The sequence below is a fragment of the Pipistrellus hanaki genome, assembly GCF_964339955.1.
Source record: "Pipistrellus hanaki genome assembly, chromosome: Y".
Lineage (NCBI taxonomy): Eukaryota > Metazoa > Chordata > Mammalia > Chiroptera > Vespertilionidae > Pipistrellus > Pipistrellus hanaki.
In genome coordinates this window covers 979,166-1,123,344 of record NC_140525.1, presented here as the reverse complement: position 1 = coordinate 1,123,344, position 144,179 = coordinate 979,166, and the positions used below count along the sequence as shown (strand labels likewise).

General features: G+C 39.9%; 1 protein-coding gene across 2 annotated transcripts; it reads right to left on the bottom strand.

Moving 5' to 3' along the window:
• Positions 1–37,713: 37,713 nt before the first annotated feature.
• LOC311615866 (gamma-taxilin-like) lies at positions 37,714–123,421 on the bottom strand. Of its 2 annotated transcripts, XM_084871300.1 has the most exons (11): positions 123,313–123,412; positions 122,653–123,198; positions 97,478–97,781; positions 95,729–95,820; positions 62,265–62,435; positions 58,935–59,129; positions 56,707–56,826; positions 52,748–52,822; positions 50,748–50,840; positions 41,816–41,911; positions 37,714–40,876 (listed from the first exon to the last, which is right to left on the bottom strand). In XM_084871300.1, the coding sequence occupies exons 2-11, from the start codon at positions 122,704–122,706 to the stop codon at positions 40,556–40,558; spliced, it is 1,521 nt and encodes a 506-aa protein (XP_084727426.1). In that variant the 5' UTR covers positions 122,707–123,198; positions 123,313–123,412; the 3' UTR covers positions 37,714–40,555. The 2 variants fall into 2 exon arrangements, with proteins under 2 accessions (XP_084727426.1, XP_084727427.1); XM_084871301.1 differs by lacking the exon at positions 122,653–123,198 and having other exon boundaries at positions 123,313–123,421.
• Positions 123,422–144,179: the final 20,758 nt, after the last annotated feature.

Below are 144,179 nucleotides of genomic sequence, written 5' to 3'. Positions count from 1 at the left end.
CAAGAAGAAAGGTCACTCTTGAAGACCCTATCCTCAGGGGTCTGAAGTGAGAGGAGACAGGGAAGACAGTCCATGCTCAGAGAAAGCCTGTGAATGAATAGGCATAACCACCTGCCCTAGCCCATACTCAATGCAGGGCACCCTGCTATGAACAGTAACCCGCGGATAGGCTGCCCTGCCCAGCTCTGGGGTTAGGAGGCACTCAGAGTGCCATTAGCATGGCTGGGCTCCTGTGCTCCTCACCACCCAGGTGAGATACCATCCTTTGGGTTCTTGGGTGACCAATTATTTTATTGTGACACACCAGGAGCCATGGTCCTGGACTTACCAGTCTGTTTGTGCCTTGTTCTCATTCCCAAGTTCATGAACTCTGTCTGTTCTGAATCAGCCTCTCACAATTCAGGGCTTTGGGACAGAAGCTCTGGAAGAGGCAGTGACAGTGGGGGTGGGGGCAGTGTGTGTGGGATTATAATGAGGTGGATTCACACCAATAAGAATGGGCATTCTGCTGAAGGATGCTGTCAGTTCTTAGCCTTTGGGGATCTCACACTTATTCTCTGGCTGCAGGTTTGGCACCCAGCCTCCCTCACCATTTATAGTCTCCAGTCTGAGAAGGGGGCAGATGTCACAGTTTTATATCCCATCTGCGGACTTTAGCACAGTGCAGCAAGCCCCGTGGGAAAATGAAAGCAAACCTGCCCTGAGTTCACAGTATCCTGCTTGCTCACTCCCTGCTTCCCTGTGTGCAGGCACATTTATGTCTCTGTGACTGGAGTGCTCTCTGAACTCCTCTCATCTTTCATCATGGACATGAGGAACCTACTCCAGTTTGGTGTTCATGGGGAAAACAAGTGTTCCACAGGAGACACCAGATATTAAACTTTGCTTCCCTTGGAATCTAGTCAGCATTGTCCTTTACTGGGCCCTTGCTTATGCAGCCTATTGCTGAAACCCTGGTAACTGAGGGAAGCCTTGAAGAATTGGTGGGATGAAGGAAGAGAGAGAAGCACAGATGAGACCTTGCATTCGGCTCACTGTCTTCTTTGACACAACACTCAATCAGTATTTCATGGGGACTGAACTGGAGGAGTTCTGGAGGGACAAAACCTGTGCTCTGTAGAAAGTTGACTGAGACCCATCCCACTGCCCTTGTACCAAGCTTGGCACAGTTCCCATTCCATCTTGATGAAATGTTTCCCAATTGGGTCTGCTGTCCTACTCCTCAAAAGATATGATGGGGATTTGTCTGGTGAGCCAACTTCCTCCTAACTGCATCCACCTAACAGGACTAGACAACAGCATGAAGAGATTAATCCACACACGGGCATCATGAATGTTCATTCTAGTGTAGAACTTCTGAACAAACTTGGGTTTGAGCTTCTGGAGTCCAGTGTACCCCTCTTCTCCCTTCAGTATTTTCCCAAACCCAGAGGGCAGGCATCAGTCCACACTTCATGCTTCTCCTTCCTCCCTCCTGAGGACCAGGGGGAGTCTGATCCTCTCTCAGGTGGAGTCACATCCTGATCACCTGTTCTTCATTTCTTTAATGCTAACTAGGGGCTGGGCCCCGTGCTTCCTCAGTCATCAACAGGTACCACTGCATGTCACCAAGGCTCCACTCTGAAAGCCGCTTCCTGTCCAGGATGGGTGGGAATTCCTTAAAAAATAATAATAATAATACACATGGATACCAGTGTGGGAATTCATAAGGGACTTCCTAAAATGGCTTTATTTGTAGAAGGACATTGTCCTCTTTGGTTTACAGTAAGGCATATTTTAATGGGAAGTACTCGTGAAGGCTGCAGAAGCGAGACTTGAGCAAGGCAGGGTTACACTGATGGATATTTCCAGATCTTTCCTTTGCTTTGTGTGCAGACTCAAGCAGTGGGAACAGCCTCTCAGGTCTCCATTTATATGAGTACTTCAAGAAAAGGACAGCTGGGTCATCTTAAGGACGTTTAACAGTCTGTTTGGAGTAATTCCTGTGTCAGGGACACCTCAATGAGCTACTGTGCCAAACAGCCTGAGAACAGCCCCTCAGAGAACCTTTCCTGTGTGTGTGTGTGTGTGTGTGTGTGTATGTATGTGTGTGTGTGTGTGTGTGTGTGTGTGTGTGTGAGAGAGAGAGAGATAGAGAGAGAGAGAGAGAGAGAGAGAGAGAGAGAGAGAGAGAGACAGAGAGAGAGAGAGAGAGAGAGTTTGCGCCCACGTGTGTGTGTTCGTGCGCACACTCCTGTGCAGGACTCGAAGGCTGGTCCTGAGCATGAGCAATGAGTGCCCAGAGATATCCAGGTGGTAACCCCTGGGATCTGGAAATGTTACCTATTAAAGAAAAAGGGAGTTTGCAGATGGGATGAAGGCTTTGAGATAGCTCTGTCATTGTTAATTATATGCCTTGGCTACATGGCCCACAGGACAGGACAACAGCCCACCTTACAAATGATTTCTGGGTGTGTCTCTGATCAGCTTCCAGAGAAGGTTAGCATTTGAATTGGTGGACTCCTAAAAAGAGATCACCCTCCCTATGTGAACAGCATCAGTGCACTGAGAGCCTGCCTAAAACAAATGAAGGAGCTCACCCCTTTATTGCTGAATCACTGGGGAATGGGGCATCACAACTCATCTCATAGGCCTCTGTCCTCAGACTGCATCTTCCACCACCAGCTCCTCTGGTTCTCAGGTCCTCAGACTCAGGCCAAATTTGACCAACAGCTTTCCCGGGCCCCCCAGCTTGCAGATTGTGGTTCTTAGTCTTTGAAATCACACCAGCCAAGTATTCATAATTCTAGCTGCTCCGGAGAACCCTGATTAATGCAAAGGCAACGGATTACTAGTGTGTGAGGAGGCAGATCTGAGGACAGAAGAGGAGCAGGAGAAGGGATCACAGAGCAGAGATTGGAGTCATGTACCTACAGCTATGGAATGCTGGTGGCCCATCAACTATAGGATCCAGGAATCAGACTCTCCCTGGAATTTCTAGAAAGAACCAGCCCATCTCTCACCTTGACTGCTGCTATTCCAAGACCTGGAGCTTCTCAGTCACACAGAACCCTTTCTTTGTGCAATCTCCTTTCTCCCCACAATTCCACAAATCAGTCTGTCTTCACATGGCCCCATGTTTCTCATCCAACCTTCCTATTTGGGTTGGTTTCAGTTCCTGTGTCCTCAGTCTTGAGCCTAGAGCTACCTCACGAGCAACACCCTTGTGCCTAATCAATGGAGGGACAAGCTAATCAGCACTGAGATGAGCATTTTGGCCACCTGGTGTGGCAGGGGACACATTCCAGGCTAGAGGAAGTTGACAGACAAAGGGCAATGAGCTCATGGGGAAATAGAAGGGGTCAAAGGGCCAGGTGCTGAGCTGGGAAAAAAAAAAAAAAAGAGATGCTAAGGAAATAATCAGGGATAGCCCCATCCAAACCTTGCTCCCTTCCCTGAAGGATGCAGGGTCTTGGGCCACCAGGGACTGTACTATCTTAGGATTCCAGGGGCAGCCAGGGCCTGGATGAAGGGAAGGTACTTGCTTGGCTTTATGCTGTCAGAGGACATAGTTTGAAGCGCTGCTCCCCTGGGAGCTCCTGAAGTCCCCAAACAGTGGTGCCCAATACATTATTTCTTAAAAGAGTTAATGTGGCCTAGGGCTCAGCTTTAGGCTCAAACCACTGCAAAGACAGAGGATGGAGCCATGTGGAGGAGCCATCCTCAATAAAGGGAATAAGATAAGGGGAGGACTATATGCAGTCCCCAGCTCTGCCACTGACACCCAGGGAAGGGAGCACCTGAACCTTCTCATCCAAGCTGTCCTCACCTTTGTCCACACCTCAGAGAGGGGAAGTCCTGTGATTTCTTATCCAGGAGCAGCCAGGATTCCCAACAGAAAAGGCAGGTTTATCCTCGCCGGCTCCATTTCTGAATCTGTTCAGGGCTCAGTATGACCTTACTTAGAGTATATTAAAGAGCTCAGGTGTTTTAAAAGCATTTACTGATTGATTTTAGAGAGAGAAATGTGGATTTGTCGTTCTGCTTACTTAAGACTCCTGTATGTTCACTGGCAGTGGATCAAAGAGGAGCAGGATGATGATGTAAACTTGTAACCTACCGTGTTTCCCTGAAAATAAGACATCCTCAGAAAATAAGACCTAACTCATGGAAAGATAAGACATCCCCTGAAAATAAGACCTAGTGCAACTTTGGGAGAAAAAATTAATATAAGACACTGTCTTTTTTTCGGGGAAACAGGTTATCAGACCAGGGCAAGAGTTTAATTTTTGACAAAGCTCTTCTTTCCAAGGTTGCAGGGGCATCTAAGTAGATTGGAGTGGGATGTCATGAGGTAAGGAAGGAAGCAGATTTGCATGGAGGCTTCTCCTCTTCTGAGGCAGGGGAGAGGACAAGTGTAGGGATCCAGGCCCAGGCTTGGGGTGTCAGTAGGCAGCACCCTTAGGGTATCTCCACCATGACCAGACCTCTTCTCCTGTTCACCCTCCTCACTCAGAGCCCAGGTGAGGCCTCCAGAGAAGGGACCATGGGTTCACCTTGGCCTGATTCTTTGCCTCCTCCTCAGGCTCACAGGGCCCCAACAGTGAACTCATCAGTGTATGTTTTGGCTATTTTCAGTGTACTGGCCCAGTCTGCCTGGATTCAGCTTCCCTCAGTGTCCAGTGCTCTGGGAACAGTCAGTCACCTCCTCCTGTGCCAAATGCAGAGATGATTTCAATGGTTATGATTATGTCTCCTGGTACCAACAATGACCAGACATGGACCCTAAACTTCTGGTTTATAATGTAAAAAAGTGGCCATTGAGAATCCCTCATCACTTCTCTGGCTCCAAATTTGGCAACATGGCTACGTGTCCATGCCTGGGCTGCTGTTGGAGGATGGGGCTAATTATTACTGCTCTTCATAACACCAGCTGTGGCACTATCCACAGTGGTGCAAGTTCATGGGGAATGAGGCCAACACCTGTCCTGGGCTCACAGGCTGCCTCCTTGCTCTGAAGACGCTTCCCCACCCTAAGCAAGGGCTATGCAACATGGTCTTGAGGAGAATTCATTGTCTATCTGTTCCTCCTCTTCTCCCAAAGCATTGAGAAGGCAGCTTGTTTTCTTCAGATAGTCTCCTCTCTCATACCCAATCCTGGAGGAAACTATTACTCATTTGTTGTCTTTGCTTGTGTATTATGCAGCCAGATGGCCAATCTTTCCAATCCATTTACTATAACAGCCACAAGAAGGCCCCTGATGTGCTTGTTGGGTAAATTCCCACAATGCTCTGGGAAATCCTCACTTTATATCTCTTGGCCTCTCATACCTGTGCATATCAACCTGGATTCAGTTCTCAACAAATGAAGTGGGAAGGACATTAAAGGAAAACATTTTACATTCTCCCCTTCCTTTCTTCTTCTTCCTCCTTGCCTTCTTTTCTTTTTGTGCTCCCAGTACTTCTCAGAACAAAGGAAGGTTTGAGGTGGGGAATTGAGTGAAAGGTTCTGTGTTCTCACAGAATCACCACTCTGCTCAGATACCTGAAGGATGCTCCTGGAAGCAGCCATGCATGGGAACTTTCATCTTATTACCGAGGGACCTTTCCAAGTGGCCCTTTGGTTCTTTCAGAAACTGTGGGAAGTGCCCATTTCTCAAGGGTCCCCCAAAATGTCTGTGATGCTGTAACACATTTTCAGCAATAATCCCAGTTAAAGTGAATCAAAGAGTGCAATTCCACCTATCTATCAGTCCAAGACGCCTTGGACTGTTGAAAAAGCTGGGCCAAGGTGATTAAGTCCTGGTGCAATACCTCATTATCCAAAGGCTGTACTCCCAGTTCCAGCCCTGCAGATGGCAGGTCTTAAAAATGACATGGATAGTCGTCTTTCTGGAAATTGAGAATTTGCTATAATTTTCTCTAAGTCACCTGGTGACATTTTTCCAAGTACTGCTTTCTTTCCCTGTGAAGAGTCGGTAACTTCATGCTTTAATAGTCCACAGTGTAGCAGTGACACAGGTGAGCCCCTCTCTATTTGAGCCACAGCATGGTGGGGAAGGATCTACTATTGAAGACTAAGGTCCTAAGCACCAGCCCCCTGTCTGTGTAATGCTGGTCAGAGCATGACCCTGCCTGTAGAGTGTGTGTGTGTGTGTGGCAATGTCCTTGTGCTGGAAACCAGTAGGAAGCAGAGATAAAATGGCTCTGCTGACCCTTCACCATGGCATCTCAGATACGTCCTGCCCTCTGACTGTAAAAGCAAGGCCCATAGGTTGCACATTATTTCAATGTGCAAAGGATTGTGGTAGCCACAATTGCCCTTCTAGTGCTTCTCCTCAAAGGCGGGACCTCCACTTCCTTTTGAGAAGGAAGTCACTATTTCAAATGAGGGACTATTACAAGGAGAACCAGGAAAAACATGTGTGATCAGGATCTCTCTGAGGAGACCTTTCTGGACCAACAAACACACCCTGGATATTTGGAGTTTCAAAAGGTAGTTATGGCCCCTGCATTTCTCAAGTAACACTATAGGACACCCATTACATTTCCATTGGAATAGGAAGGAGGGTCATTTTTGATGGAAGAGATTAGAGGTGTTTTAGGTGTCAGTGTGGCCTATGCACCAATAACGTTCTCCAGTCAACTGCAGTCAGGAACCCAGAGCCAAAGGGCAATAACCTTTCATGTGTCATAAAAACTTTGTGTTGGGTGACTCTGCCTCTATAATGTACCATTCTGGGTGTTTAATCATTCTTCCTAATTGGGATTCTGAAAAGAAAATATTGTGTTCATTTTTCTGAAAGTATGACTTTGGAATAAATATTAATGCATTTTAATGTGTTTGCTTGGCTCTGTTCATTATTGATAATTTTTGCAAGAGGTTCTTTTGACTACTGTGGCAGCCATCATGCTTAGCATTTCTATGCCATGCATTATCATTTGGGCACACGAGTAGAGGATGGTGTTAAATGATATTGGGAATTCCTGCAGCATGGGCTCTGAGCCCCAGTGGTCCTGACAGAACAAGGACAAGGTGGCACCTAGTGAAGGTCAGAGGTCTGCTTCCTGCAGGAAGGATGAGGATAACTAGAATATGCCTGGGCCTCACCAAGATTTTCCCAGGAAATTAGGGTCCAGTCTGTTTGAACTGCTGTTTCAGCAGGTGCATTTCGGAAGAGGTCAGGGATTAATATCATTTCACTGTAATCTCACAGTAAAGAGAGTATTGTGGAAACTGATTTAATGGAACACACACATGTTTAGGCACCCACACTGAAACCATAGTATCATAAAAAATTGTCACTGCCTACCATGTCCCATTTACTTTACTCTACTCCATCATAGATGTCTGTCCTCCCTTGGCCAGGGTGTCACCAGCCTTTGCTCTTCAGAACACCTGTGCTGTGATAAGCACAAGGGCACTAACTTTGTGCCATAGCTCTGTCAGAGTGTTTTGATCCATAGAACTTTCATTCATTCCTGAGTACAGTGCCATATTCCTCTGGCCAGGACCAGCAGACCTGACTTGTCTGTTCTCCAAATCCAACTTTCTTTAGAATATACCGGGCCAATATCTCTCTGTGTATGAGGCAGATTTCTCCTCCAAAAGTCACACAGCTCTGAGATGAGGATTCTCAGTGACGAACAATGTAAGAGACGTGGTGCAGAACACTGTATGTCCCACGTGACAACCTGCCTCACTCTTAGGACTAGATTGGGGGTAGGGCTCCTTGCCAAGTCAGACCTGTCACCTCCCAGAATCTGAAGCACAGGAAACCCACTACCTGCTTTCCTCTCAGTCCTTCAATCCCACTGACTTCTCTTCTTCATGGGCATTGTGACCTTCAACATTGTGGGAAGTCTCTCTGTCTTCCCTTGGTCCTTTTGTTTCATCCATTTTGCAATTGATTTTACTTAATATCCAATGTCTCCTCAAGCAAGGCCACCCACTACCTCAGGAGCACTAGCACTCAGCCAAGAATACATAGACACATGCACAATGGTCCTAACAAGAGGGTCTGGTCCACCTCCTGTGGCAGATGTCAGCCCATGGGGGAGGAAGAGGAATACAAAGGTAACTGAGCTCAAATGCATGTAGGAGATTGTGAGGGGCCTGGTACTGAGCTGGATGGGACTTAATAGAGTAGGAGAAGGGGGCAGAGCAGAGTCTGCCACTTCCCTCTCAGTTACCTCATCTGGTGCTGGGGTTGATCATCTGAGGCCTCCAGGGGGTGGTTCTGCCCTAATTTTGGGAGGGTACTTGCTGTGGTTTACCCCTGATCTGTATGAAGTCCTCATAGGTGTTTACTAGGAGATCCTATCGAGTGGTATCTGCTACAGAGGGTGATATGCTGTACCTGTTGCATCCAAATATTTCTATTTCAGGAAGTGGAAAAAAAAAAAAGTCCCTGAGCCTCAGACACTGTGCAGTTTGGGACAAGGGGTACATAAGGACTCACTGAATAGGCTCCAGTAGCTAGGTCTCAGTGTGTACTGAGTGAGAAGAAACATGTCACACTATTCCCATTGTCTCAGGTTAGCTCGCCATACGGTGCTTCTGCTCTTTTCAGGGTCCTGGGCCTCTCTGCCCTCAGAGTCTTGCAGCTAGAAAGTCAGTCATCGAAGCAGCAATGGCACTGGGTGTTACATTCATGTCTCCAGCATGGCCCCTAAACTCCTGATTTACAAGGTCAGTGTTGCTGAGGGATGGAGGACAGAGTTAGGTGCTCTTCCTTGTTCCTGTGGGATATCTCATGTTGACACCTAATCCAAGGAAGCTGAGCAGTAAAGATTTGGAGCTGGAACTCTGTTTCATGAAGCAAATCCTTTCCCTTAGAGCAGTGCACTCCTAATCTGGAGGCAATTCTGCACAATGCCTGTCTCCCATCACCTAGGCTCTTTCCAAAATGGCTCCTATTTTCCACAAGGGAAGAGATTCGGGGCGGGTGTGTCCTGCTTTTTTCAAGGACCCTCAAGGTGTCTGTGATACCTGGATGAGCCAATCCCATTTCTACCTGACGCATATGTATTTCGCCTGTGCACATACAATGCCAGGAAATGTTTGGATATCTCAATCAGTCTAGGCCTAAACATAGGAAAAACTGCACTGTGACCAACTCCTCCCATTTTTCCAGAATTTTCCTGGCTTTACTGCTGAAAATGCCATATTAGCAAGGTCCTCATTCTCAGGGCAAGTAGAATATATGCTTACAGTGAAGAATAATTTTATGGTTATCTTGAGTGGGCTATGTGGTTCCCAGTTTGCACATTATTTCTAGGTGTGTCTGTGAGGGTGATTCTGGATGGAACCAGCATTTCACTGGCTAGCTCAGTATAGCAAACACATTGTCCTCTATGTGAGATTAGGTTCACATGACCCATCAAGGATCTGAGTAGAAAAAAAGCCCAGGGAAACAAAAATCCACGTTAGATTCAGAGATTGAACGGAAACATCTCATCTCACATTCTCCAGCCCTCAGAATGAAATTTACATGATCATCTCCCCTAGTTCTCAGGCCTTTTCAGTAAAACTGAATGCCAACAACAGCTTTACTGGCTCTCTAGTCATGGGACTTCCCTGTCTCAATAATCAATAATCAATAATCATGTGAGAGCCAATTCCTCAGAAAGGCTGGGCATATATCTGAGGGGGAGGGAAGTGGTTTGTTTACAATTGTTCATATGGAAAAGAATACAATAATCTATAGTAATAATCTATACTAATGACAGGGTAATACATTAATTAGACTGGGAAACCTTCCTGACAAAGCCAAGGTGGCATGGCCAAGGCAGAGGCAGTTAGGGGCAAACAAGCCAGCAGAGGTGGGTACTAGGAGTGAGCAGGTCATTGGTGGAGCAGTTGAAAGTGAGCACGTCAGTTGTGGGCGGGGAGGAGCAGTTGGGAGCAGCCAGGCTGGCAGGGGAAGCAGCTTTAGGCTAGCAGGAGGGAAGTCCTCAACCCCTCAGCTGAGAACCACTTTGATGCCCACAGGAGGAATGTCAGGGCCAGCAAGAGAGGACATTGAGGGTGATCAAGAGAGTATGTGGGGACAGTTCGAGGTGAGCAGGCCTGTGGGGGATAGTTCGGGGTGAGCAGGCAGGCAGGTAGGAGTTTAGGATAAGGTGACCAGATTTAAACATTGGTAAAGCAGGACACCATTCATGGGGGGAGGGGGTTCTTGATTATATATGGGGCAACAAAAAATTTCATACAATGCAAAAATAGTATTGTAATATATTTTTTAAATTTCAATGTAAGTTCAATTTACAAATATAATAAATAAAAATTATGTAAAGCCATGTCACTTTCAAGGCTGCCACTAGGCTTTTTGCCACTATAAAATATAAATAATATGACTACTGTCTGCTAAATTCAAGAAAATTTATGAATTTATGAAACAAATAAATAAATTACTTACCTAAATTATCTGAATAGCTGATTTGTAATGACATCACTTGTTTCACTAGCTTACTAGCACTCAGTATGATGTGTATCATCTGACAAAATGTTTTCATCATTGCCAATACCAAAAAATGCCATTGTTCATTAAGTCCAATGAACAATGGTGGTCAAATTATAACAACTGGTGGTCGAATTATAACAACTGATCAACAATGCGAACTTTGATAAGCAGTCCTTGGTGGTCGAATTATAACAACTGATGGTGGTCGAATTATAACAACTGATCAACAATGCAAACTTTGATAAGCAGTTCTTGATAATTAGTTCTCAACAATTATTTGTTATTATTAAAGTTTAACATTATAAAATTAACAAAAATAATATAAAACTCATATCCTTGTTAAATGGCCTCTGAAAACTGTATATTCCCTTCCTGTTCTCCCACTGTTCCCTAGCTTGTTGTGCATTCTTTCCAAAAATCGGGACTTTTTAAAAAAGCCGCTAGATTTGGGACAAATTGTTAAAAATTGGGACTGTCCTGCCAAAAGTAGGATGTCTGGTCACCTTAGTTTAGGAGCCAGTGGTCCCAGATTGCAAGAGGGATGATCAACTGGGAGATCTTGCCTAAACAGGCAGTTTTATATCCCCAAAGGGGTCCCATATCTGAGAGGGTGCACAGGCCACTAGCTAATAAATGATAATTGAGTTTTAAACTCTGCGTTTCACATATTCACAGCTGTAAATCTACATTCTCCCCATACCATGCATTTTCTCAGTTAGGACAGAATGAGCTCAATGACAGAGATGATGGGATCAAGCCCTCTTTGGGATGTCCTTACCTTCCTATTGCAGGAGTCTCAGTGCTCAATGAGGAATCCTAGGACCTTCACCCATTGCTGTGTGGGACAAGGTGGAAACATCCCACATCCCAGGCTGGCTAAGGTATGGGAAATCTACTTACTGCCTTTCTCAGGGACCAAGAGCAGAGCTGGATTTTCGTAATGCCCTCTCAACCACTTCTTTATTTTTTTCTCATTTTTAATTAATTAAGGTATTACGTATGTGTCTATATTCCCCCATTCCCTCCCCTGGCATAGATGCCCTCACTCCTTGCTATCTTTCCATTGCTTATGTTTAAATGAATGCATATACGTCTTTTGGATGATCTCTCCCCCTGATTCTTTCCTTCTCTTCCCTTCCTTGCCCTTCCTTTCCCTTCCTTCTGAAATTTGAGCACCTGATTGATTCTTCTCTGTCTGTATATCTGTTTATATTAATCAGTTTATCTAGTTCATTATAAATGAGTGAGATCATGTAATATTTATCTTTCTCTGACTGGCTCTCCAGCGCTATCTATGCAGTTGCAAATCCTTACTTTTTATGGTACGGTATTATTCCAGTGTACAGATTATGTACCATAATTATGTACCATAATTTCCTAATTTACTCATCTCCTGATGGGCACATAGGCTGTTTCCAAATCTTAGCTACTGTAAATTGTGCAATTATGAGCATAGGGGTGCATATATACTTTGTGATTGGTGTTTCTAGTTTCTTGGGATATATTCATAGAAGTGGGATATATGGGTCAATGGGGAGTTACAATTTTAGTTGATGAGGAAACTCCATTTTAGCAAACCAGATTCACATTATATTAGGAAAATAATGTATGATTACCAAGAGGGATTTATTACAGGATTACAAGGCTGGTACAATATCTTTGCAAATCAATAAATGTGATACATCTCTAAAACAAAGTGGGAGACAAAAATCAAATAATCAATATAAATTGATACAGAAAAAGCATTTGAAAAAATCCAACACCCTTTTCTGATAAAAACACTCAGCAAAGTGGAATAAAGGGATCCTACCTCAACATATTAAAAGCCTTACATGACAAACCTACAACCAACATCATATTCAATGTGCAAAAACTAAAAACTTCCACAAAAATAGGAACAAGAGAGGGATTCCCACTCTCACCACTCCTCTTCAATATAGTCCTGGAAGTGGTAGCCACAGCAATCAGTCAAGAAGAAGAAATAAAGGGCTTCCAAATTGAAAAAGAGGTAAAACTTTTATTATTCACAGATGATATAATACTGTACATAGAAAACCCTAAAGACTCCATCAAAAAGATATTAGACTTAATAAATGAATTTGGCAATGTTACAGGATACAAAATTAACATCAATAAATCTATGGTGTTAGATTCAACAGTGGGCAGAAAAAGAGACTAAGAAAACAACCCCATTTATCATCACACCAAAGAAATCAAAATACCTAGGAATAAACTTAACTAAGGAAATTAAAGACTTCTACTCAGGCAGCTGGTCAATGTTTCTCTCTCATCGTTGTTTCTTGCTCTCTCTCTCCCTTCCCCTCTTAAAAAAAAATCAATAAAATATATTTTTTTTAAAAGAGACTTCTACTCAGAAAACTACAGGACATTGAGAACCTACAGGTGGGAAGTAACATCAGGCCCCTGTCCTGCTGAAGTGTACACAGTCCCTGTGCCCTGACCAAAGTATAACATGTCTTTTTTCTTTCCATTTTTTCTTGGCAGTGTTATTTTTTTTTAATCTTTATTGTGGGAAGTATTACATATGTCCATTTCCTTCCCCCTATCAACCCTTCCAGGCCATCCCAGCTCCCTGCCCCAGATCCTCACCACTGCCATTGTCTGTTTCTGTCAGTTATGCATACATATAACAGATGTTTAAGGAAAAGTAAGCACTATTATGCACAAGAATGTTGAAAAGGAAAATTATGGCAATTTATATAAAATTAGTAGGGGTAGCAGACAACGCTTTTATTCATTAAAAAATCAAGGGAACCAAAGGTTATTAACTAAATCTAGAATGTTGGGAATGAGGCAGTGGTGCATAGATCTCTAGGAAATATATTAGACCCAGAGTACTCAGAGGGCTCTTATGGCTTTTGCTTTGTGTCAGGTGCCCTGAGTGGCAGAAATCTTATTGGGATTTGTTTACAAAAGTAATACCAGATTTGTTTACCAAAATTGTTTATGTGGGTCAATTACTATGCCCCCAGTAACGTTTACACAACCAATTTAACTTTGCGACATCAAAGAATTTAAGCACTTACTATAATCAAAGTACAATATTTACAAAAGTTATATTCATGGACACATTTAAATAAAAACAGCAGAGTGATGTAAACATTAAATATTAAGTAAATATTATATTTAAAAATAAAGAGATGAAATACTTTTACTTCAATCATTTTAACTGAATAAATAATAAAAATCGTATAGATTATAAGTAAAAAAAAACACACAATTGCTTTGAATGATTAAAGGTATAATTAATTTCCAAAGTGGCAACATTTCTATATCACCTGGGTACACTTTAAAATAAATAAAGGCTTGCAATGCAAAAATAAAGTATGGAAAAGTAATGCACGTATTTCTCATGCTATGTGAGATATGTTAAATTTTGCTTATTTCTAGAGGGCATTTAAATAACTTAATAATCAACATATATGGTTTTGTGTTAGTGGAGTTAATGGAAGGCAGTGGTTTTATAAACTTAACATGAAGAAGGTATAAATAGTTTGTGAAGACAATTTTTGGTTTGGGAAATTTTTTTTAAATTATCAGTTTTGTTTTGGTTCCATGATAAAGAGATTTATAAAAGTTGTGCACTTGTTCCATTTAAATGTGCTGCAATTATGTGGATTTAATGCATAATCATTTTAATGTGTGGGTGGAAAAGTAATGAAAATAGATCAAGCCAATCTAGCATATTGTGATGGTGGGGGTGCATGGAGGTCATCACTACCTTCAAGAAACAGAGGTGATATGAGATGTGGAAGAGGAGAAAGGGAAGGAGCAAGATGGGCGTCCCTCAGGTGGAGAACACTTCTTAGGAAATGTTCTAAAATGCAAGGATGAAAGGAGATTTTGTTCAGAGTGGTGTAAAAAATACAATCTACAGATGGCATATTTTAGAATTGTACATTGAAAAGCTAGATAAAGGTATTTACAGTGTCATATCCATGAATTTAATAAAAGTAAAAAGATTGCCAGTGAGTCAAAAATGTTTTAAAATTTAAAGAACTAATGAAACATATCAGTAAGAAACCATATGTGTGTAACTGTTATTTCCAAAGTGTAGAAAAACCACACATGAAACTGATTTGATAATATTAAAGAATTATTGCAATTATAAAAATTAATGGGATAAGTGATGTGTCAAACAATCATAATCACCTTAGGGTAATGGCATGTACCCCAGCTTAAATTTATTTTAGATTACCATTTTCAATATCGGTGTCCTCTTCAAGAGTTTTCTGCAGGAGTCATTTTTATTGACATATGTTAGAATGTTCCACTTTGGGGCCAAGAAATGTAGGCTTAAAGTGACGATTTATACAAACTGAACTATTAAGAGTACATTAGATGATTGATTCATAAAAATAAAGTGGTTTGTTTTTGTGTTGTTGTTTTGTTTTTGTTTTTTCATCTGAAAAGAAAATTAGGGCATGTTGAAAACTCCACAATAAAATACAAGTTATAGGGGGAAGAACCAAGATAACACCAGTACTCCTCACCTCCCACATCACAATGAGATATACAACACAGATCTGCTGAAATGAGGCAAGTCCTACAACTAGTGAAGTAAAGAAGAAAGGACATCAGGATTGGTTGGAGGCCAGAAGTGCAGAATGACTGTCCGCACACCTACATGTGCTGTGATTTTTCAATCAGGAGGGATTTCTCACCTACAGAGGCCTCCCATGAGAAGAAAGGGGTCCTGCTCACACTAGAGACACCCAGCACATGGTTCCACAGCTGAGAAGGAAAGGCTCTGTAATTTTACATTATGAAAACTAGGGGGGTTTGTGGATGAGTGACATTGGAGGCTGCTGGACACCCATATTATCCTTATTGGGTAGTTTTGAGGGTTCCATGGCCAGTCAAGGAGGAACTGGATTGGCTGGCATTGGGGCAGGAACTGGGGGTCGGGTTGTTCCCCAATGAGGGTGCTCACAGGGGTCATTGATTCTGTGCTAGGATCTCCATCTTCACAGAGATGCTAGCATTCATTCCTGAGTTTGTACAAGATCTGTGTGGCCCCAACTTTTTCCTCTAAATTGGTGGTTTTCTGACACCCTACCAAATCTAATTGTCAGCTCCAGCCAAACTGTTTGCAGCACTTTTCCAGATGAATGGCCTGACCTAGCTCAGGCTTCATACTTTTCAAAAAACTCTCCAACAAACAGCAGCTGGGGTCAGCATTCCTCACAAATACTAATAACAGCCCAAGTCCAGTGCTAGCAGCAATATTCCCTGCTTCATGTCTGGGTCTCTCCTGGGCATTTCCAAGCCCAATAAAAATAGCAGCCAGCTGCAGACAGCTCCCTAGCTCCTGCTCAGTAGCCCCAGGATGAGGATGACTTTGCACCTCCTGGGAGCCAGGACACCAGCTAGACAGCTTTAGAACATACCAGGTTACAACTCTACATACCCACAAGGGACACTCTCCAGGGGCAGACTCATGAGCACAAAAGCCCACAGAAACAAGTCCTGCTCCATAGGAATGTCTCATGCACAGCACCTCTCCCACTGTGGGTGCAGCTGGTCCTCACCATCAGTTTGTTTGGACATTAGTTCCATCCACTGATGCCAACAGCAATCAAGGCTCAACTATAACAAACCCAACACACAGCACACACAGGTACACCTGGAGGGCCCAGCTCAGGTAACTCGGGAGGCTGAGCTGCAGGAAAGGCTAATAATAAGAAGGTATAGAAAATCTACCTAGTGTCTAGAAACAAACCAGGGAAGCAGCCAAGATGCAGAGAAAAAGAAATGGGATGGAAGCAAGCTAACTAATCCATTCAGAGTTCAAAATAATGATTATAAGGTTGTTCAAGGATTTTGATGAGAGGGTCAAGGAGATAGTAAAAGAAGAATACTAGTGAGAAGGCCAAAGACATGAAAGAACCTTAAAGAAGCTTGCCAGATGTTTCTGTCTCTGCCTTGTTGGGAGCAGGAACATGTAATGGTATTGAGCAGAAGCACTCACTGGGGGCTTGTTTCCCTTTGGATGTGGTTCCCTTCTTTCAGGGTGTTGCCTGGGAAGAGGAGGGAAAGGTGGGTGACTTCTGATAACCAGTGTTTTAGGATGGCCAAGGGACAGGAAAGGTGTTCACTACAGGAGTGCCGGGGTCAGATGTTAGCTTCTGACCCTTGGCAGGCTCTCAACTCTCTGGGCCAGGGTAGTCAGTACCATAGACATGCCATTGTCCCACAGAAGGCAGATGACATTTTCAAGATGGCTTCACTGCTCAATAGAAGCCCAGGGCCCTCTCCTGTGAATGTGAAAGCTCATAGGCAGGGCCACCCTCCCTGAGTGTGGGGCAGGGGCTTGCAAAGAAGTGAGCAGGAGTGTGGCCTAACATGCTAGGGAGGGTGCCAAGGCCTGGCTGTATGGAGGCTGGTGCACCCTGCAGCACCCTGGATGAGTTGCCCTTGGGAAAGGGAAAAGGTCAAAACTGTGTCAACAGGCCAAAGGCTTCCTGTTACACAGCCAGCCACATGGGCCAATCAGAACTTTCTAGGCCAGAGGGAAACCTCGACCCAGCAAAGTTCCTTCTCATGTCGAGCTAGGAGTAAAACATGAGATGACAAGCACTTGGACACAACTTGCCTTTCGTTTAAGTTGGGGACTGGCCTGCCTTTCTCCATTCCAGTTTCTCACTCAGCTTTTGAAAAAGATTTTGGAGTGTGAGGAATGAGCAGAGGATCCAATGGGGGTGTTGGGTACTGGGTGCTGGCAAAGACTAAACCTGGTGTCTGCACTCTGTCTTGATCTCGATTCTGTAGTACTCATGAGATGGGCACCATTCTACTCCTCCTCCTTTGAAAGCAGGGCTGCAAAGTGTGGAAATCTTTAAATAGAGCAGGAAGCACACTATTGTACAGTGATAAAAACCAGCAGTATTTCATTGGATAGCAGCAATAACTGATCCCAAAACTATTAGAAAACAAAACACATTTCTATAGGGGAGGAAAGAATGTACAAAAATGTTGGTAAGATGCATGGATATCTATGAAATAAAGTAGCATCCATACTCTATTTGGGACGAAACCACTCTGTTAGTGGAAGAAACCACTAAGATGCAGCAGTAACTTACACAAAATAGTTAAAAATAGAGGGGGGGGGAGATACATCATTTCTCACTGTGAGGAAAGAGGGAAGAAAGGTTTTTGTACAACAAGGGAAAATCCCATGTAAAAAGCACAAAGCACACTTTACCCCAGACTAAGAAATCACTGAGAATCATGCAAAGCAACAAATTGTAACTCATTTATGGATGTGAGGAAATGGTGAATAAAGGTTTGTGAACAATTCAGAAACATGTCTCCCAAGAGCTTCCTTTTTCAAATAACCAGAGGTTTGACCCACTTAAATAACACACTTCCTGTTGCAAACTTATATGTCCAGTCATTCTATAATATTAACAAGGCCTACTTTGGGGACAGATTTCATGGGGGGAAATGTGGTGTATACTTAGGAACCATTTCCCAGCATTCCATAGCCCTGAACCTCCCATGGGACCCAGAGGCTCCTTTAAAACCCCTGGGATGGGAACTTGGGTCTCTCACTTAATGCAGAGGTTGTGACTTCTTCCCAGTTCTAAGGACATTGTGCAAATCATAGCAGGCAGAAAGGGGGCATTTCCTAAAGAAGGCTTCTACCACTTTATACTTGCTCTATCAGAGGGAAGAGGGAAGAGTGCCTTGCCCTCAGCCAAAGGATCCATTGAATATTCCAGGGTCCGCAGGCAATGCCTTTGGACACATGTTTAAATAGCTGGTAGACTTTAACCCAGGGGTGAATTTTGTCAGACACTCTGTTCTCAGAGACTTAAGTACTCTTTGAGAAGGAATGATTTCATGTCAGCTCAATATATTTTATTGATTTTGTAGAGAGCAAGGGAGAGAAATAGAAACATCGATGAGAGTCATCGATCCATCGATCAGCTGCCTCTTGCACACCCCCTACTGGGGATATGCCTGCAAGCAAGGTACATGCCCTTGACTGGAATGGAACTCGGGACCCTTCAGTCCCCAAGCCGAGCTCTATCCATTGAGCCAAACCAGTTTCGGCAATGATTGAGTTTTAATTGAGTTCCTTGAAACTTCTGAGGAGCTGTGAGCAATGGAACAGAGGGTGTGGGTCAGGTGTATGTTATGTCTCCAAATTCTTGACTAGATGTTTTAGAGTCACTTTTCACATGAAAGACATCCAGTTAATATTAGCTGAAAGAAGTGAGAGAGCTGAAGTTGTTGTCTCTCCTGACATGCCTATAAACATGATTTGGGAATGTAATGAGAGGAGAATGTTAGTAGGGGAGAAGGGGGCTTACAATTTAACCAGGGAGTGAGTTGGACCACCCATGAAGCATGGGAGAGAAATATTTTTTCACACAGGGTATACCTATAGGGTGTGGTTCTGAGAGCAGTTGCCTAGATTTGTAGAAATAAGACCTATGCTGACTGGGAATGTAATTAAGCTTTAAGAGGTAGGTAGCAATTTCAAAAACAGGACAATTGGCTCCTTTTCTTTAGCAAACCAATTTTTTTCTGAAAATAACAAAGAAGGTGTGGAAGAGGGACTGGTTTAAAGTGAGTGGTAAGGGGCAGAGTAAACATATTATGCAATAAAATAAAATTGTATACAATTTTTAATACATCTTTAATTATTTCAGAGAGGAGTGGAGAGGGAGAGAGAAATAGAAACATCAATGATAAGAGGGAATCATTGGTAGGCTGTCACCTGCATGCCCCCACTGGGCATTGTGCCAACAACCTTGGTTTGTGCTCTTGACCTGCATCGAACCTGGGACATTTCAGGCTGCAGGATGACACTCTATCCCCTGAGATGAACTAGCTATAGCTGTAAAATTATTTGTAAAGCTTTACAAATTATAAGAAGCCTTTGATAATAACAACAAAAAGTTGTTAGCTTTATAGGCATACTATGGTTATGCAAGGTAATTTCCTATTTTTAGAGACTAGTTTTGAAGTATATAATGATGAAGAAATGTGATGTCTGGGGTTTGCTTCAGAGATCTTCTGAGACAGAAATAAATGAAAAGAAGGGAAGAAAAGAGAGAGAAGATAAATATGGTAGAATCTTAATAGTTGGGCATGGTAATGAAAGGGGGATTCCTTCCACTATTCAGCTTTTGCACATTAGTGGAAACTTCATGTACAGGTGGAGAGGTTAGGGCCATACATAGAAGGTCAGGTTTGCTGCTTCTAGTGGGAGGTTGAGGGAGAGCTGTGAGAATCCCAGCAATTCTCATTTTCACACAGTATGTGCATAATATCAATTACAATAATAATAGGAATATATGTAAACTGAACAAACCTCCTCGATGTCAATAGCTAATCAGGAGTGAGTATGCAAATTAACCACACAAAGATGGTAGGCCTGTGGGCAGAGGGCATATGCACAGCCACCAAGCAGCTGGGAGCAGCGTGGGATGCCCACAGCATCTTTGTTGTGATGTGGTATGCATTCTAATTCCCTGGAAGCTCTGGGCCTACACACACACTCTAGAGCAGCCAGGGGCGGGTTAAGATGCTGAGCTTCTCAAGTCCCAGGGACTACATTAGATTGCCTGGTCCTGTCTGCCCTGCTTGGAGGTGGCTGGCTTTCACAGTCCTTTGGTTTGTGCAGCCCATGGATTAGAAGTGAAAACCAAGAGTGTGGGAAGCACCAGGGATTCTGGGAATTATAGTTTAATGGCAGATACATTGTGGGATCTCCAAAACACTAGAGCAAAGTAATCCTAGAACAAGTTACTGTTGTGGGTAAGGGAATCCAGGGAAAGCAAAGGTGAGAGACTTAAGTAAAATCACAGTATTGAGGAAATATTAAAGGGAAGATACCCTTCCACTTTTAGGAAATCTCCACCAGTGGAGCAAAGAAAAAAAAAAGACCTCTATTTAGCTGTGAGCATCAAACCAAACTGGGTTGGGGTCTCAGACAATCCCCTCATATGATTGCAAAGGACAGACAAGAAACTCCAGGGTTGGAGAGGGCTCCCAGATAGGAGAAGGTGCAGGTTGAGCTGAGGCACCCACCCCCTCTGCACAAATGTTTGTGCACCGTGCCCCTAGTTTACCCAATAATAATTAAGATAGCTGCACAATGGTTTGTTTGAATGTTCTTTTAATGGAAGTTCATCAACCAATCAATGAGCCTAATTTGGACATGAACAAATGCCCACTTTCTGCTCAAGATGGCCTTTGCTATGATCATGAGTCCTTGGAACTATTTCCTAGAGCATCCTGATAATACTGCACCCAGATAAATCACCAATTGTGGATTTGCAAAGCTATGCAACTGGGAATTTCTCATTTATGAGACCTGGGGGTACACTTGGCTGCTGAGGGGGGGGGAGGAGGTAAAGCTGGTAAGACAGGGTAAACAGCCCACTCAGCAGTATCAGGATGGCAGCCAGAACTGCCACGGGGACTGTGCTGCCAATCTCCTGCCAGTTGGGCCTGAAGGGCATGTGGAAGGATGGTGGGAAGCGTATGCCCTCTTCATTCATCACAGCGTGGTAGTTCCAGATCACAACAATGAAGATAAATACCCCAGCTATGATGCTCAGGGCTCCGGAAGCTAAGAAGAGATTGCAGATGTTTTACAGGTTCTTTGAAAGGTCCCAGGTTCAATTCCCATCAAGGGCATGTACCTTTGTTGTGGACACATCCCTAGTAGGGGGTGTGCAAGAGGCAGCTGATCAATGATTCTCTCTGATTGATGTTTCTAGCTCTCAATCCCTCTCTCTTCCTCTCTGTAAAAAAATTAATAAAATATATTTTTTTAAAAATACTGGTTTAGTGGTGATGAACACCTTTAGTTTTTTTCTTGTCTGTGAAGCTCTTTATCTGACCTTTAATTCTGAATGATAGCTTTGCTAGGTAGACTAATCTTCATTGTAGGTTCTTACTATTCATAACTTTGAATATTTCTTGCTACTCCCTTCTGGCTTGCAAAGTTTTTGTTGAGAAATCATCTGACAAGTATAAAGGTACTCCCTTGTATGTAACTAACTGTTTTTCTTTTGCTTCTTTTAAGATTCTCTGTCTTTTGCCCTTGAAATTTTGATTATGATGTGTCTTGGTGTGGTCCTCTTTGAATTCCTTTTGTTTGGGGTTCTCTGTGCTTCTTGTACTTATAATTCTATTTCTTTCACTAGGAAGGGGAAGTTTTCTGTCATTATTTCTTCAAATAGGTTTTTAGTATCTTGCTTTCTCTCTTTTTTTGGCACCCCCATAATTTCAATGTTGGTATGCTTGAAATTGTTCCAGAGGCTTCTTACACTATGTTCATATTTTTGGATTTTTTTCCTTTTACTTTTCTGGTTGGGTAATTTTGCTTCTTCATATTTCAAATTTTTGACTTGATTCTTGGAATCCTCTAGTCTGCTGTTGGATCTCTGCATATTATTCTTTATTTCAATTAGTGTATCCTTAAATTCTGACTGGTCCTTTTTTCACTTTTTGGCATTTTTACCAAGATTTTTAAAGGACTCACTGAGCTCCTTGGAGGTTTTTAGAATATCCTTGAATAACCCAATAACTGTGGTTTTGAACTCTATATCCAGTATTTTGCTTTCTTTCATTTGTGGTTTGTTTCTTTGTCTTTGCATTTTAGCTGCTTCCCTGTGTTTGTTTCTATGTACTGGGTAGCTGCTACATTATTATGAGTTGATATAATGGCCTTGTGTAGTTGATGTTCTATAGGGTTCAGCCCCCCAATCAACTGAGGTGGCCATTCTTGGTGGAACCCTTGTGCAAAGACTTATTGCAGTTAAGCCTTAATTGCTGTTGGTATCACTGAAAGTAATTGACCTCCAGGCCAATTAGCTATCAGGAATAATTGTGTATGCAATGGAAGAGCTGCTCTGCAGGAGACACCCTTATATGGCAGGACTTGCTTCAATGAGGTTTTGATGCTCACTTGATTGTGTTACTAATGGATGTAAAAAGTTGTAATCTGGTATGGTCTTACTGGGTACACTGGCTCTTGGATCTCCAAAAAGGTGCAAAATAACCCACTGCTTGGGGCCTCCCAGTAGGAGCTACAGAGAGATCTGCAGATTCCTCCTCTTTGTAGTGAGTTTAGAAGTTTCCAGATGAGGCCCGGCTGTGAAGTAAGGCAGGCTGCTGCTGCCGCTGGCTTTTGACCTTCTTTTGATAGTTTTTAGGTTCCCTGACTTCCTGTTTGACAAGCTTTAGGCTGAGAAGGTACACAGAAGCTGCTGCACACAGCTTGGTGGGGTTATAAATTGGATGGGGTGGGGTCTCAGAGAATCACCACTGCAGCACAAACAGCAATGACTGCCCGTCAGCCCTGTAATGGAGAGTTTCCAGTGCAGGAACAAGGACCACTGTGGGTACCTTTATCTTGTAAAGCCACCCTCATGTTCCTGCCCCAATGCAAAACAGTCCAGTTTAACCCTGTATGTGTCTGGGTCCCCCAGAGTCTCTTCCAGAACTGGTGTTCAGAGAAAGTGGGAGCTTGTTTTTCTCTCCTAATTAAAAAAAGCAGCACATCTGAGTCCAGTTTATTTCATACCTCCATACCTCCTACCAGTTTCAGTGCACTTTTTTCTTTACTTCTAGTTGTAATACTTTCACTTAGCCAGCTTTCTGTGGTTCTGGATGATAGTTGTTCTGTCTTTTAGTTATAATTTTAATATGGTTGTGAGAGGCAGCAAGCACAGGTGTTTACTTATGCTACCATCTTAGTTCTCCCCTAAACCTTCTTTTTAATGAAAATTTAAGTTTTGTTTTTTGAGTTTTGTTTTTGTTTTTTGTTTTGTTTTGCAGTCACGTAAACTTGTTTACTATTTGGCCCAGGTTAGCCTTTGAGTTTGACATGCTTGTTCTAGGACAATGGGAACTGAGAAGAAAATAAACAATTGGAACTACATCAAAATAAAAAGCTACTTCCCATCAAAAGAAAACATCAACAAAATGAAAAGGAAGCCCACTGTATGGGAGAACATATTTGCCAATGTTATACCCAATAAAGGGTTAATATCCAAAATATATAAAATATTTATACAACTCAATATAAGGAAGACAAATAACCCAATTGTAAAATGGGCAGATGAGCTGAATAGCATTTCTTCTAAAGATAATATAAATGGCCAAAAGACATATGAAAAAAAGTGCTCAGTTACTAATGATCAGAGAGATGCAAATTAAAACCAAAATGGGATAGCACCTTACACCTGTCCAAAAGGCTATCATCCTATATATTAAAAGGATAATATGCAAATTGAACCTATTGGTGGAATAACTGGGAATGATTGGTTGCTATGACATGCACTGACCACCAGGGGACAGATGCTTAATGTAGAAGCTGTCTCCTGATGGCTAGTGAGCTTCTTAGAGGGAGCACTGCTCAGCCAGAATCCGGCTCATGGCTGACCAGCACAGTGGAGGTGGCAGGAGCCTCTCCCACTTCTGTGGCAATGCTAAGAATATCTGACTAATGGCTTAGGCAAGAGGGTGCAGGCCAGGCTGTGAGACCCCCTCAACTGCAGGAATCTTGGTGCACCAGGCCTCTGATTCAAAATAAATAAATAACAAATACTGGCAAGAATGAGGAGAAAAGGGAATCTAGTTTGCTCGTGGGAATGCAGACTGGTGCAGCCTCTAAGGAACACAGTAAGGAGTTTCCTAAAAAAAAAAAATTAAGAATTCAGCTTCTGTTTAACTCAGTGATTACACATAATGATCTGGGAATATATTCTAAAAACCTCAAAACTCCAATCAGAAAGAACATATGTACCCCCGTGGTCATGCTAAGTTATTTATAATAGCTAAGATTTGGAAATAGCAAAAGAGTCCATCAGTGGATGAGTAGATAAAAAAGACACGGGACATTTACACAATGGAATACTATGCCACTGTAAAAATAAATAAATAAATAAATAAATAAATAAATAAATAAATAATAAAAAGAGGGATCTCTTACCCTTTGGGACAGCATGGATGCACTTAGCAAAATTTTAGGCTACGTAAAATAAATCAATCTGAGAAAGTCACTTACTAGTGGACTCTAATTATCAGAATGAATTACCCAACAAAATAAGATCTGAAGCTTGAAGGCATGGACCAGACTGACATACCTCAATGTGGGTTTGGGTGGATGAGAATAAATAAACCAAAGGGCTTTATATACTTACTAGAGGCCTGGTGCACAAAATTCATGCACTCAGGTGGGGCAGGGTCCTTCAGCTCAGTCTGCACCCTCTCACAATCTGGGAGCTCTCAGGAGATGTCTGTCTGATGGCTAAGCCCACTCCCTGCAGGACATCCTTTGCACTGTCACAAAGGTGGGAGAGGATCCTGCCACTGCTGCTGCACTCACCAGCCATGAGCCTGGCTTCTGGCTTAGTGGAACTTCCCACTAGAGAATTAGGCCTAAATGGACAGTTGGACATCCCTCAGGGGGTTTCAGATTGGAGAGGGTTCAGATTGGGCTGAGAGACAACCTCCCACCCTGTGCACAAATTTCATGCACTGGGCCTCTAGTTCTTAGATGAAAACAAACAAACAAACAAACAAACAAACAAACAAAAAACACCAAAAAAACTGGACTTTTGTATAAATCCAGTGGGTATGATTATTCTTTTGTAGCATCTTGAACTTTAATGCATGCTAAAGTAGAACCTGATAATAGAGATGTTATTTCCCTGGTGAATAAGTTAGTTGGGCATTCAGTTTGCATAAAAAAATCTTATTCCAGCAAAGATATTGGGCGTGCTGGGATGTAGAGAAAAGTGTGTGACAATTAAAAATCTTTTAATTGAAGCTCTAGGGATGATAAAAAGGGTTTTGTTGAATTTATCCAGTAACTTCTACTATCTACACAGTTTTATGATTTATTCTAAGCATTTTTGTATATAAAACCAAGTAAGTGGCTTCAGTAGCAACTAATTAATCAATCAATCAATCAATCAGGAGAAACCAAGATGGCAGCATAGGGTAGACACCCGAATGCAGCCTACCACAACAATTTTGAATTTAGAACTGGAAAACAGGGGAGGCATCGCCCTGAAGCACTGGAAGGCTGGCTGAGAGGAGGCTTTGCCATCTGGGAAGGAGAGAGAAGGAATGCTGAACCTCAGAAACTGTGAAGGTGCAGAGAACTGTGCGTGCAAAAAGGTAGCTGCAGAGTTCCCTGCTGGCATAATTCAGGCCCACCGAGAGGGGCAGACAGCAAATGCACAGCAGGCTTTCTGGTTCTGGGGAAAAACAGAATCACCCTTTTGCTCTGATAGACAGCCCCAGACAGGGAGGCCGGACTGTCAGGCAGTGGGCAGTGATCTCTTGGAGGTGTTTGAAGCCAGTGGCAATTACTGCGGGACTGGGGGAGTGGCTGCCAACAGGAAACCAAAGCTTGTCTGCACCACCCTGAGACTCCTCCCCATCCAGGCTGAGCACAGAAGCTCTCCCAGAGGCAGGCTTTCTCTAAGGAGGGACTGAAAGAACCCAAAGCTTGTCTGTGCTTTTAACAAAGAGGTTCTTGCACCTGCAACCAATCTTGCGAGACTCTCCATGAACAGGATATCCTAAGGTGAGACTGACAGGGAACCAAAACTTGCCTGTGCCACCCCAAGATTCCAGCCCATCCAAGTGGAGTACAGAAGGCCTCCTAGGTGAGACACTGCTGATCCTCACAGCCAGTTGGCTTGGAGATCAATGTCTCCCAGTGATACCAACAATAAGCAAGGCTTAACAACAAGACTGCACACACAGCCCACAAAGGGCTACACCAAGACTGACCACCACAGGTAACTGGGAAGGCAGTGCTACTGGGCTCTACCAGAACACCTAGCACACAAAACTATTCCATCATATCAGGAAAATAACTAAAATGCAGACAAGAGGCAGGACACAAAGGAAAGAGATGGAGGAAAAGAAAAGAATGAACATTGGGTTCAAAACTACAGTTATAAGGTTTTTCAAGAATTTTAGAAAAGGCCGATAAAATAAATGAGACCTCTGAGGATATGAAAAGGCATCAACTAGAAATAAAAAGCAATCAACTAGAAATAAAGAATGCATTGTCTGAAGTAAAAAATATTATACAGAGTCCTAAAAACAGAATAGAAGATCGCAAGAATCAAGACAAAGATTTGGAACACAAAGTTTCTCCAGAGGAAACTCCTCTGCAGAAGCAAGAAGATAAGAGAATCCAGAAAGTATTGTAAGAAACCTCTGGGACAATTTCAAGCAAACCAACATCAGAATTATGGAGGTCCTAGAAGAAGAGAGAGAGGAAGATACCGAAGCATATTTGAAGAAATAGTGACGGAAAACTTCCCCATCTGGTGAAAGAAATAGACTTCAAGTCCAGGAAGCACACAGAATCCCAAACAAAAGGAATCCAAAGAGGACCACACCAAGACACATCATAATTAAAATTCCGAGAGTAAAACTCAAGGAGCGAATATTAAAAGTAGCAAGAGAAAAGCAGGTAATTACCTACAAAGGAGCACCCATACAATTGTCAATTGATTTCTCAACGGAAACTATGCAGGCCAGATAGGAATGGCAAGAAATATTAAAGGTGATGAATAGCAAGAACCTACAGCCAAAAAAATACTCTACTCAGCAAAGCTATCACTCAAAATCAACAGCCAGATAAAGAGCTTCACTAATAAAAAAAAAAAAAGCCAAACCAATGGGAGTGCTGAAGGGGGTAATTTAAGAACACGAAGAAGATAAAGATAAAAATTATGAACAACAAATCCCTAACAACAAATATCAACAAGTGAAACTAAAAACCAAGGGAATTAAAAAATCTGATGAACAATATTAACTGGTGAATATGATAGAATCAGAGGTATGGAAGGGGAGTGGACTGATGATTCTGGGGAAAAAGGAGAGTGGGGGATGTGGGAAGAGACTGAACAAAAACTGTGCACCTATGGATGAGGACAAGAAGGGGTGGGGAAAGAGCAGAGGGTGGGGTGGGAATCTGGTGGAGGGGAGCATTGGAGGGGGGGAAGAGGAACACATTTATAATAATCTGAACAATAAAGATTTATTTAAATAAATAAAAAATCAATCAATCCCTAATTGGTTTTCCACTGTTAATTTTAGTTGAGCTCCTGTGGGTAAATAAAAATTGGTCTTAAAATATCAAGAGGAGCACCGGGGAGAAAAATTATACTGGTTCCTATGTCCTAAGGCAATTGAAGGGTGTAAATTTAGGATAAAATCTCAATAGAAAATTCGTTAAATTTACTTGTGTGTCCTTTCAGAGCCATTATCTCAATAGATTAATGGTGACATTACAGGATTCATCAGGTAATGCAGCTGATCCTGGAATCACCTGCTTTGTTTTGCTGCTTTTTTGACTCTGAAGCTGAAGTACTACTGAGGGTTAAACATTATCTTTAAAGAGTAAAGGTTGAAGATGGGGTTTCTGAATAACATCACCAAGCAACATAAATCAGAAAAGCATGACATTGGGAATGAGGTACTCTATTTTTCTCCCAGTTTTATCCATTGCTACATATTAAATGATTTTGTCCTGGTGATCTATTGTACCTGGCCTATTTCATTACTCCTATTTTATCTGCCTAACTTCCTACCACATTGCCCTCTTAAGGATCTTGGCTCTTAGTTATTTCAGGGAAAAGAAGCCCAGAGTCTATTTAACTGCTTCCTGCTGAAGAGAGGAAGACTGTTTTTCAGAGCAAGGAGATCCTGTAGTATGTGCACAAAAGAATGTGGCAATTGTGTTTAGATTTAGTACCTCTCAGTACTAGTAGAGTTTGTAAACACCTGTTCATTTGGGAGTCTATCAACCCCCCATATAACTTTCCTTTCATTAGTTACCTGTTTCTTTGAGAGGGAGAGCAGAGTAGGTACCAAAATAAAAAATAAAAATAAAAAAAAATAAAAATAAAAATAAAAAACTCTTGCCTACCTGGTTTGACATGGTGGAGGGAGCATTGGGCTGTGGAATGAAGTGTCCCAGGTTCAATTCTGATCAAAGTCACATGACCAGGTGGTGAGCTCAATCCCAAATCAGGGGAATACAGAAGGCAGCCAATCAATGATTCTCATCAATTATGTTTCTATATTCCGTCTTCTCCCTTCCTCTCTGATTAGTAACTTGATTTTACTCAAATGCCACTCTCCCCATGGAAATACTTGCTAGTGTTTATTAATACCTTTAGGGTATAGGCAGAAGCCTATACAACTTGAACTGTAGAAGCCCAATAAGTTGCTAAATTTTTAAGAAAACAAATCACTCCCAGATTTTGATTTCCTAGGAATTGACAAAGCAATAATGACCTTTCTTTTTCCCCCTATAACTACTCAACAAATATCCTCTGTCTTAGGTCTACAATATCATCTCCACACTAGCTTGAGACCCCATGTCCCAGAAAAGATGAAAGAGCAAATCAGACTATCTAAAGAATCTGTGTCAGGAGATTTCAGGTACCTTGGTAAAACTCTTACCTATTGCCCTTCTCAGTTAAGGGCAGCTCCCAAACCAGTATTTGTCTCAGCCCCTATGAAATGTTGTACAGATGGCCCTTTCTAACTTTTGACTTCCTATTAGACACTGAGACTCATGAAGTTGTTAAGAACTTAACTAATTTATGACATGTACAAAAGCCCTGACTGAATATGGCAATCAAATTCTGCCTATGCCCCCGCAAAGGTCCATTCCTGCTCAAATTAGCCCATGTGACATAGTCCTTCCCACAACTTAGAAGGAATATTCTCCCACTAAACAATTACAACTAGGTGAAAAGGCCCCTACTACATTTCTCTAACTGCCCCCAAGGTTGTAAAACTCCAAGTCATTAATAACTGGAGCTTGATTTGTCCAAAATGAAACCATTTTCTTCTAAGCATCCATTTAGAAGTTCTGAAAAGGGTTTCCATGACCATGTATATGACTGCCAAACCCTTAAGGACTTGAAGTTTATTCTTATATATAAAATAGGTCCCGTGCAGGAATATGAGGGGTCCCTTAGCCCAGCTTGTGTCCTCTCACAGTGTGGGATCCCTCTGGGAATGTCCATCTACTGAGAGTCAGACATCCCTTTCACAGTCCTGGGCTCTTGCTGTCCAGGACTCCTTGCTCCTTACTGCCTGCTTACAGTTCGCCAATCATGAGCCTGGCTTTTAGCTGAGAAATGCTCCTGAGGAGGCTGCTCTTGCATTGAGCATCTGCCCCCTGGTGGTTAGTGTACATCATAGCAACCAGTTGTTCTGCCATTTGGTCAATTTGCATATTAGGGTTTTATTATATAAAGATAAATATCTTAAGAAATGTAGACCATATCTCTATAAAAGATTTTAACATAACATTTTTTAAACTGCTAGAAATAAATTAAAAAGATAACCTACTTCAGTCTTGGAAGAAAGCCCAACATGGCAGCCAGCAGGATGAGAATGAGGGAGAAAGTGTAAGGAAGTTAGAAAGGTGTGTGTGTGTGTGTGTGTGTGTGTGTGTGTGTGTGTGACAGCACTCATAAGAATCTTGGGAACTGATGAATCAGGCTCTCTGGATAAAGAACCCATGCTACCACAACAGACACTCCCCAAAGGACCTGGCTCCAGCTCAGAAACCATGCCATTTTGAAGAGGAAACAGCCACATCACCACTCAGACTGGCCTTGGGCACTATTCCAGACCCACACAATCAGCTTTTCAGCATTGGGAACTGAGTTGAACACCACACCTGTTGTAGAATTTGGGACTGTGCAGGGAGTCACAAAAGAGGGACTTTATAGGTGATCTTTGCCATGTAAGCTAGGCCCTTGAGCACTTTCACAACAGCTTTCACCATGAGGTTGGGGGAGAGTCACATGGTCAGATAATCTATGAAGAGACTCTATCCATGTCTAGAACAATAACATCAAGACTGAAATATATACATTAGAGTAAAACAAATAACTCAAGTAGATGGCTTCCTAAAACACCCAAACTTAGATCTAGAGACTGCATCATGGGTCCCAGAAAACAAACTACATATGATCTTCCCCAAAACCTGGATGGCATTGAAATTTTATCTCATTCATAGAAACAAATACAGAGAGAGCAAAAATGAAAAGACAGAGAAACAGTCCCTAAATGAAAAAAAAAAAGGTGGGGGAGGGAAGGAAATCATCAGAAAAAGAAACAAATGAAATGAAGGCAAGTGATGTGACAGATAAAGAATTCAAAGTAATGGTTATAAGAATGCTCAAAATCTACAGAATTACAAGCAACTCCATAAGAATTATAAGAAGCTGGATGAGAAATTCACCAACATGAATAAGAATCAAGAGGAAATAAAGAAGGATGTAGCTACAATAAAGAACAAAATGGAAGATTTCAACAGTAGAATAGAGGAGACTAAGGACCTATTCAACAAATTAGAAGTCAAGGTAGAGAAAAACACCCAATCTGAGCAGCAAATGTGGAAAAATTCAAAAGCAGAAGGAGAGTCTAAGGGAACTGTAGGACAAAATGAAAGAAAGCAACATACGTGTAATAGGGGAGCCAGAAGGAGAAGAGGATGTACAAAGAAGAGAAAGCCTGTCTGAGGATATAATGACAGAAGACTTCCCAAACTTGGGGAAGAAAAAAATCACACAAGTCCAAGAAGCATACAGAGAAACAAGCAAGATGAACTCAGAAAGACCCATACCAATACATATCATAATTAAAATGGCAAATGTAAAACACAAATGAATCTTAAAGGCTGCCTAAGAGAAACAGAAAGTTACCAACAAGGAATCTCTCATGAGACTATCAGTTTATTTCTCAACAGAAACACATCAGCCCAGAATGGAATGAAGTATATAAAGCAAGGGACTGAATACAAGAATATTCTATCCAATAGTTTAAAACTGAAGGTGAAATCAGGAGCTTCACAGACAAAAACAAACAAAAACTAAGAGAGTTTATTACCACAAAACTAACAATACAAGAAATGCTAAAGGAACTGTTGTAAAAAGAAGTAAGAAGAGAGAGAGAAAAAAAACAACAACAAAAACACAGGCATCAAGAGTAAAAATGGTAGCATAATAACTTAAATGTAAATAAACTTAAATATAAATATAAATAACCTTAAATGATAATAATCTTAAATGCAAATGAATTAAATACTCTAATCAAAAACAGATTATCTGAGTGGATGAGGAAATGTGATGTATACATATGTGATCTACAAGAGACCCACCTCAGAACAAAGGAAACACAAAGACTGAAAGTGAACAGATGGGAAAAAAATGTTCAGGCAAATAGAAATGAAGAAAAGCTGAGGTAGCAATACCTATATCTAACAAAATAGACCTCAAAGCAAAAGCCATAACAGAAGATAAGGAAGGCCACTTAGTAAAACTAACGGTATTGATATAACAAGAGGATATAACACTGCTAAACATGTGCACCCAATACAAGAATATCCATAGAATTTCTGGAAGATATCAAGGGTGAAATCAATAGAACCTAAGCATAGCAGGGGACTTTAACATTATGGGACCTTGTGAGGAATACATTGGATGTTCAAGCCACTCTAAGCATGAGCCAAATTGAGGTGCTCAGGATCAAGATACTTTTATGCAGGTGCAAGGTTGCCACAAGCTTCACATTGCATAGATGTGACTTTCTATAGTCCAATATCATGGTTACTGTTTGGCAAAAGCCTTCTTGTTTGAACTTGTTTGAGCATGTATATAAATTGTCACTGACCAGCCTGCCATGGCTACTTTTGTGAAAAATAAAGCATGTCTCATTTGCCTGTTTGCACATGTGTGCTCTTCCAATTCCCATTCCCAGGAGGGTAAGGTCCTTAGTTGAAGAGCTTTCATCCAACACACACCAATTGAAATCAAGGGATAAATTTTCTAGCCTAAATGAATAAATAAATAAATAATAAAAAAGAAACAGCAATCCTAAATGCTTCACTAGATCAGATGAAACTAATTGACATCTTCAGAAAACCAAGATGGCGGTGTAAACAACTAATCTGCTGCCTTGCACAACAATTTCAAAACGACAACTAAAAGACAAAATGTCTATCATCCAGAAACACTGAAAACCTGGCTGAAAGAGAAAGGAGCACAAGTGCTGAAAAGCTGAGGAGCCTAAGTACGAAGGCTCGCGAATTGGGCTGGTGGCAGGTGACTGTGCTCACAGCTTTTTTTTAACTTGAAGGGAAATAAGCTCCTGATCACTTTAAAATCCAGTTTCTGGGATCACACAGGGGACTCAAACACCTACGGGAGAAGCTGGTCTGTTGGCCATGGGGTTCGAAAGTGAGGGTGACTTTTTTACAGAAGTGCACGCAGCAATCATTGTTTACTGCGCTGGAGTGTGAGGATGCAGGGACTTGAAAACAAGGAAAGGCAGAGACAGCTGTTGGCAGCCATCACTGTTTGCCATGCCCCAGCCTAGTGACGTCCTGAAACTCTACCTCACCCTGAGGCCCCACCCCGAATATTCTACAAACCCACCCAGGCTCCACACAGTTGCTTCTGCATATAAATGGCCTGTATTGTGGTAGCTTAATGAAATAAACTGAAACTCCAGCTACAAAACTGCAAAATCCCAAGCAAAGAGGACAATACTGTAGTTCTTGCAGTAGCTCCAATGGGTGGCCTCAGACAGAAGCTGAACTGCACCTAATTGGAAATCCGGAAACTAGTGTATCTAGTGGTCGGTGTGAGATGACACCAGATTTCAACTACTCTCCTAAGGGACACATTCAACAGACAGACTCAGTGAGCATCAAAGCCCTATGGGAACCAGTCCTCCCCCATAATTATCAGGGGGAAAGGGATGTCTGTGTGGGGGGTATGGGAAGAGACTGGACAAAAATCATATACCTATGGATGAAGACAGAGATGGGGGGAGGTAAGGGCAGAGGGTGGAGTGGGGACCAGGTGAAGGGGAGCTATGGGGGAAAGAGAAAGGAGAAACAATAGTAATAATCTGAACAATAAAGATTAATTTTTTTAAAAAAAGACTTAAATCATATCAAGCATTTTCTCATCACAATTCCATAAAATTAGATTTCAACTATAATAAAAAACACTCAAGAAACAAATGGAGGATGAATGCCATGCTATTAAACATTGTGTTGCCAAAAGATTCAAAGAAGAAATAAAAATACTGGAAATAAATGGCAATGAAAACACAACAATCCAAAATCTAGGGGACACAGTGGAAGCAGTCTGAGAGGGAAGTTCATAGCATTTCAAGTTTACCTAAAATATATATATTGGGCACTAACTGGTTTGGCTCAATAGAATGAATAGAAGATCGCCTGTGGACTCATGGGTCTCAGGTTTGATTCCGGTCAAGGGCATGTACATTGGTTGCGAGCACATCCCCAGTGGGGGGCGTGCAGGAGGCAGCTGATCGATGATTCTCTCTCATTGATGTTTCTAAGTCTCTATCCCTCTCTGAAAAAAATCAATAAAACATATTGTAAAACTTGTAATAAGTTATCTACTCCCACAACTTAAATAATTAGAAAGATAGTAACAAGAAAAGCCCAGGGTAAATAGAGGGAAGGAAATAATAAAGATCAGGGTAGAAATAAATGACAGAAAGACCAAAGAAAAACAATTCAAAAGATAAACAGAACCAAGAGCTGGTTCCTTGAAAGGATAAACAAGATTGATGAATCTCTAGTCAGGTTCACCAAGAAACAAAGAAAGAGGACCCAAGTAAACAAAATCAGAAATGAAAGGGGTGAAGTAACAACCAACAACAAAAACTACAAAGGATTGTAAAAAAAACAAAACAAAAAAACAAAAACAAAACTATAAGCAACTCTACTTCAACAAATTGGACAACCCAGATAAAATGGACATATTCTTAGAAAAAGACAATCTTCTAAAATTCAATAAAAATCACATGTCTATATCAATTGATGCAGAAAAAGAATTCAACAAAATCCAACACCATTTATAAAAAAAAAAAAAACAACCATAAAGAACTATTAGCAAAGTGGGAAGAGAGGGCCTATATCTCCACATAATAAAAGCCTTATATGACAAACCTACAGCAAATATCATACTCAATGGGTAAAATCTAAAACCATTTCCTCTAATAACAGGAACAATGCAGGGATGCCCACTTTCACCACCCCAGTACTGTGCATATATGCATAACCCTTGGACACAGACAGTAAGGTGGTGAAGGCCTGGTATTGGGTAGGAATGCAGGGACAGGGTGGGAGCGGTCAATGGTGGTAAAGGGGACATATGTAACACTTTCAACAATAAAGACTAAAAAAATAGAATAATCTACTTTTTAAAAAGTGGATAAGATTTGAGCAGGCATTTTTTAAAAAAGCAAAGAAAACCCCCCATAAATAGCCAATTTACACAGTAAAGTGCCCTATCACCCCAAAGAGGTAGACCCTGCCTACCTATCTGGCGCTTTTTGATGATTTGCCCAAAGAGGTAGGCCAAAGCTGGGGAGGCCTGCGGACCCCTGAGCCAAGCCATGATGGAGACCTGTAGACCCCTGGCACCGGCACAAGGAGGCCTCTGCCGCTTTTCCACCCCTGGGCCAGGCTGCAATGGAGGGGCCTCTCCACCTAGCTGAGAACTCCTTTCTGGCATGGCCCTGCCACCCATCTCAGACACTGCAAGATCCCGCCCACCTGTGCCTGCTGCACACACAGCCTGCTGATTGGTTGTTATTGTGATGGTGTCCTCACTAATTTGCATATTATCCTATTATTAGACTAGTGGCCCAGTGCATGAAATTTGTGTGTGCTGGGAGGTGTCCCTCAGCCCAGGCTGTACCCTCCCCAATCTGGACTGGTGGCTCCTAACCATTAATCTGCCTGCCTGCCTGCTCACCCCTAACCACTCTGCCTGCTGGCCTGTTCACACCCAACTGCCCCCGCCAGCCTTCTTGCCCCTGTCCCCCCGCCAGACTAATTGCCTCCAAATGCCACTCCCACTAGCCTGATTGCCCCTGCCTCCCCTGCTAGCCTGTTCACGCCAAACGACCCCACCCTGCCAGCCTAATCTTCCTCACTGCCCCCCAACTGCTGGCTTGCTGACTCCCAACTATTCCCCCTGCCAGCCTTCTCACCCTCCAATTGTCCCCCACCAGCCTGCTTGCCCCTAACTACCCCCCCCCCCACCAGCCTCATTGCCCCTAATTGTCCAAACCCTGCTGACCTGCTGATCCCCACCCTGTCAGAGCTCTGTGATCAATGATGTGTAGAGGGTGGCCCTGGCCACCCGGCTGGGGCTCTAGGATCAATGGCAGAGCAGAGGCAAGCATTTCCCGCCTGGCCTGGGCTCAGCCATTAATCCCTGCCCTTAGGGAGGCCCTGCCCACCAGGCCAGGCCTCTGCAATCAATGTCAGAATAGAGAGAGGCCCTTCCCACCAGGCTTGGGATCACCATTGAACCCCACCCACATTGGGCTCTGGGATCAATGGCAGAGCAGAGGTAGGTGTTTCCCACCTCAATTAATCCGCAGATGGTAGTCCAGAAGATCTCTTGGTCTAATTAGCATATTACCCTTTTATTAGTATAATTATTTCATACTAGAGGCCCAGTGCACAAAATTCATGAACAGATGTGTGTCCCTTAGCCCAGCCTGCACCCTCTCCAATCTGGGACCTCTCAAGAGGCCCGTTTAGACCCAATCCTGGATTGTGAGAGGGATGTCCGACTGCCAGTTTAGACCCTATCCTGCTCACCTGCCTGCCTTCCTGATTGCCTCCAACCTCTCCCCTGCCAGCCTGATTGATGTCTAACTGCTCCTCTGCCAGCCTGTTTGCCCCAAACTTCCCTCCTCTGTCAGCCTGGTCACCCCTAACTGCCTTTCCCTGCAGGCTTGCTCCTCCCAACTGTGCTCCCTTTCAGGCCTGATCCCTCTTCTGCAGGCCTGCTCACCACCAACTGCCTTCTCCTGCTGGCCATCTGGTGGCAGCCAACTTTGACTACATGGGGCTGACATCTTGTGCAATGGCATGTAGGTCAATTTGCATATTATTCTTTATTATATAGACCTACTGCACCAATTCATTCATGGGTGGAATCTAGCCAACCCAGCCCCAATTAGTAGATTGGAGCAGGCCTGTTGGGAGGAGACGGTGGGAGGCTGACTGATCAGGGACAGGCCAGTTGGAGGAGGGCTTTAGGGGGTTAGCTGGCCAGCCCCAGCCCCCATTGGACTTGTTTGCTGGCCGCAGTGTGTGTCATAACGACCACTTATTCTGGTTGCTGGCTCTCGTTATAGACACATGGTGCACAATTTCATGCATAGGTGGGGTCCCTCAGCATGGTGGTGATTGAGGCCTATTGGGGGTCAGGACCGTGCAAGACTGGCCAGCCAGAGGGAGGAGCTGCAGAACTGTGGCCAGCAAGGGAAAGAGACCACAGGAAGTTAAGTTGGCCGGCCATGGGTGGTTGGCTGTGGGGAAGCTCCTGCATTGAGTCCATCCCAGGTGGTCAGTGCATGTCATAGCAACTGGTCAACCGGTCATTCCAGTCATTTGGTCACATTAGGTCACACACATATATATATATATATATATATGCCTAAGAATACACACACACACACACACACACACACACACACATACACACACCATTGGCCCTGGCCTGCTCACCCTGTCTGCTCCCCTCCTGGCCTGCTTACCCCAAACTCTCCCTATACCCTGATGTCCTGATCACCTCCAACTGACACTGACTGACCTATTTGAGGATAAGCACTCCCAACTGGTCTGCTTATCTTCAATGGCTCCTGCCATCCCATACTGGCCTGATCACTTGCTGGTAACCCAAGGTCCCAGACCCTTTTTATTTTTTCAGCACCTCGAGTGGAGGGCCAGCTGGAAGCAAGTATCTAGGATTCTTCTATAACTAACTTTGTAGCCTTGAGTGGAGGCCAGGGCCGGCAAGGAAGCTTGGCTACATCCACCACTGGGGGAAAACCAAGCCTGCTGTTTGCTCCAGCTCAATGGCTGGCTGCCATCTTGACTGTTAATACTCCCTCCTGATTGGCTGGTGGGCATGGCTTGGTGTAGTAGTGATAATTTGCATGTTTTTCTTTTATCACTGTAGATATATAGCCATTTTGTTACTCTTCATTTGTTACTTAACTGGGCATGCAAATACTGGCTTTTTCCTAGGTTTTTCAACTAGAACATAAAACTGTGCTTATCATTCACAACAGCATGAATGTACCTAGAGATGTTTCTGCTAAGTAAAATAAGACAGAGAAAGACAAGAATATGATCTCACTCATATGTGGAATCTAATGAACAAAAATAAATTTATGAACAAAATAGAAACAGAATTATAGATACAGAGAAACAATTGACAGCATTAGAGGGGAAGGGCTTGGGGGACTGGGTGAAAAAAAAATACCCAGAAAGAAATAGCCAACAGTATATGATTACCAGAATGAAGGAGGGTGGGCAGATGGAAGAGGATAAAGAGTGGGAAATAATTAAAACAGAGAGACTTGACTGTGAGTGGTGAGTGCAGGATGCATTATGCAAATGATGTGATGTATTGAGTTGTACACAGAAAACCTCTATTGTTTTATTAACCAATGTCACCTGGATAAATTAAATAAAAATTCATTTAAAAAATTTATTTCTATGTGGAAATGTTTCTAGCATCATGTTATATAGTATTTTAAAATGACTTCTTTCAAATATTACAAATAAAAAGCTTATTGTTATAATTCTTACAATTTTGAAAAAAACTTAGGATTAGGTCTTAACTTTTGCTTAATTATCACTTAAATATCACTGAAATTCTATATGTAAGTATTCTTGCTAAGATCAGTTAGCACTGGAGAAATTCAATCCATGCACCTTTATAAAGTCTTGCCCAAGTTATATTATAAAAATATTGTAAAACCACCCACTTCAAAAGAAAAAAAAATGCCAACAGAGCTTAGGCTGTATAAAATGACTTGCCAACCAATCAGAGAGTAGTCTCCTCTATTTTCAACTTACTTAAATTGGGTAATAATTAACTAAGAGAAATCAGCTTCTTATAAAAATTATCTTTGAATTTGACAATTCAACATTAAATTTAAAGAACACACAGAGCCTGTTAAATGAATCATTTCATATTTACTAAATCTTAACAGAGTAGATAAAATAGGACTCATATTAGTGAAAAAATCTCTACAAAATATCTTTGAAAAATGAAGACTGCCTCATTAATTCTGTATCTCCATGAAGGATGTGAGCTATAAAAATAAAGCAGTGTATTTATACTTCACTCTTTTTGGTTATTTTCATTTATAGTCTGAAAGAGGTAGATTTTTCTGCAACTGAGAAGAGAATTGTGATAACAGGTATAATAAGACAGTCATACAGAACTAAAAATTAAGTCTCATAACCACAAAATGTGTTTCTATAAATCTGAAGATGAAATGCTCTGCTATTTTACACCCATGTTCTTTTGTCTACATTGAAATCCACTACCTAATGGTTTTAGAAGTTTCCACAAAAAGGTTCATAACAATTTAGCTTATTTCAGCATTGAAATTTTTTGTGGGCGAGCTATAGTATTTTCCAAACACGGGCTGAAAAATAGAGTCAGATACCATATATTTTAGATTTGCTCAAGTAGAAAAACAGACTTGGCTAACTTGGGCTCAAGAACATAGTAAAAACTGTGAATACTACATACTCATTTATAAAAGAACTATTCTCTTTAGTTACCGCCACCTCTTTTTTTTCACTTGGTTAATAAATTCTAAAAGGAAACTGAAAGCTAATCAAACAATCCAGTTCCTTTTAATATCTTCTACTACTACATAATATTATCTAATATACTTAGTTCACCTAAAACAACAGACAAAGTGCTGTCACTCATAAAGCTCTCATTACCTTCTACAAAAAACAAGTAATCCACAGAAGTGTGAAGGGGTACACAACAACTTAATAAAATATTAAGAGCTTACAAGCAGCAGGGTCCTAGTAAAATATTAGGGTAACTTTTAGAATTTAACTCAATTTTAAGTTAAATTGTATTTCTGACATGTACCTTCATTTCCTTTCAAAGTGTTAGAGACAATATCTCATTTAGTAGCTATTAATAAAATTTGGATGGGGGATTGTTTGATTGTGTTAATTTTGGCATAGTAATTTGTCAAATTTCATGTACATTGTTTTTTCTTCACCATCTAGCCTGTTGATGGCCACTGATAAAAATTTTTAAATATTTCATACTATAGGCTCTTTTTCCTGTTTTATAAATTTGCATTTTAACTCATTTTAAATCACAAGTGTGACAGGAAATTTAAATAAAATATTAAATTTTCCAGACATTGAAATAAAAGAAATTAAGGAATGAAATTAAAATGTTCAGAAATTTCCCCATTTTATATGCAGAGACCTAGTACTGATTTCTTTCTCTATATGTCTGTTCTAACCTGAATTTAAAGCAATATAATTGTTTTTAGTCACATACATTACTTAACCTGTTTGTCCAATGACTTGCCTATATATCCATATTTCTTTACAAATGGGATGTTCATATATATGTAACTTACCAAAACTCTAAATCAAGATGTGTAGTCATCTCAATTTGTGGTGATAAAAAATATTATCAAAAAACTAGTGTGAATTAAATATGCTCTGCTTGTTTCATATCCCACACTCAGGTTTTATTTTTCACTTGGTATTTAAATGAGCTATCACAAAAACTAATCATTTTTATATTTTCTAGTGTTTTAGGCTAGAAAGTTTAAATTAATTTTAATTTTTACATAGGAACCCATTGTCAGAACAAATCTAAATTTAATGATAATTACATGCAAAGGAACAAATAAGACAATAAACATCGAAACATACATTAAAAGGACAAGGTAATGAACACATATTCCAATAAAGGGAAAATAAGGCAGCTATGCAATGCAACTCTGGAAAATGTATACATTAAACAATACAAAACTGCTAAGCAGTCTCCAATATCGAATCGTTCAGAAGTTCCAAGAAAATACAAAGTGGTAGAAAATGTAATGAAACTTTCATCTGAAAATCAATATTAGCTGCTTCAGAAAAGTTATATAGAAAATATATCTCTCAATATAGTCATCAGTCTTAACTGAGTTCAGTAATCTCATTAACTGAATCAATGCCCAGAAGAGATTATGTGAGACAGGTCTTTTGAACTGCGCTTTGTTTTATTTTCTGTCTTGGTTTCATCCTGCAAGTAGATTCCTGGAGCTCTCTTAGAGGAAATGTTCAACTCTTTCTGAAAAGCAACAGTAGTACAAGGCTTTATCACAGCTGTTGCTAAATCTACATCTGCTTCTTTTACAGAGACTTGCTCTTTCAGGACTTCTACCTTCTCATTGAGCTCATTTCTTTCCATTTGAAGAGCTCTAAACAGCTTCTCTAACCGTCCCAATTTCATTTGAGAGGACTTGTACTCTTTATCGCGAATAGTTTTCTGAAGGGGAAAAAAGACAGAATTTATGTAATCTTTGTATATATAAATAGAAATTAGATTATTGTATACAAAATTAACTAATCTAAGCCATACTTGAAACTACTTTTTATCATCTCTTGGATATCACAGTATATATACTGGTATTTAAAATATTTATAATTATATGAAGCAATGCAAAAATTAAATTCTTTGTCATATTTTCTTCAAATAACCAAGATCTACTTAATGACTTTAAGCAGTATTAAGGAAATTTAGCATTTTAATTTAAAATGCTAGAAATTGGAATGTTTTTATATCTACATAGAGTTTTTTTTTTCTCTTCCACCTTTTAGAGCCCTAATGTTTTCTCTTGTGAAATGTTATAAACTAGCCCTACCAAGTTTATGTGAGAGATTTAGAAACTGTACATGGAATTCATTTCACTGTTATTTACAACAAGTATGACAAAAAGTAGTTTGTTGCCTTTTGGAAAGAATAAGTTAGGACAGAAAAGCAGTAAGTTACAAGTCTGTGTTCTCTGAATAGGAAATCTTAATCAAATTGTCTTTATTGAAGATCACTGATTCTCAGGTTTTGGCTTTTGATTCAACATTGGTATTACTTGGATAATTTTTAGAATTGCAAATTTTGGGCTAAATCCCAAATTTAATGAATCAAAAACTTTAAGGGGAGCAGAATGCCAAGTTTAATAATTCTTAAGATGCATAAGCTTATTTACTATAGTAGGAAGCAAAATTGAAATACTTTAAAACTATCTATAGCATATACCTGAACTAATTAGTTGGGGAAATAAGTTTACATACCTCACTAAATCTAACTTAAGTAAACTAATCAAACTTTAGTAATCAAACCAGCAATTACTTTAGTAAACATTGGACATTCCAGCCTGCCATAATATTGAAATAAATAAGCATTCACTATTCAGTAAAACCTTCTCACCTCTTCAGCCATTTGTAGAAGTACTTTATTATTACTTTCCCATTTGGTACGCCATATTATCATTTCTTTTTCCAGTTTCTTAATTTTCTTTGTCATCTGCAAATCAACACAAATATGAATTTAAATTCTAAATTGAATTCCCTGACCTACCTAAAGAAAGTTTTTTTCTTTAAAAACTCTTTTATTTTTGTTTCCTAATAATCTTACTCTTTATTCTTTTGTCAATTTTTCCATTTGTAGTTTCCTATTGATATTTCAGTGGAAAAAAATGTTTTAATGTATTTGACCCCAGGATTATTTATTTTTAATAATAGAGGCCTGGGGCATGGATTTGTGCACACTGGAAGGAAATTAGAAAGTAGCCAGGGGGTTGGGACTGAGCAATATAGGCCAGACATGCCCTGGAGCCAACCTCCTGTGATCTTTCCCTGGTCTGTTGCACCTGGGCAGCATTGGGGCTCGAAGGCCATTTGTGGAGTGAGCAGGGTCCCTCTTGCAAATGGGGATCCTCGGCCTGGCTTGTAGGGATCAGGCTGAAACCAGCAGTATGACATCCTCTGAGGGGTCCCAGAGTGCAAGAGGTCATTCTGCATGATTGCTATCACTCTGCAGCTCCAGCATTGAGTGTGTGTCTCTTGGTGGTTGCTTAGCCATTTACATATATAAATTTTTTTTCTGTTGAGAGTATTACATATCTCACAATATTCCCCTTCAAAAACATTTTATAATATTCTTCCCCTCTCTCATTACTGCACTTGCCTTAACTTGCTGATAGTCTGCATGAATTTTATGTTCTTAGTTTCAGAGAAAGAAATAAGTGCTAACTTCAGATACCACACCTAATTCTCTCAGATAAGGTTGCAATGCATTTCATTCCAACTGAAGATACAAGACTTCCTGCTTCCTCAGTTATATATATATATAAATTCTTGTTCTTGAATTTGCTGAATATAGTACACTAGAGGCTCGGTGCATGACATTCATGGACTGAAGGAGGGGATGGAGGGGGAAGAGTAGTAAGGGAAGGTTTCCCTCAGCCTGACTTGCACCCTCAGGGGATATTACTACAATACAACATACGTTTGATATTTTGCTACTTGTGGATTCCTATCCATTTTGAGTTTATTTTTGTGTATGGTGTAAGTTGGTGGTCTAGGTTCATTTTTTTTACATGTATCTGTCCAATTTTCCCAACACCATTTTTTGGAGAGACTGTATTGAGTCCATTGTATGCTCTTGCCTCCATTGTCAAATATTGAGCATAATGGCTTGGGTAGATTTCTGAGTTCTCTGTTCTGTTTTATTCTATGCCTATTTCTTGGTCTACGTATGTTCTTATGCCAGTAGCATACAGTTTTGAGAACGGTGGCTTTATAATATAGCTTGATATATGATGGTATTGTGATCCCTCCTACTTTATTCTTCTTTCTCAGGACTGCTGGGGCTATTTCTTGTCTTCTTTTTTTTTTTTTTTTTTAATTCCATAAGAATTTTTGAAATGTTTGTTCTAAGTCTATGAAATATTCAATTGGTATCTTAATAGGGATTACATTAAGTTTATAGATTGCTTAGGGCAGTATGGACATTTTAATGATGTTGATTCTACCAATCCATGAATACTGTATATTGTTCCAACTGTTTACGTCTTCCTCTCTTTTTTTTTTTTTTTTTAACATCCTGTAGTTTTCCAAGTATAGCTTTTACCTCCTTAGTTTATCCTAAGTATCTTAATTTTTTTTGTTTATGTGAGTTCTTTATTGGTATATAAAACTATAGATTTCTGGGTGTTAATTTTGAATCCTGTTACATTGCCAAATTTATTTATTGAGTCTAGTATTTTTTTTTTTTTATCAAATCTTAGGTATTTTCTACAATATTAAATCATCTGGGAATAATGAGAGTTTTACTTCTTTCCCAATTTGGAAGCCTTTTATTTCTTGTCTGATTGCTGTGGCTAGCATTTCCAGTACTCTGTCCAAAAAGTGGGCATCCTTGTCTTGTTCTTATTCTTAGGGGAAATGGTTTTAGCCTTTACCCATTAAGTATGATGTTGGCTGTAGGTTTGCCATATATGGCCTTTATTATGTCAAGATTTACTTCCTCTATTCCCACTGTGCTAAGAGTTTTATTCTAGAAATGGGTGTTGTATTTTGTCAGATGCTTTTTCTGCATCTATCGATATGATTGTGTGAATTTGTATTCTAATTGGGTCATGTGGTTTATCATGTTTATTGATTTGCGAATATTTTACCAACTTCGCATAGCTGGAATAAAACTCACTTGATCATGGTGTAAGGTCTTTTGAATATATTGCTAGATGCATTTTGCTAACTTTGAGGATTTTAGGATCTATGTTCATCAGGGTTATTAGCCTATAACTCTCTTTCTTTGCAGTATCTTTACCTGGCTACTAAAGGCCCAGTGCATGAAATTTGTGCACAGAGGTCCCTCAGCCCAACCTGCACCCTTTACAATCCAGGAGCCCTCATGGGATATCCTACTGATGGCTTAGGCCCTCTCCCTTGGTTCTCTGTTCTCTGCAGGCCTGGAGGTTTCAATGCAGCAATGGAGATGAAGCCCCCATGCCCTGCAGTGTGCTCTCTCTGCCAGGCCTGGGGGCTTTGCCAACACTGACACACTAAGGAAGCCCCCAAGCCCTGCTGTCTGGGCTCTGTCTGCTGGGCCTGGGACTTCCCCTCCATCACTCTGTGAATGAAGCTCCCATGCCCTCTGCTGGCATGGGGGTGCTCCTGCCACCACTGCACAAAGGAAGCTCCCAAGCCCTGCTTTTTGGGCTGTCGGCTGCACCTTGGGGTGTTCCCACTGCCTCTGTACTAAGAAAGTGCCCAAGCCCTGCTGTTCAGGCTCTTATCATGTCTGGGGACTTCCTTGCCACTACCGCACTAAGGAAGCCTCCATGCCCTGCTGTCCAAGCTCTGTCTGCTGGGCCTGGGGATGTTCCCAATGTGCAGGGCTAAGGAAGTCCCCAAGGCCTGTTGTCCAGGCTCTGTCTGTCAGGCTTGGAGGTTTTCCCGCCACTTCTGTGCTAAGGAGGCCCCCAAGCCCTGTTGTCTAGGCTCCAACTGCCAGGCTTGGGAGCAGATCCAGCCTGGCTGCTTAGTCCCCATGAACCCCAGTGGGGCTAACAGGCCCAGACACTGCAGCAGTTGTGGAGTGAAGAAGGCTGGAAACCCTCCAGAGGCAAAATCCAGCCCTGCTGCTCCAGAGGACAGGCTAGACACTCCAGCAGCAGGGCTGAGGGAACAGGGTGCCACCATTTTGTCACAGAGTGACAGTTAATTTGCATATTACTCTATTATTAGATAGAATCTAATGAGGATAATTTTATGCTGCCTTCATAAAAAGGAGTTTGGAAGTGTTCTTTTTTGAGTTTTCTGAAATAGTTTAAGGATTAGTAATTCTTTAAAGTTTAGTAAAACTCCCTGTGATGCTGACTGAACCCTGGTTTTTGTCTGAGAGTTTTTTGTTTTTTGGTGGGTTTTTTTTTTTTTTTTTTTTTTGATTACTGCTTCTATTTTATAAGTTGTTTTTGGCCTATTCAGGTTTTTTAATTCTACCTGATAGTTTTGGGAGATTGCATTTTTCTAGGAATTTATCTACTTCCTCTACATTGTCCAGCTTGTTAGCATAGTATTTTCTTACAATCCTTTGTATTTCTGTGGTGCCAGTGATTATTCCTCCACTTCTGTTTCTGATTTTAATTGTGTCATCTGTTACTTTATGAGTCTGTCTAATGGATTATCAATTTTGTTTATCTTTTCAAAGAACCAACTCTTGGTTTCATTAATCTTTTTGTATTTATTTTTTAGTCTCTGTTCTAGTCTTTATTATTTCCTTTTATTTGCTATGGGCTTTTGCTTTAAGTTGTATGGTTAAAGAGTTTATTGCTGATTTTCTTGTTTTCGGAGATATGCTGGTATTACTATGATCTTCCATTTCAGAACTGCTTTTGATATCCTTCAGAGATTTTGGGGTTATTGTGTGTTCATTTTCATTTTTTCCAGGAAGCTTTTAAGATTTCTTTCTTGATTCTGTTGGTAACCCATTTATTATTTAATAGCTATTTAGTCTCCACGTATTTCATGTTTTTGCTGTAGGGATGAAATAATTTCTTTTAATTTTTATTGATTTCAGAGAGGAAGGGAAAGGGAGAGATAGAAACATCAATGACAGAGAATCATTGATCGGCTGCCTTCTGCATGTCCCCCTTTGGGGAATGATCCCACAACTCAGACAAGTGCCCTTGACTGGAATCAAACCTGGGACCCTTAAGTCTGGAGCCAAACCAGCCAGGGCTGCAGTTGATTTCTAATTTCATTCCACTGTGGTGTGAGAAGATACTTGATATGATCTCAACTTTCTTACTCTGGTATGAGACTGGTTTTGTGTCCTATCGATACCATGTCATCTTATGAGTCTGGTTTTGTGTCCTACCATGTCATCTATCTTTGTGAATGATCCATGTGCACTTGAGAAGAACATACATTCTGTTGCATTGGAATGAAATGTTCTGTATAATTAAATCCACCTGACCTAGTGTGTTCCTAAACAGTCTCTGTTTCCTTGTTACATTCTATTTCTTTTTGTCTGGAAGATACAGTAAATCAGAGGGGTGCTAAAGTACCCTTCTATTAATATATTATGGTCAATCTCTCCCTTAAGGGTCTATAGGTTTTTTTCGTAAGTTAGGTGCATATAGTTTACCAAGGTAATATTCTCTTATTAAATTAATCCCTTTATTATTATTATTTTTTTCTTAATTTTTTATTAAATTATTATGTGTGTACATATTTATCATTGCCCCCCCCCCCCCTATAAAAACCCTCCCTCCCCGGAGTTTTGTGTCCATTGGTTGTACTTATATGCATGTACACAAGTCCTTCGGTTGATCTATTATCTCCCCCAGATCTCCCTCCCCTCCTCATTGTAATTTGATAGTCTTCTTGTTGCTTTACTGTCTCTATATCTATCTTTTGGTTCATCACTTTAGTATTATTAAGTGACCTTTTTTTGTCTCTTGTGATGGCCTTCATTTTAAAGTCTATTTTGTCAGATCCGAGTATGGCTATACTTTTTTATTTCATGGAAAACTTTTCCATCCCTCACTTTCATCCTGTTTTTTGTGTTTGGTGGTGTTTTTGTTTTTAGGTGGGTACCTGTAGACAGTATATAACTGGGTCATGTTTTTGTATCCATTCAGCTACTCTAGTTTTTTGATTGAAGTATTTAAGTCATTTACATTTAGGGTTATTATCAATAGGCACTTATTGCCATTTTAATTCTATATGGCTAGGTTTCTCTCTGTTCTCATTACAGCAATCCCTTTAGCATTTCTTATATCAACCTTAGAGATATATAACCTGGCTTGGTAGTGATGTACTCCTTTAGCCTTTTTTTTTTTTTTTTTTTTTTTGTCTGAAAAGCTTTTATTTAGTTTTCTATATTTGAATGATAGCCTCGCTGAATACAGTAATCTTGGTCTCAGATCCTTGCTTTCTATTACCTGAGTATTTCATGCTATTCCCTTCTGGTCTATGAAGTTTCTGATAAAATATCAGGTGTCATCCTTATGGGCACTACTTTGTAGGTAAATTTCTTTTCACTTGGTTCTCTATCTTTAATTTCTGGCTCTTTAATTATGATGTGTCTGGGTGTGGGACTGTTTGGGTTCTTCTTATTTGAGGTTCTCTGTGCCTCCTGAACTTCTGTGATTTTTTCTTTACCAGGTTAGGTCCCTGCCATTATTTTTTCAAACACCTTCCCTATGCCTTTCTTCCTTTCTGCCTCTCCTGGCCTACCTAATATTCTAATATTGTTATGTTTCACATTGTCCCACAGCTCCCTTATGCTGTCCTCCTGTTTTGTGATATATTTTTTCTTATATGGCTCTCTGATTGATACTTTCAGCTCTGTCTTCTAATTCACTGACTTGTCCTTAGTTCCCTTAGTTTCCTAATTTGCTATGTATTCCTTCCAATGTATCCTTTGTGTTATGTCATTCTTTATCTCAGACTTTTTTTTTTTTTCATGCTCCTCAGCATCTTTACCATCATTACTCTGAACTCTGTTTCAGATAAATTTCTTCCTTTTTAAAAATATATTTTATTGATTTTTTTTACAGAGAGGAAGGGAGAGAGATAGAGAGCTAGAAACGTCAATGAGAGAAACATCAACCAGCTGCCTCTTGCACACCCCCTACCAGGGATGTGACCACAACCTTGACCGAAATCGAACCTGGGACCTTTCAGTCTGCAGAACGATGCTCTACCACTGAGCCAAACCGGTTTCGGCCAGATAAATTTCTTTTAAAAAAATATATTTTATTGATTTTTTACAGAGAGGCAGGGAGAGGTATAAAGAGCTACAAACATCGATTAGAGAGAGAAACATCCATCAGCTGCCTCCTCCACACCATACTGGGGATGTGCCCACAACCAATGTATGTGCCCTTGACCTGAATCGAACCTGGGACCTTTCAGTCACAGGCTGACGCTCTATCCACTGAGCCAAACCAGTTTTGGCCAGATAAATTTCTTACCTCTGCTTCATTTCTCTTCTTCTGGAGAATTCTCTAGATCTTTCATTTGGGGCTTATTTATTTTGTCTCCTTATATGGCTTTCAGTTTGGGTTTGTGACTATGTATGAGATAGATCCTCTGCACCTCTCAATCTCTAGTGCTACACAATATTAAAGGCTGTTTCTGACTAATGGATCAGGCAAAGATTCAAAGCCCCCAGATACTGACTTGAATTGTTCCCAGGCAATCATCCTCAGGTGTACCTAGAGCTTTTATTTTAACAGGGTGGGGCCATTGCTTCTGCCTGGGGGCTAATGGTTATTTTTAATCTCCTTTGTAGCCATAGAACAAGTATTTTTCAATGGAGTGTGTCAACTGTCTTCCTCCCAGGCAAGACAGATGTCTATGTGGGAAAGATGTCCTCCCCTATATCAGGGAATGACTCAGCACAGGAAACTTGGGGTGTCTGCCTTCTGAGCTCTATCCTCCCAAGTCCCCAGTCCTGGCATCTGTATCACAGCTCCAGTCCACTCAGTTCTCTCTCTGCCAGAGTACAAAGTGGGTGGCTCCACAGGGAATTTTGTGTGTTGGGCCTTTAAGAGAATGCCAGAATTTTCAGCTGTTACTCTCTGGCAGGCAGCACCCTTCTGATTTTCAGAGTCAGATGTTATGTGGTTATACTCCTTAATTTTGGTGCTCTTTGTTGGGGAGCCCAGCATAGGGATTAGACCCCTGAGTACTCAGTGGGAATCCCCACACCAGCGATCTCTCTCCAGGATTTCAATTGCTGTCTGTGGGTGCCCAGCCAGCCTTTTTTTGCCTCCTCCCCTCCTATCAGTCTCTATGCTATCTCCATTTTGTGTCCTCTAGTGTAAGGGTTCCTTCCTGCCAGTTTTCCATTGATCATTATCATTTGGGAATTTTTTCTGTATTTTAGCTGTAGGAACAAACTGATTCAGCATCCACTTACTCTGCCTCCAGTTTTAATTTCCCTCCTTATTCCCATTCTTAATAATGAAGGAAAACAGAGCTTAAACAACATGTCAATGGTCTCTAATAAATAATTTAATTATTAATGTGAGAAATCTGATTACTGTATACAAGCATTCAGCCAGTATGCAATATCTGATAATAATGACTAATATATATTGATTGGTTATAAAATATCAGGCCTTATTGATAATTATATTCTAATGATCACCTTTTCTTAAAATCTCAATTTTAAAGGGGAAATGCCAAATAAAATAGCTTGCCCCAAAGAAGTCACATAATGCAAAAACAGATCTCAGTACCAGAATCTGTGCTCCAAACTAAAGTGTTCCCTGTTTTATTTCAGGACAGTGACAGATAACTGTACTCTCTAAAATTGATTTTAGCCCATATTCTGAAGTGGAATGAGCCAGAACAGTTTTCTATGACAAATTTGTTTTTAAAACTGATAAACTATATTAATAAGGCAAATTAAAAAAAAAAAAAAAGTAAAACTATTTTAGGCATTATTTAGACCCTTAGAAATAATCTACTAAAACCAAAATATATTACTAAGCTTGATCTGGTTCTTAAAAACACACACACACAATTTACACAACATTTTGGAAAAGAACCGAGAAAAAAGCATCTGAAAGTGATTTAAAAAAAATCTACTTCTAGTTCTGGTCAGTGGCTCAGTTAGAGCTTTGTCCTATATATTAAAAGGTAATAGGTTTGCCCTCACTGGTTTGGCTTAATGGCTGGAGCATGAGCTTGCAGACTGGAGATTCCGGGATTGGATTTTAGTCAAGGGTATATGCTAAGGTTGTGGGCTCATTCCCAGTAGAAGGCGTGGAGGAGGCAGCCTATCAATGATTCTTTCTCATCATTGATGTTTCTCTCTCTCTTTCTCCCCACCCACTTCCTCTTTGAAATCAATAATGTATTTATTTATTTATTTATTTATTTATTTATTTATTTATTTTATTTATTTTAAGTTCATGGGTTTGACCCTTGGTCAAGACACCTACCTGTTTTGGGTATGGTCTCCTGGTTGGGGTATATATTGGTGACAACCAATTAATGTATTTCTCTCTCCAACTCTCACTTCCTCTCTCTCTCTAAGGTTGATAAAACAAAAAGCATATTCTCAGGTAAGGATTTAAAAAAAACTACTTCTAAGAAAAACTGTCCTTATTAGGAGCATTCTCTTTAAAAAATGACAGAATTTTGAGGATATGGAGACTATTAGCAACTTGAGACAATTTCTGGACATAATGTATGAACATGCCAGTGAAGGATAAGAAAAGATAAACTTAACATTGTATCACAGTATACATTCTTCCAAACAATAATACTTAATCATATTTAAAATAATCACATGTAAATTTTCTAGCAATATTCTACTATAAATTTGTAAATACCTTTTCCATTTCCTGCCTGAAGGTTGTAAATAGCTCATTGCTTTTTGCCATGGTAGTCTGGAATTCTTCAAACTTATCCATATAAAGAGAAAGCTACCGAAAAAAGTATGAAATATTCTGAGTTCCAGGTAAGTAATTTAAAATCCAAAAGACTTAAAAGAAGATAATATAACTGAACACTTGTGACTTGTTAAATGTAATAAAAATAAGGTCAAACAAATAGCAAATCTTAGACCAACCACACAGGAGATAGCTATAATTCTGATAAACCATTGAAATTTATAAAATTTTGTTTAATCTGTATAAATGCTTAAAATGTACAAATATTCTATCAATCATAATAAAAACTAATGTACAGTGGTATGCTATAAATACCATATAATCAATGTTTTATGCACTACTACTCTTCTTACATTTCAAAAATTGTTCTTGGATAAAGGTAATTTTTTTACATATACCACCTGCATACTTTTAAGTTTTATTTCAAGACTATCTTTTTCTTGAACATGGAAAGAAAATGAAACAAAGAATGGTTTGGTTAAAAAAGAATTTAGTGTGAGTATAGTTGAGAAAAAAAGGAAAGCTAAAAAAGATAGAAACATCTTTCACACCCTGAAGGAATTTTTATTCTAGCTAGAAAAAGAATGCTAACTGAATGTAGAATTCAGTCATCTATTTTTGGGGGAGTGAATAAATACGTATAGGAGAATACTATACAAATTAAACTGGTAGTTTAATTTATAAATTAGGCATAACAATAGATTAACAAAAATAGATAATAATAAAATATATCTTTGATAATAATATACTGTAAACTCGTGGGAATGTAATATACCTCATTCCATTAAGGAACATCTTTCCAAACTATACATAGGTTTTATCTACCTTCCCCACATTGATTTTCTTCTCTATTTATGTGAACAACTGAATGTTTAGGGCTAAGGCCCTAACTGGGTAGCAAATTGGTTAGAGCATCATCCCAACATGCCAAAATCATCCCTGGTCACGACACATCCAGAAATTAATCGATAAATGCAAAAATAAGTGAAACAACAAATTTCTCTCTACCTTTCTTTTTTTCTAAAAACAAACAAAAACACAAAACCAAAAAATAACCCACAAACAATAAATAAATGAATAAGGGTAATGAGTAAGGAGTATAAATTTATTAGAACCATGCTAATAGGATCAAAACATAAACTTCTGATATTTGATTCCTCTTCAACTGTCCTAAGTTAGTTTTATAGACTATCACTACATTATAAAATGTTCCCAAAGATAAAGGTTGCTCATGAAAATAGATGCATGCCACTCTTAATATATTAGTGTACTTGAGAACTAATTAAAGGAATTATTACATTAAATATTACATATTTTAAACGGGTAGTACTTTCTTGAAAAGAATATAATCTAGGTAACTAAAAGAATAAAGTATGCATATAAACACCTAATTGCTCTATTCAAACTAAGTAGGCATTAGTAATACTTCTAATATGGAAAACTCATTCTTTCTTCCTCTACTTATAAATGTTTGTGCATCTGCTTACTTTATTCCACAAAAAAGACACTTCAATCGGATAACAGAAAAAGACTGAACTGACATACAGAGAAAAACTTAATTTTTTTTAAAGTACTGACACAATATTACCTGGGGAGTGGGCATGTGTATACATAAGCAGTTTTTTAAATTATATATTGGAAAATATATGTTTTTTTGTTTGTTTGTTTTTTGTTTTTGCCAGTTTTACTTTCCTCGAAGAACAAAATTAGAGCTACTAAAAACATTTGTAGGATAATAGAGCACAATAAAAATAGGCTGACTAGTCATCTTTATTTCCATGGGCTGAGGGATTTCTTAGAACATGGAACTTAGAATATAAAACCAGGAAAAGTTAAATGCAAGGGAAAAAATCCAAGAGGGTAAGAGATAATTTTTTCTGTTCTAACTGGCTGTGATCAAGGAAACTCATAAATTCTATTATCCCCTGTTGTCAAGTTACCTGTTGTTTTAATTGTACTTCTTGGTGTTTCATTTCTTCATATTTGTACCTCGATTCAGTTGCTTCTTTTAATAACTAGAAAACAGAAACATTCTGCCAAAATACTAATAGTAATTAACATATGTCTAAAATGCCAAATCACAAGATAGCATTAGCCTTTATTCATTATTATGAAAGAATCACACATCAGTGTGTGAAACATCCTATTACATCTTTTGTCAATTATTTTTATCTTCTTTCTCTACCAGTTTAACACTTAGATATGTAAGAGTAATATTTTAGCTGCTAGAAGTATTCATGTTGGCATAATAAGGTTTATCAAAATCAGTGTTAAATTCTGCTATTTTGGACAAAAATAATGAGACCAAATGGAAACAGAAAGCAAGACTAGGAATCTTGACAGTATCTGGGTGGCTTAGAAGCTCTTCTATTCCATAAGTGGCAATATGAGGTAGAAAAAATATGGAGCAAAAAATGAAAACAGAGATTAGGTTTCTGACTCTGTTTCTGGGAAGGAGGGTCTAGTCAACACAGAGTAGGGCAAAGGTGGTTTTATAGTGGGAAGTACACAAAACACCATTTATCCTTTTATTATTATTTGTTAGTTATTGTATTATTTTTATACAAATAACTGTAAACCTACTTTTGTCCCACCCTGTTTACATGTATTTAAAAGAAAATTATATAGTAAAGTTACATGGTGGATAATTTTGAAATTCAGTCTTTAAACTTCTTAAAACAAAAGTTTTTTGTTGTTTTTTTAAAATATATTTTATTGATTTTACACAGAGAGGAATTAAGAGAGATTGAGAGTCATTGACCAGCTGCGTCTTGCACATACCCCCACTGGGGATGTGCCTGCAACCAAGGTACGTGCCCTTGACCAGAATCGAACCAAGGACCTTTCAGTCCACAGGCTCTATCCACTGAGCCAAACCAGTTTCGGTTAAAACAAAAGTTTTACACAATCCATTTACACCCTTTAAAAACCCTAAATCAACCAGAAAAAATACATGTAAACTACATGTATGTATATGTGTATGTATGTTGAAAACAGCAATTGCTTCTTTAGTTATGTATCAGATACCATTGTTGGCTTTCACTAAAGGTCCACTTTGTGAAAAAGCATTTCTCTAAACTAGGGGTGTCGAACTCAATCAGAGAAGGGGCCAAAATCTAAAATCCAGCCTAAATCGCGGGCCGAATGGTTTACTGAACAGTCATAAACTGACAATGTCATAAACTGACAGCGGAGTGCAGTGATGACAGCGCGGTGCAGGCCACATTGCAAGGCCTGGCGGGCTGGATTTGGCCCGCGGGCCTTGTGTTTAGAGTCTAAACCTTTGACATGCACTTAAGAGTATGAGTTATTTATATCCTGAGGAATATTTGAATGATCTGTTTAATGAAATAGTCCATCCTATGTAAAAAAGAGGTAATATGCAGATTGACCATCACTCCAACACACAAGATGGCCACCCCATGTGCTCAAAGATTGTCACCTCCATGTGGACACGAGATGGCCAGCAGGAGAGGGCAGTTGGGAGGGACCAGGCTTGAAGGGGAGAGCAGTTGGGGGGACCAAGTCTACAGGGGATGGTAGTTAGGGACAACTAGGCTGGCAATGGAGGGCAGTAGGTGTGACCGAACCAGCAGAGGAGAGCAGTTGGAGAAGATCAGGCCTGCAGGGAATGAGTTAGGGGCGACTGGGTCAGCAGGGGAGGGCAGTTAGGGGCAACAAGGCTGGCAAGAAAGCAAAGTAGATTTAACTGAACTAGCAGGGAAGGGTGGTTGGGGGTGACCAGGCTTCCAGGGGAGGAGAGGTAGGGCAAGCAGTCTGGCAGGGGAGGGCAGTTAGGGGGAACCAGGCCTGCAGGGGAGGACAGTTAGAAACAACTAGGCCAGCAAGGTAGTAGGTGTGACCAGACCAGCAGGGAAGGGCAGTTGGGGGTGACCAGGCCTGCAGGGGAGGACAGATAGGGGCAACAAGGTCTGGAGGGGAGGGAGTTAGAGGTGATGAGGCTTGCAGGGGAGTGATTAGGGATGGATCAGGCTGGCAGGCATAAGTGGGTAGAGGCAATCAGGAAGGCAGGCAGGTGAATGGTTGGGAACCAGCAATCCTGCATTGTGAGAGAGAGAGATCCCAGATTGGAGAGGGTGCAGGATGGGCTCAGAGACACACACCCCTGTGCTCGTGCCTCTGAGCCTCTACTCCAGGGGTCTTCAAACTTTTTAAAGTGGGGGCCAGATCACGGTCCCTCAGAGAGCTGGAGGGCTGGACTATATGAACTACTAATTCCTACTGTAACACCTCGGCTGCGCTCACTGCCCAAAAAACCTGGTGGGCCGGATCAGACTCCTCTGCGGGCTGCATGTGGCCCGCGGGCCGTAGTTTGAAGACCCCTGAGTCTAGTCTTATGTAATAAAAGGATAATATGCAAATCAACCAAATAGCAGAACCACCTGTCACTATGATGTGCACTGACCACTATGGTGTAGACACTCAACATAGGAGCTGCCCTCTTGTGGTCCGTGTACTTCCACAGGGGGAGCATCCCTCAGCCAGAAGCTGGACTCACACCTCCATGACAGTGCTAAGGATGTCTGACTGATGGGGAACAGGCCTAACTGTCAATCAGGTATCCCTTAAGGGCTCCTGGACTGCAAGTGAGTGCCAGCCAGCATGAGGAATGCCCTCCGAAGTGCACAAATTTTGTGTACCAAGCCTCTAGTATTATTATAATAATTTACCACCTCATTTAAGTTACATATATAGTTTAATTTGCATATATTGAGTATGGGTTCTTACTATGATCACAATTGGAAAGCTTGATATAAAATACTCGAGGCCTGGTACAAAATTCATGCTCTCGTGGGCGGGGGCGTCCCTCAGTCCAGCTTGTGCACTCTCAGTCCAGAAGCCCTTGGGGAAAGTCTGACTGATGCCTTAGGCTTGTGGGTCATCCTCAGTGCTGATGTGGAGGCAGGAGAGGCTTCCGCCACCACGCTCGCCAGCCATGAGCCTAGCTTCTGGCTGAGCAGTGCTCCTCCTATAGGAGCACTCTCACCACCAGCTCCTGCATTGAGTGGTCAATATGTGTCACAGCAAGTGGTTGCTCCAATAGTTGATTTGCAGATTAGCCTTTTATTATCCTATTAGAAACCCAATGCATGAATTCATGCAGCAGTGCAATCCCTCTGCCTGGCCTATGGTATAGGGTCAAAACCAGCTCTATTACATCACCTCACGGTCCCAGATTGAAAGAGGGTACAGTCTAGGCCAAGGGACCTCACTACTGCATGAATTTGTGTACCAGCCTCTAGTCATATATATATATATATATATATATATATATATATATATATATATATATTTATTTATTTATTTATTTATTTAAAAAAAGCATAGCATGCAAATAGTCTCCTCAACAAGTTCTTATAGGAGTTCAACCAGAGGGCTGGCTAGCCAGGGGAAGGGAGGGAGGTCTCAGCTGATGATGATGGCAGATGGCCAGGGGAAGGGATGGAGTACTGTACTGGACGCCAGCAGCCACTAGAAACCCTACCAGTGAATAAATTTCGTGCACTGTGTCTCTAGTATAACTAGGTAACTGTTTAGGATAACTGTCTCTAGCTTTCGAAGCCAAACTTGCCAAATGACTGCCACAACTTTGAACCTTATGATTACTACCTAAAATTCAAGACAATACTCTATACAACAAAATAAAAAATAAATCATGTACAGGTCTTTTCACTAATTTGGTGTAAAAATTCCAGTATGTTTCTTACATGAAAATTTCATTAGAAATGAAAGGCTGAATGTATACTAACGTTTCTCAATCTAGAGTAAAAAAAAAAAAAATTGCATGATTTAGATATAGAATGTTGAATTAGATAAAATGGTGTTAAAAGCTTTGATTACAATTCTGCAATAAATTTCTTTAAGAAATAGAACTTACAAACTCTCTTTCTCTCTGATGTTTTTCATCAGCTTCCTTTATGAGTTGTGTTGTTTGCTGAAGCTTGGTATCCACAAGCTGTTGTTGCAGTTCCTTACGTTTGAATACTTTATCAATACGCTACAGAAAAAAAAAAATTATTCCAACACTTAGTAAAAAAAGGGAACACATGGATGAAAAGAAATAGCATAAGATACAATTACTAGCTTCTATGTTTTTCCTGTTAATATAATAATAGCTAATAACATTAAGTGTTTCTGTCCCTATACTTGCAGAAACATCTATGTACATCACCTTGAACCATCCTGAACCTGCAGGAATCATCCCTTCTGATTACTACATGGTACCCATGGTTGTTGAAGATAAGCTGTCATCCATCAATAATTTTGTACTTCCTATTGTGCCCTACATTAAAAATTAGGTCTAAGTTTTCAAAAAGGATGGAAATTAACTCATTCATAACACACATAAATTTCTGAACATTTTTTTTCTCATTAGATTTCCCCAAATTTCTTAATGCAGGTAAATGGCATGATATAATGGTAGAAATAACCTAGGATCAAACCCAGGTTCAGTGAATGGCCTTGGGTAAATTCTGTCTCTTAATAAACCTCAGTTGCTGTATCTATAAAGGTGAAAACTATATACTTTACGGAGTTATAAAAATCCATGCAATGATTAAATTATTTAAGATGCTTAGTGCCTAACATGTGTTATATACATAATTGATAAGAGAAAAACTTATTATTTTCTAATTCAATTGTTAAGTGATATTTATGGAAAATAAAATAATTAGATAACTGTTCTAGATGAAAAAATAGTATAACTTTTAGTTTTAAAATCTTATGTGACAGAATAAATGCTGGTTTATAATAGGTAACTTAATTAAGTTTGAGGAATACCTGAGATCTGTCTTTGATTGAAAATAGTTAATTATATTAGTAAATTATATCTTAACCAAAAAAGAAAATTTGGTTAACACCTAAAAAACAAAGCCTTACAAGTGATATAATATAAAAATATACTTTAAAACTCATATTAATAGGGAAGTAGATTGTCGTACTTAAAAATTTAAAGACTTCATTAAATAAAATGAAAACTTTATAAAAAAATATATCTAAAATTAAAATTCACTCTATAGGCCTAAAACAAGTTTCCTTATTGCAAGGAAGGGAAAAAAGGAGAGAATCCTACACATTAAAAAGAGCTGAAACACAGTAACTAATAAAACATATAAACCTAGTTTGGATCTGATTTTAGCAATCTTAACTGTATGGGTGAGACATAGAAATATAAATAGTGACAAAGCATTTGATTAAGTGATTATTGATAAATTCTTATGTGTAACCATGTTATTGTGGTTCTGCTTCAAAAAGAGTCCATGACTGTCATTTCAGAATATGCATTCAAATAGTGCAGAGAGTGATGTCTTGTACTTATTTAAAAACAGGTAAAATTAAAACAAATCTCAAATGCTATAAATACCCTTTTGGTAGCAAAACACATACAACTTTCCATTTGAAATGGTCATAATCTTTAAAAAATTTTTTCATGAAAGGAACTTAATATATACAAATAAAAGCAACAATTTTTACTATCTTGAAGCATAATAAAGACAGGAAGGTATTCTTGGAAAAACCCAAAGCCTCTCACACGATATATTAGATCTCTTAAAGTAAGCAGTTTATCACCAATTTGCTTCTAATCTAGACACTATCTAATTATAGACTAGTTTATAAAATAAATGCAGTGATCTGGTTCTGCAGATAATAATCAATCTTGAAACTTCTTACTTCTTTAGGTGTGTTATAACATGGATTAGAAGTTTCATTTGCTTTCAACTCAAATAGTATAGTAGGTGGAATGCAATGGTATTTATACATTGTTCAGATATTCATAGAAGTGTAAGATAGAGTATTTGGAAATACAATGTGTATGCTAAAATCACCATCTTCCAAGAATCACATGGCAAGCAAGTAGTACTTAATGCATTGCTAGAAATTACTTCAGATATCCAAAGCCACTGATTCCTGGGCCATTGACTGAGGATTCCAATTAGTCCTTCAATTCAACTGGTGCCAATCCTTTTCTAATAAATGCCTGATTTCTAACACGCATATACAAAAGACCTAAAATATTGTTCTATAACATTAGCTTTAAGTTAGCAATGAATAGTAAAGGATTTTGGTAATAATGAGATGCTGTCTAAATAAATAAAAAATCTTTACCTCCTCTCTCAGTGTGTATTGTTCAATGAGCCTCTTCAGCTTCTCTCCCAGTTCAATGTTTTCCTGATGAAGTTTGGCATTATGTATGTCATGCTGTTCCAGCTGTGTTTGAATTTCAGTTAAAGTAAACTGGAAATGTGAAGTTGCTTTTTTACGACTTTCTTCTTCTTCTCTTGCCTGCTGCATATTTTCTTCCTTATCATAGAAAATAATTGTTAAAAGTGTTAAACCTTTAGATAAAATGCTTATACAAAAGATGTTTTTGCTATGTGAGATAAAGTTACTTCTGAGCTACAATTTCTTCTGTCTATAAAGCTTTTACTTAAGAGCTCTGAGATTGTTCTAAGTAAATTATCAGACAGATAACACTGCCCTGATATAAAATAAGTGTTATCTGACCATCTAGACATTCACTGCACTAAAGAAATAGGAGCTTCTCCACATTCCTCTCTTCCACATGAAATGTCCTCCTCAGTGTTTAGATAGATCATCATCCTATTATATCAGCTTGAAGAGATATTTTTTCCAGATTATAGATCCTACTATTCTAGTTAAAATGCTGACTTGTTATGTGAAAATAAAATACCACCACTACCTACTTTAATATATCAAAATCCAAGGTTTCATAAGCAAAAAACCCCCCACAAATCTCTTATATTTGATGAAGATTCATTTCCTGAATTATCCTATAATCTATATCCTTGAGGACTTGCTGTGACAGAGTAAGCTGACATTTTGCTTAATTTAATCGTACTTCAACTGTACATTCTTATCGATTTGTAAAAGCAAACATGTCCCCATTATATGAATTCTTTCTAGCATTTTGCTCTTTTCCCTTGTTTTCTCATTGACACATATTTTGATACCTGCTTCCTCTTACATTATAATTATCAAAGGTATAACTCTAAAATATTTAACAAATACCTGAAGACCTGAGGACAGAGAGCAAACTAATACTATTTGTTTTATAGCTCTACCTCCTACTTTCTTGTTTCAAACTCATTTTCACTCATATCTATTGCTAGTAATCTCATTTCAAGCAGACATTTCATTCCTTATTCAAGGAGGACATGGTAATCAACTACATTGATGGTAAGCAGAGCTTCTGGTGATCTTGAGCTTTTTAAGCTGAAGAACTATGTATAAAATATCCTTAAACAGGAAAGTAGATTCCTTTAATGAAATGAGATATATTCAGGGCTCTTCCTTGAAACCCAAATCAAAAGTTAAATAGAAAGAATGAGTCTTCAAATTTTGCTCAGTAGTAGCCAAAGCAAAGCAGGAAAGTATATATATTTGAAGACCCCACAAAGTCCTATGTTTAAGAACTTTGTGTACTTAGTTTAATCACCAGTTATTACCTAGTGACCTGATGCATGAAATTAGTGCAAGAGAAGGCCCTCCATCCCCTAGTTGCTGGCACTGGATTCTCTCTGGCCATCAGCAGGCACATGGGACCTGGACTTCCCTCACAGCCCCAATCTAATTAGCGTATTACAATTTTATTATTATAGACTAGAGGCCTGGTGCAAAAATTTTTGCACTGGGGGGGAGGGGTTTCCTCAGCCTGGCCTGCATCCTCTCCAATATGAGACCCCTCAGGGGATGTCCGATCATTGGCTCCTAATAGCTCATTTGCCTGCCTGCCAGCCTGAACACCCCTCACTGCCTCCAGGTTGCCAACAAATGCCCCCGCCCTGCCAGCCTAGTTGCTCCTAACTGCCCCTACTTCACAGGCCTGGACACTCCTAACTGCCCCCTTTCTTCCCCCCACCCCTCCTCGTGGCCTAGTAACCACTCACTGCCCACCCTCCTGCCAGTCTAATTGCCCCCAATGCTACCTCAATGCCAGCCTGGTCACTCCCAACAACCTTCTCCCCTCCCTTCCCCCTGTAACCCTCACCTGTTCCCCTGCCAGCCTAGTCACCCCTCACTAACACCCCTGCTGGTCTGGTTGCCCATGCATTTAGTCATTTGGCCATCCCTCCCTAACTTCCCTGCTGACCTGGTTGCTCCACTCAGCCTGCTTGTTCAGTCATTTAATTGTCCAAAGAGCCAGCCCTGGGCAACTGGGGGGCTGAGGGAACTGAGGGACTCCAGAGGCAGGCACAAGAATCAGCCAGGCCTCCCTGGGTTTGGGCCTGGCTGTGCTGTGCTCCTGCCGCCCTGGCAGGGATGAGGCAACTGGGTGGCACCATTTTGTGGCTGTGGATGTCACCATCTTTGAGGGTATAGCAGTTAATTTTGCATATTACCTCCTTATTGGCCATGGCACCACTATCTTTATGAGGGCATGATGGGAAATTAGCATATTCCCTCTTCATTAGATAGGATTGGATTGCTTAAATGGGGGAACAGGGGAAGCCTTTTTCAGCAGGAGATGATCTTGGCAGACAAAAATATGTAATTCCTATATCTGGACTGATAGCCAGCCACATGCACTATACTGCCAAACTGGTCATTAAAAAATTGGACCACTTTCTTACACCAGACAGCTGTTGCCCTTAAAACCGCTCCTCAGCTCCTACCTTAGGTTCTGCCTTTACAGTTCACCCATATTTTGTTCTGATTGGTTGGTTTCTATGCCAGTCACCATCTCCAGGGCCTATCTACAGAGCTGATCATAGAGGTGGGGATGATCATCAGCTGCCCCATGCTGCTGGTGAGCAGGTTGAACTGCTGACCTCTAGAAAAGAGAGAGAGGCTTGGCTGCTGGCGAGGCCAGGTGAGAAAAGCAGGGTCTGATAATCCTGCTTCTCATCCAGGCCTGGCCAGAAGCTGCTGCTGCTGATCAGTCCTCTTCAAAAGGTCAGCAGTTCAGCCTGCTCACCTGCTACACAGCCAAGCCTCCAGTCATTGTAGATGTTACAATATGGGGAACCGGGGAACAAAATTCATGCACAGGGGTAGGGAAGTGTCCCTCAGCCCAGCCTGTACCTTCTCCAATCTGGAACCCCTCAGGGGATCTCTAACAAACCAAAATGTGGAATGTTTTACAAAGTAACTGGCAATTGGACATCCCTCTCACAATCCGGGAATGTTGCCTCCTAACCTCTCGCCTGTCTGCCTACCTGATTGCCCTAACCACTTCTGCTTGCCACCCTGATTGCTCCCTAAACTGCTCTACTGCCGGCCCTGTTGGCCATCTTTTGGTGGTCATCTTGTGACGATGATGTGCAAGGTCCTGAGACCAGCTATGCTTTTATTATATAGGATATATAGGATGTAAGTCTCACCACTGCAAAACAAGCAAGAGTTTATTTTAAATAGATATTCACTGATTATAAAATTAGCCTTAAATTACCTCCTAAAAACAAATAAACATCCAACCTTTAATGTCTTGTTGTAACGCTGAAGTTCCCTGCAGAGAGACTCTAGTTTGCTTCTTGCCAAAACAGCCTTGTTATGTTCACTCTGCAGGTGAACTTTTTCTTTCACAATCTGGGACTGCTTCTTCTGTAGAACTTTCATTTGTTTCTGAACATTCCAACTCTCCTCCAGCTATAAAACAAACACACTTAGAATTGAGAAATTACAGTAAGAACCTTTGAGTTCCAAGTGAAAGAATTACATTCATGGAACCTTTTCTACTACTCTCTTACTTTGAATGTTGTATACAAAAGTATATGAAGAAAACAAATCTCAATGCATATTTTAAAACATTAAAAACAAATATTTTTTTTAAAAAAGTTAAATTACTAGTCTTGGTGACACTTAAATAAAGCTTTCATGAAGAATAAATGACAAGTGCAAGAAATAGCTAGCAAACCTGTCAAACAACAACATATTCATGCCTATTAAAAACACTTCTATTAAAATTCATGGCATGGGTGAAAATATAATGAGAAAGAAACAAGACCTTGACAGTAAGCATGCAATACAATATATAGATATTGATTCATAATGTTGCACAACTGTAATTTATATTAACCAACACCGCCTCAATAAATGTAATTTAATAATACTAATAATTTTGCTTTTCTATTTTATCTTGGATCACAAACAACACATTTAAACTGGTATAGGTTCTGTACAAATTATCTGTAACTAAAACCATTTCTTTCCCACTCCAAAGATTCTTTTATACCATAACATGAGTCAAAATAGTATCATACCTATTTTAACTGTACTCTTTAATGCTAACAGTAATAACAAATTGCTGATGTTGTAGCTAAGAAGTGACTGTCCTATTTCACTAAATTATACTTATTTGAGTAGGTACTTGAAATTCAGCTAATAAACATCCTATTTAATAAAGAGGGAATATGCTAATTTCCCATCACACCTTCACAAAAATGGCAGTACCCATAGCTAATAAGGAGGGAATATGCTAACTGACTGCCTTGCCATCAAAGATGGCAGTGCCCACAGCCACAAAATGGCAGCATCCAGTCCCCTCTACCCCACTGGAGCGGCTGGTGTACAGCATGACTGGGCTCACCCCCAGGTGGTTCTGGTTACTCAATTTGCCTGCCTCCGGAGTCCCAGTCTCTTTAGTCCCCCACGGCCAGCCCAAGGCTCAGGCAAGCCTTGGATGGAGGTTACCCAGCCACCCACGTCTGGCTTGAGGTAAAGGCAAGCCTCGATGGCTGCCCAGGGCTGCCTAAGGCTCAGGTATCCAGGGCTGGCTAAGGCTTGTGCTGCCAGCAGTGACAGCAGCAGAGGTGTGATGGGGCATCACCTTCCCCTGATTGCTAGGTCACCTCCTGGCCCTGAGGGCTCCTGGACTGTGAAAAGGAGCAGCTGGGCTGAGGGACCCATCCCCATCAAGTGCATAAATTTTCATGCACTGGGTCTCTAGTTAATGATATAAAAGCCATCAAAAGAGCTCCAGTGATGGATACATATACAAAAAAGTTACAGGTATGTAAAAATAGCTTTTCTTTCCTCTAAGAAAAAAAATCATCTACTTCAAAAGAAAAGATAAAATGAAGTTAAGGGTTTATAATTAATGAAAAAGGCAAATAATACTGTGTGGCTTTTATAATAGTGCATCCATGAGGATAGATTGAATTAACAAGAGATGAAAGTGACATCATGGGAGGCGGCAGAGTAGAAAGGCCAGGGATCTGTCTCCAAAGCAAGATACTAACTGCACTTGCAGAAACTGTGTGATATATTTTGGAACTCTGAGGTCTTTTCAAAGGCTTGGACCTTTCAGGGAAATGATTGGCCAGTAAGTAATGGTAAATTTTGGTTCATCTTGAGTAAACAATGCTATAGCAGCTCCTCATTCTTCTCCACAGCCATCCCTGTGGCAGGTAGCCATACCAATACTTACAAAGTTTCTGTTCCCTTTATTGTTTATCCCATTATAATCATATACTGTTTTGTTTTGTTTTTTTACTTTATTCCTTTCTTTCTTTAGCTCTTTGGAAATTTTAAATATAGCTAATTTAAAAGTCTTTGATAATTCTAACATCTGGAAAAAAAATCTTCCTCTTGGACAGTTGCTGTTGATTTTATCTTTTTCCTTTGAAAAAGGAGGAACACATGAGGCCAGAGTGGTGAGGGATTACCAATTTATTCTATCATCTGCCCAACAGGTGGCTGATCCTGGATGGCTCCAGTACCCAGTAACTGGAGTCAGCAGCTTTTTAAGGAATTTTGTTGGTCTCTGTCTGTGCAGAGACTTCTTTATGCATACCAGAGGAGACATAATGGAATGTGGTTACCACAAGTGAAATGTGGTTTCTGCAAATAGTATGTCCATAGTGAAGTAGCCTGAAAAGCAGGTTCCTAGGGGAGGGGTATCAACTCAATTGATCGATCAAACCGAATACAGGTCCTAACATCTACACATGCCTCTGGCACTGTGAAGTCAAAGCAGAATGAAGCCCAACCCCAGTATTTCTCTGAATGAGACCTATTAGTGTAACTCATACTTCTGTCTTGAGGGACAAGTTTCTAATTAAACACCTATCTGGGGCCAAGTACAATCCTTACCAGAGACCAAGAGTAACCATTTCCCATACTCTCCCTCTACCACATCCCAGGAAAGGTGTCACTGGTTTTGTGTTTGCTGATTAGAGGACTCATTTTGATAGTCTGGGAAGTTAAATGAGATGGTAAAAAGAAAAAAAAGAAAAGAAAAGAAAAGGAAAGAAAAGAAAAGAAGAGAAAAGAAAAGAATAAAAAAGAAAAGAAACAGTTCCTTTTTAAAATATATTTTAATAATTTTTCACAGAGAGGAAGGGAGAGGGATAGAGAGCTAGAAACATTGATGAGAAAGAAACATCGACCAGCTGCATCCTGCACGTCCCCTGCCAGGGATGTACCCACCACCAATGTACATGCCCTTGACCAGAATCAAAACTGGGATTTCCAGTCTGCAGACCAACGCTCTACCACTGAGCCAAACCGGTTTTGGCAAGAAACAGTTTTTAACTGGATATCACCCCAGCGCTTAGAGCAAAGAGAAATATACATATGTCAAATTTCCCTAAAGGAATGTATATGCATACTTTAAAACAGCGTTTTTCAACCACTGTTCCGCGGCACACTAGTGTGCCGCAAGATGTTGCCTGGTGTGCCATAGGTGCAGACAAGACAAGAATTTTATAATTTTTCACTATTTTGTTTACTTAATATTTCATAATAAAGTAATTATAAAATACTTTCTTTGTGTTTATTTGATTCCTATTCAAGAGAATTACTTTATATATAGTCAATATAGGCACAGAGTTAAATTTTTTAACATTTTCTAATGGTGGTGTGCCTCGTGATTTTTTTCATGAAACAAGTGTGCTTTTGCCCAAAAAAGGTTGAAAAACACTGCTTTAAAAGGCGCTGAGGGTATGACTTCTAATCAATCAGAAATGAGGTGCTGAGATCCCCCATTGGGAACACTGACAAGTTTTGGCACAATCTCAAAACTGGGAACCACTAAGAATAAAATAGGTTGCTTAGGTAATAATAAAAGTTTAAGAGAAAAGCGAAGCTATGGGTGAGAATATACAAGTCATCTTTTCTGTTAAAGAACAGTTTAGACAGCTGCCATTTTGGACCACATGACTTGGCAGCTGCCATGTTGGCAATATGGCTTGCAACTCCCCTGGGGGCCACCCTTTAAATTAGCCAATCTCGAAAGACTGTGCACCTGAGCTCCAATCAAGAGCAAAGGACAGGTCACATGCTATAAAAAAAACAAAGGACAGGTCAAAGAGATTATAAAGCCAAGCAGACAGTATGCTCAGTGTGCATCCGCTCCCAGACCATGTGGGTACACCCTTCTACATAGAAGTAAGTATGTTTGCCTTGCTGTCTGGCTCCCGAGTGTTTTGTATTCTATCAGAACTCCCAACTTGGAGGGCTCGCCTTATTTCTAACTTATGTAAGTAGGGTGTGATAAAGTTTACTTTATCTACACAAGGCCACTCATAAGACTGGGAGAAGTATCTGTTGTATATTATACTTAGGAACCAACAAAGAGTGACTTGTGGATTCTAAAATGCTATGGAGTAAGTAAAAGCAACAACAGTGACAAACTGGAGTTACAGCTAAAATTTAGAGTAATTATACCTAAACAGGAGCATTATATTGAAGGATAAAAAGAGGAGGTTCACACAGACTGTTAATTTTAGGAGCATAAATAAAACACTGGGGAGTAGTTACAATTGTAAGAAATATTGCCCTGATTGGTTTGGCTCAGTGGATAGAGCCTGCAGACTGAAGGGTCCCAGGTTTAATTCCAGTCAAAAGCATGTCGCTTGATTGTGGGCACATCCCCAGGGGATGTGCAGGAGGCAGCTGATCAATGTTTCTCTCTCATCAATTATTTTAACTCTCTTTACCTATCCCTTCCTCTCGGTAAAAAAATCAATAAAATATATTTTAAAGAAAGAAATATTAATTATGCTCTGTTAACTCTGACTGCTTTGTTCTCATTAAAGAAGGCATTTTCTAACTTGGCTGGGAATTATATGTAGGTCATAGGAACTCATCTGAAAATGTGGACCATCTCCACTGTCAGGGCCAGCCTAACAGTTGAACCATAGGGATGTGGGAATTGAGAAAAGAAAGAAAGACAGGAGAACGGGATCGGGAGGACTACAGGTAGCCATTGACCAAATGCAGCGACTTCATTAACTGTGCAATGTCTTTTATACACAAAACACTGAATAGAAGGTCTGTCAAGAAAAAATGTATTCTTTGTTCCTCTTAATCTCTAAGAAGAGACAGAGCAGAAGGACAAATTCTTGGTATAGAAAATCTCAGTAAACAGTTACAGACTTCTTGGCAAGTCATAAAAGGTTGCTCTCATTCTACTGATAAATTGCCATCCAAACAAGTCTGGGAAAAGTGTGTGGGTAGGGGTCCTTCAGGTGCAAGGACCGTGTCTCCAACACTCAGTTTCCAACACTCCACATCTAGGAATTGCCTATTATTATGGAAATATTAACAAGCTTGTTGCAAAAACCAGAGCTGCCAGTCCTTTGAAGACCCTCAGCCCTTTGTATAATTCCAGGCTTTTGCAAATCCTCAGACTGCATTACCTGTAAACTGCCCATTTTGCATACTCATTTTTATCTCTTTTGCCTACTTCCCTATGTAATTTTTGTTCTTGTCCCCATATAAGCAGCTGGCTATGGTGGTAGAGGGGGAGGGGATAAAGCAGAATTTTGTGGATGATCTTCTGCTTTCCTACACTGCCAGGGTTACTAGAATAAACACTCACATATGAGTCAATCATGTCTCTGCTAAATTGGCTCAAGTAGTGACAGGCAGCACAGATACATTAATTGTCCAGTTACAGTAAAAAGGACAGAGACACGGAGATACTGAGATCCTCTCATTCTGGGATAAGTTCCTCCATTCTGGGACAAGAGCAGTGTAGTTGGAAAAATATTTCAGCTACAAAAGTCCCACAGAGGAAAGTAGTGAAAAGAATTTGAGAGGAAAGACAGGCAATTAAGGGATAAGGGGGACCCATGGGAGAGGAAGGCATATGTGAGAAGCAGACAGCTTCAAGATGCCAGAATTGCTTATCTGAACATTGACAGAGTCTAGAGGAATGTTACAAGATAAGGGGAAGAAGAAGAAGAGGGGGCACCAGGTGGGCTTTGAACTTTGAAACTGAGCCTGCAGAAGACTGACCAATTAGGAAAGTATGGGAAACATAAATTAAGGAAGGGTCAGTCATGTTCAAACAGAGCTTCCAGTCTTTATAAACCCATAAATAAAGAAATTTAGGATCTGAATTAGATTTTTTCCCATTAGAGTAGTTTTTTCCCATTTAAAGACTCTTCCCCAGGGGGAGAGTTTGTCAAAAATTTCTACACGATTGCTTAAAAATACTTTAGCCCATAAATTTACTCTTTAAACTTAGTAGGACAAGAATTACAGGGATAGCCCATGGAGTTCTCTCCCAGTGTACTGAAGAGACAGAGGAGGTAAGCAGCTCTCCCCTCAAAAGGGCCAGCACAACCCCAAGTAGAAGACTGTCCTTATCTGTTCCTCCAAGTCCTGCATGAGGGAAGAGAGCAGGAAAAGCATAGCTCAGTTTTGAGAGAAAGGAGGCACCATTGAGAGCTAGGAAATTCAGAGCACAATCTGCCCAGAGACTCCGGTGCTGGATTTCAGTAGTAGCAGCTATGGAACTAAAAGAAGTTCAGCTCATACCCTCCTGTGGCACAATTAGTACCACACCAAAAGAAGTCTTTTCTAATGTTTCCCAAGTCTCAGTGACCCTATCCCATCATGTCTTGCTTAGTTCGGGGCAGCTAAGCATATACCCAAACTGGAAGGGTGATGTGCTTCAGCTGAAGGAGCTACAGTTGCAGGCTCTAGCAGAGATTGAATTGTATAGCTTGGAAGTAGGGGTAAGACTCTCTGTTAAGTGCTGAACCACGCTGCCCATTCTGATATGAGCATGAGGAAGTTCAGGCAACATCAAGAAGCACAGATTAGCAGACCTAAGGTGGATGCTCATCTCAGGGAGCCTTGGTCTTTTATTAATCTTACCCCAGTTAAGGGCTCCAGGAACTCAGTGCATCTACTTAGGGCATCTCCCAACCCAGATAAGTGTAGACACAAATACTGAACAGTGTGGAAGCTCCAGACAGGTAGCCTAAACTGATTATTTTCAAACATGAAATCCCAAGTCGACTCAAAATCAATATAACCAATGGTGGGCTTTAGAAAACACTAGAATGCAGCCCAACCAGCAATAAAAGTGACACATTCAAAGACAGAATCTGGCAGGCATCAGACCCTACTAGGAAAAATTTTACCTCAGGGGCAGGCCTCATAGCCACACAGTCTGAAGGGTTAACTCCACCACAGAAAGGCCAAGTGAACTCAATAAGATGCAATTATAAGTGCAATACATAATTCACAAGAAATATTGCTGGTGGATAGAGTATGGGTGATCTGGAAGACTTTGCCACTGAGTCAAACAAGATACCTCAAGCATGTATTAGCATCACCTTGCTTTGCAGTGATCAGGTTGAGCCTTATAGCCAGCCTAAAAGTCGATCCCAATAACAATCAGATCCACCGCAAACAAATCCCAATTACAATTGGAGTACCTACATAACCCACAACAAGAACATTCCTGAATCATCCAACTCAGGAGATCATGAAGACTGGGTCACTGGGTTCCTGGAGAACTTACTATCTAAGGTCACCAACAAACTAGGAGTTAAAGCACTTCTATACAATACATATAAGCAAAAATCATAAACAGCTAAAATAAGGCAACAAAGCCTTTTTTTTTCAGAGGAACAAAGATGACGGCATAGGTAAACACTCCTCAACAGCTGCCTTGCAAAACAATTTCCAAAAAAAAATCTATAAAACAAACGTCTATCTCTTGAAAACCAAGGGAACGCTGGCTGAGAGGAAGCTGTACAACTAGACTGAAAGAGAAAGAAGAGAATCCAGGGCACAAACGCTAAAAAACTGAGGTAGGGGGGCGTGGACACGATATGAGCTGGCGGCTGATCCCGGCTGGCAGAAGGTGGTGCTTTCTTCAACCTGAAGAGAGACAAACTCCCCATCTTTCTGAAATCCAGTTTCTTGAGAGAGGCTAGACTGTCTGCCATTGGGTCGGAAAGTGAGGCTAGCTTGCTTGTAGATCTGAGATTGTTTGCTGTGCTGTGGTACGAGACGCAGGGAGACTCAGTGACGCGGGGATGCCAGGACGCCATCAGAGAGGCTGCAGACAGGCTGCCTCAGCCTAATAATGCTCTGAGACTCTGACCTGCAAAACCTACAAACACACCTAAGCTCCAAGCAGCGGCTTTTGCATACGAATGGCCCTCTCTGTTGCAGTTTAGCAAAATTGCAACCTGTGGCAAACAGATCCAAGGAGGACAGGACTGTGGTTCATGCTGTAGCTCCTGCAACAGTGCTGGCCTCAGACAGTAGCTGAACTGCACCTCATTGAGACCCAGAAACCAGAGTTCTAGTGCTGTTTCAATCCCTCACATCCGTAAGTGACACATTCAGGAGATGGTCTCAGTGAGCACCAAAGCCCCACTGAAACAAGGCATGTCTCCAGCGCAGCAGTTCTTCCTTTATAGACAGAGCAGGTCCTCATGGCTAATTGGCCTGGGGGTCAATTCCTCCCAGTGCACCAACAGCAATCAAGGCTTAATTTACACCAAGATTTTGCACTCAGCCCACAAAGGGATATAGCAAAAGTGACCACCTCAGGTGATTGGGGAAGCTGAGCTACTGACCCCTATAGGTCACCGACCACACAAATCCACTCCATCAACACAGGGAGGCAGCCAAAATGAGGAGACACAGAAGCATGACATGAATGGAAGAGATGAAGGAGAGTAAATTACTGGATGACACACAGTTCAGAATCACATTTATAAGATTATTCAAGAATCTTCTAAAAACCTTTGAGAAACTTGAGACCTCCAAAAAGCTTTGTGAGACATTCAAGGATCTTAATGAGGATACAAAAAAAAAAAAAAAAAAAGGAAAAGGACCAGCCAGAAATTAAGCAAACAAAGTCTGAAATAAAGAATGTACAGAAACTCAACTGTAGATCAACATGCCCCAAGAATCAAACCAAAAATCTGGAATATAAGAAAGCAGAAATCACCCAACCAGAGAGGCAAAAAGAAAAAAGAATCCAAAAGTGTGAGGATAGTGTAAGGAGCCTCTGGGATGGCTTAAAGTGTATTAACATCAAGATTTTTGGGGTGCCAAAGGAAGACAGAGAGCAGGATATTGAAGGCTTAATGGAAGAAATAATGACAGAAAACTTTCCCTACCTGGTTAAAGAAATAGACCTACAAGTTCAGGAAGCACACAAGACCCCAAACAAGAGGAATACAAAGAGGTACACACCAAGACGCATCGTAATTAAAATGCTAAGGGCAAAAGACAAAGAGAAAATCTTACAAGCAGCAAGAGAAAAACAGTTACCTACAAGGGAGCATCCATACGACTATCAGCTAATTTCTCAACAGAATCTATGCAGGGCAGAAGGGAGTGGCAAGAAATATTCAAAATGATGAACAAGAACCTACAACCAAGACTAGTCAACCCAGTAAGCTATCATTCAGTATTGAAGGTCAGATAAAGAGCTTCACAGACAAGAAAAGTTAAAGGAGTTCATCAACACCAAACCAGATTACATGAAATGCTGAAAGGTATTCTTTAAGAAGAAGAAGAAAAAGGTAAAGGTAAAACATTATGAACAACAAAAAGGCATCAAATACATCCCTACCAACAAGCGAATCTAAAAATCAAGAGAATAAAAAAAAAAATCTGAAGAACAAAATGGACATGTGAATATAATAGAATCAGGGACATAGAAAGGGATTGGACTAACAATTCACAGGGGTAAGGGGCCTGAGGGGTGCGGGAAGAGCCTGGACAAAAATCTTACACCTATGGATGAAGACAGTGGTGGGGGTAAGGGCATGGGTTGGGGTTGGGAATCAGGTGGAGAGGAGCTAATGGGAGGGGGGAGGAGGAACACCTGTAATAATCTGAACAATGAACAATAAAGATTTATTTAAAAAAATAAAATATGGCAACAAAAAAACAAAGCCCCAAATAAAGGAAATATAGGGATCATAACTCAACATAATAAAAGCCTATATGACAAACCTACAGCCAACACAATACTCAGTGGGATAAAACTAAACCCATTTCCCCTAAGAACAGGAAGGAGACAAAGTTGCCATTTTTACCATTCCTGTTGGACAGAAAGTGCTAGCCACAGCAATCAGAAAAGAAGAAGAAATAAAAGACATCCAAATTGGAAAAGAAGAAGTAAAATTGTCATCATTTGCACATGACATGATACTCTACATAGAAAAACCTAAAGATTGCATAAAAAAACTAAGAGACTTAAATGAATTTGGCAATGTGGCAGGATACAAAGTTAACATCCACAGATCTATGGTTGTTTTATAAACCAAAAATGAACTTAAAAGAGAAAATAAAAAAGAGAAAATAAAAAAAATTAAAAATTAAAAAATCCCACTTACCATTGCAACAACAACAAAAAATAAGATACCTAAGAATAAATGTAACTAAGGAAATAAAAGACCTGCAATAGGAAAACTACAGAACACTGGAAAAAGAGATAGAGGAAGACAAAAAAAAACCTGAAGAATATACCTTGTTCATGGATTGTTAGAATAAACAGCATTAAAATCTCCATACTACTCAAAGCAATCTATAGGTTCAATGCGACCACCATTAAAATACCAATGGCATGTTTCAAAGATCTAGAACAAACTCTCCAAAATTTCACCTGGAATAAAGATAGATGCAGCAATCCTGAGAAAGAAGAACAAAATTGGAGGAATAATAATAACAAATATTAAGCTATATTACAAAGCCACTGTTCTCAAAGCTTCCTGGTACTGGCACAAGAAAAGACATATAGTAATATACAATGGAACGGAACAGAGAACCCAGAAATCCACCCAAGCTATTATGTTCAATTAATATTTGACAAAGAAGAAAAGAGTATACAATGAGGTCAACAGTATCTTCAATAAATGGTGCTGGGGGAGAATCCAAGATGGCTGCACAGGTAAACACCTAGCCGCAGCCCCACACAACAATTTCAATAAAATACAACTAAAATATAAAATGGACATTACCCAGAACTATAGGAAAGTCAACTGACTGGAAATTCTACAATGAGAAGCAAGGAGAAAACCAGAAAGAGGAGTGGAGGAGCTATAAAAGCCTAAGGTACGGAGATACGCAGCGAGCGTGGAGAGAACGAAGCCAGAGAGGAGAGAGGCTGAGTGACTGGCTGACATTCCCTAATGGGAAGGAGATAAAAGCTCTGGACTGTGCTGAACCCCAGACTCAACAGCGCTGAACCCCCGTTCTAGGCCAGACCCCGGGACCCAGGCTCAAACAGAGGGAGCTGGGCTGTAAGGCGGAACCCCGGGGGAGCGGCAAAAGGAGGTCCCAGAGGCGCACACATTGCATGAAGAGAAGGCATGGTTGGCTGTGCCATGGGATTGCCCTAGCGGGAAGGAGAAAGGGGCTCCAGGCTGCTCTGAACGCCACCTCCAACTCCACTTCCAACTGAAATGAACCCCAATACCGGACTCATTGGGGGAGAGCCTAGACTGTTTGGTAGCAGGCGAAAATCGAGGGCACCTTTCTCTCAGAGGTGCTTGCAACAAGTACTAAAGAACCCTGAGTCTCAGGAGCCGCATAGGGTGGGGCTGATGGAAGCCAGAGCTGTAGGCTCCACCCTGAAACCCCACCCCATCAGGGAAGCTGCGAAAATGCCGAGACAAAATACAATAGACCACAAACGAAAGAAATGGAGGACAAAAAGCAACTGGATATATGTTTATAAGGTTTTTCAAGAATTTTCTAGAAAAGATTGATAAGACCTATGAGGATATGAAAAGGGATCAACTAGAATTAATAAGGAATCAACAAGAAACGATAAAGGGATCAACAAGAAATAAAGAATACATTGTCTGAAATAAAAAATGTTATACTTTTAATATTTTAGAGTCCTAAAAACAGAATGGAAGATCGCAAGAATCAAGTCAATGGTTTGGAGCATAAAGAGCCAGAAGACACTCCTCCGCAGAAGCTAGAAGGCAAGACAATCCAGAAAATTGAAGATAATATAAGAAACCTCTGGGACAACTTCAAACAATCCAACATCAGAATCATGGGGGTCCCAGAAGATGAGAGAGAGCAAGATATCGAAAACATACTGAAAGAAATAGTGACAGAAAACTTCCCCCACCTGGTGAAAGAATTAGACTTACAAGTCCAGGAAGCGCACAGAACTCCAAACAAAAGGAATCCAAAGAGGACCACACCAAGACAAATCATAATTAAAATTCCAAGAGCAAAAGACAAAGAGAGAATATTAAAAGCAGCAAGGGCAAAGCAGGTAGTTACCTATAAAGGAGCACCTATACGATTGTCAGCTGATTTCTCAACAGAAACCATGCAGGCCAGATGGGAATAGCAAGAGATATTCAAGGTGATGAATAGTAAGAACCTACAGCCAAAGATAATCTATCCAGCAAAGCTATCACTCAGAATCGAAGGTCAGATAAAGAGCTTCACTAATAAAAATAAGCTAAAGGAGTTCATCAACACCAAACCAGAATTATATGAATTGCTGAAGGGGGTTCTTTCAGAAGAGAAAGGAAATAAAGATAAAAATTATGAACAACAAATACATAACTATCAACAAGTGAATCTAAAAAACAAGGAAATTAAAAAAAAAAATCTGATGAACAATATTAACTGTTGAGTATAATAGAATCAGAGGTATGGAAGGGGAGTGAACTGATGATTCTTGGGGAAAAGGGGAGAGAGGGATGTGGGAAGAGAATGAACATAAACTGTGCACCTATGGATGAGGACAATGAGGGGTAGGGAAATGGCAGAGGGTGGGGTGAGAACCTGGTGGAGAAGAGCAATGGAGGTGGGGAGGGGAAAGGAACATTTGTAATAATATGAACAATAAAAATTTATTTAAAAAAGAATAAAAAAAATAAATAAATGGTGCTGGGAAAACTGGAGAGATATGGGGGGGTGGAAAAGTTAACTAGACCACCAACTTAGATTAAAAAAACATACAAACCCGCAAAATGGATAAGAAATTTAAAGGTAAGACGGGAAAGAAAGCATACAAATCTTAGAAGATGTTATAGGCCATTAAATAAGAGACATTTGTAACAGCAATATGTTAACAAAACAGCTTCTAGGACAATGGAAACTAAGGAGAAAATAAATGGAACTACATCAAAAGAAAAAGCTTCTGAACAGCAATAAACACCATCAACAAAACAAAAACAACAAAAAAGCTCACACCATAGGAGAACATGTTACCAATATTATTACCGATGATGGTTTAAATCTCTAAAATTTACAAGGAATTCATAGAACTCAATAAAAGGAAGATAAATAATTCCATTAAAAAAATGGATAAAGAATCTAAATTAGACACTTTTGAAAAAGGACATTCAGAAGGCCAAGAGACATGTCCAAAGTCACTAATCATCTGAGAAATACAAATTAAAACAATAAGGTACCATCTCACACCTGTCAGAATGGCTGGCAAGGATGTGGAGAAAAAGGAACTCTCATGCACTGCTGGTGGGAATGCAAACTGGTGCAGCCACTGTGGAGAAAAGTATGGAGTTTCCTCAAAAATATTAAAAATTCAACTTCCATTTGACCCAGTAATCCCACTCCTAGGAATATATCCCAAGAAAACAGAAACGCTGATAAGAAAGAATATATGCACCTCTATGTCCTTAGCAGCACAATTTATGATAGCTAAGATTTGAAAATAGTCTAAGTTCCCATCAGATGAGTGGATCAGAAAACTGTGTTACATCTACAATATAGATACTACACTATTATAAAAAAAAAAAAAAAAAAAAAAAAAAAAAAAAAAAAAAAAAAAAAAAAGGAGTTCTTACCATTTGCAATAGCATGGAAGGAACTGGAGAGCATTTTGCTAAGTGAAATAAGCCAGTAAGAAAAAGATAACTATCACATGATCTCACTCATATGTTGGATATAATGAACAACATAAACTGATGAACTGATGAACAAAAATAGAACCAGAGCCATAAAGTATTGAACAGACTTTCTAACCTATGAGGGAAAGCAGGGTGTCTGTCAGGGTGTAAGAGGTCAACTAAAGAACTTGTATGCATGCATATGAGAATAACCAAGGGATACTGACAGTAGGGGGGTTAGGTCTTGTGCTGAGAGTGGGTCAGCTAGGGAAAGGTTATTGGGGGAAAAGAAGGTTTATGTAATAGTTTAAATCTGCAGTAGCCAACTGGTGGTCTACAGACCATTGATGGTCCATAAGAAAATTCTGATGGTCCATAGAAAAATTTGGACATTATATGCATTTTTTATGTTTTATTAATCCTGATATTAATCCTAATCCTACCTAAAAATAGAGTAATATGCAAATTAACATCACTCCACCACACCCACAAGTCACACCCACCAGCCAATCAGAGCAAGTATGCAAATTAACCCAAGACAGTGGTTGATTTGCATACACAGAGGGAGGGAGGAATGAAGAATGAAGAGAGCATAGAAGAAAGAGGAAGGAAAGTGGAAAGCAAGGCGGCTACAGCTGCTGGTGGGAAAGCACTGGCAGTGCGTGTAGGGCCAGCCGAGGCACACACCTATGGTGGGAGGCAGTGGGGGTGGTGATGCGGGGAGACCCAGAAACCAAAGTTTCAATCTGGTTTGGCGAGCAGCAGTTGTGTGTGTGGCCCCAGAGATGGCTGCAGCAGGAGTGGCAGGTTGGGTGTGCTGAGTAAGGCACATAGTGGTGGAGGCCACAGCGGGAGAGGTGGCAGTAGCAAGCCAGAAGACTTGCCCAAATATTTAAATATTCCTGCAAGAGGTCATTAGTCCTATCTAAAAAAAGAGTGGTATGTAAATTAACCATCAGTGCACTCCACAAGCCATATCCACATCCAATCAGAGCGAGTATGAAAATTAACCCAACCAAGATGGCTACAGTCACAGAGAGCAGGAGGGAGGCATTTCCCTGGCAATGGAAGAAGACAAGCTTTCCGCCTGCCCTTGCAGGCCTAACCCTCCACTCAAGGATACAAAGTTTCAATTATAGAAGGTAAACAAATCCAAACAGAAACCAGAGGCTTGGCTCTGCTCCAGGCTACAAAGTTTCAATTGTAGAAGGTAAATAAATTCCACATACCAGGGCCTCCACTTGGGTAGCCATCCTGCAAACCACCAGAGGCCCCTCGCCCAGGCTGCCCCATGCCACAAGGAAACCCCCATCCTGATCTGGGATACCCTTCAGGGCAAGCCAGCTGGCCCCCACACATGCACCAGGCCTCTATGTTATCTAATAAAAGTATAATATGCAGATGGGCCATCACTCCAACACACAAGATGGCTGCCCCAATGTGGTCAAAGATCCTGCCCCCATGTGGACACAAGATGGCCAAAACAAGATTGCCAGCAGGGGAGGGCAGTTGGGAGGCACCAGGCCTGCAAGGAAGGACAGTTGAGAGGGACCAGGCTTGCAAGAGAAGGCAGTTGAAGGGGTGACCAGGCCAGCAAAGGACAGAAGTTGGGGGCATACAGGCTGGTAGGAGAGCAGTCAGACATCAATCAGGCTGGCATGGGAGTGATTCAGAGGTGATCAGGCTCCACGCAGAAGCAGTTAGAGGAAATCAGGAAGGCAGGCAGGTGAGCAGTTGGGAGCCAGCAGTCCTGGATTGTGAGAGTCCTGGATTGAGCAGTTGGGAGCCAGCAGCCCAACTGCCATTTAGGCCCGATCCCAGTGGGGACATCCCTCAAGGGGTCTCAGTTTGTAGAAGGTGCAGGCTGGGCTGAGTGACAGCCTCCCCTCCCCTCATGTGCACAAATTTCATGCATCGGGCCTCTAGTCCTATATAATAATAGGCTAATAAGCAAATCAACTGAACTACAAAATGACCAGTCGCTATGATGCACACTGACAACCAGAGTACAGACTCTCAATGCAGGAGCTCCCCCTGGTAATCAGTGAACTCCCACAGGAGGACACTACCCAACAAGAGGCTGGGCTCTGTGGAAGCACTAAGAATGTCCGAGTGCCAGCTGTCAGTTGGACATTCCAGAGAGACCCTAGACTGCAAGATGGCTCAGGCTGGGCTGAGCAACCCCTCCCTCCAAGTGCATAAATTTTGTGCACTGGGCCTCTAGTAAATAATAATAAAACAAAAAATATTCTAAGAAATTCTTATATTCTCACTGAAAGATAATTTTTGCCTTTACATTGCACTAAATTCACAAAATGTACTTTTGTCTAGTACATTTCCTGAATTCCTCTTTTTACAATAGTAATGAGAAAGGAGGAAACAAGAGGGGTGCAAGTATTGTTGTGACTATTACAGAAGTCACCTGCTTCATGATAACTGATTCTCATCTGATTGTTTTATTTTACTTGTGTATTGTATATAACTGTGTATTTTCTTCAACTATTATATTTAATGGCATCAAATACTTTGACTTTAGTAACTATCATTTATCATTTGATTTTAGATTTGAGTGAAATAAACCCATAATGAGTAAAAAAAAAAGCAAGGAATATTTTGCATTTCTTTAGTAATAGAAAAGATAACATAACTAATGATAATAGTAACAATAGTAATATGTGTACTTTACTTAACCATGAGCTGATAAATGAATCAGTCTACACAGTTCTCATCAGACACCATTAAAAAGAACATTTGAACTGAAGGTGGAGAGAAGAAAAAAACCAAAGTATCAAGAAAATATGATTTAAATTACTTGAAATTTGGATTTGTTGTAGAACTTTGTAGTGAGCTGGATCCTTGTCTGCTTTGTGTTGTTTATTCTGAGAATTTATCCAATAATGCCATGAAACCTTCAAAACTCAAAAGACATTTGCAATCAAAACACCCAGATTTAGCAAAAAAAACCAAACACTTGAATATTTTCAAAGAATGCATGAAAATATGAAAAAGCATGTAATTGCTATAACAGTGACTATTGGAATAAATTCTTATAAAAGGCTTTTTATCTGATAGCACTTAAAATCACAAAACACAAAAAGCTGTATTGGACTGGGGAAAAATTAATTAAGCCTTGTTAATTAATTGCATGTTACAAGCCTGTAAAGAGGTTTTGGGAAAGCAAGCCATCCAGACACTGAAAGCAATTCCTTTGCCCGCTAACAGCTTGCATACCTGGCAGATTTTTTTCTCTATTAAGTGAACCGTGAAAAGCAGAATTGAAAACACAGCTGAAGATATTGAAAATCAAGTTATAAAAATGGTGAAAAATTCAAGTTGACAAATAGTAATAAGTAACAAGGCACTTCTCCTTTGTTTTGTGAGGCTGAGTGTGCAGAAGTTACAGGAAGAACTATGTTGGCTCAATTTGCCAGGTTTAACAACTAGCTTTGAGATTTTTGAAGCACTTAATATGATAGTTACTTCCTGGAACATGTATTAAATGGGGAAAAAAATGTATTGAGATATTTACAAAAGGAAAGCAACCACTGTTTAAAAAAGAAATTGAAATGAAACATCTCCAGAACAAAACTAAATGACATGGAAGAAACAATTTACCACAGGATTTAAAATAATAGGTTAAAGATAAAGCAACTTAATGGGAACTACAAAGAACTCACTGGGAACACCATAAATATATATATTTAAACAATAATGAGGTTCCACTTCCTACTTGCCAAAATGACTACTAGAAATAAATGCACAAACAAAAAGTGCTGGTAAGGATGTGCTGATAAGGGAATGCCAGTTCATAGTTGATGGGAAAGCAGACCCACCAATTATGGAAAACAGTATGGAGATTCCTCAAAAATCTAAAAATGGAATTACCAATTGACTCAGTAACCCCATCTCTTGAAATGCCTTGTAAGAAGACTGAAACACCAATCAGAAAACATATATGCAGCCTTTGTTCACAGCAACATTATTTACCATAGCTAAGATCTGGAAAGAGTCAAAGTGTCTATCAGAGTATAAAAATACTGTGGTAAATTTACAAAACAGAATACTGTGACTTTATTCAGAAGGGAGTGGCAGGAAGTATACAGAGTAACTAAAAGCAGGAGATTGAATACAAGACTACACTACCCAGTAAGGCTATCATTCAAAATTGAAAGTGAAATTAGGAGCTTCACAAACAAAAAAAGGCTAAAGGAGTTTATTACCAAGCCAGCAATGCAAGAAATCCTAGAGTCTGCTGTAAGAAAAATAGAAAGAGAAGGTAAAACAAAAAAATCCTATCTAACAAATAGGAAATATGCTAATTGACTGTCATGCCCTCACAAGATAGCAGTGCTTAGTCCCCTCAGCCCCACATCATCCAGCTTCAGCTCTCCAGTCCCCTAAGCTCCACAGGGGAAGACAGTTGGGGGTGACTGCGCCAGCAGAGGAAGGCAGTTGGAGATGATTATGTCGGCAGGGGAGCAGTTAGGCGTCTATCAGGCTGCCATAGGAGCGGTTAGTGGGGCTATCAGGCTGGCAGGCAGGATGGTTAGGAGCAAGCAGTCCTGGATTGTAAGAGAGATGTTCAACTGCCACGTTAGGCCCAAACCCACAGGGAACCAAGACTGAAGAGGGTGCAGGCTGGGTTGAGGAACACCACCACTCACACCGCCATGCACAAATTTTGTGCACCAGGCCTCTAGTAAAGAATATAAATGGCAACAAATAATAACATTAACTGTAAATGGATTAAATGTAAATGCTCTAGGAAGACACAAAATGGCGGAAGAATAGATAGGTGGATTCTGTGCCTTGTCCTGAAGCAGAAAGAAAGAGCAGCTGAGGGTCGTGCTGGGAGTGTTAAAAGCAAGCCAAGAGACAGCTGAACACCAGGAGAAACTTAGGGGCCACTGATCAGAGTGCCCCTGACAAGGAAGTACCCACGGCGGAGCTAGATCCCTTCCCGGAGCTACCTACGAGCTTGGATGGGAAAATCTCACCATCTTGAGTGGAAGATTGGATCATGTCAGAGGCCTGAATGTCCACAGCCGCAGCAAACACCAAGCAGCTGTGATCCCCAGAACGCTGATCCCAGGCGGCTCGAACACTTGGACTCAAAGGAGCACCCCACCGCATGGCAAAAAGGAGAGAGAAAACTACATAACCAGACATCCTGAAAGAGAGATGATGGAGAGACAGAGAAACAGCCCACGTATGAAAGAAAAGCAGGCATCACCAGAAAAGGAAGTAAACGAGTTAGAGACAAGCAACCTACCAGAGCAAGAATTCAGAGTAATAATCATAAGATGATTAAAAGGAATGGAAGACAAATTTGACAATATGAGTAAGAACCAAGAGGAAATGAATAACAAAAAAGATATGAAAAATGACATTGCTACTGTAAAGAACTCAATAGAAAGCATCAAGAGTACACTAGAAGCAGCAAAGGACCACATCAGTGAGCTAGAAGACATAATGGAAAAAAAATACCCAATTAGAGCAGCTTCTAGAAAAAAAAATTAAAGAGCAGGAGGAGAGCCTACGGAAGCTTTGGAACAATACAAAAAAAAAAAAAAAACATTATTTGAATAATAGGGGTTCCAGAAGGAAAGGAAACTGAGGAAGATATGGAAAACGTATTTCAAGAAATAATGACAGAAAAATTTCCTTAGAGATGAAAAAACCTACACAAATCCAAGATGCTCGCAGAGTCCCAAGCAAAATGAACCCCAGAAGACCAAGCCCAAGGCACATTATAATTAAACTGACACCACCAACAAAAAGTAAGAACCTAAAAAGCAGCCAGAGAGAGACAAAAAGTTATATATAAAGGATCCCCATCAGACGAGCAACTGATTTCTCAACAGAAACTCATCAGGCCAGAAAGAAATGGAATGAAATATACAAAGTCATGCAAAGGAAGGGTCTGAATCCAAGAATACTATATCCAGCAAGGCTCTCAATCAAAATTTAAGGGGAAATCAGGAGCTACAGATACAAAAACAGACTAAGGGAATTTATCACCACCAAACCAGCAATGCAAGAAATGCTAAAGGGTCTATTGTAAAAATAAAGAAATAGAAAGCGAAGAAGGAACACAGTGGTATAGAATAAAAATGGTGTCAAATGAGTACTTACCAATAATAACTTTAAATGTAAATGGATTAAATGCTCCAATCAAAAGACAGGGTAACAGATTGAATACGAAAACAGGACCCATATATTTGTTGTCTGCAAGAAACCCACTTCAGAAAAAAAGATGCACACAAACTGAGGGTGAAGGGATGGAAAAAATTTTTCCAGGCGAATGGAAATGAAAAAAAAAGCTGGGGTAGCAATACTTATATCTGACAAATTAGATCTCAGAGTGAAGGACATAACAAGAGATAATGAAGGCCACTTCATAATACTAAAGGGAGCCATCCAACAAGAAGAAATAACCCTGATAAACATATATGCACCCAATACTGGAGCACCAAATACATAAAAACAAACAAACAAACAAAAAAAACCTGCTAGAGGACATTAAGGGAGAGATTAATAGCAATACAATCATAGTAGGAGATTTTAATACACCACTGTCAACTTTGGACAAATCACCTACATAAACAAAAAATCAGCAAAGAAATATCAATCCTAAATGACTCACTACACCAGATGGAATTAATCAACAACTTTAAAACATTCCAACCCAAAGCCACAGAATATACATTCTGCTCAAGTGCACATGGCTCTTTTTCAAAGATAGACCACATATTGGGACATAGGCAAAGTCTCTTCAAATTCAAGAAGATAGAAATTGTATCAAGCATCTTCTCAGATCATTTTGGTATAAAACTTGAAATTAACTATAATAAAAATAAAAGAAATCAAACACATGGAGACTAAACAGCATGCTATTAAACAAGGATTGGGTTACCAGAGAAATCAAGGAAGAAATTGAAAACATACTGGAAATGACAATAAAAACACAACAATCCAAAATCTATGGGACACAGCAAAAGCAGTTTTGAGAGGGAAGTTCATATCTCTACAAGCCTATTGCAAAAAACAAGAAAAAATGGTAACAAATGATCTAACTCTACAACTCAAAAGAGTTAGAAAAAGAGCAACAAGAAAAGCCCAGTGTAAGCAGAAGGAAGGAAATAATAAAAATCAGAGTGGAGATTATCGACATAGAGACCAACGAAACAATACATAAGATCAACAAAACCAAGAGCTGGTTCTTTGAAAGGATAAACAAGATAGATGAACCTCTAGCCAGGCTAACCAAAAAACAAAGAAAGAGGACTCAAATAAACAAAATCAGAAATGAAAGAGGTGAAATAACAGACTCCACTGAAATACAAAGGATTGTTACAAAATACTACGAACAACTCTATTCCAACAAACTGAACAACCTACAGAAAATGGATATATTGCTAGAAAAATACAGCCTTCCAAAATTCAATCAGGAAGAATCTAAAAATCTCAATAGACCAGTGACTTGGGAAGAAATTGAAACAGTCATCAAAAAGCTTCCAGCAGCCAAAACCGGTTTGGCTCAATGGATAGAGCGTCAGCATGGGGAATGAAGGGTCCCGGGTTCGATTCCGTCAGGGACATGTACCGTGGTTGCGGGCATATCCCCAGTAGGTGGTGTGCAAGAGGCAGCTGATCTATGACTCTCATCGATGTTTCTAACGCCCTTCCTCTCTGTACAAAATCAATAAAATATATTTTTTAAAAAACAAAACTCTTCTAACAAACAAAAGTCCAGGGCCAGAAAGGTTCAGATGAGAGTTTTACCAAACATGCAAGAAAGAAATAAAATGTATTCTCCTCACACTATTCCAAAAAAATTCAAGGAGAAGGAACACTTCCAAACTCCTTCTATGAAGCCAGCATCACCCTAATACCAAAACCAGATAATGACAACTCAATGAAAGAGAATTACAGGCCAATATCCCTCATGAACATAGATGCCAAAATCCTCAACAAAATTGTAGCAAATCGGCTCGAGCAGAACATCAGAAAGATCATACACCATGACCAAGTAGGATTTATTCCAGGAATGCAAGGATGGTACAATATCTGTAAATCAATAAACGTGATACATCACATAAACAAATTGAAAGATAAAAATCATATAATGATATCAATTGATGCAGAAAAAGCATTTGATAAAATCCAACTCCCTTTTCTGATAAAAACTCTCAACAAGGTGGGAGTACAAGGATCATACCTCAACATAATAAAAGCTATATATGATAAATCCACAGCCAACATCATACTCAATGGGAAAAAACTATAACCATTCCCTCTAAGAACAGGAGCAAGACAGGGTTAACCACTCTCACACTCCTGTTTGACATAGTACTGGAAGTACTAGCCATTGCAATTAGACAAGAGGAGGAAATTAAAGGCATCCAAATTGGAAAAGAAGAAGTAAAGTTATCCGTATTTGCAGATGACATGATATTGTACATAAAAAACCCAAAAGACTCCATAAAAAAAAAACTAATTGACTTAATAAATGAATTTGGCAATGTAGCAGGATACATAATTAACACCAAGAAATCTATGCCATTTCTATACACCAACCGTGAACTTACAGAAACATAGACTAAAAAGGCAATTCCATTTACCATCACACCAAAAAAATTAAGATATTTAGGAATAAACTAACTAAGAAAATAAAGGACCTATATGCAGAAAACTACACAACACTGAAAAAAGAGATAGAGAAAGATGTAAACAGATGGAAGAACATACCATGTTCAAGGACTGGTAGAATCAACATCATCAAAATGTCCATACTTCCCAAAGCAATCTATAGGTTCAATGCACTCCCCATTAAAATACCAATGCTATATTTCACTGACCTAGAAAAAACTTTTCAAAAGTTCATTTGGAAGAACAAAAGACCCCAAATAGCCACAGCAATCCTGAGAAAGAAGAGTAAAGCAGGAGGGATCTCAATACCAGACTTCAAGCTGTATCACAAAATCACTGTTCTCAAAATAGCCTGCTACTGGCACAAGGACAGACATATAGATCAATGGAATAGAACAGAGAATCCGGATATCAACCCAAATCACTATGCTCAGTTAACATTTGACAAAGGAGACAGGAATATACAATGGAGTCAAGACAGTCTCTTCAATAAATGGTGTTTGGAAAAATGGGCAGAGACATGCAAAAGAATGAAACTAGATCACCAACTTACACCATACACAAAAATAAACTCAAAATGGATACAGGACTTAAATATAAGATGGAAAACCATAAAAATTCTAGAGGCATCCACAGGCAGCCAAATCTCAGACATATGCCAAAAGAACTTCAATGGAAGCTAAAGAGAAAATAAACAAATGGGAGTATATCAAAATAAAAGCTTTTTTTACAGCAAAAGAAGCCATCAATAAAGCAACAAGAATGCCCACTGTATGGGAGAACATATTTGCAAATGTTATCACTGATAAAAGTTTAATCTCCAACATCTACAGACAGCTTATACAACCAAATAAAAGGAAAATGAATGATCCAATTAAAAAATGGGCAATGGACCTAAATAGAATATTTTCAAAAGAAGACAGAAGAAAGACCAAGAAGCACATGAAAACATGCTCAAAGTCACTAATTATCTAAGAGATACAAATCAAAACAACAATTTGGTACCATATCAAACCTGTTAGAATAGCCAAGATCAACAAATCAACAAACGACAAGTGTTGATGAGGTTGCGGAGAAAAAGGAACCCTTGTGCACTGCTGGCGGGAATGCAGACTGGTGCAACCACTGTGGAGAACAGTGTGGAGTTTCCTCAAAAAACTGAAAATGGAACTCCCATTTGACCCAGTAATCGCACTCCTAGGATTATATCCCAAGAAACTAGGAGTGTATATATCCAATCAGAAAGGATATATGCACCCCTATGTTCATAGCAGCACAATCTACAATAGCTAGAATTTGGAAACAACCTAGGTGTCTGTCAGCAGATGCTGGATCAAAAAACTATAGTACTTCTACACAATGAAATACTATGCTGCCATAAAAAAGAAGGAATTCTCATCATTTGCAGCAACCTGGATGGAATTGAAGAACATCATGCTGAGTGAAATAAGCCAGTCAATGAAAGAGAAACACCACATGACCTCATTCATTTATGGATAATAAAGAACATTATAAAGTGATGAAACAAAAGATATAGAGATAGTAAAGCAACAAGCCGACTGGCAAATTACAGCGAGGCGGGGAGAGAGATCTGGGGAAGATAAGAGATCAACCGAAGGACTTGTATACATACATGTAAGTACAACCAATGGACACAAAACTCTGAGGAGGGAGAGTATATATGGGAGGGAGGGACAATGGGAAGATATGTACACAGATAATAATTTAATTAAAAAAATGTAAATGCTCTAGTCAAAAGAGTCTAAATGAGTAAGAAAACATCATCCATATATATTCTGTGTAGAAAAGATGCAACTCAGAACAAAAATTCACACAGACTGAAAGTGAAGGTATGGAAAAATATCTTTCAGCCAAATGGTAATTAAAAAGCTAGAGAAGCAATACTTATATCTGACAAAATAGATCTCAAAGTGAAGGCCATAACAAGAGATAAGGAAGGCCACTTTATAATACTAAAAGGATTGCATAACTCTGTAAACATATATGCACCCAATATAGGAGCACCCAAATACATCACATACACACGCACACACACAGCGGCTGAAAGATATTAAGGGTGAAATTGACAACAATACAATAATAGAAGAGAAGTTTAATACCCTTTAGACCAGTGTTTGCCAACCTTCTCTCATGATGAGAATCACCTGGTGGAGTTGTTAAAGCACAGATTCCTGAATCCCAACTAAGAAGTGCTAAACTAGAATTTTTGAGAACATATAGGTAAAATTGCATACCTAACTTAGTGCTCTTTATATAAAATCTGTCTTAGAGCACTAGTTAAGTATACAATTTTACCTATATGTTCCCAAAAATTCTAGTTTAGCACTTCTTAGTTGGGATTCAGGAATCTGTGTTTTAACAACTCCACCAGGTGATTCTCATCATGAGAGAAGGTTGGGAAACACTGCTTTAGACATCACTGGATAAATCTTCTAGACAAAAATTCAACAAGGAAACAACAATCCTAAATAGCTCACTAGATCAGATTGAACATTTCACCCCAGAGCTATGGAATATGCTATATTCTCAAGTACATATGAGGTATTTTCAAAAACAACTGAAAGTGAAATCAGGAACTTCACAGACAAAAAAAAAAAAAAAAAAAGGCTAAATGTGTATATTACCAAACCAGCAATCAAGAAATCATAAAGGGTCTTCTGTAAAAAGAAAAATATAGAAGGTAAAACAAACGCATTCCATCTAATAAAGAGGGAATATGCTACTTATACAAATGAGGACATAAACTAAATCTCTACAAATTCAAGACTGAAGTCATATCAAACATCTTCTCGGATCATAATGCCATAAAACTAGAAATCAACCACAATAAAAATACTAAAAAATAATCAAACAAAATAGCATGATATTAAACAATGAACAGATCACCAAAGAAATCAAAGAATAAATAAAAAACACAATAGAAACAAATGACTATAAATACACAACAATTCAAAATCTATGGGACATAGTCAAAGCAGTCCTGATAGGGAAGCTCAGAGCATCTCACACATACCTCAAAAAACAAAGAAACAAACAAAAAAGAAAAACTTAAATGATCTAACCCTACATCTTAAAGAATTTGGAAGAAAGCTGTAAGAAAAGCCCAGAGTAAGTAAAAGGAAGGAAATAATAAAGATCAGAGAAGAAATAAAATATATACCAAAAAATAAAAAGTAAAAACCAATACAAAAGATCGATGAAACCAAGAGCTAATTCTTTGAAAGGATAAACAAGACTCATGAACCTCTAGCCAGGCTCACCAAGAAGCAGAAAGAGGACTCAAAATCACAAGTGAAGTTAACAACTGACTCCACAGACATACAAAGGTTCATGAAAATATGCTATAAACCTGGACAACCTAGATGAAATGGGTTTATTCCTAGAAAAATACAATCTTCTAAAACTCAAACAGGAAGAATTTTCTTGAATAGGCTGAAAATTACTGGTTATACTGAAGTAGTAATAATAATTTAAAAAAAACTTCCAGCAAACATAAATCCTGGTCTAGACAGTATCACAGAAAAATTTTACCAAATATTCAAAGAACTAATATCTATCCTCCTCAAAAAATTCATGAAGAGGAAACACTTCTGAGTTCTATGACATTACCAGTACCAGATAATGATACTACAAAATAAAAGAATTACAGGCCAATATCCTGATCCATATTTCATAGATACTAAAATGCTCAACAAAATATTAGCAAATCATCCAGCAATACATTAAAAAGTTCATATAACATGATCAAGTGGGACTTTTTCCAAGTATACAAAGCTGGTACAATATTGACAAATTAATAAATGTGATACATCACATAAACAAATTGAGAAATAAAAATCACAGCCATACCTATTGATGCAAAAAAAGCATTTGAGAAAATTCAACATCCTTTCTTGATAAAAACTCTCAGCAAGGTAGGACTAGAAAAGGATCATACCTCAACATAATAAAACCCTTATATGACAAACCTACAGCCAATATCATACTCAATGCGCAAAAACTAAAACCATTTCCCCTAAGAACAGGAACAAGAAAGGGATACCCATGCTTACTACTGCTGTTAGATGTTGTACTGAAAGAGCTAGCCGTATTGATCAGATAAGAAGAAAAGACATCCAAATTGGAAAAGAGTAAGTACAACTGTTCTTATTCTCAGATGATATATTGTATATAAAAAACCTCCACATTTAATAAATAAATTTGTAGAGTAGCAGGTTACAAAATTAACATCCAGAAGCAAAGGTATTTTTATACACCAATAATGAACTCACATTAAGAGAAGCTAAAAAACAAACAAACAAACAAAAAAAACTACCATTTACCACTACAACAAAAAAATTAACATTCCTAAGAAAAAATTAACCAAGGAGGTAAAAGATCTGAACTTGGAAAACTATGGGATGCTAAAAAAAGAGACAGAGAAAGACACAAACAAGTGGAAGAATATACTGTGTTCATGGATTGGAAGAATCAAAATCATTAAAATACCCATACTACACAAAGTAATCTATAGATTCAATGCACTACCCATTAAAATGCCTATGGCATATTTCACAGACCTAGAACAAAATCTCCAAAAATTTACATGGAGTAAATTTTTAAAAGACCCCAAATAGCCACAACAATCTTAAGAAAGAATAAATTTGAAGGGATCACAATACTAGATATCAAGTTTTACTACTAAGTCCACAGCGTATCTTGGTTTGCCAGATGTTGGGAATTCCAGAGGACCCTAGCTTTACAGGAGAGTTGTGTGGAGCTAATTTTGTAATCACCATAATAAAATACTTAAATATAAGACAGGAAAACATAAAAATCTTAGTAGAATCCATAGGCAACAAAATATTAAACATCTCTAGTAGCAATATTTACAAATACAGCTCCTTGGACAATGGAAACAAAAGAGAAAATAAACGGGACTAATCAAAATAAAAAACTTCTGCAGAGCAAAAGAAACTATAAACAACAAGAAAGCCTAATACTCAGTAAAAGGTATTTGTCAATGTAATACCCGATAAGGGCCTAATCTTTATAATTTACAGGGAACTTATACAACTTAACAAAAGGAAGATTAACAATCCAATCAAAAAATGGGTAAAGGATCTAAATAGACAATTCTCAAAAGTGGACAGATAGTAGGCTAATGTGCTGGTGGGAACCAGACTGGTGCAGCACCTGTGATAAAGTATGGACTTTCCTCAAAAAATTAAAAATGGAGGAAAACTAAAATATTGATCAACAGGATGGTAGTCAGCCACATAGAATGTGAGTGAGAGAGCAAAGGAGAATGTATGAATGTGCAGCGAGTGTTAGTATTTGTTAGTGAGGGACAGTTATATTCCACAGGACTGTCGGTCCAGACTCCTCTGGCTAGTCAGCCTCTACTACTGCTAAAATGGAGTGGCCAGCTCTGCTGCAGAGACTGCACTACCTTGAAGGGGAGAGTGGCTATGATCAGAACCCCAGCCTTCCCTTCAATCGAGGAGACCTCTTATACTTCCTGGAACTCCACAGCTACAACACCCAGAGACCAGCTGCCTCAGCTGTGAATCCAAGAAGACTCTAGAGTTTCTGGCTGCAGATGCCTAAAAAGTATGTGTAGTGGAAGGAGAAATGGTAGCAGCCAAATATGTGGATGGGTCCTGCTCCTTTTCACAGATGAGATAGAAGAAAACAACTGAATCGAGTAACACCCACCCAGAATTGGCAAATGAAACACAGCTGGTGAGGCAATCAGTGGACAGAAAGGTCAGAGATTGTCTGGAGATAGGATCTTGGTTCTGGGCTGGAGAGACAAATAGGCGCAGTGGGGACTAGAGTCTCAGAGCAAGACTTCACTCCACCAAAACATGGGCCTTGGAGTCAGGGTAGTCCTCTAATGTGGAAGGGGTCCACAGGGCATCTGGCAGAGGGAATCACTGGATTTAATCCAACAGCCATTGGAGACTGTGACCAGAAAGGCAGTCTGAAAGTCTAAACTGGCCATGCAGTGCAACACGGAAGAAAGACACAAGTCATAGGGGTTCCTCTGTCTTTTTTACATCCTTGCTTTTGCCTGCTAAACTAGTACATAGGATCTTTCAATAAAAAACACTCACCAAGGCTTCAGGAAAGTTGTGTGAGTGTGTGTGTGTGTGTGTGTGTGTGTGTGTGTGTGTGTGTGGAAACTGGGGAGAATAGGGAGACAAGCAGGAAACCTGGTCTGGGACCATCCATCCCTAAAACCCAGTTTTAAGTGTGGCTGAGGAAGAAGAGTCTACACACTGGATTGAGAGGCCATTTGGTCCCAGAAATTAATACAGCAACAATGTCACTCACGGGTTGTGTCAGAAATGGACTCTTGTGGGAATACAACAGAAGGCAGGCAAAGAAAGAAAGTGAGCAGAGATCCCACCTGCTTGAAACCAAGATTGTGGCCTATGACACAGAGGAGAGGTTGATCGCAGAGAACTTCAACACTGTGCTGACTACCTGACAGGAAACAGACATATCAGCCAGAACATTAGAAGAGGGGGTTTTAAACCAGTTCCCATGAGTCATTGAAGCTCCGCAAACTTCACTACTTCACTTGTTTACTTTTTTTATCTTTTACTTAATGAACTAAAATATTTCTTCCTCTTTTCTCACTTTGTCTTATCTTTTTATTGTATTTTTTGTTATTACTATTATTTTTCCTTTAAAAAGTTATTATTTTTATTTTATTATATTTTATTTTTGGATTAGTGTTCTACATTCTATTTTTTTCCTTTTAGCATTATTTTACTCAATTTTTCCTTTATGACAATATTCTCTTCCTCACTTTCCTTCTTTTTCATCCTGTTTCTCTTACCCTATTACTGCTTTAGTTTCCTCTATCCTTTTATTCCCTGTTAAAACTTGATATTATTCATATATCTAATTTCCTCTCCCCACCTCCAAGTCCATGGACACCTTTTCTCTTTCTTCACTAGCCAATTTTTCTTCTTCCATTTTTTCCTTTGTTTGTTAATTTTTTTGCTTCTGTTTTTACTCTCCTCACTTGTTCTCTTCTACTAATGGCAAAATTAGTTTTAATCACCAACTAAGGCCTATCTGCTCTCTATTCTTTTCCAAAATTACATGAATACATAAATAGGTAGAATAAAGGGGAAAATTTTTATATATATGTATATAGATTTTCTGATGTCTATATTTTAACATATGTGTTATAATTTCTATTTTTCTTCTTGATATTTTGTTTTTTACTTTTCTTCTTATATTGCCGAAACCAGTTTGGCTCAGTGGATAGAGCGTTGGCCTGCAGACTGAAAGGTCCCAGGTTCGATTCCGGTCAAGGGCATGTACTTTGGTTGCAAGCATATCCCCAGTGGGGAGTGTGCAATAGGCAGCTGATCGATGACTCTCTCTCATTGATGTTTCTAACTCTCTATCCCTCTCTCTTCCTCTCTGTAAAAAATCAATAAAATATATATATATATATCTCGTGCATGTGCAAGTCAATATTTATTTTTAAACTGACTGTGCATCATATGTACCAACTGTTTGGTCAGTCGGTCGTCACACAGCCTTTTATACTAGAGGCCCGGTGCATGAAATTCATGCATGGGGAGAAGTTCCTTCAGCCCAGCCTGAACCTTCTCTAATCCTAGGGATCAAGCCTAAACCAGCAGTCGGACATCCCTCTCACAATGCAGGACCACTGATCCCTAACTGCTCACATGTCTGCCTGCCTAATCACCCCTAACTGCCCACCCCCCACTGGTCTGGTCACTCCCAACTGTCCTCCCTGCCAGCCTAGTCACCCCAACTGTCCCCCCAACTGATCCTCTGCCTGCCTGGTTGCCCCTCACTGGCCCCCTGTCAGCTTGGTCACTCCTTACTGCTTCCCCTGCTGGCTTGGTTGCCCCTCACTGGCCTTTCCTCCCCACTGGCTTGGTCGCCCCATGCAGCCTGCTACTCAATCATTTGGTCACCCTTCACTTGGTCACTCTGTCAGCCTAGTCACCCCACACAGCCTGGCCGGTAATCTGAAAAACCTGTTTGGATGCAATGGTAGCTTAGGCTTTTATATATATAGACTAGTGGCCCAGTACATGAAATTTGTTCATGGGGCAGGGAGCGGGGAGCTGGAGAAGGGGGTGTCCATCAGCCCAGCCTGCACCCTTTCCAATCCAGAATCGCTTGGGGAATGTCTGCCTGCTGGCTCATAAGCACTCACCTGCCTGCCTGATCGACCCTAACCACTCTGTCTGCTTCCCTTCTCACCCCCAACTGCCCACCCCGCCAGCCCTCTCACCCCCAATTGCCTCCCTTTTCAGCCTGATCACCAACTCACCCCCTACAGACCTGCTTGTTCCTAACTGTCCCCCTGCCAAACTGCTCTCCCTCAATGGCACCCCTGCCAGCCTGTTCATTCCCAACTGTCCCCCCTGCTGGCCTGCTCGCCCCCAAATGCCCTCCCCTCCAGACCTGATTGTCCATAATAGCCTCTGCCTCAGCCCTGCTACTATGGCTTTGTCTGGAAGGATGTCTGGAAAGTCTCCCAGTCTAATTAGCATATAACCTTTTATCAGTATAGATTAGAGAGCTGGTGCACAAAATTTGTGCAGGGGGGTGGGAAGCCCTCAGTCCAGCCTGCATCCTCTCTAATCTGGGACCCCTCAGGGATCCCTGTAAGATTGGGCCTACACCAGCAGTCAAACATCGCTCTCACAATCCAGGACCACCGGCTCCTAACTGCTCAGCTGCCTGCTTAATCACCGCTAATATCCTCAGCCTGCTGGCCTAATTGCCCCTAACTATCCCCCCTCCCTGCAGGCCTGGTTGCCTCGTATAGCCCTCCCCACCCCCCACCCAGGGTCTGGTCACCCCTAACTGCCTCTCTTGCAAGCCTAGCTGCCCCTAACTGTGCCCCCCCCCTCCGCCCCCTCATGTGAGCCTGCTATGGGGATCAGGCCTGAACCAGCAGTCAGACATACCCCAAGGGGTCTTAGTTTAGAGAGGATGCAGGCTGGGCTAAGGGAACACTCACCCAACCTGCACAAAATTTGTGTACATGGGGATAGGGTCCCCTCAGCCCATCCTGCACCCTCTCCAATCCAGGATCCCTCTCACAATTTGGAATCACTGACTTCTAACCACTCACTTGATTGCTGGCTGAAAATTCCTAACTGCTCCATTGCTGTCTTAATGGCTCTAAGTGCTTTCCCTTTCTGACATGATCGCCATAACTGCTCTCCCCTCTTGGCCTGATTCCCACCTGCTGATCTGACCCCTCTAACTTACTGTGCCCTTCTACAGGCCTGATCCCCCTAACTGTTCTCCCCTCCTGGCCTGATCCATCTAACTGCTCCTCCCTGCCAGCCTGATCCTCCTAATTGCCCTCCCCTGCTGGTTTGATCCCCCTAAATGCCTATCTGCTCTCTCCCTGGCATGATCACCCTAACTAGCTAACTGTTCTCCCCTCCTTTTAAGAGCTGTTCCTCATTTACTACAGTCTTTTGGATGTCCTGGAGCAGAACCTCCACTGCTTTTCAAAGCCAGATATTTTGGATATATAAGATAGTTTCACTGAAATAGTCACATGATAAAAGTCAAATGGGCAGTGATTAAAAAAAGAAATGGACAAAGAGGTGAAATTTAGGTAGAAAAGTAGCAAAATACTCCACTAGTGGACTGGTAATATGGCAGATCCAGCAAGCCATGAAAGGTGCATCCTTTAAAACTGGTATACTTGATGTGAGATATAAACCTTTTTCTCCTCAAGGAGAAGCTCCAAGTTTGTGAATTCCCTCTCAAAGTGGGTCACTATATGGGGTGGGGTCTATCTGTCTTTCTGATATCCATGTGTTTCAAGGATATACTCCCAAAGTAGTATACTCAGTTACATATCCTAACTATTGTTTTATGAAAAGTGTTTTAAAACATTTTTAAACCAAAGTATATACACCTCTTATTATTCCCAAGAATTACTGCTCTGAATAGGAATAAAACTAAACCAAAAAATAAGCTATCATGTATCACTTTCTAAAACAAATTCAGCAATTCTTACCATATGTTCTCCCTCATGCACCACAAAATTGTAAATAAATAAATAAAATACCACTTGATTGCTGAACCTGCTGGTCTAAGCCCTTGACCAGCAGATTAGGTCATCACCTGGGAACTTCTTAGAATGCAGTATCTTAGCCTCTACTCCAACCCACTTCATATCACTTTAATCTTTTTACACATATTGAATCAGAATATGCAATTTGACAAAATATCAAAGTGACCTGCACAAGTTTGAAAAGCACAGTCCTGGACCACTGTGCTAACTCTGTTCTTTCTCCCCTAATCCTTTTATGGCTGGCTGCATCTGTCACATTACCAAGTCCATTACTTAACCTATTCTGCTACTTTTTTCTAACTAATTTTCAATCCTTTATTCATTTTTTTTTCTTACTCTTTTTTTAATTTATTTCCATCTTTTTAAAAAATTGCTCTTTTGATTTTCATCATCTGGCTATTCCAATATAGCAGAAATTTTCAATCTTTTTCATCTAATGACACATAAAAACTAGTTACATTCTGCAGCACACCAAATAACCTGACCAAAAAAAATAGGTATAAGTCTAATTCATACTTTTTATGAGCAAAAAGTTTGCAAGAGGCTTTTAAGTTGGTTGCCATTTTTTCCCAGTCTAGGAAGAAAAAGGTCAGTGTGCTGACTAAATTAGTCTGGCATTGCATGTCTTAAAAATTCTTAAGGCACACTAATGTGCCTACAGTTGCACACTCATTGAAAACTGGCATGCTAGACTATTTCATAAAACTCACAATCAATCAAAATGGCTTAAAACTTTAACCTCTATTATGCAGTTATGTACTGAATTTCTGAATTTAAATACAGAACATATTCATTCCCAAGAGAGGCATGTAAACAAACAAATGAAAATGCTGACCTAGAAATGTTTGAGGCTGATTGAATTTTAGGAAACCCATTATACATCTCAAAAGCATTACAATGTTTCAACATATCCTATCATAAATCAAGGCCATATAACCAACTCAAGTTCTAAGAAATTAAGAGTCTTCCTTAACACTGTAATGGAATATAACTTACATTTAAAGCTATATCAAAATTATACATTAAAAGTTTATCAAGCAGATGTACATTTTGACATTTTACATGGGCCTTGCTCCCTTAATACTCACAAGATCAGCATATTTCTTACAGAGAGCTGCCAGTTTCTCCTCTGGAGTTGAAAGAGTATTTAAGGCTTGCATCAATAATAATACTTCTTTTCCTAATAATTTAACAAGATAAAAGAAAAGTACCAAAAGATAAAATTAATACAATCTGTAAATTCCAAATAAAATTAATGTTCAGACACTGAGACTATAATTTAAGGTAATATAATTAGGTATAGAGATTCACCTGCTAAATTACAGAAACTAGTTTCAAATTGTGACTGAGAGCGCCACATCCAAATTTCTTCACTTATCCTGTATCGCTGGTAGATATTGGCTAATTGGCCCTTAAACAGAAGTAATACTTATTAAAAGTTTAAAAACACTAGCCAAATCACTGATTCCAAGTTAAGATATTTTCCTTAAAGATGAAATATATTTTTAAGAACTTCCTCCTATCAGGAACAAATATACAAGAAAAGTTCAAAAAGCAAGCACACTTTGCCTGTATGTAAAATGCACATAATCCATTATAAACATTTTTCCCAAGTTGTGTTTTCTGATGATTTACTAAGCATAATCTTAGTATTAGTCAAGAATAGGGCCAAAAAAAGAAAGACAAATTAGCTCATCCCTTGAGAAAAGTTTTAAATAGCACTTCAAAAACTTTGGTGGAGATAAAAATGGGGCTGAAATAAGTGTGAGAAACTAAATAATAAAAGTTTTATTTCTTGATCTGGGGATAGGAACTCTTTTTTTTGTTAAAGTGTTGACTCTTGTACATAAAATATTTTTCTTTTTAGTAATCTGAAGAGAACTCTGATATGTTGTATACCTTATAGATTTCTATGGATATGGAAAGGGAGAACAGAGTGACTTCAAAATGAGTAATTTTCTAGCACTGAATTTTAGCACTAAAACCTTTTCTTATTAAATTTAAATGCAAAAAAAAAACCAGGAATGTAATTATTAAATGCAAATAGTAAGACTAAAAATTAATTTGAAATTTTCTGTAAGTTTTATTCTCCATTTAAAACTAAAACAATTTAACGTGAAACTATTTTACAAACACTATTGAGTCTATTATTTTTGAAGATATCGGTCTTGTTGCAAGAGATTATAAATACTTTTTATTAAGAATAGATTAAAGAAAGAAAATTCTGGTTATAATCATGTACAGAAGTCAGTCAAATCAGACAAGATAACTATTATATATAAATGGGATACAATACTGAGGGGCAAATAGCATGGCAAAATAATTATTTTAGATTTTATTAATGACATTTAACATACCACATTCTAATTACTAATTGTCAAACTAATAGTGCAGTAAGGAAGAAAACATTCCTTAAAATCCACTCTTATTAACCCACTTTCTAAACAAGTAATGTGTCATTTTTAAATTTTAGTGAATATCCTTTAAATAAATAAATGAAGCATATATAGTTATAACAGCAATTACTGATCAAATAATAAGGCAAATCAAATACCATTTCTGCAAAACTGGCCACCAAATTTTCAGAAGAAATAATTTTTGATTATTCAGAGAAAAATAACCATGGTTCCTATACCTAAGATTCCAACTCTGCTTTGTTCATCTCCTGCATGGAACTGTAGCAGACAGGCACAATGATCCGATCAAAGAAAATAGATGTAGTAGCTAAGTAACATCAACCTCAAACCTGGCAATATTCCGTAATCATATGTGCTGTAGAAAATATAAGTAAATGAGCTGTGTATAAAAATGTTTAACCACTAAGCAGAGAGTATTACCTAAAGTTCTTTCTTTGTTCTTGTTGCACTCTGAACCTTGTTGACTTTCAGAAGACTCTATTCCAGCTTTAAGCCCAGGAGGTTTCTCTCTTGACTCTTGCATGCAGTATGCTTGGCTCACCAAATTCCTATTTTTTATTATAAAGTGACTGCCTTCATCCTCTTCCAGTGAATGTTTGTTACCTGTGCCATCACAACTTGAGTCATGATGTTGAAGAATATCATTTGACTGAGAGTTACACAACATGTCTGCTTTCACTCCTGGTCTGCAAATTCTAGATTCTTCCATTGTACAAATCACAAGCTAGATAGAATAACAGGAAGGGAGGGAGAGGGAGGGAAAAGCAGTTAAATATAATTAAGGGAAGAAACCTATACCATACAGAAAAGTACAGTTTTTATTTTGCTTGTTCCTGTTTACAATGTAGTTTATACTTTGTTCATGTTTAAATGCAGATGGTATGATCAATAGTACAGGTCATCATTTGATAGGGTTTTTCCCCCTTTCATAGTTTTTTTATAAAATAATAATGCTTCTCTGAATCAAAAAAGGGAAAGAAAGGGAAGGGACTACCATAATATGGATTAGAAACCCCAAGGCTCTGAGCCTTCAACAATAAAGTCCTGGCAGGATCTATTAGAAACAACTTCTGAAGAACTTCAGAATCTTCTGAAAACTTACAGCACAAAATAAAAACTTATAGCTCAATAAAAAATAGCCCAATAGGAGACGTAGTGAATAAAAACATATAGCCCAATAGAAGGCTTAGTGAATAAAAAAGCATCTGCTTTCAGTAGGAGAGTCCTGTGCAATTTCAAACTTCCTGCCCACCATTCTTCACACCCCAAAGTCAACAACAGTCTAACGACAGCAGTCCACATTTATTTAATAGTACCAAAGGAAACATTACTTTGAAAACTTTATGGTCCCATCCAACCTTTCTGACTACTCCCTAAGAAAACTGTCTATGAATTTGCCTTTATTTCACCCTTGGGAGAGCTGTCCTGAGAAGCTTTTAGATAAACATGTTTAAGTACTACCCTGTTTCCCCGAAAATAAGACAGTGTCTTGTATTAATTTTTGCTCCCAAAGATGCGCTAGGTCTTATTTTCAGGGGATGTCTTATTTTTCCATGAAGAAGAATAGGGTACACATTTATTGTTAAATGAAAATAAAGAAAATTTATTACCTGTATACGGTATGGTAGTACGGTAGTTGTCAATACAAACCAGACAAACTGTGATTCCTACAGTATCAAGAATTTACTCATTTATTCAATGACAATCATGTCATCATCTTCAGGAACATCATCATAACAATCCAATTCCTGAATTTCCTGGTGAATTTCTTGTGACTCCATTTCTTTCAGAATCAGTGGACCAAATCTCTCATGATTAGCCTTGGGGGGCCTTATTTTCAGGGGATGCCTTATATTTCACTCAGAAGGAAACCAAGAAATGTAAGTTGGTTTTATTTTCGGAGGATGTCTTATTTTCGGGGAACCATGGTAACTTCAATAATAATCAAAAAGGCTAATAATCCACAAGACTAATCCATGATCTCAATCTGAATTTCAGTCTTGCCTTCAAGCTGTAAAGTGAAGGCTAAGACATAGAAGTAAATAGCTGACTAAGCATTCTAAATTACTAAAAAGAAAACATGTATTGCTTATACTTCTGGACCAATTCTCCCTCTCTTCATGTTCACCAGTTTCCCTGTGTACCGTCTATATATTCTGATGTTAGTCCCCTCAAGTAGAAAAATGCTAGGGTTGAAGTCAAGGGTCTGCCCATGCCCAAGAATAGGCATGGCTGCTCTATTGCATAGATAAAACTCATTAATTCTCATTGCTCTGGTCTGTATTTTTTTCTGATAAACTTTTAACAACTGTGTGATCTGTAATTCAGAAAATTACACAGACTGGCAGATTAAAGACCTCTCTCTTTAGAACCACAACTGGGGAAATAAATTACAGCTCCTAAATGAATTATCTGAGTTATTCACAAAGATACCCACACCAAGTGAAACCAAGTCACATGTCAAGCCAGTACTACCTAAATTGCTATAATTGCTTATTGGTTTCATCACTGTGTTGATCATAGCAAAACCTCCACCATGAGACTGGGAACTAAGTAAGGAATTCTTCATTTTTGACACAGTTGTCTCCATATTGGGAAGGGAAAACCACGAAGGGTACTGACCTCCTTATCTAGGTAGTTTGAGCACATAAGACCTTTGAAACCTTCTCTGGGCTATTAATCATGGATACCCAATGATGACCACCTCAGGTCATAGGGGCTGCTGTTCTACTCCTAGATAATCTATAGTCTGATAATGGTATACTCTGGCATTTTTATACCCCGATCCCACCCCCCAAAAAAAAATCCCATTTACCACTGAAACAAAACAATTAAGATACTTAGGAATAAAGTTAGCCAAGGAAGTAAAAGATCTGTACTCTGAAAACTAAAGGAAATTTAAAGAAGAGATAGAGGAAGACATAAACAAGTGGAAGAATACACTGTGTTCATTGATTGGAAGAGTCAACATCATTAAAATGGCCAAACTATCCAAAGCTGTCTATAGATTCAATGCAATCCGTATTAAAATACAAACAGCATATTTCACATACCTAGAACAAGTCCTCCAAAAATTTATATGGAATAAAAAAATTTATGCGAAATAGCTGCAACAATCTTGAGAAAGAAGGACAAAGTAGGAGGAATCACAATACCAGATATCAAGTTATACTACAGTGCCATTGTTCTCTCAAAAGCCTGATACTGGCACAAGAACTGGCACACCAATCAATGGAACAGAACAGAGAATTCAGAAATTGACCCAAGCCATTATGCTCAACTAATATTTGATAAAGGAGGCAAGAGCATACACTAGAGTCAAGACAGTTTCTTCAATAAATGGTGCTGGGAATATTGGACAGATACATGCAAAACGATGAAACTAGACTACTGACACAAAATGGGTAGAAGATCTAAATGTAAGTAATGAAACCATAAAAATTCTAGAAGAAACTATAGGCAGTAACATCTCAGACATCTTTCATAGCAATGTTTACAGATACATCTCCTAGGGCCAAAGAAACCAAGAGAAAAATAAACAAATGGGACTACATCAAAATAAAAAGCTCTTGCACAGCAAAAGAAAGCATCAATAAAAAAGGGAACTACTGAATGGAAGAACATAGTTAGCAATGATATATCTGACAAATGGTTAAAATACAAACTATATAAGGAATTCATAAAACTTAACAACAGGAAGACAAACAATCCAATTTAAAAATAGACAAAAGACTTAGATACTTCTCCAATGTGGACATACAGATGGCCAAGAGACATGAAAAAATGCTCAAGGTCACTAATCATCAGAGAGTTGCAAATTAAACAACAATGAAGTACCATCTCACACATGTCAGAATGGCTATCATCAACAAATCGACAAAGGACAAGTGCTGTTGAGGATATGAAAAAAAGGAAACCCTCATGCACTGCTGGTGGAAATGCATTGGTATAGCCACTGTGCAAAACAGGATGGAGTTTCTTCAAAAAATTAAAAATGTAACTCCCATTTAACCCACTTCAGTGATTCCACTTCTAGGAATATTTCCTAAGAAATCAAAAACACTAATCAGAAATAATACATGTATCCATATGCTCATAGAAGCACAATTTGAAATAGCTAAGATTAGGGAATAGTCTAAGTGCCCATCAGCAGATGAGTGGATTAAAAAAACTGTGGGCTAACACCGGTTTGGCTCAGTGGATAGAGCGTATGAGTCTGCCTGTGGACTGAAAGGTTCCAGGTTTGATTCTGTTAAGGGCATGTACCTTGGTTGCTGGCACATCCCAAGTAGATGTGCAGAAGGCAGCTGGTTGATGTCTTTCATGGATGCTTCTAACCCTCTATCCCTCTCCCTTCCTCTCTTTAAAAAATCAATAAAATATATTTAAAAACAAAAACAAAAACAAAAAAAAACCTGTAGTACCCAAGAACACTCTTTAAGTATAAAATGGGGCCTAAAAGATTCAAACCTGGTTGTGTCATATGACAGTGACATAGTCCTTGATCAGAAGAATAATAAGCAGTTGTTAAAATTCCACCAGAATCTTAATGGGGGTGTACCACACAGGTTAAAAGGAAGACATATGGATCTCTGTAAGGGCAATATAACCTTTCTAGACAAAAGGACTGCTGTGATAGGGAATGACTGAACAAAAAGTGAAGTTATAGTTACTGAAAATAGACACTTATGGAAGGTAAAAAAAAAAAAAAAAAAAAATCTAAGCACTGGAGAAGTGATATGTTAAACTCAAAGAGTGCAAAAGGAGAATAAACATTAATCATCCTGTGTCTTTCAAAACTTCCCCTAAAGTATTCCTCATAAAAATATACCACTTAATATGGCTTTCCAAAACTGTTGCTAGGACCCCTGGATTTAACAAATTAATGACTCTTTCAGTCAGATTGCCCCTCAACTGGAAAAAGCCCTAGATGCCCCAGCTTCTACACCTTCCAAATAAAATGCTTATCAACATCACTGAATGGCTCTCCCACCCTCATTACTCTATTTATTGCCAAACCATTCCAAAAATAGATAAATGTAATTTAACTTGTGTCTGAGCAGACAGGACATACTGGATTGAGTGGCCCAAAATAGAGAAGGATGGGATTCAATTACTCAACTAGAAATCCTCATTCTTACAAGTTTAGCATATACCCCCATAAGGCATTTTAGACATGCACCTAATGAGAACACGGACATAACTTCAGTTGAGGAACTGCAACAATTATAAACAACACTTTCTTTCCAGATGTAGCAGATGTGGCCCTTCTTACATGAAAGTCAAGCATTAACTTGCATGCCTCCAGAAAACACTCTGTCTTCTACCCTAAAAGATGATCAAAAAGGATTATCAAGTGTTTAGCATATACCCCCAGTATTCCTGCAGCCCTCAAATAATGTGAATTGCTCTACAAAATAAGAATAAAATGGCTAGAGAGAGGAAAAATCCAAGATGGCTGCTCGGGTAGGCACCTAGCCGCAGCCGCACGCAACAATTTCAATAAAATACAACTAAAATATAAAATGGACATTACCCAGAACTACAGGAAAGTCGACTGACTGGAAATTCTACAACGAGAAGCAAGGAGAAAACCAGAAGGAAGTGCGGAGGAGCTGTAAAAGCCCAAGGTACGGAGACACGTGGCCCGCAAGGAGAGGACGGAGCCGGAGGGAGGCTGAGTGCCTGGCTGGCGTTCCCCAGCAGGAAGGAGATAAACACTCTGACTGTGCTGGGCCCCCGACTGCTCTGAACCCCCGTTCTAGGCCAGAGCCCGGGGACCCAGGCTCATCCAGAGGGAGCTGGGCTGTAAGGCGGAACCCAGGGAAGCGGCGAAAGGAGGTCCCAGAGGCGTGCACACTGCGCGCAGAGAAGGGACGGCCGGCTGTGCCGTAGCACTGCCCTGGCGGGAAGGAGACAGGGGCTCCAGACTGCTCTGAACACCACCTCCAACTCCACTTCCAACTGAACTAAACCCCAGTTTCGGGCCCATTGCGGGAGAGCCTACACTGTTTGGCAGCAGGCGAAAATCAAGGACACCTTTCTCTCAGAGGTGCTTGCAACAAGTACTGAAGAACCCTGAGTCTCAGGAGTCGCATAGGGCGGGGCTGACAGAAGCCAAGGCTGTAGGCTCCACCCTGAAACTCCGCCCCATCAGAAAAGCTGCCTGCGAAAATGCCTAAACCAAATAGATCACAAACGAAAGAAATGGAGGACAAAAAGCGCCTGGATATAGAGTTCAAAACCACACTTATAAGGTTTTTCAAGAGTTTCCTAGAAAAGGCCGATAAAATAAATGAGACCTATGAGGATATGAAAAGGGATCAACAAGAAATAAAGAATACATTGTCTGAAATAAAAAATGTTATACTTTTAATATTTTAGAGTCCTAAAAACAGAATGGAAGATCGCAAGAATCAAGTCAATGATTTGGAGCATAAAGAGCCAGAAGACACTCCTCCATAGAAGCTAGAAGGCAAGAGAATCCAGAAAATTGAAGATAATATAACCTCTGGGACAACTTCAAACAATCCAACATCAGAATCATGGGGGTCCCAGAAGATGAGAGAGAGCAAGATATCGAAAACATACTGAAAGAAATAGTGACAGAAAACTTCCCCCACCTGGGGAAAGAATTGGACTTACAAGTCCAGGAAGCACACAGAACTCCAAATAAGAGGAATCCAAAGAGGACCACACCAAGACAAATCATAATTAAGATTCCAAGAGCAAAGGACAAAGAGAGAATATTAAAAGCAGCAAGAGCTAAGCAGGTGGTTACCTATAAAGGAGCACCTATACGATTGTCAGCTGATTTCTCAACAGAAACCATGCAGGCCAGATGGGAATGGCAAGAAATATTCAAGGTGATGAATAGCAAGAACCTACAGCCAAAAATACTCTACCCAGCAAAGCTATCACTCAGAATCGAAGGTCAGATAAAGAGCTTCACTAATAAAAAAAAAAGCTAAAGGAGTTCATCTCCACCAAACCGGAATTATATGAATTGCTGAAGGGGGTTCTTTCAGAAGAGAAAGTAAATAAAGATAAAAATTATGAACAACAAATACGTAACTATCAACAAGTGAATCTAAAAACCAAGGAAATTAAAAAAAAAAAAAACCTGATGAACAATATTCACTGTTGAATATAATAGAATCAGAGGTATGGAAGGGGAGTGAACTAATGATTCTTGGGGAAAAGGGGAGAGGGGAATGTGGGGAGAGACTGAACATGGATGCACCTATGGATGAGGACAATGGGGAGTGGGGAAAGGGCAGAGGGTGGGGTGGGAAGGGGGGGAAAGGAACACTTGTAATAATATGAACAATAAAAATTTATTAAAAAAAAAAAAAAATGGCTAGAGAGACAAATGATTACCCCAAAATGGCAGTCATTCACCAACAAAAAGTAGAATAGGATCTATCTGTAACTTTAGCTAAAATGGATAGCATTCGGGTCAGTCTCAACTCCATGGCTATTGTTCCTAGTAATGATAAAATTGCCACTTTCTTCTTGAAAACATCTTGTTGTACTTGAATCAATTGAAAATAATATGGAGTCTTAAGAGAAAGACATCTTGCTTTCTGAGGTAGACTCTGTTTATGATATTTGTTAAGCTAGTTTGGTTTACAACTATGAAGATAAAGCTGGAAGCTTGTTGATGGGTATTCTATGAACAAATCTGGTTCCAACTTATGTTGGTCAGATTAAATACTCTGGCCTTAAATTGTATACTCTAGGGAAAATTCACCAAGATTCATACAGTGTTTCTGCTTCTCCTTTAAATACATTCACAGATTCTTTGTTTCTGAATATCTTTTCAAAGATGCCCACAGAGTAACATTTTTGAAGAAAACAGATTATGTTTTCTACTTTTAAAGCAATGGGCAGTTTTACTTACTGCCAATATGTTCCTGATTGCCTCTAATTACCACAAGCTTAATGGCTTGTCTTATTCAACTTACATTCCTTTTGGAAGCTCTAGAAGAGAATCTGTTCCCTTACATTTTCCAGCTTCTAGAGGTTACCTGCATTCCTTGACCCCTTTCTTCATCTTCATATCCAGAAATGGTGAATCAAGTTTTATGCCTAATTGCATCTTTTTTTGGATCTCACACTTTTCTTCCTCCTTCATTTTTATGACTCATTGTGATTTCCTTGGTCCACTCAAATAATTTATGGTAACACATCAAAATCCTAGTCTATGCAATCACATCTTTGCAAGTCCCTTTGTCCAATTTGATCATTCACATTTCCCTGCTTAAGACATGAATATATTTGAGCAATCACTATCCAGCCTATCACACCACACATTATAAAAATTCTCTAAGCTAAGGATTATTCTTCAATAATGCAAATACTATCTGGTTCTCTTTACATGACACTTTAGATACAGAGGTTCAGAAAACAAGTATAAATGAAGACACTTATACAAAACAAAACATACTACAATTTTATCTCTGAACTTTTCTCAGCATCCAAAAACAATTGAAAAATAGTTGTCTATAAGTAAATTAAACTCTCTAAAACCTTCCTAGTTTCTTGTTTCAATGAATATTCATATTTGGATATTTCTCAGACCTATTTCTAGAAAATGAGTAAGTCCATCAATATAAATCACTTAATAATGTGTTATAATAACATTCCAACTTTCAAATGAAAACTATAATTCTAGGACATTTCAGTCAGCTACAATGATTTTGGCAGCTTCTCAGTATTTAAAACTTTTCTGATGTGATTGGTACTGATATTAAGAAATCTAATTGTTAATATTTTATAACAGTATCTGGAAGATCTATACAAATCACCAAATCATTCTTTTCCATGTGACAATGCATTACAAAATGACTGAAAGATATAAGATCTGCTTACAGCAAAAACCCCAGACCACTGGATTTTAACATAACATATTAAAACAAGTTCACTAACAGGGCTTAATTTTAAATATCATCTATAATAATAAAAGTGTAATATGTTAATTAGACCAGACATCCTTCTGGAGATCCTTCTGGATGACCTTCCAAATGAAGCTGGGGCTGCAAGGGAAGCCTGGGTCTTACGTGCCAGAGGGAAGCTAGTGCTGGTAGCCAGGGGGAAGGCCTATTCTTGCACAATTTTGTGCATTGGACCTCTAGTTAGTAATACTCCTTTATAATAAAGAGGTAATATGCAAATTAACCCTTACACCCTCTCAAGATGGCTGCCTACAACCAAGGTTGTTATAGTGAGGAATGACCAAACAACTGAACAAGCAGGCTGTGTGGGGTTACCAAACAACTGAAGGCCAGTTGGGGGACTGTGAGGGGCAACTAGGCTGGCTGGGGAGAGGGACAGTTGAAGATCAGGCCAATAGGGGGAGAAGTTGGGGGTGACCAGGCCGATGGGGGGGGAGGCAATTAGGGGCGACCAGACCAGCAGAGGGGGCAGTTCGGGGTGACTAGGCTGGCGGGGGGGGGAGGCGGGGGGGGGCAGTAAGTGGCAACCAGGCTAGCAGGGGTGGGAGCAGTTAGGGACTATCAGGCAGACAGGGGAGGATGCAGTTGGGGGAAGAGGTAACAGGTCGGCGGGAGGGGGAAGTTGGGGCCATTGTGCTGGCAGGTGGGGCGATGAGGGGCAATTAGGCTGGCAAAGGGGGTAGTTGGGGGTGACCAGATCAGCAGAGGGGGAGTTGGGGGCAACTAAGCTGGTGGGGGGGAGGGGGGAAGTAAGATGACCAACCTGACAAGCGGGGCAGTTAGGAGTGACCAGGCCAGCAGGGATGGGACAGTTGGGGGCGACCCAGGCTGGCAGGGGGGACAGTTAAGGGTGATCACACCAGCACACAAAGGCAGTGAGAGGTGATCAGGCCGGCATGGGGGACAATTAAGAGGGTTCAGGCAGGCAGGCAGGTGAGCAATTAGGAGCCAATGATCCAAGATTGTGAGAGGGATGTCTGACTCCTGGTTTAGGTCTGATTCTCAGCCTAAATTAGCAATCAGACATCACCCAAGGGGTCTTGGATTGGAGAGAATGCAGGCTGGGCTGAGGATATCCCACTCGCAAGCATGAATTTTGTGCACCAGGCCTCTAGTATCTGTATAACTTGTTAGACCAAAAATTTCAGAACTGCTGCCCTGAGTGCAATAAGAATATAGATAGGAGACAGTATAAAGAAAGACATAATTTAGCCTGCCAGTTTTGCTCAGTGCTTGCTTATAGCATCAGCCTGCAGTCCAAATATTCAATTCCTAGTCAAGAGCACATGCCTTGGTTGCAGATTCTCCAGCCCTGGGAAAGGGCCCATGTGGAAGGCAGCCAATCAATGGGTCTTTCACATAATTTCATCTTCCCTTCCTCCCCACCTCCCTCCTCCCTCTTTAGAAATCAATGAAAAGAATGTCCACTTTAGAGAAAATACCCTAGGATTCAGTAAGACAACTGTAAGTGGCACCAGTACTTCATTCTTGGTCAACTGTAACTAATAAAGAAAACTCCTTCTGTTAAGTTATTGGCGTATTAAATTAGTATAATCCAAATGGGTGGTCAGAAAGAATTGATATAAAGCAATCTCTATGGGTTTTTAACCTGTTAACGGAGCGGGACATATAAATACGTCAAACATAAACAATATTGGGTACGAGTAGGACGTATGACTACGTCCTTAAAATATATGTTGCGCCCTGAAAGGGGCAGGACGTATATTTCCGAACAACGAAGGTATTAGTCATCCATACATGTCTCCATATGAATTTAAGACACGGAGGAAATCATTATAATTTCGCTAGTGAGAGTGGTGGACGTGTTCTGGGTGAGCAGTGACAGGTACGTACTTAAACTTACCTACCTATTTTCGTATTACATATTATTTGCTTATGTTTTTTATATCTCCAACCTTTATATAATAAAAAAACATATAAGATTGATCCAATCATCAATTAATTTGTCAGAAAAGTTTAAAAGTTTTTATGTATGTGAATGAGAAATATGTGTAGATGAATCTCTTTTATTATGGAAAGGGAATTTATCTTGGAAACAATATATATCTACAAAAAGAGTTAGATTTAAAATGAAGTTGTTTATTTTGAGTGAAAACCAATCTGGATATGCACAAAATATAATTTTATACACACGCAAGGACACAAATTATGGTTCGAACTACCCACAAGAAAAAACAATCAACAAGAATTGTTTTGGAGTTAACACATGACTTACTGAATAAAGGGTATAGGATTTACTTAGATAATTTCTATACATCAATTCATTTGGCTGAACTCTTGTGTCAAAACAATACAGACATTGTTGGAATAATGAGGATAAACAGAGTCAGAATCCCCAGTGAAATAAAAACAAAAAAATTACAGAAAAATGAACATATGTAAGAATCAAAGACAAACTTATGGTTTTAAAATGGAAGGATAAAAAAGACGTATTGATGCTCAGTTCTATTCATAATGACGAAAAGACAATGATTGAAAAGAGAGGAAGCAAGCAAGAAAAACCTAATGTTGTCCTGGATTATAACAAGAATGTGAGTGGCGTAGATTTGGGAGATGGAGTTATGGTGGCCTACACGGCTGCTCGTAATAGGGTAAAAAAATTTTATAAAAAAATTTTCCTATGATTAATTGATATGTGCTGCTTCAATGCATATATTATATACAAAAAATATAAAGGTCATTTGGATCGATTACAGTTTTTGATAGAGTGTGTAGAGAAATTGGTAGATAACAACATAATAAAAACCCACCCAAAGACATCAACAAGCAGCTCTACATCTAAACTATCACGCTTAGTTGAAAGGCATTTTCCAGAACAAATGAAAAGCAATATAGGAAAACTAAATCCAGGAAATGCCGAGTTTGCTACAAAAAAGGTGTTAGGAAAGAATCTACATACTGGTGTCCGGATTGTAAGGTAGCACTATGTATCAACAATTGTTTTAAAATATATCATACGGAAGTCGAGTTTTGAATTTTTACATCTATATTTCAGTTTTTTAAATTGAATATTTCCATTTTATTTGTGTGCTTTTGTTTATTGTTCTGTAATTGTTAACTTTTTTATATTTTTTATTGTGTATAGAAAGAAAAAAATATATTTTTTGTAATCTTTATAATTGTTTATAAAATTTATAATTTTTTAAATTGATGTTTCCATTTTTTTGTAGGTATTCTTTTCTATTTGTAATTTTGTACTTTCCTTTGTGCTTCATATATAAATAAACGAAAAATATATATATTTCATTTCATTAAGTATAAATAAAAATAATAATATAAAATTACGTCCACTGGGCGTGACGTATTGACACATCCTAGAGAAAGAGTATGCGCCCGTTGTACGTTGCATAATTAAAAAGGGAACTCCCCAGTTAACAGGTTAATGTTTTGGCTCACTCTGATTAAACCATCCCCAATAGCATTTGGCATACTTCATTTCATTCTCACATAACTACACTGATAAAAATGAAGCATGCTAATTGACCATATCTTCATGACATCCACCAGCCAATCAGGAGTGAGTGTGCAAATTAACCCAACAAAGATGGCAGGTTAATTTACATACACAAGTGCTGAGCGGCTGTGGGCAGGGTGGGAAGCATGAGTTCCTTACCACCTCAGCTACTTGGGGCCTCGTGAGAAGGCAAAAAGGCAGCTCCAGGCTGGAGTGGAAAGGTGGCTCCAGCCAGAGCAAAGGCAGCACCAGCAGCCAGGGGAAGGAAAGTTCATTCTTGCACAAATCTTCATGCATTGGGCCTCTAGTATATATAGATACCTATATAAACCTTATTAGCAATGAGATAATTTTAACCAATCTGTCCAAGGACATGAACCAAAGATATGAAAATGAATTATTATCACTTTAATTTTCCAAAGAGTATGTTCTTCCCAGAGCAATAAGGGAATTCTCATGAACAGTAAGATGGAGGCAAAATAACATTCTAGAAGTGTCTGCAAGTATTATCTCTCTGCAGTCAAAGGAACTAGAGTAACTGATGCAGTAAATTATAATACAAACAAATACATTAGCCGAGACTGGTTTGGCTCAGTGGATAGAGCATCAGTCTAAGGACTGAATAGTGCCAGGTTCGATTCCAGTCTGGGGCATGTACCTTGGTTGCGGTGAGCACAACCCCGGTAGGGGATGTGCAGTAGGCAGCTTGTCCATGTTTCTCTCTCATCGATGTTTCTAGCTCTCTGTCCCTCTCCCTTCCTCTCTATAAAGAATCAATAAAATATATTTAAAAAAAAAAAACACAAAACATTAAGAGGTACATAAGAGAGATAACCATTGCTAAACTTAGGAGGGAGAACAACCAATTTTTTTTTTTTCCCACCAGTGAAAAAGCCAGGAATTAGCAAGATGGTTGGAAAAACAGCTAATTATGAAGTAGTCTTGTTTAGTTACATAATTTCCACATTAGTATGGATACTACTAGATTCTATACTAGCAAGTTCCAAAATGGTAGCATATTTGCCATAGCCAGTGTTGTTAATGGTTACAGTGTAAACCTACACCTTACCTACCTGGGTTACAGGTTCAATCTCCAGTCCCAATTAGGGTGCATGCAGGAGGCAACCAATCTATGTTTCTTTTTCTCTTTCTTCCCACCCTCTCTCACTCTCTCTTTCTCTCTCTACCCTCTCTCACTCTCTCTTTCTCTCTCTCTCTACTTCCCTCTCTCCTTCCCTCCCTTTCGTTTTCTCTTTTTCTCTCCACTTCCTCCCTTCCTCTTTCTCCTTCCTTCTCTCCCTCCCTTCCACTCTCCAAAAATCAATGGAAAATAATATTCTGAGGATTTAAAAAAAATGAAGTGATAAGCATAATTAGATCATATATGATGTTTGCCTTATAAAACAAACATAAGTGATGTTTGCCTTATAAAACTAACACCTGAGGCTAATCCTATATAATAAAAACCTAATACACTAAGTGTCCAGTTACCCATTCAACCAATCAAAGCATAATATGCTAATAATATGCTAAGGTTGCTCAACTGCATTGATCACCAGGAGGGCAGACGCTCCAACCAGCAGATTAGCTTGCTGCTGGGGTATGGCCATGCTCTGGAGCCCTCCTGCAATCCCTCCCCAGTTGGCAAACCAATCAGGGGACTCCATACTCACCCCAAAAAGGGAAGCCCAGGCTACCCTCTGCAGGGAAAACCATTGGGAGGCTCCATGATAGATCAAGGTGGGTGGTCCACAATCTTCCTCTACCGGGCATCAATTAGGAGGAGGCACTGCAGCGGGTGGGCAGGACCTACCTCTGCAGGATAATGGATCTGGGGCACTGCAGTCAATCGCCCCACAGAGGGAGGCTCAGGCCACTGGCCAGTGATGCTGTAGCATGTGGGTGGGGCCAGCCAGTGATAGCCCCATAGAGGGAGTCCAGCCATGTGATAGCAGGGGATGAGTGGTGGTGGGGGATGGACAGCGCTGCACAGATAGCAAGCAATGGCAGTGGGAGGGGCAGGGCCATCTGCCAGCAGCCAAAAGAAGGAAAGCCCTTATCACCTGACATACCTATAGGGACCCTACCCGTGCACTATGGAGTACCCAACTGGATCAGAGCCTATTGGCCTCCCCAACCTTCTACAACCCCTTTTCCCTGGCTGGCCCTGCCCCCAATCACCTCACACCCAACTCCTGACCCTAACAGTAGGGAGCCTAATTTTTTGTGGTCCCTTCCTCAGCCAGGATTGGTGAGAGTAGGTATGAAGACTAACTACTGGCACAACATACCTTTGCAGCCAAAGAAAGCTGGCATCGTCAACAGAATGTATCTGAAGACCAATTATTGGCCCAGGCCAGGCTGAGGGACCCTCCCCAAGTGCAAGAATTTCATGCAACTGACCTCTAGTCTTCAATAATTATGTTAAGAGAACATGAGATAAATGGGATGAATAATTCCTTTGGAGCCAAAAGAGCCATTTTTGGTATATACCACTTACCACCTCCTATGTGGCCATGGGGAGAGGTCAACCTCTTAGTTTCCTATTCTGTAAACCAGGATGTATATACAATACCTACTTCACTAAGTTGTAAAATGATTAGATATAAAAAATTTGAATTGTTAGTCCATAGTCCAACTGTTTTAATAATTTGAGAATAAGGACATTATAGAAAATGCACTCTCTTTTAATTTCCTATTATTATTGCAATAAATTACCACAAAACTTATAGATTAAAACTCACACTTATTATCTTAATCATGAATCCAAAATAGGTCAGCAGGGCCACAAGCATAATATATCCACAGGTATCAGACATTAGAACACAGGTACTTTTCCGAGGAACATTATTCTGTTTACCACACAAGCACAGTAATGTGATCTACATTTCAAATCTTAAACAACATAATATCATCTAAACCACATAGCCCTGGCTGGTGTTGCTCAGTGATTAGAGCATCAGTCTAAGCACCATAGCGTTGCAGATTCAATTCCCAAAGGTATGTACCTGGTTTGCAGGTTCCAATCTCCCACCCTCACCACTCCTCCCACATCCCCATCTAGTCAGGACACCTATTGGAAACCATCAATCATTGTATCTCTCTGTACATCAATGTTTCTCTCTCTTCCTATCCTACTTACTCCCTCTCTTCCACTCTAAAAATCAATGGAAAAATCCTCTTGGTTGAGGACTTACAAAAACAATACATAAATAAAAATAAGCTACTAGCACAACTTTTAGAAACCATTTCCCACCTAATTAGTTTAACTTATGAGAGCAGAAAAACAATGTCTTCTTTGCAAATAAATATTACTATGGCAGATTAGAAATAAGGTTAAAAAAGTGGAGAGAAAGTCATTCTTGGGAGATTTTAAAAATATTACACGGAATTTAAATCAACCCCCAAGAAAATACATATTAATAAAAACTATTCTACTATCACAGGGAGACTGTATTGGTAATCTGATAGTCAAGTATTTTCTATCAATTAATTTACATAGGTGTTATGTTTCAAAATAAATTAACTAGGAAATAAATTGAACCATACAAATATAATCTCAGGATTTATACCTTTTCTGAAAATGTCTATTTTGAAAAACATTAAACATGGCTAAACCTATATGCTGTTGAAGACTACATTCAATTTTTTAGACACATATTTTTGTCTTTTTTTATTTTGTTAATCCTTACTCAAGGATATTTTTCCACTGATTTTTAGAGTGGAAGAAGGGGGAAAGACAAAGAGAAATATTGATGTGAAAGAAACACATCAATTGGTTGCCTCCATGGAGGAGTCTGCAACCCAAGTACATGCCCTTGACTGGAATTGAACCCAGGACTCTCTAGGTTCAATTCTGGCCAGGGCTGTGTTAATTTTTTATTAGATTTTAGCTGTTTCAAATACTGTCATATTCATTGTTTTCTATGGAAGTTATTTACATTATTACCAAAAAATAAAAAATAAAGTGAATGGTGAGAAGAAAAAGCAGGCAAAGTAGTTTATTTGATACATTTGTTTAAAACTTACTTATTACAAGCAATCACTTTTCATGCAAGAGGTATATTTTTTGTACTATCAATTACACAATCATATACTATATAAATTTCATTGACTAAGAGCTATGTCACTAAACTAAGTTTTTAATTTTTAATCAAACTTGTTATCCACATGATCACTTAACAAAATTAAGCTTACAGTGGAGGGATATCATTGATAATTGTAAATGGGGCAGTTCCAGAAATAGATTCCTACTCTAAAGCAATGATTCAGCTGGCAAAAACTACCCAAATCAAATTTTTTTGACATTCTGAAACTAATAAAAAGTTATAACAACCAATGACATACTTACTGAAGAAAGAAGCTGCTATATTGTGAAAGACCATTATGACATTTTAAGATACCTACCTCTCGTTCCCTAATCTCCAACTATGAAGTGGGTAACATTCTGATGTTTGCTATTGCCAGTCTGTGTGGATCAAGACTTTGCTCTTAAGAACACTAATGGAGGTTTTTGACTTATATGGCAGCTCTCCCCAAACAGTAGCTCAGGGATATGTCTTACTTTGCCAGCCTCAGAATTTTCTCAGGGCTGCTGTAGACTTCTGATGTCAACTGTTAAAAGTCAAGCCAAAGCCGGTTTGGCTCAGTGGTAGAGCGTCAGTCTGCGGACTGAAAGGTCCCAGGTTTGATTCCGGTCAAGGGCATGTACCTTGGTTGCGGGCACATCCCCGGTAGGGGGTGTGCAAGAGGCAGCTGGTCGATGTTTCTCTCTCATCGACGTTTCTAGTTCTCTATCTCTCTCCCTTTCTCTCTGTTAAAAATCAATAAAATATATTTAAAAAAAAAAAAAAAAGTCAAAGGCACTTGAACTAAGGAATAATAAATTGACAACAGATGCATCACACAGAATAAAAAGCATATGAAAAAGATTGGAAAAGAAGTCACATATCTCAGGAAATATAGAAGACTACATATATCCAGGGCAAGATGTATACTCAGAAAATTCAATGTTTTATATCTGGCTGTGCACAAAGAGGAAATATATAAGTTAAGAAAAGTTTGAAAGGGTTAAAGAAGTTCACAAAACAAAGCTAATTTTACAAAAACTGGTGAAGTTTTTTTGCTCCACACATTCAAGAAAATTTCTTTCAAATCAGTAGCTAATCTCAAAGTTAATAAAAAAGTCTTCAGAAACCACACAGGACAAAGTATCATATCTAATAAAAAGAGTAATATGCAAACTGACTGTAACTCTGCTACCCCTCCAGCCAATCAGGAGTGAATATACAAATAAATACAAGCAAAATGGCTGCAGCCACAAAGAGCAGGAGGGAGGCTTGGGTTTCCCTGGCAATGGAGGAAGCTAAGTTTTCTGCCTGCCCTTGCTGGCCCAGGCCTCCACTCAAGGCTACGAAGTTTCAATGATAGAAGATAAATAAGTCCCAACAAAATGGCAGCAGCCACAGATCTGGAGAAAGCAGGAGGCTTGAGTTGCTCCTGGAGATGGAGGAAGCCAAACTTTCTGCCTGCCCTGGCCAGACTAGGCCTCTACTCCAAACCACAAAGTTTCAATTATAGAAGATAAATAAACCCCAGATACCAGGGCCTCCAGTTGGGTCGCCAGGGGTTGTGGCGAGCCAGCAAACACAAGCTCCTTGCCCAGGCCACTTCATGCCCAAGGGAACCCCCACCCTGATTCAAGACACCCTTCAAGGCAAACCAGCTGGCCCCACCCATGCACCAGGCCTCTAACCTATCTAATACTATCTAATAAAAGAATAATATGCAAATTGACCATAACTCCAACACACAACATGGCTGCCCCCATGTGGTCAAAGATTATTGCTCCCATGTGGACACAAGATGGCCATCACAGATGGCCAGCAGAAGAGGACAGATGGAAGGGACCAGGCCTTCGAAGGAGGGAAGTTGGGGGGACCCCAGGCCTGCAGGGGAGGGCAGTTAGGGGCAAATAGGCTAGCAGGAGAGCAGTTAGGCATCAATCAGTTAGGCATAAACCAGGCTGGCAGGGTGTGGTTAGGGGGTGATCAGGCTGGCAGGCAGTAGCGGTTAGAAACAATCAGGAAGGCAGGCAGACAAGCAGTTGGGAGCCAACAGTCCTGGATTGTGAGAGGGATGTCTGACTGCCCATTTAGGCAAGGCAGTTGGACATCCCTTGAGAGGGTCCCAGATTGGATAGAGTGCAGGCTGGGCTGAGGGACACCCCTCTCCTGCAGGCACGAAATTCGTTCACAGGACCTCTAGTCTATAATAATAAAAGGGTAATATGCTATTTACACCAAACATCATTCCAGATGTCCTTTCTAATGAAACCGGGGTGGAGGGAAGCTGGCCTGGGTCCCAGGTGCCTGTGGCAGCTGGAGAAGAGAAGCAGCCCAGGTCCCAGGTGCTGGCAGCTGGAGGAAGGAAACCCTACTATTGTATGAATGAGCAGCAACAACAAACCTTACCAGAGTTCAGTATTCATAACTGCCTGTTCCTTACTTACTGTATTGACCAAGAATTACTGAAGCTATTTTTCTTTCCACACATGCCTGAATTCTGGCTTACCTATGATAAAGCACTAAAACACAAAATATGCCATTATTAACAGCTAATCCCAATCATTAGCTGAAACACATTTCCCTGTACAACTGCAACAAATATCTGTCTGCTCACTATTTTGTTTGCTCAATTTCCCCTTAAAAAGATTCTATTAATCCTGCTTACCTTTCCCAATGAAAGAAAAATAACTATCTGATACGTACTTAGTTAAGATGGAAAAACATAATAGTCAAAAAAATGTAAAACAAAAACAAACAAAAAAAAACAACTACAAATCATGTAAAGAAACATGAAAATAGTTGGTTTGTGATATCCCATGCACTGAAAGGACATGCTCAGGTTGTATGTTGGATTTCCCATTTAATTCTTCTCTCACATTTATATCTATCTACTTTCCTCCCTTCCTCCCTCTGTTTTCCCCTCCCTCCCTCTCTCTCTCTCCTTCCTTCTCACTCTGTAAATACTAAAATAAAATAAGAAAGAAACATGAAAGTTTGGGAAGGTTACAGGAATAAAAGAATTTAAGACAAAAATGTTTTTTGAGGAAGAAAGCCTAACACTAAGCTTACTAGATATTTATTTTAAATCACTTGTAAATATATGACTATTTACAAAGTGCTAAAGGAAACCAGAAAAACAATGTATCAACAAAATAAGAGCATTGTTACTTTAAAATGAACCAAAACAGAAATTACACAGCTACAAGTTCAATAACTGCAATTAAAAATTCACGGCATGTCCTGGCTGGTGTCTGTGATTAGAGTGTCAGTCTGAACACTGAGGGTTGCTGGTTGGTCCGATTTTCAGTCAAGGGCCATGTGTATGACATTCAGGTTCAATCCCTGATCCCAATCAAGATGCATTTGGAAGTAAACCAATCAATATAACACATTAATGTTTTTTCTCTTTCTCTCTTTTTCCTTTCCATTCTCCCACCTCTCCCACTGTCTCATAAAGTCAATGGAAAAAATATCCTCCAGTGAAGATTAACCACAGCAACAAAAAAAATTCACTACACAAGTTATACAGCAGAATTTAGCAGGCAGATGAACCAACAAACAGAAAGCTACATCAATTAAAATTATGCAGTTTGAGAAACTGAAAGAAGAAAAATCAACAGAACTTAAGATACTTATGTGACACCAGCAAGCATAATGGTCTACACATAATGAGAATCACAAAGAAGGAGGAAAAGGGCAAAAAGTGTATCTTAAGAAATAATAGGCAAAGAACATTCATATTTGATGAAAAGCATCAATCTACATATATGCTCATTCTAAGTATGATAAACTCAAAGATTATCCTTCAAAATGAAGGTATTAAAACACTACAGGCCTGGTGCACAAAATTTGTGCACAGGTAGGGTCCATAGGCCTGGCAGGTGATCAGGGCCAATTGGAGTCTCCCTTCCCTAGCTGCAGGCTAGGGCTTTCCTTTGTTCTGCTTTGCTTCCTGATAATCAGCACACATCCTAAGTGAGTGATTGAACTCCCAAGGGCACACTTTGCATATCAGCCTCTTTATATATAGATTCCAGACAGCCCTGGACAGTGTGTTCAGTGGTTAAAGCATCAGCTCAAGCACTGGAGGGTCTCAGGTTGGATTCCTGGCTCCAGTTGAGGCATGTTCAGGAAGCAATCAGTTGATGTGTCTCTCTCACATTGATAGTTCTCTCTCTAAATACCAATGGAAAAAAATATCTTCTGGTGAGGTTTCACACACACAAAAAAAGAGAAAACAAAACAAAACAAAACAAAAAAAACATTCTCAGTTAAATAAAAATTCCTAGTAGATCTGCAATACAAAAAAATCCAAGAAGAGTCCTTCAAACAGAAATAAATGGACAGTTCAAGTTAACTCAAAACCATAAAGAAATAAGCAATAATAATAATAAATAACTGTACAGGTAAATATAAAAAGTTTTGTTGTATTTTTGGTGTATAGCTCCTTTTTTTCTCTACATGACTTAAAAACAACCTTAAGAAATAATTATAAATCTACATTATTAGCACATAGATGCTTTAAGATATAATCTCTGACAAAACAAGGCAGACCAATATAGAAGCAGACATTTTATATAGTAATGAAACTGTAATACTGCCCCCCAGGAACCCACTACAAAATAACTACACAATATAAAAAAGAGAAATAAGATCAGAATTAAAATAATCTATTACAAAAGAAGGCAGTATGAAGGAAATGAGAAAAAGATGAAAGACAGAGAAAAAAAAAAATGGCAAACTTATATCCTTTCCTTACGGTAATTACTTTAAATGTAAGTAAAATAAACTCTCCGATCCAAAGGAAAAAAGGGGGGAAAAAATTTTAATGTATTCTTATTAATTTCAGAGAGGGAGAGAGAGATGAAATATCAATGATGTGAGAGAATCATTGATCAGCTGCCTCCCGCATATCCCGCACTAGGGACTGAGTCCACAATCATTGATCAGCTACCTCCTGCATATCCCATACTGGGGCTGGGGACTGAGGCCACAGGGCACATGTTGATCTAGTTGCAGCTGATAAACATGTGCCCTTGACTAGAACTAAACCCACGATCCTTCAGTCCATAGACCAACTATCCACTTAGCTAAACCAGATAGGGCAAAAATGACAGATTTTTTAGACCATAATTGCCATCGACAAAAGAATCACTTTATATACAGACTGAAAGTAAAATGACAGAAAATAACATTCCATGACAACTGTAAGGAAAAGAAACATAACCCTGGCCAGGTGGCTCAGTTCATTGGAGCACTGTCCATACACCAGAAGTTGGGAGTTTAATTCCCTGCCAAGGCACATAGCTAGGTTGTAGGTTCTCTTCCTACCGGGGATGTTCAGGAGGCAACAGATTAATGTTTCTCTTTCACACTGTGGAAATATGGAAAGTTTGCAATGCCATCCTTCATCCTTCCTTCCACACACACCAAAGGGCTTGAGGTATGGTGCTACATACCAATCAGAATGCTAAGTAAGACCTGGGTGTATATTGCAGGGGGAAAATGCAGCACCCTCCCTCTGTCAGTCATAGAAAAGGGACAAAGTCTAACCTATGTTGATGGACTGAAGCCTTATCCACCATGAAGTGAATGGGCCCAATGAGGATATTCAAGAGTAGAAGAAATGCCAAAACAACAAGTATATTTTCTTATCAATGGTGAAACCTCTTTCCTAAAGAAACCTTTAAAAAAAAAGGTGTAATATCTTACATTTATGCTGGGGATATTGGCATGTCTTCTTTCATAACAGTTTCCACATTGACTCTGAGGATAAAAAACACCTTGTTGTAAGAACTCTAGATTATAGAAGATTATGTAAAAAGAGTCTTGGATTGTGTTCTGACTAGAGTCAGCTGGGCTAAGAAGAGGTGGCTGCCAAGCATTGGCACTTATTCTGTGAGCACAATTCCATGTCCTCTGTTGGAAGCATCAAATGCCTGTAAATATATCAGCTGTTGACTGGCACCTATTTGAATTCCCATAGTCCAGGTTACCCATGGAAGACAGAGCACCTCTTAGGCTCCTCTCAAAAGAGCCACTGATATTTAAGTCTCATGCATTATCACAGCTTTAGAGAAGACACAGGTTTATCCTGAAAGCATTGTAGGGCAAAGGAAACTAAGAGGAAAATCAAAAAACTTCTGCACAGTAAAAGAAACCATCAACAATACAGAAGAAAGCCCAGGAGAACATATTTGCCAATGTTATCTCGGATAAGGGCTTAATCTCCAACATTTACAGGGAACTCATACAACTTAACAAAAGGGAATAAACAATCCAATAAAAAAATGGGCAAAGGATCTACAGAAAAGAGACATATCTAAAAATGCTCAAAGTCACTATTCAACTAGAGATGCAAATTAAAACCACAATAAGGCATTATCTCACACCTGTCAGAATGGCTACTATCAACAAATGACAAGTGATGGGGAGGATGTGGAGAAAAGGGAACTCTTGTACACGGCTGGTGGGAATGCAGATTGGTGAAGTTTTCTCAAAAAATTAAAAATGCAACTCCCATTTGACATAATAATCCCACTTCTAGGAATATATCCAAAGAAACAAGCCACACATCCAAAAAGATAAACAGTACATCTATATGTTCAGAGTAGCTCAATTTACAATAGCTAAGATTAGGAAACAGCCCAAGTGCCCATCAGCAGATGTGCATAAAAAAAACAGACTACTGCCGGGACTGGTTTGGCTCAATGGATAGAGCATCGGCTTGGGGACTGAAGGGTCCCGGGTTTGATTTCGGTCAAGGGCATGTACCTTGGTTGCGGGCATATTCCCAGTAGGGGGTGTGCAAGAGGCAGCTGATCCATGACTCTCTCATCGATGTTTCTAACTCTGAATCTCTCTCCCTTCCTCTCTGTACAAAAATCAATAAAAAAATTAAAAAAAAAAATAGACTATTACAATGGAATACTACATGGCAATATAGTAAAAAAAACTTTACCATTTGCAACAGCAGAGAGGGACCTGGAGAGTTACACCGAGCAAAAAAAGCCAGTCAGAGAAAGATAAAGTATCTCTCTCAAATGTGCAATCTAAATGTGAACCAAATTGATGAACAAAAACAGAGTCACAGAAGCATGAACAGACTGTTGAACCTCAGAGGAAAGACAGTGGAGGATGGATGGGAAGAGATCAACCAATGAACTTATATGCATTGAGTGCATGAACCCACGATAGAATGGTGAAGGCCTGGGGTAAGCACAGGGTGGAGTCAGACCAGTAGAGGTCAATTAGCAGGGGGCAATATATAATACTTTCAGGAATAAATATTTATAATAAAAGTAAAGCATTGTAAAAAGGGGTGGGAACACAAACATTTTGATTCTATGAAGATGTTTTCTATTTGCTATGCAACTCTTTAAAAGAGTTATCTTTGGGCCCAGGCTCATTTGGCTCGTTCGAATCATCCTGTACAATTTACAATAGCTAAGATTTGGACCTGGAGAGTATTATGCTGAGTAAAATACTGTGTTTTTTATTCCTAATTATGGCATATACCTACCTTGTAGGTTCAATTCCCTCTGGGTGCATATGGGAGACAATAGATCAATTTTTCTCTCTGTCTCTGAAATTAGTGATAGCATATCCTCAGATGAGTATTAAAAAAAAAAAAAAAAAAAGGTAGAGTAGCAAACCTACAATTACACAAAATAGCTTTGAAAACAAAAAATTATTAAAAGACAAAATGCATTAAATTTTGGTTAAAGAATCATCAATGCAAAAATATATGACTACAAATGTATATTCACCTACCATCAAAATTGCAAAATGCAGAAGGAAAAATAAACAGAAATCATGGGAAAAAATAAGCTATTCTACAATAAATTATAGAATACAATAAAACCCATCTCCTAAAGAATCATTTTTTCCTTTAATTTCAATAATTTTTAAAATAACTAAAATTATACAATATTTCTGCTAAAAAAAAAAAAAAAAAAAAGGAAAAGATGTGCAGAGGTTAAAAAATATTTTTCAAGTTAGTGATCCAGAAATTTTAAAAATTAATGATCATAAAGAATTTATGTACAAGTGATTTTACTGATAGAAGATATTTCTCAACTTTTTAAAGTGAAAAATGAAAAGGTAATATTTAATCAAGTATTTCAATCTTAAGCTATAGTCTGCTAAATCTGAAAAGTAGAAAGATTCCCTGAAAAGCATGAAGCAAGGAAATGAGAAAATGAGTATAGAAAATGAGGCAATAGAAACGCAGGAAGGTTCTATTCATATCCAGCTATTAACCAGAAAAGGTTTAAATGCTTATTATATCTGTCTTGCTAATTCAACAATTTTGTATTCTCTTCCTAAATAGTATAAATAGAAATTTGAATTCCCAAATTCCAGTGTTTTGCTTTCTTTTTAATCAGAGTTATCCCTTGGGAAAGAGCCTACAAAATCATTACCCAAAGTGAGAATTTGTAGTACGTATAGCAGAGATTTTGAACTAGTGTGCCTCAAGAATTTTTAAAACATGCAAGATGGGCACTGATTTCTTTTCCTTAGATTGTTAAATTTAAAAATGACAACAGCCAAAACAAATATATATTTTTAGTGTGCCACAGAATTTTAGTAATTAATGTGTTCTGAGATGAAAAATGTTGAGAATCTCTGGAACATGTTCCATCCCCAACTCCTTTTTCAAAGAAGCAAACACTATCTTTTGAAGCTCATTAGAATATTATTTTACAATTTCAGGAGTGAAGGTTTCAATATATTCAAATAAAAGATCCTTTCCTTGCAATTTCTCACATCAAAGTGTGAAAACCGTACACCTATAGCCCAGCTGCTAAATATCTGTAGGATTATAAGCACTAAGCCCAGAACAAGTGGAGTTCTACAAGGTCTCAACATTCTTGTATTCAGAGAGAGATAAGTAAAAGACAAGTGGAATATTACAACTGAGCTTTCCAGAATGAAAAACAAAAGACCAGGTGGGAAAAGGCTGAAGCGCACCACAAAGGGAAGAAAGAAGACAGACACACACCAAACACACACACACACACACACACACGCACGCACGCACGCACGCACGCACACAGAGAATGAAATAGTTATTACAAAGACTATGATGCTCACCAATTTTGTTAGACCGAGGTCCTCCGAAATCACCTCCGCATTGTTTGGCCACATGTCGATTCTGGCAAGAGCCACAAGTTCAGGAAACAAATGACCCTAATATCTCTGACTCGGCGTCCAACCAGTCCGCAATTTGGTGGACAGCAAAAGATCAAAAAAAAAAGAGGGAGGGGGGAGGGGCACACCGCCATTATTTAAGTGCGCAACAACCTGGCCTTGTCTGCCCAGGCTCACCTCTCTGAGCGTCCAGCTAACCTGCCGAAACCCGAGGGTAAGCCCTCACTGCGGCACGCACCACCGAAGGCACCTGGACAGTGTGGGGTGGGAGAATGGACAACGGAGTCCTAGAATCATGGGGAGACCCTGTGTCGGTAGCCGCACGAGGTGTCACAAACTGCACTCCTCCGCCACATTCTCTGTATCCTTCAGTCTGGACTGTATTCTCATCACTTATTACTCAGCTGAGAATTCTAAAATACAAGAATTCCCCTCCACTCCGTTTATTCCGATACAACGCCACACACACCTGTTCCCGATGTCGTCACCCTTGGAGGAAAAAAACACGAAAGTTCGTCTGGTGGCTAAGGTTAGTGTGACAAGCGATCCAGTTCACTCTATACCCTGGCGCCCAGGGGCAAGGAGGACATTTCCCAAACTTACCGGTTACTGGCTTAGTTGTAGTCCGATCCTTTCCGGTTTCAAAGGTGTCCTCAGAGGAGCCGCCTATTCTCCAAGCTCCCTCTTTCACCTGCGTCGCACAAACGTAACGGAAGTACACCCAAACTTAAAAAGACCTAGCAGCCTGGCAGCCAGTGGCGTTCGTAAGCGTCGGAAGTCCAGAGGCCAATGACTGTGCGGCAGACTACCCACGTGACCGGAGAAGGTTTGGCTCCTACGCTTTACTGTAAGATACCGGTCGGGAGCAAATGACACAAACTGGATTTGTAAACCAAAGGGCAAACGGAGGGCGAGTGAGTCTGCGCAGACTGAGAAACATGGAGGGCACTACAAGTCCCAGAAACCCGCGCGACCCTAATTCTGAGTTTAGGATCGGGATTAGAGAGCAATTGTAAATTCTGAAGAGAAAATCCAACGTGATTCACGTGCAGCCCACTGGGATTTGTAGTTTGTACCCAACTGATGATTAAAGGCACTAAAAAGACTTGGGAAATATTCAAATGTTTGTGTGGACAAGAGATCTGGGTCAGGTGAGAACAATCATAATGATTTTTGTGTTCCTGTTCCAGCACATGATGTTCTCAGCCAGTATTATTTGTTAAAAGAGGTCTTACTTCGCAAAAAGCAGGGTACTGGCTTTTAGAATTTCAGTTTTCCTGCTGGACACCTGTCTAGAGCTCTGTCTCTATCCCAAAATCTTCAACACCGTTTACCCCTCCAGAATTACAACATAAGACAGAGATCACTGACATATTTGGCTAACCCACCCATCATACAAACACAGTGATCCACAATTAGTTCAGGATTCCTACTAGTTGAAACAATCTGTCTCCACCATGTTTCCTTTTTTAGGTTTATAATAAATTTGGTTTCTAAAAGGTTAAAGTCCATGTTGCTACAGCAGGCTAAAGAGCCACTCAAATAGTGAATAAAGAAAAACTGATTTTTTTTAATGAGTGGCATATTCTTTTTTTATTATGTGAAAGAAAAGAGCCACCTGTTAACCTGACAAGCTCAGGGAAGGCCTGCGTGGTAGTCTTGCAAACCCAGAGACCTAAAATGGTTTGAAAATTAAATATCTAACAGGTTATAGTAGGTAGTCATGTCCCAGATATTTCACCTGACAAAGATCAACTTTGATCTTTTGCTAAGCCCCTCTGCCTTCCTACATCTGAGATAACTGTGAGACATCTGGGTAACTTGTAACTTCCTTTTACCCCGGACCCCTCAGGGCACAACAAATGGCCTCAAGACATTCCTCATTGTTATTGTTATCAAGTTAACTGTCAACTGTTAATTACTTTGGAGTATCCTGTATCCATCTCTGAGAAAGCTCATGTCCATCATTTAACCCTATCCCAGAGGTTTCCCCTCTTCGCTCTGTCCCACCTACCTAGTCTATCACCAATGAATTTCATGTAACTCACCCACGTCCCTTTCCTTTGACTGCAATGTATAAATATAGAAATGTAACCTGCCATTCTCTGGAGCATTATCTCAATCCGATGAGGTTTTGCATATGTCCACATAAGGCTCAAATAAACTCACAAAACAAAATTCTTTACAGGTTTCAATGGTTTTCTTTCGTTAACAATTATTATTATTGATTTTTTTTTTTTTTTTTTTTTTTACAGAGAGGAAGGAAGAGGAATAGAGAGTTAGAAACATAGATGAGAGAGAAACATTAATCAGCTGTCTCCTGCACACCCCCTACTGGGGATGTGCCCACAACTAAGGCATGTGCCCCCTACCAGAATCAGACATGGCCTTCAGACTGCAGGCCAACTCTCTACCCACTGAGCCAAACCTTTTTCGGTGAATGGCATATTCTTAAAGAAAGGGCTACACAGCACTGAGTCAAGGGGTTGAGGTCCATAATGGCAGCAAAAATGTAATATAAGAAATATTAATCATGCTATGTTACCCATTATTGCTTTATTCTATTTAAAGAAGGCACATTCTAACCAGGTTGACAGCTGCATTGGGGACCTGGGAGCTTACCTGGAAGTGCAAACCATCACCCCCATTTGGAGCTGCCTACTTTCATGGAAAGATTAACAACTTTGCTGTAGAAACCAAGCAGCCAGACCTTTGAAGATCCCTACTCTTTTTCCATATTACTAAATCCCAACCCTCTGTTTACCTGTAAACTGTCCATTTTATTTATTTATTTATTTATTTATTTTTACTATTTCTCCAAGCAATCCTTTGTTCATCTACCAATATAAGCAGGATAGAGCATATTTCTGTGGATTATCTGTGGATGATCTGCTGCTTTCCTATGCTGTCAGCCAGAATTGGAATAAAAGCTCATAATTTTCAAACCTAATCTGCTTAATTGGTTCAAGTAGTGACAGACAGCACAGACCCATTGATTGTCTGGTTACAGTATCAAGTCCCTGGAGCCTCTTAGAGGTTAGGAAATATTAATAACATGGGGGGAAGGAGAAAAGAGAATGACAGTATTGCCCTCTTTGGAGGGAGAGTGTGCATTGGATCTTAGTTTATTTACTTTTTTCTTGCTAGTGTAAATCCTAGGGGAGATCCTAGGGGGTCTTAATAAAATATTCATTGTTTATTATTACTACCTTCCCAGATGTAGTCTTTGAAGGTCCTGGGTCTCCACTGACTGGTTGACATCAGGGAAAAGGGTCATTATTCAAAGTAGCTGGTCCTGAGGCAGCCATGGTGTAATTTGTCTGGTTTTCCTGGTTTTTCTGGTCTTGTAGCTGAAATACACCTGAGGCTTAGAGGTTATCTTTAGGGAGAAACAGGTCAGAGAGACTAAACCTCCTGACTAGTGATATGATAGGGGAGAACAGGTTATCCTAAGGACAAGGTTTCTATTTTCCCAAGTCTTATCACTTATTAGGAATCTGGGACTTTCTGCCTTTAAAGTTGCTGTACCTGGTCCATCTTCCTAGCTCTCCTCATGTCTGTCAAACAGTTTCCAGACTTGTTGTTTTCTTTGTTTTTGTTGTTGATATTAGGGTTCAGAAGAATATTTCTTTTTATTTTTTAATATATTTTATTGATTTTTTTACAGAGAGGAAGAGAAAGGAATAGAGAGTTAGAAACATCAATGAGAGAGAAACATCGATCAGCTGCCTCTTGCACACCCCCTACTGGGGATGTACCCGCAACCAAGGTACATGCCCTTGACCAGAATTGAACCTGGGACTTTTCAGTCTTCAGGCCTACGCTCTATCCACTCAGCCAAACCGGTTTTGGCAAATGTTTCTTTTTATTATTATTACTAGAGACCTGGTGCCCAAAATTTGTGCATGGGGATGGAGGAAGTCCTTCATCCCAACCTGAATCCTTTCTAGTCTGGGACCCCTCAAGGGATGTCCAACTGCCCTTTAAGGCCCAATCCCAATCTAGGACTGCTGGCTCTCAATTGCTTACCTACCTCCTACTTTCCTGATTGCCCCTAACCACTTCTTTTTTTTTTTTTTTTTTTTTTTTTTTTTTTTCCCCTAACCACTTCTGCCTGTCAGCTGGATCACCCCCTAATCACTCCACGCCAGCCTCATTGATGCCTAACTGCTCCCTTGCCAGCCTGTTTGCCCTGAAATATCCTCTCCTGCAGGCCTGATTTCCTCTCTCCCCCCCTGTCCCCCCCAACCCCCCCAACTGCTCTCTCCTGCAGGCCTGGGTCCCCACCAACTGCCCTCCCCTGCTGGCCATCTTGTGGTGGCCGTCTTATGTCTACATGGGGACAGGATCTTTGACCAAATGAGGGCAGCCATCTTGTGTGATGGAGTGATGGCCAATCTGCATATTACTCTTTTATTAGAAAGGAGAGAGGCCTGGTGCACGGGTGGGGACCAGTTGGTTTTCCCTGAAGGATATCCTGGATCAGGGTGGGGGTTCCCTTGATGTGTGGGGGCAGCCTGGACAAGGGGTTTGCAGTCCAACCACATCTCCTGGCAACCCTGGTATCTGGAATTTATTTATCTTCTACAATTGAAACTTTATAGCCTTAAGCTGAGGCCTGGGCTGGCCAGGGTGTGTGGAAAGCTTGGCTTTCTCCATTGCTGGGGAAACCCAAGCTCCCACCACTCTGTCTGGGGCTGCAGCCATCTTGGTTAATTTGCATGCTCGCTTCTGGTTGGCTGGTGGGCATGGCTTATGGGTGTAGTAGAGTGGTGGTTAATTTACATATTACTCTTTTATTAGATAAACTTTTTAATCCTCACACAAGGATATTTTTCCTTTGATTTATAGAGAGAGTGAAAGGGATGGGGAGAAAGAGAAATATTGATATGAGAGAGACATATTCACTGGTTGCTCCTGCACACCCAGACTGGGGCTGGGGTTTGAGTCCTCGACTGGAATCAAACTCAGGATCCTTCAGTCTCTGGGCCGACATTCTATCCACTGAGCCAAACTAGCTAAAAAGTCACAGACACAACAGTATGTAGTTATCAGAGGGAATGGGTAAAGAGTAGTAAATGGTAAAAGAGGTCAAATATCAGATGACAGAATAAAATTTCACATTGAGTGGAAAACACAAAATGCAATATACACAGAATGTACCATAGAATTATATTCCTGAAACCTATACAATTTCATTTACCAGTGTCACCCCAGTAAATTTAATTTAAAAAGAATAGAAAATATCACCTCTTTAATTCTAACCATGGCTTTAAGAAATTATTATTACTATATAATTCCAGAATATTCACATCCTCCCCAACTCCAAATTTCTCCACATTCTCCTTCACCTCAGTGATTAGCAATTATCAATCTGTCTCCTCTTTGTAAATTTACATGACATATGTGGTCCTTTGTGTGTGGTTTCTTTCACTTACTATTATGATTTCAAGATTGTACCAGCAATCAATTCTTAATTTTTTTATGGCTTCATAGAACTGCATTTATTAGATTTACCACCTTCTCTATCCATTCCTCTGGACTGTTTCTATATTTATGGTTGTGAATAGTGCTACCATGAACATTTGTTCACAAATACTTGAGTATATACTAAGATTAAATTGTTGGGTCATATAACCAACAGGTGTTTTCCACAGCACTGCACAATTTTATATTCACACCAACATAAGGATTCTAATTTCACATCTGCCCTTTTGAAATATTTGCTGTCTTTCATTGTTGAGATAGTAGAGGCCTGGGGCATAAAATTCGTACACAGGGGTGTGTCCCTCATCCCAGCCAGCACCTTCTCCAATCTAGGACCCCTCAAGGAATGTCCAACTATCCATTTCGGCTTGGGATCGAATATTCCTCTAGCAATCCAGGATTGCTGGCTCCCAACTGCTCGCCTGCCTGCCTTCATGATTGCTCCTAATTGCTTCTGCCTACCAGCCTGATCACCCCCTAACCACTCCCTTGAAAGCTTGATGCCTAACTGCTCCCCTGCCAGTCTGATTGCCCCTAACTGCTCTCCCCTGCAGGCCTGGTCACTCCTAACTGCCCTCCCCTGCAAGTCTGGTCCCCCAAACTGCCCTCCCCCATAGGCTTGGTATCCCCAACTGCTCCCTCCTTGTAGGCTTGGTCCCTCTCAACTGCCCTCCCCTGCTGGCCTTCTTGTGGTGGACACCTTGTGTCCCCATGGAGACAGCGATCTTGTGTGTTGGAGTGACAGTCAATTTGCATATTACTCTTTTATTAGATAGGATAAAGGCCTGGTGCATAGGTGGGGTCAGCTGGTTTGTCCTCAAGGGTGTCCCAGATTAGCGTGCGGTTCTCTTTGGGGCCTGGAGCAGTCTGGGCAAGGGGCCAATGGTGGTTTTCAGGCTGATCATGCCTCCCAGTGACCCAAGCGGAGACCCTGGTATCAGGTACTTATTTATCTTCTATAATTGAAACTTTGTAGAGTAGAGGCTAGGACCAGCCAGAAAGCTTGGCTTCCTCCATCGCCTTGGAAACCCAAGTCTCCTACTTGCTCTGTGGCCACAGCCATCTTGGTTAGGTTAATTTGCATACTTACTCCTGATTGGCTTGTGGATGTAGAAGAGATATGCTCGATTTTCATGTTTCTCTTTTATTAGTGTAGATAGATGTTTTTTATAAATACTGGATAAAAGATCCATATCAAATATGGTTTGCAAATACTGTCTCCCATTCTGTGAGTTAACTTTTTCAATATTGATAAAATCCAATTTATTTTCTTTTGCTCTTGGACTTTTGATGTTGTATGTTAGAAACCATTGTCTTCGGAAGAAAACCAAGATAGTGGCCTAGCTATACACCTAAACTGCTACCTCGAACAATAATATCAAAACAACTAAAAGGCAGAATGGACATCATTCAAAACCACAGGATAGCTGACTGAGTGGAAAATCCACAACCAGAAAAAATGAGAGAGGCTCACAGATCAGGAGAGCCGCAAAGTGCTGAGGTAAGGAGACGCATGCACAGAAAGGAAGGGTGGCTGAGTGCCTGGCTGATGGGAGTGAAAAGGAAGCCCCTGACTGCACTGAACCCCAGCCTTGGCTGAAACCCTGTGGACCCAAGCATATACTGGTGGAGTCTGGACTGTATAGAAAGGCACCCAGAGACTCAGAGACTGGGAGTTTTGGGGTAGATGGGAGCTGCAGAGGGCAGGTATAGAGGTGCACGAGTGAATGAGTGAGTGCACACAGAAAGGTCTGACTGCAGAGGTTGCTGCAGCCTCTCCATAGCGGAAGGAGTTGGAAGCTCTTGACTGCACCGAATCCCAGTTCCTACTACACTGGGATTAAAAATATTATACAGAGACCCAACCCAGTTTTGGGCGATCCCCTGGGGCACCCACACTCCTACAAGGGGAATCTGGACTGTCAGGCAGAAACTCAGGGGATCCGTGCAAAGCAGTGGTCTAAGGCATGTGCACAAGGGCAGGACTGATGGGAAGCCAAGACTATCTGTTCAGCCCTGAGACTCCACACCATCCAAGCTGTGCTCAGAGGATTTTGTAATTTTGAAAGTTTGATCCTATAAGATTGTCTCCAATAAAGAAGGCATACCAGTGTAGACATAGCTGATACTCACATCTAATTGGCCTGGAGATCAATTCCTCCCAGTTATACCAACAACAATCAAGACTTAACTACAACAAGGCTGTACATGCAGTACACAAAGTGGAGCAACCAAGGGTGTCTACCTCAGGTAACTGGGGAGGCTAACCCACAGGGCCATATAGGAGACCAAGCACACAAAGCCACTCTACCAACTCAGGGAAGCAGTGAAAATGCCAAGACAAGGAAACAATCCCCAATGAAAGAAATGGAGGAGAACAAAAGACTGGATATAGAGTTCAAAACCACGATTATAAGGTTTTTCAAGAATTTCCTAGAAAAGGCTGATAAATTTAACAAGACTCTTGAGGATATGGAAAAGGACCAACTAGAAATTGAACATATAGTATGTTCAATTTCTAGTTGGTCCTTTTCCATATCCAAAATATTTTACAGAGACCCAACAGCAGGCTGGAGGAACACAAGAATCAAGTCAAAGATTTGGAAATCAAAGAGACAAAGAATACTCCTCCAGAGAAGCTAGAAGAGAATAGAATCCAGAAAGTTGAAGATAGTGTAAGGAGCCTCTGGGACAACTTCAAGCATACCAATATTAGAATTATGGGGGTGTCAGAAGGGGACAGAGAGCAAGATACTGAAAACCTATTTGAAAAAATAATGTCAGAAAACTTTCTTCAACTGGTGAAATAAATAGACTTACAAGTCCAGGAAGTGAACAGAACCCCAAACAAAAGGAATCCAAAGAGGACCACACGAAGACACATCATAATTAAAATGCCAAGGGCAAAAGACAAAAAGAGAATCTTACAAGCAGCAAGAAAAAAACATTTAGTTACCTATAAGGGAGCACCCATAGGATCATCAGCTGATTTTTCAACAGAAACTATCCAGGCCAGATAGGAGTGGCAAGAAACATTCAAAGTGATGAATAGCAAGAACCTACAACCAAGATTACTTTACCCAGCAAAGTTATTATTCAGAATTGAAGGGCAGATAAAGAGCTTCACAGATAAGGAAAAGCTAAAGAAGTTCATCACCACCAAACCAGTATTATATGAAATGCTGAAAGGTATTCTTTAAGAAGAGAAAAAAGGAAGAAAAAGGTAAAGATAAAAATTATGAACAAATACATATCTATTGACAAGTGTATCTAAAAAGCAAGTGAATTAAAAATCTAAGAAACAGAATAAACTGGTGAATATATTGTAATAGAATCAGGGGCAAAGAAAAGGAGTTGATTGATAATTCTCAGGGGGAAAGGGATGTGAGGGTGCAGGAAGAGACTGGACTAAAATTGTATACCTATGGATGAGGACAATGGTGGCGGGGAGGAAAGGGCAGAGGGTAGGTTAGAAACTGGGTGGAAGGGAACTATGAGAGGGAAAGGGAGAAAAAATTGTAATAATCTGAGTAATAAATATTTATTAAATTATAAAAATAAAGAAAAAGAAAAAAAGAAACCGTTGCCTATGGTGATGATTTATGGTTTGTTTTGTCCCAAACATTTTGTAGTTTTAGGTCTTATCTTTATAACCTTAAATTATTTGAATTGATTTTTGTGTATGATATATGGCAGAATTTAACTTCATTATTTTAGTTGATAACCAGTTATTTTAGTACTATTCTCCCACATTCAGTGGTTTTGACACACATGTAGGAAATTAACTGACCAAATTGTGCATGTTTATTTCTGAGGTCTAAATTTTATTCCATTTATCTACATTTCTGTGAGAAGTATTGTCATGTAATCTTGAGAAATTATTTCCAAAATGATTTTATTTTCGGGGCCCGATGTAATTCCCATATGAATTTTAGGATCACCTTGTGCATTTTGGGAAAAGCAAAGCTAAACAAAGAAGTCTATTTTTTTTTCTTCCTTATTCAGGCCTTTTAAAAATATATTTTAGTTTTTGTACATAAGTACTGCATTTTTTTTGGTTAAATTATTAGTATGTGTTTTATATTTTTTAATTCTATAGTGAATAGAATGTTTCCTTAATTTAATTTTTTGATTATTAATTTCTAATATATGAAAATAAAAGTAGCCTTAAGCAGTTTGCTCAGTGGATAGAGCATTGGCCTGCAAACTGAAAGGTCTCAGGTTTGATTCCAGTCAAGTGCATGTGCCTTGGTTGCAGGCACATCCCCTGTAGGGGTTGTGCAGGAGCAACTGATTGATGTTTCTAACTCTATCCTTCTCCCTTCCTCTCTGTAAAAAGTCAATAAAATACATTTAAAAATACAAGTAAATTTTGTGTTAATGTTTTTTTATGGCAGCTTTGCAGAATTCATTTATTATGTGTGTGTGTCTTCCTATTTCTTCATATTTTCTATATACAAGAGCATGTCTTGCAAAAGTGTTGTTTCTTTTGCATATCTGGATGCCTCCAGTTATTTTGTTTCTTCACAGTTGGGTCCTTATTGTTAGATTTTGGATGATGCTTGAAGAAAAACAAAACAAAACAAATACAAACAAAAAAAAACCTTCAGGATCACCAAAACCAGTTTGGCTTCAGTGGATAGAGCATCGACCTGCAAACTGAAGAGTCCCAGGTTCCATTCCTGTCAAGGGCATGTACCTTGGTTGCGGGCATGTACCTTGGTTGCAGGCACATCCTCAGTAGGGGGTATGCAGGGGGCACCTGGTCAATGTTTCTCTCATCCATGTTTCTAACTCTCTGTCCCTCTCTCTTCATCTCTGTAAGAAAAATCAATAAAATATATTAAAAACAAAAACAAAAAATTCAGGATCAAGTTTCCAAAGTAAGAGTTTGCAACTACATTAAGAAAGCAAAGGACTGAATATACAGTCCTTACTTTGTAAAGGAAAGTTCTGGTGTGTCTTGCATGATGAAAGAGAGGTCAGAGAAAATTTTTATTGGAAATTCCTTTTTCTTATCCTTACTTTCAACCCAGCTTGGCAGTTTATTTCCGCCAGATTAATGGGATACTTCTTATAGCCTGCAGCCAAGGTGGTATGGTCATGCCATATCACCTACACCTGTCTGTCCTCTACTGTGACCAGATAGACCATAACTCTTATATTGTTAGTCAGGCCTCTCTGCTGGAAAGGAGGGATTCCTCAAGAAAACTTTTAGCTCTTCAGTCAGGTTAAGTGACAGTTGGTTCTGAGTTTACTCTGTTTTGATCCCCCTTACAGATCTGCCCTATGTAGACATACAGGATGTTCTGTGTACTGGAACAGTAAGGAGTAAAAGGCCATAGTGTCTTCCTACCCAGGTGCAGTGGGCAGACTGGCTCCTTGATACATACAACTAGATCACAACTCCACTCCCAACCATCATTGAAGAGGTGACATCATTTGGAAGGGACTTGTAGGCTGGGTACTCAGTGTTCTACCAGCCTCCAGAGCTGGGCAGTGGAGCCCAGAGGAGGATGGAGTAGCTATGATAGTGATTCCCAGAATGGGAGAATGGCGTTTTCAACATCTTGTCAACACTGTTATACTCAGAGTCTTTGCCAGTTATTCACTGTTTCTTTATGACTTCCTTCTCCACAAAACTGATATAATCATATGTGCAAAGCACACAAAAGTGCACTCTCTGTGGAATATTGATGTCTCAGGACTGCATTATATGTGTGAGCACTGCACTGTACTTTGCTCAAAGAACGCCCTATCCCATTCTCCATGGAAACTGTATCTAATCAATAATTCCCGAACCTATGCTAGGACTAATTCTACTGTCCCTCTAGGGCACATGTGTCAAACACAAGGCCCGCGGGCCAAATCCAGCCCGCCAGGCCTTGCAATGTGGCCCGCACCGCGCTGTCATCACTGCACTCCGCTGTCAGTTTATGACATTGTCAGTTTATGACTGTTCATAAACTGGGGGATCAAATCAGGGGGATCAAAACAGAGTAAACTCAGAACCAACTGTCACTTAACGTGACTGAAGAACTAAAAGTTTTCTTGAGGAATCCCTCCTTTCCAGCAGAGAGGCCTGACTAACAATATAAGAGTTATGGTCTATCTGGTCACAGTAGAGGACAGACAGGTGTAGGTGATATGGCATGACCATACCACCTTGGCTGCAGGCTATAAGAAGTATCCCATTAATCTGGCGGTAATAAACTGCCAGGCTGGGTTGAAAGTAAGGATAAGAAAAAGGAATTTCCAATAAAAATTTTCTCTGACCTCTCTTTCATCATGCAAGACACACCAGAACTTTCCTTTACAAAGTAAGGACTGTATATTCAGTCCTTTGCTTTCTTAATGTAGTTGCAAACTCTTATTTTGGAAACTTGATCCTGAATTTTTTGTTTTTGTTTTTAATATATTTTATTGATTTTTCTTACAGAGATGAAGAGAGAGGGACAGAGAGTTAGAAACATGGATGAGAGAAACATTGACCAGGTGCCCCCTGCATACCCCCTATAAACTGACAATGTCAGTTTATGACATTGTCAGTTTATAACCCCATCGGCCCGCGATTTAGGCTGGATTTTAGATTTTGGCCCCTTCTCTGATTGAGTTCGACACCCCTACTCTAGGGATTAAGTTCTTCACATGTCCATAAAATTCTTTCACCATGAGTATTTTAACTTTGTCTTTCTGGAAATTAACCATATAAACTGAAAGATTGTGGAAGGAGCTGCCTAAAATGTGGGCTTTGGAAGCTGCCTCAGCTAGAGTATGGTTGGGATTTCAAATAAAGAGATCTAAGAAAAGAATTCAGTATTTACTAAATAACATTGACCATTAAGGCAGATGGGGCCAGGTGGAGGCAAATTTCACCTGAATTCTAACCCCAGTTCAATGAGAAATACTTGACTGGCTGGGAATATATGAGGAGTTTTATATCTGTACTAAGAGAACAGTGGCACCATCTTGCAGAATTCACACAGGTATCTGAGGACCAAAATATATTGGTAGAATAGAAAAAAGCATGATATAAACACAGCCTTATCCTTTCATTTCACTATGATCAATGTTTAGTTTCTTATCCTAGAAAAAAGTCCTTTTCTGATTAAAAGTAGACATTTAAAGCTCTTTTGCAAATCTATATAGGAATATAAGTAACCTAATACTTTGAAACTTTCTATTATTCCCAGTTAAGTTTCTGATATAACAACAGAGCTTTCTAAATGCTATGAAGACATTGGGAATAAGCAAAAAGATTCTGAGGTCTTTAGTGGAAAAATTAATGTTTGTAGTACACTATTCCAGGTTCTCTCCTTTCATTGTCTTGATCTGTTTTACAGCTTTATCAATTGTAGATAACTTACAGCAATGAAAAAAGTATATCAGCCCTAGAAATACCATTTACATAAGTGTCTCAGCATTAAAATGATGCTTTTTGCCAAAACTGGTTTGGCTCAGTGGATAGAGCATTGGCCAGCAGACTGAAATGTCCCAGGTTCTACTATAGCCACGTGCATGTACCTTGGTTGTGGGCACATTCCCAGTACGGGGCATGCAGGAGGCAGCTGATCAATGATTCTCTCTCATTGATGTTTCTAACTCTCTATTCCTCTTTCTTCCTCTCTGTAAAAAAAATCAATATATATATATATATATATATATATATATATATATATGTATATATTAAATAAAATGATGCTGTTTTTCCTTCTCCTTTGAATTGATTATAATAGCTCTCTGATACTCTGGTTAACTACAACCCTATATAATAAAAGCCTAATATGCAAATTATCTCCCAGTTCCACTGGGAGTTCCACCTCTTGACCAGTTGCTATGATGCACACTGACCATCAGGGGCATATGCTCAACCAGTAGGTTAGGTTGCTGCTAGCACTAGTGTACTAGATTGGAAAGTGAGGTGTGAGGTGAGAGCCCTCAGGAAGTTCCCAGGGTTTGGCAGCCCTGGGCAGAGGCAGGCAGTGGTGGGAGCCGTGAGGGAATAGGTGGCATGAGAGGCTGCTGAACATAATCTATAGATTCTGCAGCACTCTGAAGACTGGAATTCTCAGTGCACAATTTATAATTCTCAGAGCTCCTTCTTTTATTTAAGTTTCACTAACTACTCCAGGAGAATGGGTAGCACCATTATGGTGAACTCAGCCCTGCCCCCCTTTCTACTGCATTATCTGGAGTTCGGGGAAACCAAATCCAAAACTTGAAAGGAAGCTGGAGGCAGCAAGGATTAGAGAGCTGCTGAGTGGGGACAGGCAAGGATCCCAGTGCCTCTCCCATGGGACAGACTCCAAGTCCCTCTCTCCTCCTCCACTTGACCCTTCACCCCAGCTCTCCTCCAAGACCCCACCTGGGCTTGCCCTGCATAGCTCCTCAGCTCCACACAGCTACACAACCCTGACACACTGCCTTTCCTGCTAGCACCACCTTACCCCATGCAGTTCTGCCCAAGGAGGAGAAAGAGGGAGGCTGCAGACAGGAGACTGCAAGAGGAGGACACAGAGCAGGGTCCACCAAGTTATATGGAGAGAAGCGATGGAGAGAGACCCCACAGGACTGGGGAAGGAGGGCCTTCCCAGAAGTGTTGCCCTTGGTTGAAGTTAAAATCCTGGCCCCATTTTACAGACCCAAGCAGAGTGTGTGTGTGTGTGGGGAGGCGGGGGGTGGGGGGGTGGAGGGGGGTTAAGGGTGTGTGTGAAGACAAAAGAGGGTGTGAGGAGACTGGATGGAAGGAGAGCAGTGAAGTTTGATTCATGGCCTATTTATTTTATTTTTGTTAATATATTTTTATTGATTTCAGAGAGGAAGGCAGAGGGAAATAGAAACATCAATGATGAGAGAGAATTGACCTGCTGCCTCCCACACGCCCCTACTGGGGGTTGAACCTGTAACTCAGGAATGTGCCCTTGACCAGAATTGAACCCAGGACCCTCCAGTCCACAGGCTGTGGCTCTATCCACTGAGCCAAACCATCTAGGTTGAGCCATGGCCTGTTTAAAACCACTGCAGAAGGCTGAGCAGGGGTCTTACTCTGATGGTGTTACCTGATAATGAGGGGTCTTTCCTTATGTTGGGTAATCAGAACTACAGTGAAGTAAGCACACACCCATGGAGCCTACAAAGGATTTCCATGCACATGATGCAGTTTACTTTGTGTGGCAGCTGAAGAGGATGTCAGAGCCTTGTAGGACCAGGGACTGGAGGGAAAGTGTGTGCTGAGCATTCTGCACTGTGAGTAACAATCTATACTAATAAAAGGGTAATATGCTAAGTGTCTGGCTGAGCTGTCAACCAACCAGTCACCATGACATGCACTGACCACGGGGGGCATATGTTCATAGTTCAGGTTAATTTGCTGCTTGGTATGTCTGATCAGGACTAGGTGAGATGGGGCTGGACATGCCCTGGAGCCCTCCTGCAGTCCCTCCTGACCACTGACCTGATAAGCCCAATTAGGACTTGGTAAGATGGCCCTGATTGATGCTGATCACTGGCCAGAAGGAGGGACCCCACCCATGCATGAATTCACTGCTATGAACATAGGAATGCACACATTTTTTAGTAACTGTAGTGTGAGAATTCTTAGGAAATGTCCCCAGATATTGGATTGCTGGATCAGAAAGCAATTCCATTTTTAGTCTTTAGGAAACTCTATAAAGTTTTTTTGTTTTTTTGTTGTTTTTTTTTTACAGGGATTGAACCAGCAGTGTATTTGGGTTCCCTTTTTTCCACATTCTCACCAGCACCTGTTGTTTATTGATTTATTGATAGAATTCATCTGGCAGATTTATGGTGATACTGCGAAATTAACATTTCTCTGATGGATAATAATATTGAATATCTGCATAGTGGCCAGATTATTATGATCTCTGAACACATAATAATCTGGTCACTCAGTGTACTTCTCTTGAGTATCTCATTTATTTTATATCAAAGATACTATAAATTGTGCATCTGATCAGTTTTCTCCTTTGCACTGGCTGATAGAAAGCTCAGGGCAAATAGGTGGTTGATCTCCAGCAAAAATCTAGAATACTTTTGGTACTGATTTAAGATATAAATACAGTGAGTTGACAGATTATTATGCATTCAGAGATCATAATAATCTGGCCAGTGTGTATAATAATAAAAGCATAATATACAAATCAACTGAATGACTGAACAGAAAGACTGTCCAGACCACCTCCAGACAACCATACTATGACACACAATGGTACAGGCCAGCCAAGGCAGGTGCAATGCGATTGGTTAAGGGCCCCACCATTGCCCCACAGAGGGACACCCAGCTATCTTCTGTGGGTGATCAATGAGGGAGCTCCATGATCGATGGTCCCACAGAGGGAATCCCAGGAAGCCAAGTGATTGCACCAGCCATCTGTCTCCTACAGAGGGTGGCAATTCGTGATAGAAAGCTGTGGGGGAGGGGTTAAGAGGGTATGGAGAAGGAGGGAAGACAATGGTGCACAGATGCCAAGCAGTGTGGGCAGGGCAGGGCCAGCTGCTGGAAAGCCCCAATTGGTCCTGATCATTGGCCAGGCCTAGGGACCCTACCCAAGGGTCCCAGATTGCAAGAGGGTGCAGGTCAGTTGAGGGACACCACCATATACATGAATTGCATTTACCAGGCCTTTAGTTTTTCATAAGTCTAGTGGCCATTTTTATGTCTGCTGTGGAGAAGTGTTTAATCTGATACTAGGCCTGTTTTGGAATTGTATTGTCTTCTTGGTGTTGATTTGTATTAAATCTTATCAGTTGTATCATGTTCTCCCATATAGTTGGTTCACCTTTCATTTTATTGACTAGAGGCCTGGTGCATGAAAATTCATAAACTAGAGGGGGGTCCCTCAGCCCCACCTGCCCCCCTAACAGCCTGCAAGCCCTCAGGCAAACCTGGTTACCTGAACCTCGGGAAGCTCTTGGTAGCTGGGCAGCCACCATCCAAGGCTTGCCTGTGCCTCAGTTATTGGCTGAGCTGCCTGCATCTTGGGCCAGTTCTAGGCATCTGGGCATCGGGCATCCAAGGCTTGCCTGTGCCTTGGGCTGGCTCTGGGTAGCTGGGGGCTGAGGGATAGTCCAGCTGCACCACACACCTGGCAGGGCTGAAAGAGCTGGGGACTCCAGTGGTGCTAAGAGGACTGGGTGCTGTCATCTTTTGGTTATGGGTGCAACCATCTTTGTAACAGAATGACAGTCAATTTGAATATTTCTTTATTAGATAGGATGATTTATATTGCTATTCAGAAGCTTTTAAGCTTCATGTAGTCCCATTTCTTTCTTTTTTTCTTTTTTTACTAGAAGCCTGTTGCAGGAAGATTCCTGCAAGAATAAAGCTTCCAGTGGGCTTCTCTCTCGCCACTGCCACACATTGCCTCTTCTCCTTCCCCTCACCCCCCTCGCACTTTCCATCCTGCTTCTTGCATTTTCCCTCTCACAGCTCGGTGCTTTCCCTTCCCTCCTGCCACCACTACCTGCCCCCGCCCCATGATTCCCTTCCCACCATGGCCCTCCTCTAACAACCTCCCATGCTTTCCCTTCCCTCCCACCACTGCTGCTCCCCATCCCATGCTTTCCCTCCTGCCACTGCCATTGCTGCCGACCAGTACTTCCTCTGCAATTTCCCTCCTGCAGCCACTAATCCTGCCTTCTTTCCCTCCCGCTTGCTTCTATGATGTCTTTAGTATTCACTCCCCATCTTCATATGCTAATTAACTGCCATCTTTGTTGGGTTAAATTGCATACTCACTCTGATTGGCTGGTGGGCATAGTGGAGTGATGGTTAATTTGCATGTTTCTCTTTTATTAGTGTAAATTTGTTTTTCTTACCCTAGAAGATGTATCAGCAAAAATACTGCCAGATGAGAAGATTGAGCTTTGGCCAGTGTTTCTTCCTGGGATTTCTATGATTTCTTGATTTATATTTATTTTTTTTATTTTTCTTTTTTTATTTCTTTATTAATTAAGGTAGTATATATGAGTCCTTATCCCCCCAGTAACTCTTTTTTTTTTTCTCCTCCAAGCTCTTTATTTGGAATTTTATTTATTTATTTATTTATTTATTTATTTATTTAATATATTTTTTCATTAAATTATTATTTTTGTACATATACCAATGCCTCTCTCCCCCCTCCCCCCCGTACATACCCTCCCTCCCCAGAGTTTTGTGTCCATTGGTTGTACTTATATGCATGTATACAAGTCCTTTGGTTGATCTCTTATCTCCCCCAGACCTCCCCAACCTCCCCGCTGTAATTTGATAGTCTGCTTGTTGCTTTACTGTCTCTATATCTGTCTTTTGGTTTTTCAGTTTATAATGTTCTTTATCATCCATAAATAAGTGAGGTCATGTGGTCACAGCTCTTTCATTGACTGGCTTGTTTCACTCAGCATGATGTTCTCCAATTCCATCCATGTTGCTGCAAACTATGAGAATTTTTTTCTTTTTTATGGCAGCATAATATTTCATTGTGTAAATGTACCATAGTTTTTGGATCCAATCATCTGCTGATGGACACCTAGGCTGTTTCCAAATCCTAGCTATTGTAAATTGTGCTCCTATGAACATACCGTGCATATATCCTTTCTGATTGATGTTTTCTAGCTTCTTGGGATATATTCCTAAGAGTGAGATTACTGGTTAAATGGGAGTTGCATTTTCAGTTTTTTGAGGAAGCTCCATACTGTTCTCCACAGTGGTTGCACCAGTCTACATTCCCACCAGCAGTGCACGAGGGTTCCTTTTTCTCCGCAACCTCGCCAACACTTGTCATTTGTTGATTTGTTGATGTTGGCCATTCTGACAGGTGTGAGATGGTACCCTATTGTTGTTTTGATTTGCATTTCTCGGATAATTAGTGACTTTGAGCATATTTTCATATGCCTCTTTGCCTTCCTTCTGTCTTCTTTTGAAAATATTCTATTTAGGTCCATTGCCCATTTTTTAATTGGGTCATTTATCTTCCTTTTATTAAGTTGTAAAAGCTGTCTGTAGATGTTGGAGATTAAACCTTTATCAGTGATAACATTTGCAAATATGTGCTCCCATACAGAGGGCTTTCTTGTTGTTTTGTTGAAACACTAATTCCAATGTAAAATAAAGAGAAAATAAAATGGCACTTAAAAAAATTAAAATAGCAGTAGTAAAGATGCTTATTGAACCTAAAAATCTAATAATTAAAAAGTTAAAATCTAGTGAGGAAAAAAAGAAAAAAATTGTTTCTTAAGTAAAAGATGCAACAAATGAAAATTTAAAAAAAATAAAAAAATAAATATAAATTTAGCAAAAAAAAGTGTGCAGTTGTGAAGGCCATTCACTTCTGTTATTCTATTTGTGGTCCTTTCAGGTCTCAGGTAAGATCCCCCATTGCAGCCCTGATATGGTTGTGGGAGGCAGCCCGTACAAGTATTTACCTGGCCGCCATCTTCCAGCCCTCCTCTTGACTTATATTTAAGTGTTTTTTTCATCTTGAGTTTATTCTTATGTATGGTGTAATTTTCTAATCTAGTTTCACTTCTTTTCATGAACCTGTCATATTTTCTCAAAAACCTTTATTGAAGAAGCTCTCTTTCCACCATTGTATGGTCTTGCCTCCTTTGTCAAAATTCGTTGTTCAGTTATAGAGGGGATATTTCTGAGCTTTCTGTTCTGATACATTGATATATATGTCTGTTCTTATGCCAGTACCAGGTTGCTTTGAGTACACTGGCTTGTAGCATAATTTGATATCTGTATTATGAACCCTCCAACTTTGTTTTTCTTCCTCAAGACTGCTGATACTCTTAAGGGTCATTTTTGGTTCCATATATATTTTTGAAATATTTGTTCTAGATTCATGAAATATGGCTTTGGATGCAACTTTAATAGAAATGGCATTGAATCTATGTATTGCTTTCAGAAGTGCTACAATTTTAAAAATATATATTTTATTGATTTTTTACAGAGAGGAAAGGAGAGGGATAGAGAGTTAGAAATATTGATGAAAGAGAAACATTGACCAGTTGCCTCCTGCACACCCCCCACCAGTGTACATGCCCTTGACCAGAATCGAACCCAGGACCTTTCAGTCCGCAGGCCAATGCTCTATCCACTGAGCCAAAGCAGCTTTGGCAGAAGTATTACATTTTAATATTATAAATGAATTCAGTATCTGCTCCTGTTTCTATCTTCCTCAATTGTTTTTAGTTTCTTGCAGTTTTCTAAGTATAGCTACAATTGTTTAATCTCCTTGGCTAAGTTTATTCACATGTATCATTTTCCTGTTGTTGCAATGGTAAGCAATATTGTTTTTCTTAGTTGTTGACTCTAGTTTTAAGAATTTTTTTATTGCTGTATAAAAATAACCCTAATTTTTATTTTACTGAATTTGTTTCATAAATCTAGTGAATTTTGGTAGTATTTAGACTTTTCTCTCCACCATATTATGTAATCTTTGAATCATGACATCTTTATTCCTTTCTTTCCAATTTGATTGCCTTTTTGCTACTGTTATGAATTATAATGTAACTATCTATGTTTTCTGATGATCATAGGCTCTACAGCAGCGGTTCTCAACCTTTGGGTCACAACCCACAGGTTGAGAACCACTAGCAGGGTTGCCTAGAGAGATGTCTGACTACTTTAAATGAACATCCCTCTCATAATCCAGGACTGTTGCCTCTCAACTGCTTACCTGCCTACCTGCATGCCTGAATGCCCCTAACTGCTTCTACCTGCCATCCTGATCACCTCCTAACCACTACCACCCTGATGGACATCTAACTGTTCCACTGCTAGGCTAGTCACCTCTAACTGCTTTCCCCTGCAGGCCTGGTTGCCCCCAACTGTACTCCCCTGTAGACCTGGTCACCCCCAACTCCCCTCCTTTGCTGGCATGGTCACCCCTAGCTGTACTCCCATAAAGGCCTGGTCAACCCTAACTGTCCTCCCCTACTGGCCTGGGGCAATCCCAAATACCCTCTCATGCTGTTCTGATTGTCCAAACCTGCCCTCCCCTGCCAGCCATCTTGTGGTGGCCATCTTGTGTCCACATGGGGATGGCCATCTTTGACCACATAGGGGTAGCCATCTTATGTATTGGAGTGGAAGTCAATTTGCATATTACCTCTCTATTATATAATACTAAAGATCTTGTGCACAAAATTCCTGCATGGGGGTGAGGGTACTCCTCAGCCCAGTCTGCACCCTCTCCAACCTGGAACCCCTCAGTGGATGTCGGACATCCCTCTCACAGTCCAGGTCTACTTGCTCCTATCTGCTCACCTGCTTGAGAGCCTGATCACCCCCTAACCACACCATTACTGGCCTGATTGACTATTAACTAATCCCCTGCCAGCATGATCACACCCACCTACCCACCAACTCTCTCCACCAACTCCCTCCACCTGCTGACCTGGTCACCCCTCACTGCCCCCCTCTGCCAGCCTGGTTTCCTTTCACTTCTTCTGCAAGCCTGGTCACCCCCAACTTCCCCTTCTGGGGGCCTGGTTGTCCTACACAGACTGCTGTTCAGTCATTTGGTCATCCCTCACTAACACCCCTATCGGCCTGGTTGCCCCATGCAGCCCATTTGGAAGTCCTTTCAGTTGAGATGGGCCCATAGGCTTTTATATACACTGAGTGGACAGATTATTATGATCTCTGAACACATAATAATCTGGCCACTCACAAATAATCCTTCCCACTAATATTTACAGGGTAAAATAAGATTGTTGCTAGAGTATTAAATTTGATAGTAAAATAGTAATCAAGTTTTCAGAGTACTTTAAGTTGTCTAATTGAAATAAGTGAATATTCTAGAAACATTGATTATACGGACAAAAAGCTGTTCCTAAAGTGTTAACTAAAAATTTTATTGGTAGTTCATCTTGTGGTAAAATTGCATAACATGTAATGAACCTATAAGAGCCATATTTTAGCACAAAAATTAAAATTTAAGAGCTATTAAAACTACATTATTAAATTTTCAAAAGCC

Bases quoted from the DNA above. Each gene is read 5' to 3' on its own strand.
- LOC311615866 (XM_084871300.1), bottom strand. From the start codon at position 122,706: ATGTGGCCAAACAATGCGGAGGTGATTTCGGAGGACCTCGGTCTAACA. The intron at 52,823-56,706 runs GTAAGTTCTATT...TCTGTTTTCTAG, and splicing joins ATCAGAGAGAAAGAGAGTTT to TTATTAAAAGAAGCAACTGA. The intron at 50,841-52,747 runs GTAACTTGACAA...TTTTTTCGGTAG, and splicing joins AAGTACAATTAAAACAACAG to CTTTCTCTTTATATGGATAA.